This window comes from Bos mutus, chromosome 20 (genome assembly GCF_027580195.1).
Source record: "Bos mutus isolate GX-2022 chromosome 20, NWIPB_WYAK_1.1, whole genome shotgun sequence".
In the NCBI taxonomy this organism is placed as follows: Eukaryota; Metazoa; Chordata; class Mammalia; order Artiodactyla; family Bovidae; genus Bos; species Bos mutus.
The window spans coordinates 37,401,075-37,545,253 of NC_091636.1; the positions used below are offsets into that span (position 1 = coordinate 37,401,075).

The 144,179-nt window shown below is 41.7% G+C and overlaps 1 protein-coding gene across 3 annotated transcripts; it reads right to left on the reverse strand.

Moving 5' to 3' along the window:
- Positions 1-20,351: 20,351 nt before the first annotated feature.
- On the reverse strand, positions 20,352-100,900 carry SLC1A3 (solute carrier family 1 member 3). Of its 3 annotated transcripts, XM_005906917.3 has the most exons (10): positions 100,770-100,900; positions 98,898-99,169; positions 75,854-75,991; positions 35,437-35,641; positions 32,244-32,286; positions 28,941-29,233; positions 26,148-26,381; positions 25,353-25,547; positions 24,315-24,449; positions 20,352-22,668 (listed from the first exon to the last, which is right to left on the reverse strand). In XM_005906917.3, exons 2-10 carry the CDS (start codon positions 99,076-99,078, stop codon positions 22,464-22,466), a joined length of 1,629 nt encoding a protein of 542 aa, XP_005906979.1. In that variant the 5' UTR covers positions 99,079-99,169; positions 100,770-100,900; the 3' UTR covers positions 20,352-22,463. The 3 variants fall into 3 exon arrangements, with proteins under 3 accessions (XP_005906979.1, XP_070213735.1, XP_070213736.1); XM_070357634.1 differs by lacking the exons at positions 98,898-99,169; positions 100,770-100,900 and adding an exon at positions 75,413-75,514 and having other exon boundaries at positions 75,854-75,868; XM_070357635.1 differs by lacking the exons at positions 75,854-75,991; positions 98,898-99,169; positions 100,770-100,900 and adding an exon at positions 37,304-41,996.
- Positions 100,901-144,179: the final 43,279 nt, after the last annotated feature.

Here is a 144,179-nt window from a genome sequence, read left to right on the forward strand (position 1 = left end):
ACCATGAGTCAGGCACTCTGTTAAACACTTTTATCTACACTATTTCATTTAATCTTTGTGACAATACTTAGAAATAGCTGTTATAATCCACAGTTCTGTAAATGAGGAAGAAGACAGGATCCCAGAGGTTAGGTTAGGTAAGTTAACTAACATTGCACAGCGGGTAAGTAGTAGAGCTGGGATTCAAGTCCAAGTCTTTCTTACTCCAAAGCACGCGCATGTTTTATTATTTCAGGTAATAATGATAAACATCTTTCAAAACACAGTAGTGGAAGACTAATAAAAAAAACAGTGTTTGATGATGTTGAGAATCTATACCCTCTGCTAGTCTTGCTCCATATCGGGCTCGTGTTTGTTAGCAAGTTCACTTCGACATTTCTCTCCAATCCCCACCATCTCCCTCTGGCAGCCTCTCCTACCCTGCGGTCTCCTTTTTCTTTCACCCTTCAGTTCCTGATTGTTCCCATCTTTAATTTCCATTAATAACTGTCTGAATGCCCCCATAACTCTCTCATGATATGTCCTTTTGGCATAATAACTTGTATGAAAGTAGTTTTGTAATGTGTGTTTGTTGTTTTTGTCCTACCCTGAATATCCTGAGGGCAGGAACTACATCTCATTTATTCATCTCCGTTTCTCTCAGTGTTGGTGCTCACAGAGTAGTCAATCAGCAGTTCTTCTTTGACTCGAATCCCCCTCGTTGCCCATAAATGTCTATTGTAACTCCTCTTCCCCATCCTTGTGTTCCCATCTCTCACTCTCCCACCCGATTCTTAACCTCTCCCAGTTCCCACCCTTCACTCTCAACCTACAGTGTCCTGAGCACAGAGATAACTCAATAAATAAGACCTTCTGCCTTGATGGCCATGTCCTCCATCTGTGCTGTCCAAGATGGCAGCCACTAGCCACTTGGGCCATTGAACACCTGCAATGTGGTTTGTGCAACTGAAGAACTGAAATTTTACATTTCACTTCATTTTAAATAAAATTGACTAATAATTGACTAAAATGACATTTAAATTAATTTAAATAACAACTATCATATTGGATAATTTCCAAACATGGAACGAACAAGATCCTCAGTTTAAAGCTCAGATTGAAGAACAGGCTTTTGCAATAATTCCATGGAAGGGTATTTTGGAAATACAGAAGTGAGAGCTGTACAATTCATTTCTGGACAGGTAGTTGCTCACAGTTATTCTCAAGTTGTCTGGAATGAGTTATCATGCAAACTACACAAGTCATCTGTGGACTAAACATGTGGACACCATCTATTCTCTATAGGGTGGCAGCTCCATTAAAATAACATTCATGGAACTTTCCTGATGGCTCAGTGGTAAAGAATCTGCTTGCCAATGCAGGGAACACAGATCTGATCCCTGTTCTGAGAAGATCCCACATACCACAGAGTAACTAAGACCCTGTACCACAATGACTGAGCCCATGCTCTACAGCCCATGAGCCACAACTAATAAGCCTGTGTGCCTCAGCTACTGAAACCCACATGCCCTAGAGTCCTTGCTCTGCAACAAGAGATACCACCTCAATGAAAAGCCTGAGCACCACAACGAAGAGTAGCCCCCACTCTCTGCAACCAGAGAAAGCCCTTGCAAAGCAACAAAGACCCAGTGCAGCCAAAAACACTAATAATAAAATAATTTAAAAAATAGCATTCATATCTGTAGGGTAAAATGGGGAGATGCCAAAGTGGTCTGTTACTGAATGGACTTTGAGATGCTAACTGGAAAAAATTCCTTCTTTCTTCACCCTCTGCATTTCTGTCAAATTTAATTTTCTTGTTTTCTTTTCCTGGAAATCTAGTGACAGTCAAGAATGTATTGCTGGGAGCCAAATGTGTCATTTTATCTTTGGCAGTTGAAGAACTTTGATATTTCTTTCTAGGGGTAATGCATCGCCACTTAGAGAATAGCTAAGTGGAAATGCACTCTCGAAAGTAGTTTTGTTCTACGGGCTTCCTTCGATTTGTCAAAAAGACAAAAATCTCACCAGCCTCACTTTATAATCATGCTCTGAAATTACTTGGAATCATCTTTTACTTACTTTTCTTGTCACTGTTACCTAATATGTGTGGCAGGGGAAAAGAAAAGGAACACATTTACAATTTAATGTTCTGCTTATTACATGTACTGTCAACGCTAATTGTTTTAGGCAAGGTGTCTTATCTTCGATTAAAGTGATCAGTGCCTCTGAGTATAAAAGAAACAGCAGTAGAGTTTCACAACTCTTATTCATAACAGGGTCCTATACTTAACCTTTTCCTGTGCTGACATCAGTAACTAAGACACAAACCCTGACTTAAGCTATGATTATCTTCAAAACAGATAAACGGCATGCTCATTAATGAAAATCTTTGAGGTTCCTCTGTGCTCTACTCAGTTAGAAAGAGACGCATTAAAAAAAAAATCCTCTCATTTGCAGAGAAGGAAGCTGAGACCACCAATCAACTAAGGGTTTTTACTTTCTCAATTTAACCGAATATCAGCAATGTTGAATATTCAACATAGCTTTCAAATCTCAAAATCTCAGCACCATTTTCAAAGTACATCAGGCATCTCATGAAGCTAGCTTTTTGCTCTCAACACAGATCCAACATCTATTGCTTGTATATTTGAGGTTAACAATGGATAATGAGAAAGCAGAAGAAATTTTTATAGTTTTCACAAAATAGGTCAAGTAGAAGAAGACTACTTCATTCTTGTCCTGGCCACATGACCAATATATATATATATATATTTTTTTTTTTTTCTGGATTCCTCCTCTCTCTTCGGCCTTCATCTCTACATGAGCAGACCCATCACATCAATGTTATAGCTGGGCAGCTCGAGTTCACAGTCACCTGAGAGGGTCTCAGGGAGAACCTCCTATGCACTAGGCCCTTTCTGGAATGGATCTTCAGTCCTCACATCAACCCTGAGGGCAGGTGATGTTTCCATTTCACAGACAAGACACTGAAGCTTAATCAAGTGAAGTGAATGGTCTTTGATCTACCTGCTAAAAGGGAATGCAAGCTGGACTCAGAAGTCCTGCTTTCCTATGGTTCTAAAGCACCACACCATGCTGCTTTACTGTCCAGAATAAAGGTTCACCTCATACATCTGGAGCTCAGGCCTCGTAGAGCTTCCAAGTACCATCTTGTTGGAGAAGCAGAGCTCTGACCTGTGAAATTCCCTGTGGGAGGAAACCTGGCCTGGGCTTGTGTGTTAGGCTGCATTGTGGTCATTCAGCGATGTCTGGATCCGATGCCTGGAACCTGTGAGGATGTTCCCTGACACGGTTAAAGGGACTTTGTTAACAATCTTTTTAAAAACATTTATTTATTTATATGTCTGTGCTGGGTCTTTGTTGCTGCACTTGGGCTTTCTCTAATTGCTGTGAGCAGGGGCTTTTCATTGCAATGACTTCTCTTGTTTCAGGGCACAGGTTTTAGGGCCTGAGGCCTTCAGTAGTTGTGGTACGTGGGCTCAGTAGTTGGGGCACATGGGTTTAGTTGCCTGGCAGCATGTGGAATCTTCCCAGATCAAGGATCAAACCCATGTCTTCTGTATTCAAGAGAGGGAGGCAGGAGGACTAAAGTTACTAGTAGGAGATGTGATAGTGGAAGGAAGAGGTTGGAGTGATGCAAGGAAGGGGCCATGGGCCAAGGAATGTGGATGATGTCTAAAACCTGGAAAAGGCAAAGAAATAGATTCTTGTGGAAAACTCCCAGAAGGAATTCAGCCCAGCCAACATCTTGATTTGAGACTTCTGATCTCCAGAACTGTTTTTGTTGTTGTTCAGTCACTCATTCATGTCCAACTCTTTGCGAACCCATGGACTGCAGCACGACATGCTTCCCTGTCCTTCACCACCTCATGCAGCTTGCTCAAACTCATGTCTATTGAGTCGGTGATGCCATCCAACCATCTCATCCTCTGTCGTCCCCTTCTTCTCTTGCCTTCAGTCTTTCCCAGCATCAGGGTCTTTTCTAATGAGTCAGCTCTTTGCATCAGGTGGCCAAAGTATTGGAGCTGCAGCTTCAGCATGAGTCCTTCCAATGAACACCCAGGACTGATTTCCTTTAGGATTGACTGGTTTAATCTCCTAGGAGTCCAAGAGACTCTCAAGAGGCTTCTCCAACACCACAATTCAAAACCATCAATTCTTTGGCCTTTGGCCTTCTTTATGGTCCAACTCTAACATCCATACATGACTACTGGAAAAACCATAGCTTTGACTAGATGGACCTTTGTTGGCAAAGCAATGTCTCTGCTTTTTAATATGCTGTCTAGATTTGGAATAGCTTTTCTTCCAAGGAGCAAGCATCTTTTAATTTCATGGCTGCAGTCACCATCTGCAGTGATTTTGGAGCCCTCTGAAAATAAAATCTGTCATTGTTTCCCCATCTATTTGCCATGAAGTGATGGGGCCAGATGCCATGATCTTAGTTTTTTGAAGGTTGAGTTTTAAGCCAGCTTTTTCACTCTCCTCTTTCACCTTCCTCAAGAGGCTCTTTAGATCCTCTTCACTTTCTGCCATAAGGGTGGTGTCATCTGCATATTTGAAGTTATTGATATTTCTCCTGGCAATCTTGATTCCAGCTTGTGCTTCATCCAGCCTGGCATTTAGAATTCTAAGAGAATAAATAAGTTTACATTGTCTTAAGCTACTAAATTTGTAAAAATTTGCAATTTCCTATTGTAGCAACAGCAATAGGAAACTAAGGTAGCTTATTAACAGAAAGCAAACAGTCACCCAGGATTGGGCTGGCTGATTGCAGTCCCCATGTATTGGCCCCGGTGATTCCTGATTTTGTTTTTGTTTTTGCACACCACCACGGGAGGGCCTCTTATATGAAGTGTCATGAAGTCCTCAATTTTTAAAAAATTGCTAAATTGTTTTTGTGTTAAATATATCACATGGTGAGGGAAAACCTTTTGCATGTCGACTGCTCTGCCTTTGAGATCATGGGCTAGTTTGGGAGACTGGAACCATGTGAAAGTCTAAAGGAGAAGGGTGGTGAAGACCTAAGCCTTTGGAATGAAACTTAGTTGTAATTCCAACTTCAGTGTTTGTTAGCTTTGGGACCTCAGCCTAGTTATTTAACCTCAGCTTTCTCATCTGTTGAATAAGGATAATAACAGTAACTATCTTACAGGGTTTAATGCAATTAGATGAGACAATTGTATAAAATGGGAGGCGACAGGAACTTCCCTGGTGGTCCAGTGGTTAAGACTCCATGCTCCCAATGCAGGGGGCCTGGGTTTGACCCCTAGTCAGGGAACTAGATCCCACATGTTGCACCTAAAGAACTCATGCACCTCAACTAAGACCCGGCACAGCCAAATAAATAAAAATAAACAAATTTTTTAAAAAATAGAAGGCAATAATAGTTCCTTTTCAGAGGGCTAATGTAACTTGATTTTTTAAACAAAATAATTTTATTTATTTAATTATTTTTGGCTGTGTTGCATCTTCGTTGTTGCACGAAATTTTCTCTAGTTGCAGTGAGCAGGGGCTAAACTCTAGTTGTGGTGCTCAGGCTTCTCAGTGTGGTGTCTGCTCTTGTCGCAGAGCACAGGCTCTAGGGCTTGTGGGCTCAGTAGTTGTGGGTCCCAGACTCTAGAGCACAGGCTCAATAACTGTGGTACATGGGCTTAGTTGGTGTGCGGCATGTGGATCTTCCTGGATCAGGGATCGTACTTGTGTCTCCTGCATTGGCAGACAGATTCTTTACCACTGGGCCATCAGGGAAGCCTGTGACTTTATTTTAACCATGTAAATCTCTTAGAATACTTTTAGATATCTTGTAGAAATCTCATGGCACATAGTAAGTGCTCCATAAATCTTTGTTATTATTTTAATTGAGTAAGGCAGGTAAGCCATGATGGGAACAAAGTAGGACTCTAGACTTTGAAAGACAACTAGTGAATGCCTTACATAAAATGACAGAGCGGGAAGAAAACCAGTATTTTCTGAATGCTTAGTAGGTATCTGGAACTTAATATCAAAGGAAACATTTTGAGGGTTAAATAAAATAAGATACCCCATGCCCAGTGTAGATTGTTGTTTTCTTATCCTGATTATGCAACAGAGTCTTCCAGAATTTAAGTAGTTTACCCAGGATCCCCTGACCTTGGCATGTTTGAAGTCCCTGTCCTTTCCCTCCACCTTGCTGCATCTAGCTACAAGTAGAACAGAGGTGAGCCCAGAAGGGTGTGAGGACACGAGGAGTCAATTTGGCTGCAGTAGGGCTTCCTGGTGGCTCAGACGGTAAAGAATCTGCCTGAGGGAGACCTAGGTTTGATCCCTGGGTTGGGAAGATCCCCTGGAGAAGGGGAATGGCTACCCAGTCCAGTATTCTTGTCTGGAGAATCCCCATGGACAGAGGAGCCTGGCGAGCTACAGTCCATGGGGTCACAAAGACTCAGACACGATTGAACGACTAAGCACAGAACAGGGTTGGTACCTGGCTCCTGCTCTGGTCCCTGGCACAGAGTAAACACTATACATACAAATATGCATGCATTTATACATTCACATTTATATTTTTGTATATAAATGATGAATTCGAAACAGCCTAGACACTGGGATGCCGGCCTCTTGGTGACCACCAGATGTCAGTGCTAACAAGGATTTCCTCCTCTTTGTTTTGTTTCCAGAGCTGAAGTGTCTTCATTTGGGAAATCCCATGGACACAGGAGCCTAGTGAGCTACAGTCCATGGGGTCGAAAGAGTCGGACACAACTCAGTGACTAAACCACTACCACCACCGCTGGCAGACACAGCTAAGAGAAATTTAACCTGGTCATGGAGCTCATCTTCTAGTTCATGGGAATGTGGAGGGATTTTGGAAGGCTGGGTTATAAATATATATTTTGGCAGAGCCTAGAACCGAATTTGGGAAATATATGTTGGTAAAACAGTTAGCTCTTTAAGATAAAAGTCTAAATCACTGGACTTTTAGGAGAAGGCAGTGGCACCCCACTCTAGTACTCTTGCCTGGAAAATCCCATGGATGGAGGAGCCTGGTGGGCTGCAGTCCATGTCACCAAGAGTCGGACTCGACTGAGCGACTTCACTTTCACTTTTCACTTTCATGCATTGGAGAAGGAAATGGCAACCTACTCCAGTGTTCTTGCCTGGAGAATCCCAGGGACGAGGGAGCCTGGTGGGCTGCCGTCTACGGGGTCCCACAGAGTTGGACACGATTGCTGCAGCAGCAGCAGCAGCACTGGACTTTTATTGGTGGCTCAGTGGTAAAGAACTCACCTGCCATTGCAGAAGATGTGGGTTTGATCCCTGGGTAGAGAAGATCCCCTGGAGAAAGAAATGGCAACCCACTCAGTATTCTTGTGTGAGAAATCCCATGGATAGAGAAGCCTGGTAGGCTACAGTCCATGGAGTAGCAAAATAATCTGCAGGGCTTAGTGACTAAGCAACAACAAAGACAGATCAAATCATCACATCCTAAGGAAGTATTTGTATTTGGAAGATGAACTTTCCTTGAGGGTGGGCAATTGTGAAAACCAAAGACACTCAGACCCTTAAGAGGTGAAATTTAAGGTAAATTTAAGAGGTGAAAAAGTTATTGATTGATTATTGATCAGCAAAGGCTTGGAACTGTAGCTTTAAAATTTTAAATCATGAAATGTAATTTACTCACTATGCAAGCCTATACCTATACATATATAATTGAAATAAAAATTTCCTAAAACAATATTTTACGTGCATGTTGGGCTCTCTTGTATTTTCTTTTCTATTCTATTCTTTCATTAAAAAATGCTGGTTGGGACCCACCAAAATGATGACCCACAGTTCGAAAAATACTGACCTATGAGATTATGCCATAGTACGTTTTAGATGAGGTCCTGGATTTTCAATGCTTGATCAGAGTTAAGTTCTAGGGTTAGAGTAGTCTAAGGGGGAAACCCATCCTTCAGGTATAGACTTGGACTCAGATGGAAAATTTGCCTTGAGTTACTTATCCCCTGAACCTCAACTTTCTTGCATGTAAAATGGATATAACAATGCCTCCTCACAGGACTGTTGTGAAGCACCTAGTATGTAACAAGACTTTCAACATATGCCTTGCCCTTCTCTACTCGAAGAGGGTTTTCTTTTTTGTCTTATTTAAAAAATTTAAATTATGTTTAATTGATTGATGATTGCTTTACAACAGTGGTTTGATTTCTGCCACACATCAACATGAAGTAGCCATAGATGTACATACGTCCCCTCCCTCTTGAACTCCCTCCCACCTCCCATCCTTTCCCACCCCTCTAGATTGTTATAGAGCCCCGGTTTGAGTTCCCTGAGTCTTAGAGCAAATTTCCATTGGGTATCTGTTTCACATCTGGCAGTGTGTAGATGCTTCCGGGCTACTCTCTCCACTCATCTCACCCTCTCCTTCTTCCCTCCGCCCTTGTCCATAAGTCTGTTCTCTATGTCGGTGTTTCCACTGCTGCCCTGCAAACAGGTTCATCTACACCGTCTTTCTAGATTCCATGTATATTGTATTTGATGGGTTTTATATTATATGTGGCTAGAGAAATTACAATTTAACTAAACCAGAGTATTTCATGTGGAAGGGAGATTATATCCTAAAACCAGTGCCTGGAAATCCTTAAAAATAGAATAATCTTGTGTGAGTAATTCAGGCATAATCACGCTCAGAGGCAGAGAGCTGGAATAATGCTTCTTAGAGGTTTGGGGAGAGGAAGACATACCCAGTTTACAGTAACAGCTTCACTGGAATTCCCCTAACTCTCTCCTAGTACTAATCACACAAATGTGAAGTGATCTAAAGTGAAAGTTGCTCAGTCGTGTCTGACTCTTTGACACCCGTGGACTGGAGCCCGCCAGGCTCCTCTGTCCATGGGATTCTCCAGGCAAGAATACTGGAGTGGGTAGCCTTTCCCTTCTCCAGGGCATCTTCCCAGCCCAGGGATTGAACCTAGGTCTCCGCAATGCAGGTGGATTCTTTACCATCAGAGCCACCAAAGAAACCTAAGAATACTGGGGTGGATAGCCTATCCCTTCTGCAGGGGATCTTCCTGACCCAGGAATCGAACTGGGGTCTCCTGCATTACAGGCGGACTCTTTACCAACTGAGCTACCAGGGAAGCCCAATTACACAAATGTATTGCTCATTTAATGATTTTTCCCTTCTAGGATCTGAGCTTGGCTGGTTAACAGTAGATGCTCAAAATATTGTTGATATTAAGGTAGAACTATGAATGGGCATGTGACTGTGGGTCAGACATCCCATTTGGAGAATTCTAGCTGAGGAGCCCTGTGACATGCTGAGGGAGAGCTGGGCAAACTGGCTTTTTAATTTTCAGGGTAATAAATACTTATTACCAGGGTCATGTGATTTGTTTTATAATTAACTGCCTGGGTGTTTTCAGTCTGCAAGAGCCTCTGAATTATGTCACCCGAGGAAGAGACTGATTTCCTAGCGCTTCAACTCTTCTGAATCCCTGACATAAGAATCCATGTGAACATTGGCAGAGTTTTCTTTTTAAAAAATATTTTATTTACTTACTTTTGGCTATGCTGGGTCTCCGTTGCTGCAAGCGGGCTTTCTCTAACTGTGGATAGCAGGGGCCACTCTATTTGCGGGGCATGGGCTTCTCACTGCGGTGGCTTCCCTTGTTTTGGAGCATGGTCTCTACTTACATGGGCTTCAGTAGTTGTGGCTCTCAGCCTCTGGAGCACAGGTCAATAGCTGTGGCTCCTAGGCTTAGTTGCCCTGTGGACCAGGGATCGAACTGTGTCCCTCGCATTGCAAGGCAGATTCTTAACCACTGGACCACCAGGAAAGCCTGGCAGTGTTTTCTTGTGTTGTAATTGTATCTCTGCTCCCCATTAGGTTATAAATTCCCTGAATCTGTTTTGTGACAGTAAAGCCTCTTGTTTTGTGATGTGTCCTGCTCTACGTGTGCATGATCACCTATCCTCACAGCTACCATAGCAAGGCAGATGTTGTCATATCTCCATTTGATAGATGAAGGCACTGAGGCTCAGAGAGGGTGTAAACCTTCCCCAAGTCACACAATTAGCAGACAGCAGAGTCAGGATTCAGACTTACCTTTCTAAAGCCAGAGTTGGGGTACATGATAAATACTCTAAAGCCAGAGTTGGGGTACATGATAAATACATGTTGACCTTGCACACTCTTGGTAGGAATGTAAATTGGTTCATCCACTGTGAAAAACAGTGTGAAGATTTCTCAAAAATTAAAATATAACTACCAAATGAGCCAGCAAGTCCACTCTTGGGTATATACTCAAAGGAAACAAAAATACTAATTTGAAAAGGTACATGCACCTCAATGTTCATAGCAGCATTATTTACAGTAACCAAGATATAGAAGCAACATAAGTGTCTATCAATAGATGAACGGATAAAGAAGATGTGGTATATATGTATACCATGTATGTGTATATATATACACACATACGGATCCTGGACCATGTCAGTGGGGGCAAGCTTCAGAACACGGAGCCAGAGGAATCACTATGAAAGAGATAATGCCTTAGGGGGAATGGAAATGAAAAACTCGTAAGCTGTCTGAATCCTCAGTCTGAGGGCCAGAGAGAATGAGAGAGAGATTATACACAATCAAGGGAGAGCGAAGGATAAAGAGAAGGAAGGCAGGGAGGTGGAGAAATGCTCTGAGCTCTAAGAACACCCATAGACTGTCTAAGCAGTCCCTGAAGATTTTTGCCTGGATGGGAAGGAGCAGAGAAGGATGCTCCTCATGGCTCTAGCAACTTGCTGGAGTTACAATTGTTACAGTTCAGCCCTCTTTTTGTTGTTTTTCAGCCACTCAGTCCTGTCTGACTCTTTGAGACTCCATGGACTGCAGCACGCCAGGCTTCCTTGTCCTTCACCACCTCCCAGAGCTTTGACATGAGTTCTCTTTGGCCTTACTCAGTTCTAGCTATAGATCATTTTTGGAGACTCATGAAATTTTAGAGTTGGGAAGGACTTTGAAGATTATTTGCTGCCATCCTGTGGTAAGATCTCTCTCTCTCTCTCTAGATAAAGTCACCAGGGATACACAGTGTGAAAACAAGAGGAATAATAACGTTAATGATAAAATACTTGGAGGTGATAGTGAACATACTTTACAATCACTGATGCATGGATGCTGACCAATCAGAAGTGACACAGCAGCAAATCCCTGGTGTGGCTAGACTGGACACGGATTTTCAGCTGTATTCAGCTCTAGCACGTGTGTGCTGGCCATGAGATATATGTATGCTGTGTGTGCTCAGTCATGTCCGACTCTTTGTGACCCTTTGGAATGTAGCTCTCCAGGCTCCTCTGTCCTTGGGATGCTTCAGGCAAGAATACTGCAGTGGGTTGCCATTACCTTCTCCAGGGGATCTTCCCAACCCAGGGATTGAACCCACATCTCCTGCATTGCAGGCAGTTTCTTTACCTGCTGAGTAAGCATTGCCTAATTAAATCCCCAGAAAACCACCAAATGAGAAAACATTAAGTTCAGAGAAGTGACATTAGTGTCCCAGGACACATAGTGAGTAACTGGAAGAGTCTGATTTGAACTTGAGGCTCCTGACTGTAAGGCCCTGACTGCTTAACCACTCTGGGGTGACTTGCGTCTCAGAAGGGCAAAGCTGGGCCAAGGTGGGAACAAGGGAGCATCTGTTTGGAGTTTGAGTTTGAGACATGTAGGTGAGGGAGTGTCCTTTCCATTCTTAGAGAGACTTCTTGATTTTGTCCAATAATGGCCCCCGAGAGTGTCACTCTAGCTTCTTATTTCCCTTAAGGCAGGAAATGAATAGAAAATGGTGACCTCTTTCCTATGTTAAACCTTTCCTGTCCTTTTGGGGAGTGGATTTGAAAAACATGTCCATTATTTTTACTTCAAGCCTCCTCTCCACTTCAAGAGGACTCTTAATCAAGAAAAATGGCTGGGCTTGGTTCAAGCATGACCCTGCAGGGAGCTGGGGTCCTTGACAGGGTCTGAGCTCTAAGACTCTTCAGCTTTTTCCCCAGCAACGTTGTTTGTTGCTGTTTGGTTGCTAAGTCCTGTCCGCCTCTCTGTAACCCCGTGGTCTGTAACTCGCCAGGTTTCCCCAACACGTATCCATAGTCTTTCCTTCCATGTGCAGCAAAGGACCCAGGTGACTGGCAACCTGACCCAGGGCAAGTCACAACCTCATGGGGGTGAAAATTGGAGGACACTGAGGGGGGAGAAACCTATGCCAGACATAAAAGCCTAACGTAGCTTGAATTTCATAAATGAATACATCTTAAAGGGACTTCTGAGTGAAAGTGAAGTCGCTCAGTCATGTCCAACTCTTTGCAACCCTATGGACACCAGGCTCCTCTGTCCATGGGATTTTCTAGGCAAGAGTTCTGGAGTGGGTTGCCATTTCCTTCTCCAGGAGATCGTCCTGACCCAGGGATTGAACCCGGGTCTCCCGTATTGTAGACAGTCGCTTTACTGTTTGAGCCACCAGGGAAGTCCAAAGACTTTTTAGATAGAAGTGAAAAGCATCTTTGAAAAGACACTGGAAAAACCCCTTGTAGGAAAAAGAACCCCAGTGAAATTTCCCTAATCACTACAGCCTCATTTTTCTATAATAATAATTGGTATTATAATAATTACATAATATTTTGGCAGGAAAAAAGTTGACAAGATTTCCTCTTTTGCTTTTTGGAATATATTTTCTGCCAAGCCTGGCCAAGGACACTTATCTGCCTCAAGAAATTAGGATAATTACAGCAGAAAGAAATCAATGGTATTCACGTTCTGATTCTCAAAATAAAATCTCATTTTGAGGCAACAGACCTGAGAGCAGACATTGTGAAGAGAGATTTTCTCAATTTCCTCACATCCTTCCTTAGCTTATCAAAACCCAGGCCTGGTGAACTAGACAGTCGGGGTTTCATTAGGAGATTGATGGAGGGAGTACCATGGGTGGCAGAACCCCATCCCTTCCAGTTATTAAAACCCCATCCCTCCCAGCTATTAAAAGAGATGCAGCCAGGAGAGAAGTACCTTCTTTAAGAAGCTGGTGTTACCCAAGCTGAGGAGAACTCCATGGGCAGAGACCTTTGTGCTGCGCTGCCCTGTGCCAGCAGAGGGTATTATGGTATGGTTTGCTCACTCAGACCTCTCTCATTTCCTGTGCAGTGTGGATATCAGGCCGACAGCCAGCAGGTCTGAACAGTAACCTTGTGTGTGTGGGAGTGAGTCCCAGGGTTGGAGGAAGAAGGTGGAGAAGAGAAGAGGGAGCAGAAAGTCTAGGGAATGGCACTGAAAGATGCCGAGTTACCACAGAAGACTATTTAGCTGGGCAAGGACTGGGTTTGTCAACCTGAAGGACCGACAGAGAAGTGAGAGATAAAATAGAGGATCCGTGGTGGTTCAAATGGTTAAGAATCCACCTGCAGTGCAGGAGACCTGGGTTTGATCCCTAGGTTGGGAAGATCCCCTGGAGAAGGGCATGGCAACCCACTCAATATTCTGGCTTGAAGAATTCCATGGACTGTATAGTCCATGGGGTCGCAAAGAGTCGGACACGACTGAGTGACTTTGACTTCACTTCACTTGTGGGAAAGATCCCAGCTAAGAAGCTGCAGCATGTGGGAGCTAGTTTCCTGACCAGGGATTGAGCCCAGGCCCCTTGCATTGGGAGTGTGGAGTCTTAGCCACCGGACCATCAGGGAAGTTCCCACCCTATTTAAATAGTTCTCTAATCCCTCTCCAGGCTCTTACACAGCTTTATTATCCCTCAGAATGATTACAGTTTGAGCCTATGTCTTAACAAAATATCACAGACTGAGTGGCTTAAACAACAGAGATTTCATTTTTTCATAGCCTGGAGGCTGGGAATCCAAGCTTAGAGTGTCAGCATGGTCAGGTTCTGGCGAGGCCTCTCCTTCAAGATTGAAGATAGCAGCCTTCTTGCTGTGTGCTCACATGACCTTTCCTTGGCATATGTGTATGTATGTGTGTGTAGAGAGAGAGAGAGAGAGAAGATCACAAATCCTGTCAAATTAGACCCCTATACTTGTGGCTTCATTTAACCCTATTACCTTCTAAAAGCCCCATCTCCAAATGCAATCACATTGGAGGTTAGGGCTTTAACCTATTGGAGGGACTAGTATTCAGTCCAAGGCATCCTTATAAGTCCACATTTATTCGAATGCATTTCCACATTTCTTAGAATTGTCTGTGCATTGCTATTCCTAAATTGCCATGACTGTGCCTGCACATGGCAGGCACTCTATCAATATCTGTAAACAGATGAAGGGCAGAATCTTCTCTGTTTATCCTTGTGAGACTGTAAACAAGTTTATGACTCCATTATGATAACACCTCAAACATGCCCCACTGATCAGGCAGGTGCATGTGCTGGTCTTTTACCTGTGTTTCCGATAGAATCTTCAACAAGATCCTAGAAAATAGGAATGATTATGACCCTGATAGGGATGAGCCAATTGAGGTATGGTGAAGTGAATTAACCGGCCCAGAGTCACACAGTTAACAGGCAAGGCCGGGATTAGGACCCTGGTCTGTCAATTCCAAAGTCCATTTCTCTTTAAGATTCTAGACCAGTAGTTCTCAAACTCCGACGTGCTTCAGAATCACCTGGAGGACTTGTAAAAACAGCCTGCTGGGCTTTTCTGATTCTGTAGATCCAGGGTGGAATCTGAGAATCTGCATTTCTAGTTAGTTCCCAGGCGATTCTGGTAGTGCTGGTCCAGGGACCACAGTTTGAGAATCCCTGTCATAGACATACACTACTTTGGGTTCCCTTTTCTTTCAGACTCCTGAACTATTTTCTGTCTCTCTAGCCTTTGCTCCAGTCTCAGTCATGAGTTTACAGCAAGTGCCCGGTGTTTCTGCCTCGTCTGGTCTGGAGGGCCCCTCCGGAGAGCCTAGAGAAAGACCTCTGCCACAGGGTGGCAGCAGTATGCCAGGTACCGAGAGTCTGGCCTGGAGCTGGGGACAGCTCATTAGCGCACCCGCCCTTGGGTTCCCACAGAGTGTGGGCCTGACTGCCTCTCCGTTTCCCCTTGGCAGGGAGCAGGGCAGCTGGAAGGGGCCTGGCAGAGGGGGAGGTCGCTGGCACACAGAGAGGCGGTTTTGTTCTCTGGGAGACCCGGGAGGAAGCTGGGTGGTCCCCTCAGAGTGTCGAATTGTGCCCTTGACAAAACCGCCATGCAGCGCGGGGCTGCTGGGAGAGCCGGGCCTGACAAAGGCCTCGGAGGAGACTGGCAGGGGTTGCCTGTACCCTGGGTGCACGCAGAGGCCTGGGCCCCTCCGGCCTGGCAGTTTCTCAGGATGCTTGTTTCTAGGGGTGATGGGCCTCCGAAAACCTCCCTCCCAGAGGAGGTTGGTCTGTGGCATCCTCCGGGAGTTCCTTCCTGCTCTGTGGGCCCAGATGGAGTCAGGAGCCACCTTCCCCTCCTCCAGCATCATCTGTGCGCCTCTTCTTTTTCCACTAAGCCGGTTTTATTCTAGACACCTTAAGAATCTTCCTAAGTGCCTTGAGCTGTGCTGAGAATTTTATAATTTTCATTTATTTAATTCTCATTACATGTTGAAAGTGAAGTTGCTCAGTCGTGTCCGACTCTTTGCAACCCCATGGACTGTAGCCTACTAGGCTCCTCCGTCCATGGGATTTTCCAGGCAAGAATACTGAAGTGGGTTGCCATCTCCTTCTCCAGGAGATCTTCCCAACGCAGGGGTTGAACCCAGGTCTCCCGCGTTGTAGGCAGACGCTTTACCATCTGAGCCACCTGGAAAGTCCCACTACATGTTGCGGAGGTCTTATTATACCTGTTGATAAGGAGAGCTGAAGCCAAGTGTGGTTGACCAGAGAGCCCCATTAAACCTCCTCTGGTATACAGAAACCTGAGAGGAAAATTGGTGTGGAGAATCTGGGTTTCATTTAACCTCGACGTGTACAGATAAGGACTTACAGGGGAGCCTGAAGGTTTAGGTCAGGGTACCACAGTTGGCTAAAAACAGGTCAGGGATTTTCCTGATGGTCCAATGGCTAAGGCTCCAAGTTCCCAATGCAAGAGTGGCCCAGGTTTGATCCCTGGTCAGGGAACAAGATTCCATATGCCACAAATAAGAATTTGCGTACCACAACTAAAGATCCTGCATACCTCAACTAAGACCCAGCACAGCCAAAAAAAAAAGCAAGCCAGGGACTTGAACTCACATTTCCTTGTCCAGGTAACTACTATCACCATGAAGCCAATAGATTAAGTTCCAGGGTTAAGCAAGATAGTTCAGCGATCTTGAAGAAACTGCCCTAGAACTTAGGGTTAATAGTGTGGATTCAGCCAGCAAGGTCATATACAGGTTTGGATTCAACCATCACTCTGAAGCCAGCCAAAGGCCTTTAAGTTTGAGAAAGCATGAAGGTATTGATAGTTTTAGCCTAGCTGTGTTAGTTTCCTAACACATATGTAGATGTTCTACTTCTTCAGCTAATGGCTCATCATCAGCTTACATGGAATAATTCTTTATTGAAGCCCTGTAGTGCCAAGGCCATGGAATTTGGTGACAGTTTTCAGACTTGTGTTGTTGACAGAACTTTGAGTGCTAAGTTCTCCCCAGATGGATCGTTAGTTCCTTTGGGGGCTGAGATGACTCTTGGATGGTCTTCTTTATTTTTTCCTGCTATGTCTGCAAGCTCCTGGCTGGCTGCCTTCAGCCTTTTTTTCTTGATCTCCTGAACCTACAGATTCGGAAGGGAAACCCAAAAGTTGTCATCTGACACCATCTTTTGCAAGACCCACTGTCAGCTGGCTGTGTGTATGTGATTATTGGGAAAGACTTTACAATTTTTAAGGGGCATATTTTGTGCTCCTTCTGCAGCACCAGTTGGGCCCTGCTTTTTAATATCCTTCAGCTTCAGCTGAAAGAAGGGGCTTTTGTGGGAATGATGCCCAACCACAGAGGCTACAGTTTCCTCAGAAGACTTTGAAAAATGCCTCCTTTCCAACTTTACAATAGCTGGAAAATGACGGTCTTTGGATAGTGCAATATGAAAAGAATATGCGTGCGTTTTTAAAAAAGAGTACCCCAAATGAAAAAAATATGTTCACGTTGGAAAACAATATGTGAATGCCAAATTGCTCAGCTCTGTAACAGATTACAGAAAATATCTTATGTTTGGAGTTGGGTAGGGGCAGGGGAGGACAGGAGGAAGGGGTAAGAGAAGGAAAGGGGGGAAAATGAAAAGAGAAGAAAAACAGATGTGAGCCTAAAATATTTCAAGCATGGATAACTGAAACACTATTTAATTTATTTAAGACCATGCAGTGATTTACAAGCACATAATAAGTGATGAAGTCCCCAAAGTAAATAAATAGGAAGAAATGTCCCAGATTTGGGCTGCCTTTTACACATGTTTTTGTCTACAAAGAGAAATTAAAAATTAGGATAATTATTTTAACAATCACACGAACTCTGTCACCTATAATATTCATTTCACTGAAGCAAGCATAGTCTTGAATTCTTCATTTCACTTGTATGTAGGGTAGCCAAGTTAACCAAAAAATACAGGTTGCCCTTATGATATTTTGGGACACACTTACACTAAAACATTATTTGCTATTTAATACTCAAACTAAAACATTATTTGTTAGTATTCAGATTTATCTGCTGTCTTGTATTTTATCTGACAATCCTACTTGAATGTGTATGTTCAATAAAATGAGACTGTTTCCAAATTGAAGGTTGAGACACTGGTTTTGCAGGAATAAAGAGGGAAGTTTTGCAGGCATAAAGATGAGCTGAAAAAGAATGTTCCCATGCCACTTTCTGTGTACCTGTTTTGTGCTTAGAAAACATAAGTGATAGGATGTGAAGATAATAATCTAGAACAAGGTGGTATAAAAAAGGAAGTGGGAGGAGAGAGAGGCAGGTCCACCGGGGAGACTAAACAGAATATCCAGAAAGGAGGAGGCTCCTGGGAGAGAGGACTGGAGAAGTAGGATGACCAGAGGGAGAAGGGAAATGGGGCGGGGTAGAGTTTTAAACCCCTTGATGGCTTTCACATATTGATCTTCCCTCTGCATTGCAGACCTTGGAATTTCATATTGAGCTAATTCAAGCGAGTTCTCCAAGAGGAAGTGCAGTTCCTTCCTGCGAAGAGCTCCGGGCTCCCCCCGGTGGCTATTATGGGTATCGCTCCCCCAGGCCCTGCTTCATTTATCCCCGAGTTTTCCAATTTCCCGCTTTCTCTCTTAGAACTCGGCCTTCCTCGAACTTAGCTTTCTCGGCTCTTGCTTCTCGGCTTTTTCTGACCGTTTATTCATTCGGAGTCTGCTTTCGGCATGACGCCTACCAACAGCTCTGGCCCCCAGTACAGGCCACACAGAGCTGGTCATTGTTGCCCCAGTTCTGGGACCACCCGGATGGGAGAAGGGGCAGCGCGCCGCCGCGGAGGCCGGATGACTGACAGCAGCCTCAGGTCAAGTGCCCCGCGGGCCACCCGGAAGGAGCGCGGGTGCCCCCTCCACGTCCCCCTTTGCCCCTTCCAGCGTGAAATGAGCCCTTCCTTCAGACCCACACAATTAACAGCAGTAAAATCTTTATTTTCAACACTCTGTATATGAATAAAGACTTACCAAAAAAAAAAAAAAAAAGAAAGAGAAGGGATTTTACTGGGAAAGAGATTTTTCAGCCTAGGAGAGAAAAATCCTGCTTGGAGAGGTGCAGTGGTGCTGAAGGGATAAATATGGGAAGCACGAATAGACTCTCAACTTCTCACAGTGCTGGATTGTAAGAAAAATTGTTAGGAGTGTGTTTACTCATCAGAAACATTAAAAAAAAAAAGTTGTGAATCTGAAAATTTTCCAAAGTTCCGTTTGTGAACGGATCTATGACCACCACACAGAGGGATCTATGCCGGCTTCCCCATCACCACCTTAGTCACACACCGACAGGGCTGCCATGTCCCTCAACCCTAATGGCATCTCCAGATCTTCCACAGGCTGATGACCAGCTTCAGGCGTGGCTGTGGAGGTTGGGGCGGAGGCAAAATCCAGCTTCAACTGGGACGGGAAGGAAACTGGTGACTGCAGGAAGAAGCACTTCCTAGGGGGGGATTTTTTGTGGCACTTTCCTGATTGCTTCTGTATCCAGAGAGTCCCATAGATGCAGATTCCCTTAGGGTGGCCAGAGCTGGTTTGATTCCCTCAGGTTGTGGGCATTTCCCCAGCCAACCATTCAAATATCATAGATGCCTTGTAAAAAGACTGGTCAAACAGTGATTTGTAAATGTTTTGGTCAAAAGATCCTTTAGAGAAACTGATGGAAATTAAAGATTGCTCCCATGCAGAAAGGCAAATGCCCAGAACTTTCCCTACAATTTCAAGGGCTGTATGAGCTCACTGAAGTCTTCACATGGATGATCTAGAACAGTGGTCCCTAACCTCTCAGGCACCAGGGATAGGGTTCATGGAAGACAACTTTTCCACGGATAGGGTGGTGGTGGTGGGGATGGTTTGGGATGATTTAAGTGCATTACACTTACTGTGCACTTTATTTCTAATCTAATGCCACTGCTGATCTGACAGGAGATACCATTACTGTGGCCCAGAGGTTGTGGACCCCTGATCTAGGGGTTTTGTGGACCATACTTAAGAGACCCTCCTCTAGGTGGCTGCCACCTGCTGGTAGAGGGTTAGATTAAAAGGTCTCCAGACACAACTTTAATCCGGGCATTCCATGGTACTGCCTTTCACTTCTTTATTAAAAAGCATGACAGAAAAAAAAAAAAAAGCCAGTTATTCATAATTCATACTTTATGAATAGAACGGTTCACCGGCACATTGGCTGTTTCTGAAATATCCCTTGAGATCTTATTCAGCTCTTTTCACAAATGGCAGCAGTCATCACATAGATAAATCTACCTAATTTGAAGGTCAGACAGGAAATTACTTTTTTTTGGAAGAACCACTGGTGGCATTACACTCTTCTAATTAATCCCAACATGGAAATGATTCACTCTATTGCAGAAATCTGAATCTGAAATGAACAAGTAAATGCAGGCTGTTAAAGCAAAATGCTTCCCTCACCTCCTCCTGTTTCCAGCTTCAGTTTTAGGAGCTGGGCAGGGAGAGTATGTCCTTTCTGATTTTCTTGTGTTTGGGTTCCCTAGCTGGGCCTTCCAAGATTTTACCTAGTAAAATCTAAAAAAAGAAAAAAACCAAACAAACCAAAAATCTGCAAGGCATCCTTCCCAGCATTATCCTGACCTTACTGAAATACTTCCTTGAATGAAAACTTTATTTTCCTTCAGGGAGAAGAATAATAACCACATGCAAAGATATCATGTAAAACTAATTTTTTTCTTTATTGAAAATACATCTACAAAGTAACGCTTCTCAGTCCACACTGGGTACAAGTGATATGCAGAGCCTGTGATGGGCTGGCGAGAGGGTCATCTCAGAGGATCTGCTTTCCCTAAGAGATGGTTAGTATTAAAAAAGATCACACTGTGTAACAGAGTTAATTTGACATGGTTAATTTTTGCTCTACTGGTGTCATGACAGCCATGGATAATACATTAAGTTTTGTAGTGTATTTCCCAAATACAGCCTTGACATTAAATGGTTATTCCACCACAGCCTAACGTTAACTTTTGTACACACGTAATGCTTGCGATCTATATAAAAATATCTCTAATTGTGTATCAGAGGATGTATGTCTATATTTTCAATCTGTTAGCATAATTAAGTCCATTCTTCACCATTTTCAGTCAGAAACTCAAACACAGTTGGTATTGTCTGACAGCTCCCACTTCACATCTTTAACTGCATATTCCTTACAGGGTAAAAAAAAAAAAAATTAATCTCCTCTAAACCTGGTAGCTGCCTTGCCTGAAACTAATGCCCCAATGTCTTTTTTTTTTTTTCTTCTTGGAACCACGCTGACATGGCTTCATACCGATTCATCTTCTACTATTTCTCTCATGGACAAAAACACAATCAAATCAAACACCACTCCAGCTTAAGATTTTGAATGATTTTGTGAGTGGTGTTCCAACACAAAGAAATATCTTGTTTTACTCATTCTGAGAACTTTTGATGAGAATCAAAAACCTTTTCAAATAAGAGACCACCCACCTGACTCTGGGACCTCTAGTAAAGACAGAGCTCATTCATTTAACTTGTTTAAAATAATATAAGAAGTGACCTTATATTTTAATCTGCAGACTTCCTTAGGGAATGATTTTTGAACTGAAGAGAAAACGTGTTTCAGGTTTAAAAAAAAACAAAACACCTTTTCCTTAAAGATGACTTATAATCTTGGTGTTTTAAAATCCTCTGTTTATAATATCAACCATGCTCCATTCTTTCCTGGCTGGCTCTTTAGTGTTCCAAAGTAAGATGGGTAAGCACCCTTGCCAACTGATAGTCTTACCTTTTATTTTCTAAAAGTCTATGGTCAGTTGAGGAGTGGTGGGAGACATCCTTCCCAGAAGAATCCCTTAAGTTTGGGAAGAAAGAAAGGAATACATCCCCTCTTGGGAAGAACTAAGCAGAGTTTCATGAACAACTCCACTCCTGGAATGCCTCCAGTCTGGTGACGTGTAACTGACATTTTGGACTCAGGACCTCGTAAACCACACAGCCATCCCCCCCACTATTTAGAAACGTTCATTTGCAATGAATGTCTGCTTTGAAAGTCCCATGCTCCATGGAATGATCCTTGCTACAGAACACTCTGAGGGGAATTTGAGGAATCTGATGTTCTTTCATGGTGCCACCTGATGTTTGGACTGGAATCAATCATAAAGGCATCTAAGGAACTTGCTCATTTTATAGATGGGAACACTGAGGCCTAGAGATAAGACTTCATAACTTCCCCATGGCACACGGAAATTTCTCTTCACATGCCTCCTTACAGCTGTGCTGTGTATTAATATTGTCCTGCTACTAATAAAATAAGGACACAAATCATAGGAGAAAGGGGGGAGGGACCCTCTTAATATCCAACTAATAACCCATTGCTGATCAATTTGTTTTGTTTTGATCCTAAAACTGAATTGTATTCTGAAGGATTTTTCCATTCTGAAAGTTGATTTAACACCATGATTTTAGCTGAGTATTTGTTTTGAGTCTTTAAATTATAAGATCTATCACATTTACAGGATTGTGTGCCACAGAAACTTGTAAGATCTGATCAGGACTATTTTTGATCTCAGTACCTTATTAGATAAGACTAACACGAAATGACTTAAAAATTTCAAGGCTGGGATGAAAACTATACATTTTGGCCACTGCAAAATCCTCCCTTGATTTTGGATGAATACTTCCCAATCCTGTCAGGGCAGGGAGGAGAAGGGAGGTAAGGGGCTTACTGGTGAGAATGAGTTGTAATGAGATGGAAATATTGTATACTGGTTTTCAAACACCTGGAGCTCAAGGAAGCATTTCTTTGTGTTAGTCTACATCTTGGTCTCACTGTCCATGGATTTTTCAATTTCGCTTTCCTGGGAAATCAGCTGATATGGTTTCTTCATTTCATTCTCTTCAATCACTGAGTTACCCATTTCGACATCCCGGTTCTTCAGTTCATGTCGTGACAAGTGTTCAACAATGCCGGCTCCTAGAGAGTCTCCCAACACGTTGGTGGTGGTGCGAAGGCGGTCCCTGGGGAAGAGCGCGGAGGAGTGAAAAGCGAGGCCCCAGTAAACATCAGGAGCTTTCAGCTCATGTTCTGAACTAGCCAGCTAAGTCATTCGGGGCATCTCTTAAGTTCTGCTTCCCCGTTTCCTTCTATTTAAAATTAATCTTTGGTTCTCTTTCCTTCCTTTTACCAGAAGGTCTCAAATTGGACTCTAGAGACCCCTGGGGGTCCCTAAGGTAAAAACAATTTTCATAATAATGCCAAGATATTATTTGCCCCTTTCCATCTCACTTTCTCATGAATGTCTATCTAGTGGAGTTTCTAGAATATTACAAAATAACACAAAAGATAACAAAAGAGATTGAAGGCAGAAGCAGTTAGTCTTGTATTAAACTAGATTTTAAGGAGATTTTCAAAGATGTAAAATGGTGTCATTCTTTTCCCTAAATTTTTGGTTTGGAAGATGGTATTTTTTTTTCAGAAAAACGTTATATATGTTAACATGTAATGAATTTAGTATTGTAATCTTTAAATGTATTTAACATTTTAAAAATGCCCAAGCTTTTCTAACATGATGAACATTGATAGATATGACCCATACAGATAAAAAAGTTTGGGGAGTCCTCAATTTTTTAAATGTAAAGGGGTTATGAGACTAAAACCTTTGAGAACCACCAATTTACGCTATAAAAGTCTTCACATGAATCGAGTAGGACTGTGGGGCAGATAGTGGGCCGAATGCTTCCTACGTACCACTGCATTTAGTCCTCGTAGCACCACTGAAGACATTCCTGTCTTCGTTTTACAGAGGAGGAAACTAGGGTGGCCGGGTACCCTCCCAGTATCACATGGGGCAGGACACAAGCCCAGATCCGAGTGACTGTGGATCTCTCGCTTCAGTTAATTACCCCCCTCCCCCACCTGATAATGCCTTGAGCACACTGAGCTTCTGCGGTCATTGGATCTAGCTCACAGCGTCTATGTAGACTATCACCTACTGCGTCCTTCTAGGCTTTCAACCTGGGCATCCTGGGGAGAAATTCTGTAAGTGGAAGGGAAAGAAGAGGAGTGGAACGTGTCAGTCGAAAGGGTGAGGGGAAAAGGGCAGAGGGATGAGCCCTAGAGGTTAGGGTCTAGGGTATTGTTCTTGGAATTTTCCCCAGAGCCAAAAATCAATTCTACTTAATGACGCCAGCTCTCTTTTCACTGTCTTTGGGGACGCCCCACTCCCTGCGGGGATCAGATGGGAACATCTGCCCTGTATTACGCCATTGGAATGGGAAGCACAAGGAGAAAGTCTGAGCCAGCCTGGGAGGCCCACATTTCTGTCCCGGCCACCATGGGGATGTGTTGTGCAATTCAGAACTGACTTCGCCGATTTATGTTGACTTTGCAGACAGTGGGTTTCCCAATCCCCAAATGGCTTTATGGAGTGAGAAGGGTAACAGCCAGATGTGCCCTGTGGGCTGATAAGGGGGTGAGTGTGCATAGAGTCTGGGACTCAGGCTCCAGATAGCCGTCGGGATCAGGCAGGGAGCACGATAATTACAGGCCAAGCTGCCCCTCTTCCTGGAGCCCTTTGGCAGGGGTGCCAGGCTGCCTGGTGTCCTAAGACGACAGAGGGGCCCCCACGATGGCAAGTCGGATGATGCAGCCCGAGTGTACTCACAGGAACCAGTCCACTGCGATGATGAGTGTGATGTCGTCGGTGGGCAGGCCCACAGATGTCAGCACGATGACCATGGTGACCAGGCCTGCCTGAGGAATCCCAGCTGCCCCAATACTGGCAGCCGTGGCTGTGATGCTGTTAGAGGAAGTCCCCAAACAGAAAACCTTTGTTTAAATCTCCCCAAATAGAGAGCAGATCCTATAAAACATGCACAGTGGTGCTGTATGACTTGCCAAATTAAGGACACATTTTAGAAAAACGTAAATGAGATTGTTAAAAAAACCCATTGAGTTAATAAGCATATTAACTAATACTTATCAAATGCCTACTATGTGCCTCCTGATATGTGAAGCATGGCTTACCTCATTTGCTTCTTGCAACAACCCTTCAAGAATTGGTCCTACTATTACAACCTTTTCTAAATAAAGAACTTTGTACCTAGATATTGGGTTGGCCAAAAAGTTCTTTTGGCCTTTCCCCTATGATGTTATAGAATACTTCCTCATGTACCTGAAAGTATTTCGTAAGGTCTAAAATACTGTATAGTTATAATAACAATTTATTTCTAATAATTCCTCTATCCAAGCAGAGGATTGTAAGGGATACTGAACTTGTATGGCCACCGTGGTCAGAAAAACAAATCAAATTTATGAATTCAAAAGCAAAATGATTTATGAACAAAGTTCTGTAGCACTATCAATATTTTTTACAGAGGTGATGTGAATTTCATTTGTAAGGCATATAACCCGTCTGGAACTCAGTTTGTTAAATATCTATTTGATAGGCTTATGTGACAATGTGAAAATGTTTTATGAGTAGATATAAAGTGGTATTCATAAAGTAATAAGTCTGTGGAAGAGACTGTTCACGGTTCCCTTACTTTGTCCCCCTTGTATAGTACCAAGTGTTCTATAGAGTAAGGGACCAGAGCTTGTGATTGTGTCAAACTGGGTGTTACCCTCATCTGGATGGCCCTGATCACTAGCTCATCATTTAAAGGCATTCTTAAGAAAATGTCATGTAGAATATTCCTGGTACCTGATTGTAATAATCTGTCCAAAGTTCAGTTCGAAGTTGTTAACTTGAGCAATGAAAATGGCAGCCAAGGCCTCATAGAGGGCGGTCCCATCCATGTTGATGGTGGCCCCCACCGGGAGCACGAATCTGGTAACACGTTTGTCCACGCCATTGTTCTCTTCCAGGCACTTGAAGGTGATGGGTAGGGTGGCGGAGCTGAGCACAGTGAAACAGGACATGTCAGTTGACCATCCTGACATGTGAAGCAGGGCGTACCTCATTTGCTTCTTGCAACAACCCTTAGGGAGTTGGTCCTACTGTTGTGCCTGTCTGTTTTAGTACTTTGGACAGAGAGTTCCTTCCTCTCCCATATTCTAAATTAAAGGGAACTAAGTCAGCACTATTATAAATAGGGGAGCAGGATTAGAACAGTGGGTCTCTTCACTGCATCATTTGACAGCTCTTCTGCTTCTAGGTTCCTCCATGAGGCATCGCTTGTGATTACTCTCCAACTCCCGCAAGAAGAGCCTGTGCCGACGCTCTGCCATCTCAGATAAAAGGCAACTGGACAAGGGAGATGAGAGTGGGCAGGAAAGGATAGTTGATTTCTATTTTTCTCCTAAAAGTGTGTATATCCAGCCATTCCCTAAATCCCAAATCAGTCTGATTAGCATCAGAGTAAAAAAGCCAATTCATGCATCTAGACATTTAAAACCTGGAAAAAATGCACCCTGCCACTCCAATCTGAAGGTTCTGGTTCAAAGTAAGTTTTGAAATATATTTTCTGATAGGAATAAGCCATGGATATATCTATACCTGGAGGAAGTTCCCAGAGCTGTGATGAGCGCTTGCAGCAAACCTCCGATGAAAACCCAGGGGTTTTTCCGCGTTACCAGGAAGTAGAGGAGGGGTAGGACAATGACAGCATGGATGAGCAAGCCCACGATGACTGTCACTGTGTACATGGCCAGCTGTCCCCCGATCACTCCCATGTCTTCCATCTCAACAATTTTCCCTGCAATCAGGAAGAGTATGCCCAGAGGGGCGTACCTATGTAGAAGCAACACACGCACAGTTGGAAGCCTGATTTCCAACAAACTATTCCACAGAAATTACCAAGTGATAAGAAAAAGTCAATGAGAGTTGATTTCCAAACTTTTCTGCCCAGGATACTATGAGGGCTTGCAGAAATTATGAACTTCCTTCTTTCCTTTTTTAAAATATAAATTTAAATATAAATAGTACTTTAGACTTTCCACTAACTCAGAATTTCTTTAGGTCACAGTTTTTTTTCTCCAAAGCCAAGAAAAACGGTTGGTTCAGAGGTTTTGTTACTTACCTCTTTTTTTCCCTAAATACCTCAGTCGCTTTGGGAGTCCTCAGATGCCATCCACTCTCCAAGCCCTCCCCACCGCTTCCTGTTCCCCTGCTAAATACCCTGAACAGTCAGAATCTACTGAACCAATTTCCAGACTTCTGGGCAGGGGAGAGGGGGCAGCATTTCCCACATCAGAGACTGATTCCCAAGCTAAAGCAAGATGTATACCATGCCATTTCAGTGTTCTAGATTTGCAGTCAACTCTCTTTATCAAGGACCACTTTTATTGGTTTTTCCTATATTACAACCTTGTTATAATATTACATGCGTGGTATTTTTTTTTAACTTAAATAAATGTATTATAAGAGGAAATTACATGTTACAGTGCAAATGAAAAACTAACACCATTTGCGATGAGTAGAAGGCAACCGTAAAATAAACTCACAGCTATCAAAGTTAATAACATGCATGTATGTACCTCCACAATCAGGTTATAAGTGCTCTAGTTAAGCAATTATTATCCACAGGCTGCTACCGCTATTTGCAATCCTTCTTCTAGATCTTGCTCTACATCTGAGCAAGAATTAACATCGGAGACATGAAATGGATTATACATTGAATCAAGGCTGTGCTGCCAGGCTTTCAACTCTCTTTGTTCGATGCATGCTGTAAACTACAACCCAACTCCCATTACCACAAACACAGAAGTCGATCACCCTTCAGGAGAAGGGTCTGTTGGGAACTGTGGAGGACTTCTTTCGTATTGAAAAATACAATGGTTCTTTTAAAAGCCCTTTAAAAACACAGGCCAGAAAAGTATAAGAGTACCTGTTTTCAGAAATGTAATAACTCAATGTTGAATGTGCAGGCGAAATGTACAGCTAGAAAAAGCTACATGTGAGGTTCATTCAGCAGCCTTTGAATAGACTTCTTTCATAAAAGAGGTGAAAGGTAGAGCATTTTAATAATATGAAGATAAATGTCCACTTTCAGCCCCGCCAAGGTTTCCAAGGAGGGCCCCAGCATTGCAAGGGGGATGCCTGTGGAGACCGCACTCTGATCATCTTTGTGTTTCCGACTTCATATCCATCTTGTACAAACTCCTGAAAAATGGATTCTCTGGGCTTCAGTGGCAATAAAAACCAAGGATATTTTTAATCACGTTGGTGAGTGCTTTTCTTAGGAATGGATGCCTTCCTGCCTCAGGTGCCAAGAGGGAGTCTGGATTTTAAATAAAGGATAAAAGGAAAGCAACCCTCACAGGAGGTTTAAACCAATCACTGGGTTCTTCCCTGCTGGGGAGAGTTTACTTTTCCAAGGTCAATGTTCCTCTGTGGATTTAGTCTTTTCCTTTGTCTCCTGCTCTCAACTTTCTTTGAAGGAAGTTTTGTTATAAATTGTGGCTTGGCTTTCTATAACACTTCCCATGAGTCCCTCACACTAGCTGCAGAAGGGCCATTTACACTTCCTTCTTAGGACTGAAGTGGAGGAGAGGAGAGCTCTGTTTTTCTGATGGTTCAGGGGCCTCGGCCTTTGCTTTTCCCTCTCCTGGGAATGTGATTCTCACCACTTTGTATAGCTAGCTTCTCCTGGTCATGCAGAGCTCAGCAAAAAATGTCATCCATCTCTTCAGAGGCCTTTCTGTCCCAACCAATGCAAATTTTAAGCCTCCTCCTCAGTTATTTTTTTTTTAATCACACCACATGATATTATATAAAATAAAATTATATAAAAATAAAATAAAATATTTTTATTTTATTTTTTCTCCATAGCACTTGTGACTCCAAGCATATGGTTGATTTGTTTAAGAATATAAGATCCGAACAAAGTCGTAGTATATAGCTCAGGAAACTATATGTAATATCTTATAATAAACTATAATGGAAAAGAATTTAAAAAAATGTAAGATCTAGGACATCCTTGTCTGTTTTCCTCAGTGCTATATCCATAGTGCCTGGCATTAAATGCTTGGTATACAGGAGATAATAAAAAAATACGTATTGAATGAATAGTTAATTAGTTGTAAAAGAGGAATGAGCAATGGGATGCCATCAGCACTGGAATAAAGAAGTTGACATCTTTCAAAACCAAGGAAGCAAACTATGAAAAGAGGTTCACAGATACGTTCAAGGCTACTACCAGCCCAGAAAGTCACTGATTTTCTTATGCTTACCCGGATGAAATCTCTGCAACTGGCCATCCTGCCTGGTGGCATCTTCCTCAGAACAGAACACAAGTTGATGGCAATAAGCATCTTCTATAGAGCATACAGAGCAAATGGAAATACATACCACATAATCACTGCTACCAATCTCATGATGGCTTCGTTGAGAGAATCAAAGAACTCTCGCAGGGCCTGGCCCTGCTCCTTCATGTTTCCAATCACAAATCCGAAGCACATGGAGAAGACAACTAGTCCTAGGGCATTGACCCCATTCACAGACCCTGGGACTGGGACTAACTCTTCTGTGATCCTCGTCAGAGTCTCCATGGCCTCTGACACATTGTTTATCACGGCGCCCACGAGTGTTTCGTTGGGCTGGATGGGCACTTTAAAGCTCCTCTTCTCATAGTTGGTTTTAAACTTAAAAAGAAAAGACACAACAGTGATGAAAGATGATTTTTCTTTTCTTCTTTGTACTTTTCTGCTCGCATTTTCTGTAATGATATACGTTACCCTCAAGTCAGAGAACTGTGTTACAGAAAGTATCTGTCTATCTATATCTATCATCTAACTAATCTGTGACAAACCTCTACTACTTCCTCAGTACAGACACACACACACACACACACACACACACTTAAATATACAGCAAATCATAACAGGAAAGAGGTTGAAGATGTTGGAGTAAACATATGCATGTTTCTGAAACCCTAATAAAATGACTATAATAGGCTTTTTAAAAATTAAAAGATATTCACAACAATTCCTGTATCCTCTATGGGTTCATGTTATGTGATCACTGGCAAATCACCTAACCTCCCTTTGCTCATATCCCATAGCTGCAAAACAGGGGTCACTGGGCTGACTCTACCTCACAGGGTTGTTGTAATGATCAAATTAAACAATATATGAGATCATCTGATAAATTTTAAAGCACAGATTTAATGTTGGCTAATGATACTCACAAATAAAGCTCTTCTGGAACTAGACTTAGTTGGCGATTTTGGTGACTATTAAAAATTTTAATATCCCCAAACAACATTCCTCCAGGTATTCCTGATTATATCAGTTCTTAAGCAGAAGTGTTTGATTGGTGAGGATGACAACCCACTTCTCAAGTCTACAGAGGAGTTTCTCCTCTTACTCAGGAAGTGGTCTTGAGGCTTCCCTGGTTGCCCAGTGATTAGGAATCCACCTGCCAATGCAGGGAACATGGGTTCAATCTCTGGTACAGGAGGATCTCACATGCTGTGGGGCAACTAAGCCAGTGTGCCGCAACTACTGAGCCTGCGGGCTGCAACCAGAAAGTAGCTCCTGCTCGCTGCAACTAGAGAAAGCTTGTGAGCAGCAATGAAGATCCAGGGCAACCATAAACAAATAAATAAATCTTAAAAGAAAAAAGGGAGATGGTCTTTCTACCAAAATGTCTGCATAGATGCCCCAGACAGAAGATGCTGAGTGTCTTCCTGTGGCCATTTGAAACAAGCCCATCTCTCTATGATTTTAATAAGAACAGAATTTCTGGCCTTCACACTGATGGTACTAAAGCACCAGAGAAAGTAATAATCTATGGATGCTGCCTGGATCTAGAGTCTAGGGGAAGAAAGCACAGCTGTACATGGAATGCTTGGCCATCACTTTACCAAGAGTACTGGTAAAGTATGGGAGACTTTTTTTGTGCAGTGGGAAACTATCATTTCCAAACAAGGACATGGCCAGCTGTCAATACTGTAGACGTAGCCCTAAACAATCTGTGGCACTGCTGGTAATTTTAACAAAGAAACTGGCCCCGTTCTGTCTCCTATTCCAGTCAAATCTGTGTTCAATTGGGGTGCTTATGCATTTTAGTGCACCCCAATTTTAGACTGTCTAGGGTGAATTTTCAATCCCAACTAGCCTTTCCTACACCTCCAACTCTTTCCCCTAAGACACAGTTTGCAGCCTACACAGAAATTGCAATCTCACTTGCATTCTGATCTAAGACAAATAGATCCGGAACGATACATTTGCTTCTCCTTCAAAATCGTGTAAGTGCTATCCAAAACCAAATATTGAATACAATAAATCCGTGTGAGTCAGCACTTTTCCCAGTGCTGCTAGAAATCAATGTTTTTGAATTCGTCCAGTGCCAGCTGACTAACTGGAAGAATCAGCCCCATGGTGCTGGGGTTGGCTGGCTGGATTGAAAGGGGATTATTATTTATGGTTACAGTTGTTTTGAATAAAAAGAGTTAGATTTTGCCTTGTCAGCCTTTTTTTTTTAAAGAAAGAATTCTGTTTGAATTTTGCAGTATGTGCAAAATTGACTATTAAAAACGGTCAATACAGATTTTAAAAAGGGAAGAAAAGTGAAGAGTGGAAAACTTGGCCTTCCATGGGGTCAGGGTTTGGTTTTGTTTATTTTCCACATCCCAAGCACAGGGGTTAGGGAAAGTGACACCATCTGGGGAAATGTTTGGGAACTACTATTTAACAACTATAATATTTAATTGTTTCCCTCTTAATATTTTGGGCAACAAAGCTTTTTTTTAATTCAATTGAGGTTAGAATGAGCTTTACTCATTTTATCCCCTAATAGTAAAAATGTATTTGTGTGTTCAACACAGAGAGCCAAGGGTTGCTTGGATTTGGTGCTAAGAAGAACTGACGCTCACTACGGCCTCCTGGGAAGTGTCGCATCAGCCTGGATACTGCTTTCCAGGAAGGGGAACAGAATGTAGAAGCAGAAAGATGACAGAATTGGGAATCAGCACAACAGGTTTGAATTCTGGGTCTGGCATTTACTACTTGTGAAATCGTATGCCTGTTACTTGACCCCTCTGAATGATCACAGATGAGTTGCCTCATTGATGAAATGAAGACAATGATACCCATCATATTTATGTGAGGAGTAAATACAACATTAGTGCTTGGCACAGAGCAGACATCCAATACGTGATGGGGCAATCCTTTCTGACATGGTTCCTCCTTTAGAGTCCTTTAAAGGCCCTCTACAGACTTTTAAAAAACACAACCCACTGACTTTTAAAATCAAACCCAGACACTTGAATAATCTCCCTAATCTTTGAAGCAAGTTGTAAATATATCTTATACTGGAGTTTGTGTGCTTGGTGAGCTTTTGTGTATGCGATATGGAGGAAGGGAGAAAGTCTCCTGATTAGCCTTCTTAACAATTAACAGCGACTTAATGAACCATTTGTATGCAAGACATATAGTGTCTGGCAACTAATAAGCCTTCAATACAAGGGAACACCCCTCCCTCCCCTCCCAATTCCCCAGAAAACTCTAGTGCTTTCCATCTAGTTGGCAAAGGAAGTTTCTTATTGCAGGGAAACAGGAAAAAAAAAAGTAAATTCAATTAAAAAGACAGCCACACTCTGTTTGCCAAAGAGGAATTTCAAAGGGGAATTCATGGCTGTAGAGTATTTACCTGTTTAAAGCAAGCTTCCACCAGATTTGGAGGGAACATATTCCTGCAAAGAAAATAATGATCACTTGAAACTTTTCCAAATAATAAATTAGTTCCTTAAATACCTTTTCATTGTGTGTAAGGTAAAGATTGCATCCAACTAAGCGGCAGATGGAAAAAGAGACAGATTTTGGTAGATAGTTTTGAAATGGGACACAGGTCATCCCCAAGTGTGGTCCATGTAGTTCATATTTTTCAGTTTAAGTCCCAAATCCAACTCATCTGTCCTTTTGTCAGACAAATGAATTTTTAAAATTCAGACATCAAACCCTGCGCCCAGGAAGAACCCAAGTGAAAATGGAAATACCTTTTAGCATAAGCATTCTGGTTGACTGGGGGCAGGGGGAGGTCATTAGGGGTCATTCAATAGGGGTCATTTTAGTATCACGCTGGGTGTTTAGGGACCAAATGTTCTGAATCAAATGTCATGGTCAGACTGTGGAATTTTATTCTCCACAAAGTCCTCCCAAAGAACGCTGGGGGGTGAGATAATGACTCTGAATGGTTAGAGCTTCTAGCCCTTTGGTAACCAACAGGGAGATGGTCCACAGAACTTGAAGTTGGGGTCCAGGTGGCAGAATTTGTCATTTCCTTAGACCAGTGTCTGTGCTCATGGTGGGGAAGGAATGAGAGTCAGCACTCTCATTGGGGAATTTCTAACCAGCTGTGTGACCTTGGGTGACTCGTGGCGTCCATGCAGGTCTCAGTTTGCTCATCTGTTAAAGATGAGATGGGTTTAACTATCACCAGGGCTCCAGGATGGAAGCCTGTGGAGGAGACATGACCTGGGCAGCTGATCAGAGCCCGAGATTCCAGCAATTGTTAAGTCATCGATCATATGTTAAGATTATAAACTCTTGTCTCTTCTTACTGCCTGGACCATCCTGTTTCTTTGTTCTTCCCATCTATGCTCTATGGGTCTGTTTCTATGAACCCTGAAATAAATGTTTAGGAGGTTCCAAGATAAATGCTCAAACCCGGTGTGTGGGGGAGGACAGGCTAGTCTTATACTTGTCACTGGGGCAAGGAGGGGCAGAAAAGCATCAGAGAATGACAAGTTCCCAACTCTTTAAACAAGGAGTAGAAATTATACAGAAAGAGAATATAATAAAATACCCCCAATCCAAACTACCTGAAGGTAAAGTCCCTGAAAAAAATGGTGAAAAGCTTTAATTAACTGTAGGAACTAAATAAAATCATTGTCATCAGGTGCCAACTTGATATGAACTAAAACAGAATGGCTTATTACCTTCAGATAACTGCCATTAACTCCCTGGAAAAGGCTTTCAAGAGGGGGCTGTATAGTGCTTACACACAGATGCTACAAAGTCAGTCGTGGTAGGTATTGAGAGGTGCTGCTGAAAGGTCCTTTGCTGCCCAACTCACTCCTGAACCTACCAGCCACGGACCCATTCCTTGAGATGGCATGGGAGACTGAGTTGCTAGGAGGAGCGCTTTCAAATGGTCAGTGGGGAATCCTAGAGTAGACATCTAGGACTGGCAAGCCAGTCACTCTGCAAGTAGGTCCATTGGAAAATAAGGAGGAAAGAGCTAGGTTTGGGAAGACAGCCTGGATGGGCTGCTGGCTGGACTGTTGAGCAGGTGGGACATCTCTAGGTCTGTGCTAGGGTATCTTCCATTTGCCCTTCTCCATCTACCCGCCATCCTGCTCTGTGCCTGCGAGGCTGCCCCGTTGCCTTCTGGCTTCCTGTTGTGTTTGTCCAGTGGGAGGTGCTGACAGATCACAGACAGAAGTGGGAGAGAGAGGTGGATGTATAGGTTCTTCCAGCTCTCTCTCTTGGCAGGTTGGGCAATAGCTCCCTTCCTCCAAATTAGAGCTCCAGCCCCTGTCCTTGGTGACCTTTTCCAAGGCTACAGCTCATCCTGAGTTCTAGGAATAGCTCCCTTCCTGACCTCAAAGCAACAGGTGGTAACAAAACAATTTCCTATTGCTGATAGTCCCCGAGTGTCTCACCATCACTTGTAGGCTCCCTTAACCCAGCCCACACCTTTGCACGCCCTGTTCAGTGATCCTTTTGAGCCTGCAACGCTTCCCTCCAGGACCTGACCCATGCAAAAGCAAATGTGGATAGACAGCAGGCAGGGAAGTGCCAGGATCAAATTTAGGCTTACTTCTCAGTTCTGTGTAAATCAGACTATATCATTGGGTCTGTTTCAAGTACTAGATAAAACTAATTTGTAATCAGTATACAGTTTGTATATAAAAACAATGCTAAAGAAGTCATCCTTTAATCTTTTATTATTGATTTGCCAAATCCTTTCTTCATAAATAGTACAAAAGGAAAACCTTAGGACAGGTGAGATCAGATGATCTCTAAGGTCCCTTTTGGAAATGAATTGTTGTGTATAATGGATGGTGATACAGATCACAAGTTCCAAATTAGAAGAGTCCAATGAACAGGCTATACTTGAGGGAAAAAAATAGCCTTAAACAGTAAGACTTGAGAAAGGTAGGTCAAGAATTATTGAAAGGCATTATGCTAAGTGATATAAGTCAGAAAGAGACAAATACTATATGATTATCACTTATACATGTGGAATCTAAAAAGTACAGCAAACTAGTGAGTATAACACAAAAAGCAAACTCACAGACACAGAACTAGTGGTTATCAGTGGGGAGAGGGAAGGGGGAAAGGGCAATACAGGGGTTGAAGAGTAAGCAGTACAAACTGATAAGTATAAAATAAGCTACAAGGATATACTGTACAACACAGGGAATAAAGCCGGTATTTTATAAGCAAAGTATAACCTGTAAAAAATTTTGAATTTCTATGTTGTACACCTGTAACTTATGTAATTGCACAACCCTATACTTCAATAAAAAATCATACACACAAAAGAACTATTGATATTAATATTCCAAGATGAGCTGCACAGTTAAGAGGACTGAGTGCTCAGATTCTGAATCCTAAAAGCAGGGCTCCTAAATCTTTATCTTTTCCTTGCTCTTTTTATCTCTTTCACATGAGATCAGAAAACGGATCCTTACTTCCATTTCTGTTACATGTGATCTTCATTTCAAGCCCAGCAGGACTGGTTCAGTTGGATACCTCTTCTAGGGTTTGATCAGCTCCCCACGAAAGAGGAGAGGTTGTCAAAATATACTCAAGAGGATGGGCTTGCAAGGACGTACCTGATCAAGTCCAGGAAGGCGTCTGCAGCTGTCACTTGTACAATTTTGCCTTCTCTGTGCATGTTTTCCTTTGTGCCCTTCCCAGGATGGATGATGATAACAATGATTATGCCAATCACCACGGCAATGATGGTCGTAGTCATGTAATAGACTACAGCTCGCATCCCCATCTTTCCTGATGCCTTACTATCTAGGGCCGCCATTCCTAGGGAAGGCAAACAGAAGGAGATTTTCAGGAAATCAGTTCAGGGAATTGTCCAGTGGAAGGTAATGGGAAGAGCATTTCCTTTTTCACTCCCCAACCCTCTCCCACCCGACAATGGGATTTTATACATGTTATGAGAACTTGGCACCAAATTGAGTCAGGGCATCACAAAAGGTGAAGGGGAAAAGCCATAGAATGGCTAGGCATCAGCTGTGTCAGCTAACACGTGATCACCCATTTTCTGCCCCAAGAGTTGATTTCACATGACTCTCTGATGGTTTGAAGGGGCAATCAAATTCTTTCCTAGGTTGCTACTAGTTGGGGAAGCTGTGAGTGTGAATTAGTGAGTATTGTGTGTGTGTGTGTATATGAAGAGATACCTTAAAAAAGGTTTCTGGCAGGATAATCTAAGCATATTTCAAGTTTTGAGCACTCTGCAGACTCACACAGAGTAACTACCATTAAATTCTTTTATAAGAATTATTATTTTATGTATGTACTTGTAAGTTTTTTTTTTATTTTTAATGTAAAATTTAAGCTATTATTCTATTCACTTACTGAGTTATCCTCAATTTACATTGATAGTAGGCCAAAGTTCTCAAACAGCTTCTCTTGTTGTTTCATTTTATCTCATCTCATCAACAGTTTTTAAAAACAGTAATTTTGGTGGGGTTCCTCTCATTTTTGCTCTCTGCCTTCCTCCACCTTGTCCCACAGGCCTGGCATACCTTATCTCATGTGAAACATTCTTCCCCTCTTTTTCAGGACATCTTCAAAGTCTACCTCAGACAAGGCATGATCCTCTGTGAGAGAGGAGGCATGATGGTGAATGTTTCCCTAACTGTTCTAGCAAATGGAACACATCTCCATGCCTCTTGGGATGGAAAAAAATTGGAAATAACCCAAAACTCTCAAAAGATTAAGTTTTCATAATCATAATATGGGCTCTTCTGTTTCATTAACCATTTCTTCATTTGTCTTTTTTCTTTCTCCCCCCCAAACTCCCTAAAACACTAAGATTCAATTATAGCATCATCCAATCGTAATTAATCAAACTATTTTCTTTATTATGCAAAATCATAATTTTATAAATATATTAAAAGTTTACACTGTAGCTCAGTGATCAGTATCAGACTCTAACAGTGGTTCAATATGTAGGTAGTGACTCTGTTTATATCAATGTATTTAGAGTAAGGTAAAGTATATTGGATAATGTCCATGAATGCCAGATAACTGGCTGGGTTTGCCCCCAAATCTTGATAATGGTAATGAGCTTATGTGGGAATTGAAGCCATGATCTCCAATTTATAATTTCATGTGTATTTGAATCAAATCATTCATAATTTTCATAATAAGCATGTAGTACTTGCTATATTCTTATTTTTAACAACAATCTATAAGGCAGATTAAAAAGCAATTAAGTAAATTTCTCAGTTCTTAGTTAATACCAAGTAAAATGAAGTGGGAACTTGAGCCCAGATCTTATGTAACTGAATTTAGTGTACTTTCTGCCCCTGAGAAAACCACCTACAGCTCCCACAAACGAGAAGGCCAATTTTGGTTTTAAGGCAGTGAAGTTAGCTTCTTTTATCCTTGCCCTAGGCTTCTTGAAACCTAAGGTTAACACCCACTTGTGAGGTTGGCGCCACTTCAACACTTTACCATCATTAGAAATGGGCTAATCTGTCCTCAATCCACGTGGTCCCATCCCCCCAGGTTCATCCGCAGGTCTCCTATGGTGTCTCAAAATATCTTGGCTTTCCTGTGCTTGAAATCATTTCTCCCAGAAGGGGCCCACTCTCTTTCCCATCATTGCCTGAGCTCGTCACCACTGAAGCCTGCAATTCTTCGGCGGGCGAGTGGTGTGGGCACAAAAGGCCGGATATCTCTGCTAGGGGTACCAGGCGGCAGTATTCTCTTCCTCCGAGATGCTTTCTTTCCCTCTCGCCTTCTATTCTGTGGTGCTGTTCCGTTCTCACGCCAACTCTTCTCTGCCGCTCCTGCCCACTACTCCCGACCTATAGCTATTCAGAGAGAGCGCTAAGTGGTCAAGGCACAGCACTGGAAACCAACGTGGCAGACAAAGGAGGAGGCTTAAATCTCCCTCCCTCCCACCATGGGGGAGGGCTGGGCACTGTTATTCCGGAATTCACAGCTACAGGGCCATCAGCTCTAGGAAACAAAGTTTATAGATTTTTTGTTTTTCTTTTTTTAAATAAAGTTAATAAAAAAAGAAAACCAGTGACTTTTTACTCCATACTTTCCAACTGTGAAATAGATGAAGACAAACACGGAAGCATTTTCTTTAGCAATGAGCCCAGAGAGAGAATCGATGGTCAAATGAGAGGCCTCACCAACCTCTGCATATTGACCCTGATCCTGTGAAAGAGAATAAAGCAGCAACTGCTAACGTTTTAGAAAAGGCAGGGGTGTGTGCGGGTATCTTTATTAACCAAATCTCCATGGAGGTCCTTCTTCTAAAGGGGTCTGGTGTCCCATGAGGGGCTGCTTGCTGACTTCTGCTCTGGGTACCCCAGTGCCCCTCCCCTCCTCCTTCCAACTCTAACCTCTCCCCTTTTCTCTGAGTAGGGTCTGTCAAACTAAAGGGGACGCTAGAAGCAAAGCCACACACTGTCATCAGGGCAAAGGTAGGATGGATGTGGACAATCTGTCACAACACCGGGTCTGCAAGAGAACAGCCTCAATGCTGGAGGAGCAAAGGAAATGGAGGAAAAGCTCTGGAAGGCAAAACTCCACACGGGCAGGCTGTCATTCTTCCTGTCTCTCACCCCAACTCTGGGGCCATCTCCTTTCTCAAGCCTCCCGAAATTCCAGACAAAGCGCTGCACACAAATGTCAGAGTGTCTGGGCACAAGAGTAAAGCACTAAATCACTTTACAGAAAAGGGAACTCTGGCAGGAAGTGCTCTAAATGTTTGAGAAGGGGGAAGTCTGCATGGAGCCTCGTCATTTTAAAATATATGGAGGAAAAGGGCACTGGGGTGAGGGCGAACGAGGTCACTTGGGTATGCAGGTACTCGTGGGAGTATGTTATGACGACTCTGTGTTCATCTAAATACGTACGTGAGAAACACATTCCAGGGCAAGTAGTAAAGAGAATGATCTTAACTGGTCCCTTTTTCCTCATCTGATCTGGGCTTAGCTGAACCAACCCTATTCAAGACATCCTGACATCTTTATTATGAAAACAATCTGTCATCAGAATTGAGATCCTCTTGAACCCCAAGAAATACTATATTGCCTATTAATTACAGTTCTGCCATAGTTCTTCCAATTACAGTGACATGTTTGTAAGTTTATATGTTTTGTATATTTTGAGTTAACTTTTGTGCTGATCCACTAAATCACTCACCAAATTCTTCCTCTCACCAGTGGCACATCTAATTTCATGACAACTGTATGTTGCAGATATTGTTGATACCATTTTAAAGGTAAAGAGACAAGAGACCAGAGAAGTTAAATCACTTGCCCAGTGTTGCACAGCTAGTAAACAGTAATGGCAGGATTTGAACCCACACTCATAGGGAGTACCCTTTCTACTATATCTCAATCCTTACGGACAAGCTAGGAGTCACCCACGTTTCATGCACTTTTATCCATACTAGCTTTCTCTAACTTTATTGCATTTGAGTTCAATGTTGAAATGAGCCATCTGGCTAGAAGAAATTTGCATACAGGGAGGTAACTGTGGAAAAACTCTGACATTTCCCCACCTTGGGGGGAAGTGGACCACAGTGGTCACCAGAAGGACTAGCTAGAGAGCAGATCAATCCGTTCAAATTCCTCATCATTCCTAGAAAAAGAGCCCAGAATGTGTTCTAATGGAGCACTGAGGATCATGGATATTTGCTGACTGTGGGCACACGGATCTTGTCTTCTTTTCTAAAAACAAACCCATCAAATACCAGTTGTCAACAAAGTAATCAAGTCAACTATACTCCAATAGAAATTAATTTTTAAAAAGTAATTAATCATTCATGTCTGCAAACCTAATATATGTTTACCAATGAGTTATGCATCTAAAAAAGACTGAACAAGACATTCTCTAGAATGCAAAAGATTTAGACTTTGCTTCAAACACCTGAATATTTTAGGCAGCAGTTACTCTGAAGAGAGAGGAAGAGAGTTTCTTAATGCAAATGGGTTAGTAAGCATTTACCTCTTTATTTATGAAGATAATGTTTAAGTAATCAGTTTAGCACAACAGAAAATGCATGAAATTCACGTTTTGGGGCAAGATGGGGATGGGGAGAGAGTGTTCAATAAATACGTATATGGAACTCTTGTAAGTTTATTGTAAATTAGATTTCTTCTGGTATAATATTTGGTATGACTTATTGGATAAATGAAATATGTATTCAGTCAAGTTATTAAAGGGTAACATATAAATAATGTCAAGTTCCTAAGGCTCTACTCTTTGCATGGATTTTATTCTCCCATCTGCTAAAAGTCTGTCTTATACGTTAATGGGTCTCAGTATATTCTTCCAACGATTCCTATTTCTGGCTCTGAAATGTGAAATCTAAAGAAGAAGCCTTCTGCTATGAATGCTCTTTCTACTCACCCTCATGGTGTTTCATTGTTCTTTCAGGGCCACTGGATCAGGCCCAGAAAGAATGGAAAAGGGAGGGGGTGGCAACTGCTGCCTCAAGAATATTGCTCTGTTTTAGTTTTTTATTTTAGATATACTCCTTCTCTACCATGGGTTTCTCAGACATTTATCTAATGAAAGCCGCCTGTTCTCAAGCCTCCTAGAATTTTAAGACGGGCAAACTTATAACAAGGAAATCAAGGATGAGTGGTAGTATATACCGTATTCATGTGATGTTTTTTCAATAAGAAAAACTAAACTCTAAAAAATACAACGTACTTCATATTTACAGGCCGAAAAAGGAGCTCTTGTGTCCTAGAGCATCTGCCCATTGCTGGAGCAAGGGCACCCTGGACCCTCAGCACATACAGCAGGAGAAAAAGCTCTGAGGAAAGGTGTGAGGGGGTGGGAGTGAGCATGGAACAAATTGCTGTAAATATCCTTCTAAAACTACGTGAAGTTTTTTTCCTACTGGAATATTTTCTTCCAGCTTCTTTATAAACTAGATTGGAAAAAAAAAATAAGTTCGATGATTCTAGGGGTTCTAGAACAGAAGGCAAATCTTAGTTAGGTTAGAAATTGTATCATAATTTTGCATCACAATGAATAAGCTGGTTAAAGCCTCAGAATTTAATCGAAGAGTCAATATTTTAAAACTACTTAAGGCCAGCCTCAGGCATTTTCAGAAGCACATTGTTTTTAAAAAATTGTGGTTCAGTGATTAAGAGTTCAGGCTCTGAGGTTAGAACACCTGGATTCTACTTCTAGCTCTGGGATGCCCTGTGACTTCTGGAAGCCTTAGTTTCCTTATCTGTATCACGGGAATGAAGAAAGCTCCCTCACAGGGTTTTCATGGCTCTAAAGGGACTTCTGTACAAGATGCACTTCGCATTGTGCTTGTCACATACTGAGCATTCAAGCAATGTTAGCTGCTATTATTAATTAATCAAATAATAATATTTGACCTCTCTAAGTCTCCATTTCACCTAGACAAGAAGATAATACCTACACTGCAAGCTTATGGAAAACTTACATGAAGAATTTATACAAAGTAAGCCCTTGATAAATGCTATGATTATTATATGATGCCCCCTGTTAGAATTTTAGTGCCAGGAGAGCAGAACAATCTGTTTTATTCATTGATGTAGCCTCCTTGCCCCAAACAGTGCCTGCACAGGAAGATGCCCGATAGAATGTTGAATAGTCATTCTTACCACTGTTGTTGTTGTTATGCTGGGAGGAGGTCACAAACTTTTTAAAAACATTTCACTTAGGCTAGTGTTCGAATGACCAGCACTAAAATTGTTGTGTTTAAAATACTCTGAAATTCAGACTCGCCAATGTTGATTGCTCGTCCCCACGTTTATCACAGTGTCGTTGTTGTTTGGTTGCTCAGCTGTCGACCCCATGGAACGTAGCCCACCAGGCTCCTCTGTCCACGGGATTTCCCAGGCTGGAGTGGGTTGCTATTTCCTTTTCCAGGGTTTCTTCCTCACCCAGAGATCAAACCTGCCTCTCTTGCAAGTCTCCTGCATTACAGGCAAGTTCTTTACCATTGAACCACTGGGGAAGCCCTCTTCCCCAAATTTAATCTGAAGTAGTGAGGTTCCTTCTACCTTGAAGGAGAGACAGACCTTGTGGGGAGGGACCCAGCATCACCTGGAGCTTTATCTCCAGATGGGGGTGATGGGTAATCCGAGAAGGGCAGGATGGGCAGGAGGCTGGCACACGGCTACCCCTCACCACAGGAGTACCCCTCCCTCTCACCCAGCCTCTCCCTCCCCCCACTCCTTTATTCTTTGCCATCTTTAACAGGATTCACTCTAGCAGATGAGCTTATGTAATTGCTATAGTCCTATCTGTCACACAGTAACAGAACAATGAGCAAATAAATGAAAAACCCAACACAGAGACGGGAATGGAAGAGGAAGTGAGGTTGAATAAGTGCTTAAGATGCCAGTCATGAAATCAATTTAGTAGGTCATGAGCTAGTATCTTTTATCCTATTAATGAAACAGGATAGAATCGAAAACGATAGAGTGCATTACGTGGGGTAAGAGGGAAAAACGTGCAGTTTTTCCAGCTGCACGTTTGTATGTCTGTGTGCGGCCAGGTCACAGCGTAAAATACGTTTATACGGTATCTGCAGGTTCTAGTTAAAAAAAATAAAAAGAGTTTGCAAACGCTGGTATATACCCACATTCAGTTGGGAGTAGAGGCTTGAAAAAGGAGCTCTGAGCTACGGTCTTCCCACCCTCTCACCTTGCTTCCGTTCCCCTGGGGCTGCCCACCCACTCCATCCAAGACTGCACCCCATCTCTAATGGAGACCAAGGAAATGACGGTGCTGATCACTGGAATCTGGTCAACTCATCTGAACAGAAATTCTGCAGACACTGTAATGAAGGGAGAACTTTTAGAAAAGGTATGCTTCATGGAATTTTGAGCCAAGAAGGCTTTTACTTTAATCAGTGATTCTTGGTGAAGAGAGTTAAACCATCTTCCACAAAGAACTGAGAATGATTTTGTGGAATTCACAGTCAATTAAATCACAAACATTCTCACAAGGGTTTCCCCCCTGGCCAAAATTTCCTTCCTGTTATGGCTGTTCACAGCATCCCAAAACTTGGCGTTTCATTCACCTATGACACCACTTAGTTTTATGAGGTTATTTTGCCTGAGGAGGACAAAGATGCTTCCTAACAAATGTATCACTGGCATATCACTTTGTCAGCCAAGTTGACTTTTTAATTCAATTCTTAAGGCTTGTCAACAAAAGTCTTTTCCTGAGCTCTGGTGTTCACTAGTAGAATGCCATGGAAAGGAAACATTCTTTTTCAAGATTGTTAAATAGGAAACGTAGTGGAACAGACATGATTGTCAGTAGCAGGAAAAGTTATAACATAAGTCACCTTTTATTCTCAGCGTGGTAGGACTGAGCAGACAATCCCTTTTCTCTGGCTACAGGCAGCCTTGAAAATGAGCTTTCACAGAAGGGAGCAGAGGGGACACGGAGGCCCAGCTTCAACTTCTGCTACCTCTCATGTCCAAGAGTTTCTGGGTCCTTTTCGTTAACCGTGGGGTGGGGAGAATCCTTCTTTTGGGTGGGGCTTTCCAGGTGGCACTAGCAGTAAAGAATCTACCTGCCAATGCAGGAGATGCAGAAGTGGCTTCAATCCCTGGGTTGGGAAGATCCCCTGGAGGAAGAAATGACACCCCACTGCAGTCTTTTTGCCTGGAGAATCCCATGGACAGAGGAGCCTGGCAGACTACAATTTATGGGGTCTCGAAGAGTCAGACACGTCTGAGCGCCCTCCTTTTGGGTAACCAACTGGTGAGGCCCTCCAAATGGTCAAGCTTTGTCTTCTCTGCACTGTGCTGTGCTTAGTCGCTCAGTTGTGTCCGACTCTATGTGACCCCGTGGACTATAGCCCACCAGGCTCCTCTGTCCATGAGGATTCTCCACTCAAGAATACTGGAGTGGGTTGCCATGCCCTTCTCCAGGGGATCTTCCCGACCCAGGGATCGAACCTGGGTCTCCCGCATTGTAGGCAGATTCTTTACCATCTGAGCCACCAGTGAAGCCCCTTTCTGCACTAGTCTTAACCATCCTATAGTCTCATCCCAGCCTAACACAGCATATCCCAGCCTAACACAGCCCTGCAATGAATGGTTCCAGTAACTCAGGAACCCATCACATCAACTTCCTCTCTCTCTCAGCGTGGTCTCAGGAAACTCTCAGAGGGCCAGCTCTGAGGTTCACGTCTCACAGGCCACAGCTGCCGGCATGAGGCCCACGGAGAGGTGATTTAGATACCCATTCACCCCACACACTAGCCCATCCTTCGCTCACGGTATTGGAATGTGCCGCACAATATGCTTTTTTGAAGAGGAACCAGGGAGTTATTCATCTTCTTTATGTGTGCTAAGCAGAGCAAGAGGGAGAGGCGAGTGGGACCCATGATGAGCCGGGGAGTAGTGATTAGTAACAGCTGACAGCCTCAGACCAAGACCCTTTCTTTGGTTACCTCATTGTAGCAGCCGAACACAAAGGAATGACTGTCTTCTCGCCAAGACTGGGAAACCCAGGACCACAGAAAAGAGCAGCTAAGAGAAAAAGTGAGAGTTGGGCAGTGGGGGCAAGGAGCTGATCAGATCGACTCTGAGTTACACCTGTGGAGTCTGGCTTCGAGAAGAGACCTCTATAAGGTGGAAAGATGCACCCCTGGCAGGGGACCCTCAACCAGACCCTGCCAGGAGCACTGATGTGAATGAGGAAAGCAGGTGACTTCTCTCACAGCAGAAAGAGCACGCAGAGAGCAGCAAATTGCTCTGGTTTAATGAGAGGAAGTTCTTTGAGGGCCAGAGCTCCAGCCCACTCTGCCTTTATTCCCCCAAAGAATGATTTACAACCAACCACCGGATGAGTTGTTGGCCGTTTCCATAACAGCTCTCTTTCCTTTGGGTTGCCTAACTTGCCACGGAAAAGACCTTTATGTTCTGGGCATCGTACAACTTTCTTAAGAAGGTGGTGATCGAGACAGTACGTTTTCTAGCTGGCAGGATGCTGAATGGGACTGAGTTCCAGCATGGGGCCAGACTCGTCCCAAGTTAATCAAAGGACGTCACAAATGACTGCAGAACATGTCAGACTCAAGGGGTGCTCTTTCTTCCCAGGGAAGGCCTGTCCCTCACAGGAAAAAAAAAAAAGGAATTGAAAGCCTCAGAGAAACTGAAAGCAACATATGGACATTAAAACTCAAATCTATCTGGCCTGGATTCCCAGAACATTTGAAGCAGGAGTATGACTCCGGGCCTTGAAATGAGGCTGGGAAGCAGCAAAGAGTGCTGGGGCCAAAGGACTCATACAGACTGTGTGACCCAAGGTTCACCCTCCCCCCTCCAATTCCTTGCCATCAAGAATCTGGAACCATAACCCAACCTGAAATGAACTGAGGTTGAGTCTGTTGCCCGAAATGAAAATTAAGATATTTTTAATATTTCTTTAAAAAAAAAAAGGAAGAATTGAGAGTAAGATATGTTCACCTGGAAGCATGTTTTCTGCTTGCAGTGCAGGAAACACAGGTTTGATCCCTGGGTCAGGAAGATCCCCGGGAGAAGGGAATGGCAACCCACTCCAGTATTCTTGCCTGAAAAATTCCATGGACAGAGGAGCCAAGCGGGCTATAGTCCATGGGGTCACAAAAAGTTGGACACGACTGAGCATCTTTCATTCATTCATATGCTCACCTGAGCTATTTTCTGAATTAAATCCAGAATGTAGAGTCTTATGTACTACAAAAAAGAATGCATTTTTGAAAAGGTAAGTCCATGTTTTGCCCAGTTAAGAGAGTTTTCAAAGTTAAGTCTTTGGGGATCAAGTTGGGGTTGAGGAGAAGAGAAAGATAGTGGAGATAAGAGAGTTGAGGGAATGACAGATAAGAAAGACAAGAGACAAAAGAAATGGAGACTTAAAAGCTGAGAAGTGTGGGATGGAGAAACAGTTCAGAAGTGCTTTTATCTCAGTCGGCATATTTCTTGGGCTGTGGCCAACACCCACCCCCCTTTCCAGTTCTGATTAGTTTTCTCAGCATTTAAAAGTTCATCAATTGTTCTTATCTAATCTATAAAGGAATAGTCGCACCCAGGGGGTGGGAGATTGTGCTCCCAAGTACCTGACCCAAACAATAAGGCAGTATCACTTCGCAGAGTGAAAAAGACTGTAAACTCTAGAACTGGTTGGCTTGCCTCATCTCTGCCTCACATGTTAAGTCAGAGAACAGTCCCTCCTTGGAACCGGAAAAGCTGCATTTTTGCCCCCAGGGCCAAGGGCGACAATGGAATTGAATTATTCCTGAAATAGTCCACTAGAAATGGCGCAACACTTTACAGCTTTTTCCCCTTCTACACAAGGGAGTTGTTTCTGCAAATTCTACTTTAGTTTTGTAGCATCAATTTCCTATTTTGATTTTTTTTCAAGGGATAATTTAGGAATTCCCAAAAATTCTCCAAAGAAAATTATGGGCAGCCCCTGACATCAGACTTCAGTTATCTTGAACAGACTTCAGGGATCTAGAAGGTTGTCAAAGAAAAGATGTGGAAATGGTGTTTGGTTGATTTGAGATTGATATTGCATGATTGGTAATATTCTTCTTTAACTTAGACTTTAGGACTGGATGGGCCCATTTAAGTGAAATCTGGTAACACAAAACAGAAAAGAGAGAATATGAACTTGGGATATTGTTGTTAAAACTGAATATGGCATAAAAGGTTTATAAATAAGATTAAAAAAAGCAGCTACAAAACATCAATTTCAAATGACTATTAAATAATTCAAATAACTAGGACTGTCCCATCACAAATAATGGAAAGAGGCAGTAAGGTAATGAAGTTCTATTAAGGGCAAGTTACTTCTTTTGAAAGTGGCCATACTAATTGATTTTATAATTAAAAATTTCTCATTTATTCATGTGTTCAGTCACCTTTCATTAAGGGCCTTCTCAATGATCCGGCAAAGACATGATCATTAAGACCCTCATGTATTTAGTATTTAGTAACAAGTAAGACTTTAAAACATATTAATGTTAACAAGTAAAATGCATAGAATTATCCAGCAGAGTGATTTGGAATGGAATTAGGAGGAAAACCAGGAAATTTGTTGGTATATATTGGAAGAATTTGGGAGCGGGCTTGGTTTGAATCCTGGTTCCCTCACTGATTAGCCAGTGACTGGTCAACCTCTCAGGGTCTCAGTAAATGAGAGATGATAATAGTATTTAATTCATGGGATTTTTTGGAGGATTAAATAAATTCAGCATGTGATGCCTCAGAACAAATATATGGCACGTATCCTAGCCATGATGATGGCAAATTTTTTGTTTTTTACAAATATTTTTAGGTTTGAAAGACTCCTTGGAACACCACTCTAGTTGTGACATGAGGGCTTAGTTGCCCAGCATTATGTGGGATCTTAGTTCCCCGACCAGGTAACGAACCTACATCCCCTGCATTAGAAGGCATATTCTTAACCACTGGACCACCAGGGAAGTCCCAGCTTTGATTTTTTAAAAACCTGGTGCATAGACAGAACTGAAATCTGGTTCTTTATAACTCTTTTCCCCCTGAGATAAATTTTAGCTTCTGGAGGAACACAGAACAAATCTGGTCCACATTTATCAGAGACCTTGGTCTTCTTTTCTGCACACTAAATACACATCATTTCTCCAACCAATCTCCATATAGCATTGTTTTCAGAGGTTCATGTGTGCGTGAGTGCTAAGTCGCTTCAGTTGTGTCCAACTCTTTGTGACTCTACGGACTGTAGACCTCCAGGCTCCTCTGTCCGTGGGGACTTCCAGGCATGCACACTGGAGTGGGTTGTCCTGCCCTCCTCCAGGGGATCTTCCTGACCCAGGGATCAAACCTGCATCCTCTTACATCTCCTGCATTGACAGATGGGTTCTTTACCACTAGCACCACCTGGGAAGCCCTTTCAGAAGTTCACCAACCTGTAATCCTTCTAAAGCTGTCTACCAGTCAGGACTCTTATGCTCTGATCCAAACCTTCATCTCTCAGCTTCATCTTCTACAAGGGCTACCCTATTCTTCTGGACAGCCTACACTGCTCAGTAGTCCCTAGACATGCCTGGAGTTTTCATGTCTCTGCATCTTTGCTTTTACGGCTTCCTCTGCCCTTGTCCTCATTTCCTGTGGAAATCCTTCCACCGGTCCAGCTCCTGAATTCTCAGAGCACTCTCTTTATTGCTTCTTGGCTTCAGAGTCAAGCTTGGTTTTACAGTGTGTACCTGTCAGGCAGTCCATTAACATTTTCAACTCCTTGAGGCTACAGACTGGCAAGGTCTTCTTCACATCTTTATTCTCATACCAGTTAGCACATCGCCAGCTCAAAACAGGAGTCCAATAAATGTGTCTGGGATTGGATTCAACACCCTCTTAGTAGCTACTCTGCTTTGTCAAAGGTGCTCCCGAATGTGCTCGGTTCTAAACAAATAATCCCGAGGCAGTGTGACCGCTGCAGAGTACAGTGAACTATTCATAATTCTACTGAGGAAGAACACGACTATATTCATTCTTTTTTAGCCACCACATCCTACTGTTGGTTCCCATTAAGCTTTTAGTTGCATGAACAGCTGCCAAGCTCAGTTGCTCCCTATCCTGCGATTGCGCAATTGCCTTTTGAATCTAAAAGCAGAAATGTGCATTTATCCCCTGCTCAGCTTCATCTTGTTGGTTTCCATCCAGCATTGCAGCCTATTGAAGTCATTTTGAATCATCCTTAGAGGCATATGTGGTAGAAGCTATTCTTCAGGGGCTTATATCATCTCAAAACACAGTGTAGGTGTCTTCTGGGTCATTAAGTTGTTGATTTAAAACAATGGAACAAGACAGGGTTTTTTTCATAAGTATACTTGAATACTTTTTTATGAGTATACCAGGCTTCCCTGGTGGCTCAGTTGGTAAGGAATCTGCCTGCAATGCAGGAGACCTGGGTTTGATCCCTGGGTCAGGAAGATCCTCTGGAGAAGGAAATGGCAACCCACTCCAGTATTCTTGTCTGGGAAATCCTGTGGACGGAGGAGCCTGGTGAACTACAGTCTATGGGGTTGCAAGAGTAGGACACAACTTAGCGATTAAATCACCATCACCACCATCAGAGTACGTTACCAGGTATCTTTCCAGCTTGCCATGTAGCTTTAAACACTCCTTAGGAGCTAAACATTCAGCCAGTTTCAAGTATACACAGTGGTATATACTTGGTGCTATTTTATTATCAAGGGTACTACAGAAGACTGAAATTTTCAGAATAACCAAAATAAATTGTATCCAATTGAATTCAAATAAATTGAAGTCCATAGCCAACTGTTATTATAGAAAGGGATTGCTTTTAAAACATAAAAAGATTCTTTGTAGCACAAGGAATTCTTACAGGATACTTTGTGAGAATACATTAAGCTTGACTTTGTAACTTTAGGAAATAATTCTCTTTTCCTAAAAGAATCAATAGTATTAATCCAAAAAATTATACATTGATAAATATCTTTCTCTACTAAATGGGAATGTAACATCACGGGGTAGAGATTTAAACAGGACAAGGATTAACACAAACATAGTTACTCATGTGAGAAAGAAATAGCATAATAATTATTTTAGGCTTTAGAAAAGTTCACTGGGTAATTCATTGGCAAACAATCCCAGATGTTACCCTATGTTAATGACACTGATCATTAAAATGTCCATTATTTTTCAAAAGTGTATGCTTTTAACTCATCTTCACTTTTAGTCCTTCTACCAGTACATAGTAGCTTGTGGTTTTCTAAGTTACAGTCCTTCAATCCTAAGTATACATGATGGTCTGTATTTACTGCTGTACATCCAGTGGCTATCACAGTAGGGACCCAAAAGTTATTTCGTTGCACAAATGATGAGTGAAAAAGTGCACATTTAGCAGGTGAGAATAATTAAGCAAATGTACTCGATCCACAAATCAATGAGATATTATTTATGTAATATCTACTAAACTCGTCACTGTAACCAGGCCTGAAATGCAGATGTCCAAACAGTAGTTCCTATTCTCAAGGAGCTCTTTCTTTGAGTTGACAAGTTCTCAACAAATAAATGATCAACCACATGTGACTTAAAAAGTTAAGTGTATACTGCTAAAATGCATTTGTTGCCTTAATGTGGAAAAATTTTGCTCATGTGGAGAAAAGACTTTATTACAGGCAGTAAAATTAAGGCAACAAATGCACTTTACCATTATCAGTCAGTCTTGTACAAATCTAGTGGCCAGAGCCCATAAGAGGTTGCACAGCACTGCAGAGTGTATCTCTGCATGGCATCGCTTTTGTGACAAAGAGATCTGAGTTTGAACACAGGTTCAGTCACTTGCTGCCAGGGACACCTTGGGAAGTTTCCTCATCTGAAAATGGGAATAAAGACCTTGCAGAAGGAATAACAAGTATATGCATTCAAGGCCCAGCATGTCTCTTACACTCAATAACTGCTAGCAATTATTATGCAGGTCAAATTTCAAAAGTCACTGACCAATCAAAGAATAAATCTGCAACCAGGATTATCATTTCACCTCTTTAAGGTAGGAGAGAGTAAACATGATCTGAATGGCAATACCAATGTTTTCATACATTTTCAGCTTCAGATGTAAATCACACATTATTTAGCCAATTTTTGAGGAAATACCATGTGCCAGGTTCTGTCCCAGACTAAGCAAACCATGTAGCACTGTCTCTAACTTGCACACATCTTAATGCCATGGAAACTAGATAATCCCAAGGCAGAGTCTGCAAACACCCTTTGAAACCACATCCATTACCAAAAAGCCAAAATTAAATGCTGAAGACTGGGGCTAGGTCATGGCTAAGGAAAATGAGTCCCAGAAACCAAGAGACTCTCAATAATGTATGAAATGACACCGCTCGGTAGTGGTGAGGCTGGGATGGAATGAAATCTTCACCGTGAAACTTTGCAAAGTAGTTTAAAGCTTTGCATTAGTACACCAACTTGAAGCCAGTTAAAATGTTAATTGCTCAGTCATGTCTGACTCTTTGTCTGACTGACTCTACAGTCCCTGGACTGTAGCCCGCCAGGCTCCTCTGTTGAAAATTCTGATGGAATTTTCAGGCAAGAATACTGGAGTGGATTGCCATTGCCTCCTCCAGGGGATCTTCCTGTACCAGGGATCAAACCGGTGTCTCCTGTGTCTCTGGCACTGCAAGCAGATTCTTTACCCACTGAGCCATGGGGAAGCCCCATGAAGCCGGTTAAGTTTAGGACAAAGAAAATTTTCCCAATCCTGGGAGGTCATGAGCTTTTTTGGCAAATGAGTTTTTTTTTTTTCTAACATAGAATATAAAGTGACTTTAATGGTTTAAAAAAAAAAGTAAAAGTTAGCTTCCCTGGTGGCTCTGACGGTAAAGCGTCTGTCTACAATGCGGGAGACCCGGGTTGAATCCCTGGGTTGGAAAGATCTCCTGGAGAAGGAAATGGCAACCCACTCCAGTATTCCTGCCTGGAAAATCCCATGGTCGGAGGAACCTGGTAGGCTACAGTCCATTGGGTTGCAAAGAGTCAGACACAACTGAGCGACTTCAGTTTCACTTTGAATTGTTTACCCTGGGTCATCCCCAGCAGTGTTCTTTTTGAGAAACATTGATGAGCTGCAGTGAGCATGTCTTGAAGTGACGTGAAAGTCACTCAGTTGTATCTGACTCTTTGCAACCCTATGGACTATTCAGTCCATAGAATTCTCTAGGCCAGAATACTGGAGTGGGTAGCCATTTCCTTCTCCAGGGGATCTTCCCAATCCAGGTCTCCATCTTCCCAACCCAGGGATAGAACCCAGGTCTCCTGCATTGTAGGTTCATTCTTTACCTGCTGAGCCACCAGGGAACCCACAAATTGGCTGAAAGGAGGTAAAGTGGCATACAACATGATCTGATCTCCGAAACTGGCTACCAATTAGTGACAGTCCAGGAGTGGTCCTGAAGCTGATGCTCCACTACTTTGGCCACCTGATGTGAACAGCTGACTCACTGGAAAAGATCTGATGCTGGGAAAGATTGAAAGTAAAAGGAGAAGAGGGTGGCAGAGGATGAGATGGTTGGATGGCATCCCCAACTCAATGGACATGAACTTGTGCAAACCCCTCTTGAAGAGTTGGACACTACTTAGTGACTGAATAAGAATAACAACAACAGTCATGGTCACTGATTCGAGCACTATCAGATGACCTGGGGCCAAGACTTTGGAAATGAATCCTCTCTGAGCAGATGCAAGATCTACAAATGAGGAAGGGCCTTTCACCAGATCCTCTCCAGCAAGGAAGCCAAAGGACCTTTGCACTTGATGTTCACAGCATTGAAGCAGAGTCCGAGAGCGACAGTAATCACTAACATTAGTTCACTGCCTGCAATTCACACAGAGCATGCGCATAGCCACAATCTCAGCTGGGCTCATCTCTGGGTCCCCTCTCATAGCATGGACAAATATTCCTATCACTACCATTATTTCCCACTCCATCGATAAACCTTGAATACCAAAGCAATGTTCCCCTTGGCTAGTCAGTATGAAAACTAGTCTGATAATTCCAAAGTTTGTGCTCTTAAGAAACAAACAGGGATTACTGTGGGTACATGCAGCCAGAGGGAGCCTCCTGTTCTTTGATCCTCTACTCTGCACTGCTCAGCTAGCCCCTTTTCAAGTTTTCAGGATTAAACACCTTGTCTGTCCGCAGAGGAAGGAAATCCAGGCCCAGAGTCCCTGTTTAACAGCTCTGTCACTTGCTTCTTCAGTACCTAGCACAGCTGACTGGAGGAACTCAATACTGAATGAATTAACAAGCTCAGCTAGACAATAGCCACTGTGCATGACTCAGGGCACAAAAGCAATGAGGACACGGGAGGGAACGAAGCGTGAAAACGTATGGCAGATGCTGTTGGGACTATTTACTGTGCATCCAGTGAAAGTGCGGAGCCAGACGAGGTTTGACGTGGAAAATAAAGGAAGTGGAACAGCCCGCACTCCCTGAGAAGTGTCTCAACAGTCTTACTGAGGCCACAACACAAGAAAATGCCTCATGAGGGCTTGTGGAATAACTTCCAAGTGAGTAGAGATGTAGAATACTTCAAGTAGGGAGATAAATGTGTAAAGAAGGTGAACGGAGTAACCATCTGTTGGGAATCAGCTTGCAAGATAGGCAAACACGCCCCTTAAGCCACCCCTGAGTGTTTGGAAGCATGAGAGGGTTTCCACGAGCTTATCCAACACACTGCAGATTTTCTGTTCATACAAACAGCTTTCCCTAGGCTCCTGGAGGAGCATTAGAAGCCCTTCTGAGGAAGATTCTGAGATTAAAGATTAAGAAGAAAACACAAACATTTTCCTTTTTTCTTGGTGAACCATCCTTGGCTTATTTGAAAGAAATTTATTGAGCACTTATTGTATGCCAGGCTTGGGAAATAAAACCCAGGGCTGGTTTCAGTGCTCGTAGTGGCAGGCAGAGCAGTGATGGATGGGCCACATTCTGGTGGGAAGAGAGGAGTGCTGGGGAAGGGGAGCATGGGGACTGTGATAACCTGGAAGCTGAGCTTCTGGCAATGCTTGACTTTGCTGTCGGGACAACTGGAAAAGTACATTTAGAAAGAAGGAGCAATTTTCATGCCAAATCAGATCTGCCTGTGCATGTTTACCAGATTGGACTCTGAGCACCAAGGATTTAGCAGTGATGCCATCAGAACCAATAAATAGGTTAGGAGAGCTCATGAGGGGTTAAGTGTGGAGTCAGAGGTTAGGTATGTCTGTGAACACATTGAAGGCATAATTTTAATTACAAGACATGAAATAACCCCAAATTTTGAAAACTAGTACCCCTCACCATGCTGCCAAACACCTAGCATCTGTTCAAATCTATTATGAACCATCTCCTTGGGGAGGAATGTGAAAGAATTGCAAGCAGCTGCCGAGAAGTGTGCTAGCGAGGCGTACCGCTTCCATGCAGCAAATTCATGTGTGAACTGATTCATTAAGTAACAGCGTTCTGACCACAGACATGCTGCAAAACGGATGAGGAATTCAGTCCCAGGGCACGAGTAAGGTCAGTGCCCCAAGGTCATCAAACAACTTAAGAAGCCCATCTTAGAAAATGCATTCTCCACTCACTGCAACTAGAGAAGGCCTATGCACAGTCACGAAGACCCAACATAGGCAGATAAACAAATAATTATTTTTTTTGAAAAAAGAAAATCCATTAAAAAGCAAACTAGCATCTCACATTTGGTTTATGAAGCTGTAGTGATACTCTCTAGTGGAAGCATTTCAATTCTCAGTACTCTCACCGTAACCATTTCAAAGCCTGCAATTCACAGTAGCTGAATCAGTGACTCTAATTGGACTTTTTGAGGTTTTAACTTTATATTGTCTACTGGTACCTAAGAATTGCTCTTGGTGAAACTTTCTTCTACTGGCCATTTACCTCGGAGAGTCACTATGGAAGGAGAATAATAAAGTCATGTGATATGGCAGTATTAGTAACACACAGCTGTATTGGGTTACTGTCTTTTTACTGATCATTTTAGGCCAGTTCTTGCTCCCTAGGTAACTCTGGGAATTCTCTGCAGGCGTGCAGAAGACGTGAATCTAGCTCTTTGTGTCTGTAACTGTACACCTGCTATTGATGCAAAGGATGAAAAGAAAAACACCCAATACACATTGTTCTATTTTTAAGCTGTTGTACTCAGTTCCAGAGGAGAGAGTGATGCCCTTCTCCTCTTGAAAGTTACTGAGAGCCAGTTTTTCTGCTGTTGTGTCAATTCAATTTCCAAAGGTTGAAGACAGATGATTTTAAGCACCAAGGGAGAAAGTGGGTGTGTGTGTGTGTGTGTGTGTGTGTGTGTAGACATGCACACATACCAGTTGGAGCTAGAGGGGCCAAAATAAATCTTTCCTCACATCCGGAAATGCCTATCAGGGAAGCAAACTAGCTGGCAATCAGAAACTCCATGTAATGCTCACTGTTTTAAACGGCACACACTTTCATGTCCTAGGGCAGAATTGCATGCCACGGCTTTAGAAGGCACTCTACCAAATATTAACTGAAAGAGTGAATCAGTGAATCTTTCCAGGAAAAGCATGTCAAAGCTCTCTTTGCCTGTTTAAAAAAAAAAAAGCCAACTGCATAAATTGGCAGTACAGTGCAATATTTTTCTCTAAGTCAGGAGTCCAAATGTTGGCTGTTCTGGTCTGATGCTACTCAAGGACACAGTGGAATAGTTTCAGGAGGACCTGGGTCACCTTGGAATGCTGACCCTTCTTCCCTCCTGTATTAACCTCTGAGAAATGGTATGCAGGGTATAATGCCTTTTTTACATGAAAAATGGAGACTTTCATGTCTTTTTCTAAAATCACTGAAGACTCTCTGGGATCTCAAAAAACAATTGTTGCCAGCCCCCTCAGGGATGTAGTGTCAAACAAAATGATCCTATGCTTCCCAGAAACTTACAGCTGGCTGGAGGAGGTGGAAAAATGACAGCGGGGCCACTTGATGACACAGGAAGGGTAGGAAAGGTTTCTTGGCGGAAATGACATCCAAAGTAAGATCAGAGGTTAAGGAGAGCTTTCAGATAAAGCTTCCAGGCAGACATGGTGGGGGAAAGTCAGTGATAAATGAGATGGAAAGAGATAAGCAGGAACCACAGAAGACATGCTTACATTCTGACCTTTATTTCAAAAGCAGTGTGGGGAATTCAAAAACAGCAAGATCATACTGCCTTCATGTAAACAATCAGGTCAGCAAAGGGCAAGTCTCCATGGGGAGTGTGAGGGAAGGCAGAGAGGCTGGCAATGGCGTTGAAGCTGTAGTTTAGGATTGAGCTGGTGTTGCTTGGACTTGGTGGACGGGTGTCCACAGTGAGAAGTCAGAGTTAAGGAGGTGGAATCAACAAGTTTGTGCATGAGGGGAGGAGCAGGAGAGGAGGTGAAGTTTCTGATTTAGCCCCTACTGTCTACATTTCCTTTGATTTAAAAACAACAGCAAACTTTCAATAGTTTTGTACTCTTTCTCTAAAATAGCTGATTTCTCCTCCATGTTTACATTCTTTCACCAGGAATACATTTATTCGACCTGCAGTCACCATCTTCATAATAATGAACCAGCTCTGTAAAATCTTAGTAACTTAAAAGGGACCAGCAGGTCTTTTCAGGCAGTGAACCAGGCTCAGAATTATGACATTTTTACTGTGTCTGTAAGTTTATTTGGCAGATAATTCTAGTTTGCACACACCTGGGAACACATCCAATAGCTATCTTCCATCTGGAAATAAAAGAAGAATTTTTGTGAGTCTGTAGAAGTAACAATCAGGACTTCCCTGATGGTCTAACAATAAGACTCTGTACTCCCAATTCAGGGGGCCTAGGTTTGATCCATAGTTAGGGAACTAGATCCCACATACCGGAACTAAAAAACCTGCATACCATAATGAAGATGGAAGATACTGTGTAACACAACTATGACCCCGCGTGACCAGATAAATAAACACGGAAACAAAAAGAAAAGAAGTAGCAATCACATGTCAACAGTGGCCTAACTCAAGAGCCTTTGGCCAACTGAGTTTTACCAGTTCCTGAAAGCTGTGGTTACTAAGGTTCTTCAAGGTCTCTTTCCAATACAGACTTCTCGTTGTATCTATCTGTGACTCTTGACCAAAAAACTATGGTCTGATGGTCAGAGGAAGATGTTAAACAACACCAGGGAGATGTAGTCAGCAAAATCCAGAATATGGAAAACTAATTTTACATGACAAACAATCTGGTCTCTTCAACAAACAAAGTACGAAAGAAAAGAGTGGGAAAGAGAGACAGAGAAAGAGAAAGAACCTGTAGATTAAAAGGTTTAAAAGATACGCAAAACGATCTGGCTTGATTCAAACTAACACACTGTAAAAAGGGAGGGAGAAAAGAAATGGGGATTTTCTTTTGAAACTGATTGGATGATATTAAGGGATTATTGTTAATTTTTAAACAAATGATAATGAGCATTATAGTTATGTTTCAGTTCAGTTCAGTTGCTCAGTAATGTCCAACTCTTTGTGACCCCAAGGATTGGAGTACACAAGGCTTCCCTGTCCATCACCAACTCCTGGAGCTTGCTAAAACTCATGTCCATCGAGTCGGTGATGCCATCCAACCATCTCATCCTCTGTCATCCCCTTCTCCTCCTGCCTTCAATCCTTCCCAGCATCAGGGTTTTTTCCAATGAGGTAGTTATTTGCGTCAGGTAGCCAAAGTCTTGGAGCTTCAACTTCAGCATCAGTCCTTCCAGTGAATATTTAGGACTGATTTCCTTTAGGATGGACTGGTTGGATCTCCTTGCAGTCCAAGGGACTCTCAAGAGACTTCTCCAACACCACAGTTCAAGAGCATCAGTTCTTTGGCGCTCAGCTTTTCTTTATGGTCTAACTCTCACATCCATACATGACTACTGGAAAAACCATAGCTTTGACTGCTGCTGCTACTCCAGTGTTCTTGCCTTGAGAATCCCAGGGATGGGGAGCCTGGTGGGCTGCGGTCTATGGGGTCATCCAGAGTCAGACATGACTGAAGCGACTTAGCAGCAGGTCACTTCAGTTGTGTTTGACTCTGGGCGACCCCATAGACCACAGCCCACCAGGCTCCTCCATCCCTGGGATTCTCCAGGCAAGAATACTGGAGTGGGCTGCCATTTCCTTCTCCAATGCATGCATGCATGCTAAGTTACTTCAGTTGTGTCCACTCTGTGTGACCCCATGGACAGCAGCCCACCAGACTCCTCTGTCCATGGGGTTCTCCAGGCAAGTAGCTTTGACTAGAAGGACCTTTGTCAGCAAAGTAATGTCTCTGCTTTTTAATATGCTGTCTAGGTTGATCATAGCTTTTCTTCCAAGGAGCAAATGTCTTTTAACTTCATGGTTGCAGTCACCATCTGCAGTGATTTTGGAGCCCAAGAAAATAAAATCTCTCACTGTTTCCATTGTTTCCCCATCTATTCGCCATGAAGTAATGGGACCAGATACCATGATCTTAGTTTTTTGAATGTTGAGTTTTAAGCCAGCTTTTCAGTCTCCTCTTTCACTTTCATCATGAGGCTCTTTAGTTCTTCTTCACTTTCTGTCATAAGGGTGGTGTCATCTGCATATCTGAGGTTATTGATATTTCTTCCTGCAATCTTGATTCCAGCTTGTGCTTCATCCAGCCTGGCATTTCTAATTTCATTTGTTTAGGGAATGGTTATATTTTAGGGAAACTGATTTTCCCCTTTTTAGGCATACATGACTCCAACAGAAGCCAGACTTTCCCTCAGACTATAGAAAGTCCTTAGCCTGTATCCAGGAAAGATGATTTTCATTGTCATTCCAGAGCTAGAGGTTAGGGTAGAAACAGTGGAAGAGTTTCTCCAATAGTGAATCTAGTTGCCCCACCTGTCTCTTGCCTGCTGCTGCTGCTAAGTCGCTTCAGTCGTGTCCGACTCTGTGCGACCCCACAGACGGCAGCCCACCAGGCTCCCCTGTCCCTGAGATTCTCCAGACAAGAACACTGGAGTGTGTTGCCATTTCCTTCTCCAACGCATGAAAGTGAAAAGTGAAAGTGAAGTCGCTCAGTCGTGTCTGACTCTTAGCGACCCCATGGACTCTAGGCTCCTCCATCCATGGGATTTTCCAGGCAAGAGTACCAGAGTGGGGTGCCACTGCCTTCTCTGCATATAAGTTAAATAAGCAGGGTGACAATTTACAGCCTTGACGTACTCCTTTTCTGATTTGGAACCAGTCTGTTGTTCCATGTCCAGTTCTAACTGTTGCTTCCTGACTTGCATATAGGTTTCTCAAGAGGCAGGTCAGGTGGTCTGGTATTCCCATCTCTTGAAGAATTTTCCACAGTTTATTGTGATCCACACAGTCAAAGGCTTTGGCACAGTCAATAAAGCAGAAATAGATGTTTTTCTGGAACTCTCTTGCTTTTTCGATGATCCAGCGGATGTTGGCAATTTGATCTCTGGTTCCTCTGCCTTTTCTAAAACCAGCTTGAACATCTGGAAGTTCACGGTTCACATATTGCTGAAGCCTGGCTTGGAGAATTTTGAGCATGACTTTACTAGCGTGTGAGATGAGTGCAATTGTGCTGTAGTTTGAGCATTCTTTGGCATTGTCTTTCTTTGGGATTGGAATGAAAACTGACCTTTTCCAGTCCTGTGGCCACTGCTGAGTTTTCCAAATTTGCTGGCATATATCTTTTAGAATCTTTTTAAACAATACAAGTGTACAAGGCTCCTTCTGTTCTCCCCATACCAAAAAAAAAACAACACAAAAAACTAAGAGATTATATTAGCTACTATTAATTACCAAGAAGAGTGATTTTTCTCTCTTAAGGAAGCTGGGACTGGAAAAATTTAGAGAACCATTGATCTGGACTTCCTTTTTGGGTATTTTTTCAAAGTGAAGTCTACCTTGATCATTCAACACAGTCAAGAATTGTTCTAGAACCAATTTGTTGGAATGAAGTTCCTGCAAGAGATAGGAATGCCTTTTGTCTTAACAGAAAAATAAATAAGCTGCAGAAAGGCCAGAGCCTTGCTCTTTATGATGCTTTTCTATCTCGATTTTGTCAACTAACAGAAGGTAGGACTGTGTTTTTTCTTTGAGAAGCATAGGAATTTAAACCAACTGTCCATTTTTCACAATAGAGAAAATGAAAACCTCAGAGAATCTTTTAGCCATGAGCCAATCAGATAAATGTATTCAGCTAAGATGGACTGTGAATTATTCAGTTTTCATAATTCAACATAATAAGGAATATAATAACTGTACAATTAGGACTGTTCATTATATGTAGCCAAAAAAAAAAACAAAACCATTATCTGTAGTGTTTTCTAAAAAGGCTTTTGTTTTCATATTTTTTCTTCTACTGAAATCTTAATAACTCTTGAACCACAGGTCATTAATGCAGTTAGAGTCCAGAGAGATCAAGTCCTGCACTTCTCTCTATTGAATCTTTTCACAATGTCTGTGGAGAGAAAGAAAACCAGAGAGATTCACTGTGTCTAAAGATCGGTCACACAGGGGGTCTGCTTGTGCCTAAAAGTCCTTTCCAAGCCCCTCTTGTGATGAGGCCGCACTGTTTGGAAGTGGACTTTGACGGTGCACTTGGGAAGCTGGGATCAGTAGCTTGGTGTCACAAGAAGGCCAAGAGGTTTATCTACAAGAACCCTGTGACTGTGAACATAGCCCATCAAAGCCATAAATACCTCCCAAGGGCAACTGAAGGTTGTAAGAGCCAAACTCTCAAACGACACAGAGGAGACAGTATGAAGTATGGTACAGAATACCTTTGGAAATTGTCCAAAGATCTGATGAACTATGGGGCAAAAACAGTAGATCTGATTTAAGAACAGTGTTCCAACTTACATTAGTCATCAGTTATAAAACAAAAAAATGGTTTCTTGACACAAATCTCAAACTTCCTTGAAAAGTCCCCAAGTTAAAATTTTGAAAACTGAGTTTGTTGTTTCGAGTGGCACAGTCCTGACTACAGATAAAATAATCAAACATGTAAACCTTGAAAATTTTTCTTTCAACATTGAGACAGTGCAAACATTTTTAAAAATTTAATAATAGAAAGGTATTTAGCAGAATAAAATATAGTTTCTTGCATGTTTATGTGCTTGGTCCTCAAAAAAAAAAAAAAAAAAAAAGCCAAATGGTAAATTTAAGGCTGATTAATGCCTTAATTAAAAGAAAATTCTAAGTGATCACATAGAAACATAGAGAATGCTTCTTATAAACTCTCAGCACCCAAAGCCCATGTTAGCCTCCTCCACATGAAGGTTGGGATAAATTAAAAATAAGGAACAAAACCCAGGAAGTTACTGTGATAAATAGCCATAAAAGAAACTGAGCTCTTTTAAAATATAATAATTGCTGGAACTGCTGCTACCTTTTCTCAAAAACTGCTTGCAGTTGCAAAAATAAAATGGATGACTGCAGGCTGGATATTTAAGGAAATAGCCTTTCAGTAAAAATCTGACCAAAATCTGACTTTTTCTAGTATTGACAAAAATCTCTTTCCATGAAAGAATCACAGATTCTATCTTATCTTTGGTGTAAGTAAACCAATGAGTAGATTGGCAGGAATAATGTGCCCAAGTAGAACTGATTAAATTCCTTTAATACATTTGATTTCTCTCTCTTTCTCTTTCCTGAGCAAACTTTGGAATCATTTTGAATGCCAAAGGTAATATTCCACTTAACAAAAGATATATTTGAATTTGAGTGTATCTTGATTGGATGTCAAGAATGAATACTTATTTGGAAGGATCAAGTATGCTTTGCTCCAGAGAAATTCATGGCAGCTAATTTTGCCTTTTGTATATTGAAAATAATTAAATTATTTCATTCAAGTCCTTTTAATAAATTGCATTATGACCGGCATGTGACTGAGAATAGAAGTTGGTTAACAGTGAGTGTTAGTTGAGTACTCACAGGACTTACAAAGTATTTTAAGAGGAAAATGGTCAAATTAGATTCTTACTTGGTGCTACAAAAGAAGAACCATGTATTTCCAGTGGGATAATTAAAGAAAACAAATGAAAACCTAAAACTTAGTTATGCAGAATCATGAAATTTTCTCTGCACTTTCTGTGTGTATGAAGTAAGTAAGCAGAGTCTAATTCCATTGCAACACTCACAAATGTGTAGTTTATAATGATATGGTGTCATAAGGAATCTATATTTTACTAGAATAGATATATTTTGGCTAGTGACCCCAGGGTTGTGGACAGAAATGATTTCAACAAAAAGTATGCCAAGGGAACAATTCTACCTCTGACCCTTACACTCCAATAGCCCAATAAACATGGATGGATGTAATATAAAATTTAAATTTAAATTCCTGCCCATGCCTTTGTTTCCTTCACGTAGCAAAATTTGTACTCCACCGAGGCAAGAACTTTTGTACCTGTAAAGTGTCAAGAAATCTTTTTCTCTTCCCCCCACATACCCCTTTGGGCATTATTTGTGAGGACGCTTGAAATAGACATCCTGAAATAGAAAGTTTTCAAAGACTTAAGAACCACTTGGAATACTCTCCTTTAAGAGACCACAAATATGACACCACAAATTGTTTTCCTTCTAATATCCAAACCCATTTCCCAGCAGGGAGGTTAAATTGTCACTGTCAGTGTGTACACACAGATGCACAATGCTGGGCCAGTGTGGCACCTGTGGGGGAGCTTGACTGCAAAGCTTAATCAGAAGGGAGACGCACTGTCTGCCTTCATGCAGCTTGCACTTGGAGAGGACACTGGCCCAGAGCCACCAAAAGCAAATCACAGGGCTGCAGAATGAAGCTGACACATACCAGAGTGCGGTTTGTCTAACCACAAGAGGGGGCAGACATGACTAAACAATGTCTAACATTTAGATTTCCAAAGAGCTTGGGATATTTTGTTTATTTTTTGAGGGTTTTAATCTCATGGCTCTTGTGTGGATTTCAACACAGAAAGGATAATCTGAAACAGCAAAATAAACAGAGGAAACCAACTGTTAGTGAAACAAAAGCCAGCCCTTGTTATCAAGGATAGTCCATGTAATACTCTATCAGTGTTCTTTAAAATTCCAGACTTCCCTTGGTCAGACCAATAATCCATCCTGTCTCTGGCAGCAGCACCAATGTTGCCCTCTGAGACATCAACTTCAAAAGACCCAACAGACTTTAGTTTTCCCTTAACAATATAGCTTTGTTTCTTTAACGGGTGGTCAGTGGCTTATATTTCGCTTACACCAGTCTTTAAGGTTTTCTTTAATAAAACGCAAAGGAATAATTTGTAATTATCCTGTACATTACTTATACATCTGTAAGAGTGTATCACCATCAATGCAAGAAATAGCTTGGGGTATATAATTCTATTCAGGCATAAAAATGAGCAATAACCAGTACCAAAACTAGCTCATCAAACAGAGGTAAAGCTCGCTCCTGGCAATTCAATAAATGAGATGGAAGCTGAATGAAACAACCCCCAAATTATTGAGAATGATCAGTTGGCAGGCTTCACTTTGGCTTTCTGATGGTCGAAAGGCAACAGAAGCCATTCTGCAAAGACACAGCTCAAAATTTGGATTGGAGATCTTACGCATGCTTTAAAGGGAAAGATTCCTAAAAGAATGGAACTAAGGGGGTTCTTCTTAAATTCCCCAAGTGTGAATACCTAAGGAAGCAAACACTTTCCTTCTGAGCTGAAAATAACTGACTTGGAATTATAGCTCACCATGCAAAGAATTAGAATGAATACATAATTCAATAGTATTGTAAAAGATCAGAACAGAACTTTCAGCAATGGGGGGCATTCTGTAAATTAAGATGTACCAGGCCACTGAAGCAGCTCATAAAAATCACTTCATACCAGTGAGATTTGTGTCAGCACTCCAGTCTTAACATCTACATTCCTTGGAGGAATCCAGAGGATCTCTGGCTTTAGTCTGTCTCTTCCCCACCCCCACACTCACCCCCAACCACCTCAGGGAAACCACAGGGGCCGTTGAAGAATGTCTCAGTTTGGAGAGATTTTAACATTCTGGATAACCCAAGCATCTATACTGCTGTTTCCAAATGTAAATCCAGGCGCAGGGAGAAAGCTATCTGACTAAAGCAGATGTCCTTTGAAAGCTGTGTATAAAAACTGTAGCGGTGGTAGATTAGATTAATAAAACAAATATTTAGAATATTTAGACAAATATTTAGAACGTCTCTTTCAAAAGAACTAATATTAAAATAGCACATCTTGTATGACTGATTAATTTTTGCTATACAATAGAAACTAACACAACATTATAAAGCAACTATGCTTCAAACGATTGACTTAAAAAATCATATTTTTGGAGTGGAAGGTGAGAGGGAGGTTCAAGAGGGAGGGGGCATATATACACCTATGGCTGATTCATGTTTATGTATAGCAGAAACCAATACAATATTGTAAAGCAATTATCCTCCAGTTAAAAATAAAAAACCAGAAAAAAATTACATCTACCTTATTTTAAAAAATGTTTGTGTTTAAGATCATGTATCATGAAATGTACCACCTTAACTATTTTCAGATGTGCAGTTGAGTGGTGTTAAGTATAGTCACATTGCTGTGTCACCTGTCTTATTTTTTTAGTTAAGTTGATTTGTATTCACTATAAAGAAATTAATACAAACAAAAAGTTGTAATTGATGAGTCCACATACATTTTAAAGGATTTCAGCAATTATTTTAGTACAACCAAAGATGTAATATTTGAACTTTATCTTTTTTGAAATGTAAAATTTAGTTATAATACAGAAATTACATATCTTACGACTTCAAAAGTTTTACCTAAAACATACATCTTTTATAGGTAAAAGTTAAACAACAACAAAAAAACCCAACAAACCAAGAAAGACATGGTTAGTGTTGGCAAGAATGTAGACAAACTGGAACCCCAGCATGCGGCTGGTGGGGATAAGATGGTACAAGTAGTACAAGACAGTCTGGCAGTTCTTCCAGAGTTTTAAGGAGAATTATCATGTCCCAGGAGTTCCAGTCTGAGGTATATACCCAAGAGAAATGAAAACATCGGCCCACGAAAGTTTACAGCAGCATTATTCATAAGAGCACCCTGCCTGTAACAGACAAAATCCCTGAAGTCTACCAAGTAATGAATGATAAATAAAGTATGGGATGTTCAGAAAACAAAATATCATTTGGCCATAAAAGGGACTGAGACACGAACATGCACAGCAACAAGGATGAACTCTGAAAGAACTAGTAACAAAGGACCATGCATTCCATTTATATGGAATCTCCAGGATAGACAGGCGCAGAGAGAAAGGCAATAGTTTGGTGTTTGCATAGGGCTGGAGGAATGGGGTAATTGGGGGGGGGGTGATGGCTATGGAGTGTGGGTTTTTTTTCAGGGGGTAATAATAATGTTCTAAAATTTTAATGTGATGATGGATGCACAACTTCACGAATACACTAAAAACCATTGAATTATACACAATAGGGGTAAATCGTATGTGTGTGAGTTACATTTCAGCAGAACTGTTAAAAAAATTAAAAGCACCTTGAAATAAGATAAACCTAAGTCTACCAATACCAAGAAATAATTTTAGGAACATCATATAAATAAAAACCTCTCTCTTTCTATTGTAAAATAGGCTTCTATCATTCCAAAGAACAAGGGAAAGTAGTGACAGAGGCTAAGTTTGGCAACCAGGATGTTCCTAGCAGTTGAAAGTCTGATACACACTGCTACACATCCATCTTTCACAGATGCAAAATGTGCTTCTGTGGTGTATACAGCACTTTTCAGGCACTTGACCTCACTTGCTAGCTGTTAAGTTAGTGTTCAGATGTTTATTTAATGGGAAATTATAGAGTGACGTCAGTCACTTTCCCATAAAACATCTGTTTTCTGCTAAGATCAGATAATGATGCCACATGCCCAATTCAGAGGGAAAAAAATGAATAAAGTCAGTAGACCGAATTCTTTTGATTTTTCACTATAAATTTTTCTTCAGTATTTCTTGCCTCTACTTATGTGAATGCTAGCAGAAAAATGACTTAAAAATTATGAATACCTAAATGATATTACAAACTTTGCAACTGTCAATCATGCTTTCGTTTAATAGCTTATACTATTTGTGGAAATACGCTTTATAGTTTTGTTCCTATACTGCATAAGAGTCATATTTTCTTACAGTAAACGTATTCCTACATCATTCAATAAGTAAACATTTTGAATATACCCATGAGAGTGTTATGAGTTTCCAGTTTGTTATTCTTAAATATGTTTAAGAACTACTACATTAATGCCTGGCTTTAAGCCTAAGTATGCCAAAGGAATGCTTTCAGATATGTCATTAAGCATAGGTCCCAAGATAAGACTACCAAATTCTATTCTAAAATAAAAAAGAAGGCAAGATTCTAGTATGAAAGTTATAAGATTCTAGTATAGAAGCTATTAATGTTTCCATCTTTTTTTTTAAAAAAACAAACCTTTTTATTTTATATTGAGTATAGACAATTCATAATGTTGTGATAATTTCAGGTACACAGCAAAGCAACTCAGCCATACATATGTAAGTATTCATTCTTTCCCAAACTCCAAAATACTTAGTGTGTAGGTAAGGTATGCTGATATTAAGGATTTTATGGTATGCACCAACTCAGGAAAATTTTGCGATATTCTTTAGGAAAGTTAGTTCTAAAATAATTGAAACTTCAGCTCTTAGCACAAATTCCTCTGAGAACAATGTGTTCAAATTATAGCTTAACTAGAAATAATCTATGTAAGATACCATAAAGTACAGAAAGAAATTCTGGAAAAGCTGTAAATTACAAAGAGTAGAGGCAACAGTCAGACCAGAGTACTTTTCAGAGTTGGAAGAACTTTGGACAAAACACACAAAGTTATGTGTGCACAGACATACTTGTATTGTGCTTCAGTGAAAAATTGTGTCCCCAAATTCCATAGCATCAACATTTTATTGCATCATCTTATACCAGAGATGTATCATGCTCTCTGGAAGCAGATTTTGGTAATTACTGTAAGCAGTGGCAGGGAAGTTTGCACCACAAAAGGAAAGAACTGGGTTGGCAATACTTTTTTTAAGTGAAGGACAGCTCTTGGTGTGTGTGTGTGTGCGGGGGTGGCGGGGTAGGACATTATGGAAACATGAAACAAGTTAAAATTATCTTAAAGTATCATTCCTGTCTTATGTGTTCTGGTATTTGCTTCAAAATAATCCAATGGTGGGAAGGAGTATAGGTGGGGGAGGGGATCTAAGGGTACTGCAGACAAGATTATGTATTTATATTCTCCCTCAACCACACTGACAAGTCCTGGTAATATAAATGTCATTTCAACAGGCTGAATCTAGAAAGTCTGCAATCATCTTGCCACCTTGTTCTTCCTTCTAAAACTCTTTCTAAATGGTTAGCCAAGAACTTCTTCTGACTTGTTTACTTGCCCCCAGCATCACAGAGCTCAGACACTGGCCTCCCTTCATCCAGCGCTCTGAGAGGAAACCCCCTTGGTAATTTAGGGGAAGTTTCTTCCCTCCGAGAAAAACTCAGATGAAAACTCAAGTAATTGTTTAACAAATTAAACAAAGACGGCAAAACCTATTTCCCCATACATGGGAGTCCAGGAAATGCACATCTGAAAGCAGTCTTAACTGAAAATGTAGATGTTGCTGGGCTAGCAAAACAGTTGCAATCATGGGTAGTAAACTGGCTTCCATCTGGGATTTTTGTAAAGATCTTCTGTGAAGAAGCTAAAAAGAAGTTTATCTTGCCTAGAGAAACGAATTTGCACAAATACAAGACTCGGGAAGCTAGATTCTACACAGGCTCAAAATTGGCTGGATCATTCCAGCAGATCCATCCTTCAGCAGAAAATATCATCACCCCCAAAAGCCTTCTTTCTGCTTATCATGAAATATCCACTAAACACTGAACAAACAGAAGAAGGGGTACTATCCCCTGAAGACACACAATCCATGACATTGTCACAGAAAGCCTTATCCAGCTATAGAATCTTGTCTCTTTCTGTCTCTATCTCCGTCTCTTTCTGCTGGCAGATACTCCAGCACCGTTTTACTCGGCTTTATGAGACATGCATAATTTATAACGGAAGGCAGTTTTCCCAGTCACTTTCAAGGTAAGCAGTTTTCCTAGCAGAAATCCATTCAAATCAGAGTTAATAAACTGGGTGTCTGTGTGTGTCCTTAAGCACAAATCTCCAGTCAGATTCATCCTCGCTCTACTGAAAACCATTATCATATCAGCAGAATAAAAGCATCTGTTTTCAGCACTGTCCACAGACCTGCAGTTTCAGAGTGGTTTGAAAGAAATTACCAGATTAATACCAAATTAATATAAGCTGGGGTTGGGGGTGGGGGTAGGGATGGGGTGGGGCGGGGATCTTATTTTTCTTAGAGAATAATTTAACTTTAAAAGAAGTTTTAAATCTTTTTTTTTTTTTTTTTAATTAAAGAAACGTTAAAAAATGTCTTACAAGCAGGAACTGATCAAAACTGTAGGCTACCTACCTTGAAGCTGCTGAAATTTCACAGATAAGAATTCCCAAGTCATAGAAGCCTAAGCTTTCTAGGAAAGCCTTGAGCCTGGGGCTTCTGATTTTTCAAGAACTGTTTGATTTTTTTTTTATAACATTTATTTTTCTCATATAAATCTCTTACGAACCATATGTTGCAGGCAGAATATTTGGTTAACTTCTCAAGTTAGTAAAACTAAAGCTTAGAAAGTTTAAGCAATTACTAAAGTTTACAAAGTTAGTGAAAACAGAGGCAGGACTTCCAAATTCAGCTCTACCTTCTTTCTTATCTCTTTCTTTTTTCTACCGTTTCTTTTCATGCATGGCATTTGATCACCAAAATGTACAATCCAATAAACTATTAGCTTCTTTAGGACAGGCAACAAGTTCCCCCTTGGCATTGTTAATATAGATCTTCCTTGATTTACAATGGGTTTCAGCTCAGTTCAGTTCAGTCGCTCAGTCGTACTTCTCCACAAACTTCATTTCTGAGGAGTTAGGTGACCACAGGCTGAACCCCTCTGAGCCAGGGGTCTGTTGCACCTTATGACAGCTGACCCACCCCAGTCGGTATGAGCAGAGGACTGGGCCCAGTGACTGCCCTGACCTGGTCATGTGACACCTGAACACTGGGTTCAACTCTGGGAACACAAGGGGATGTGGAAGGCAACCAGGTTGGCGAAGGGCCTAGGAGGACTGGGCATCTGAGAAGAACTGGCAGAAAAATTCGAGGCTGTGCTCAAGTGCTTTCCTGACACCGTCCGAACTGTCATCCTCTATTTCTCCCTGGACCTCACAGGAGACAAGTTCAACTTAAGTTTGGACCATGGACACACAAAACTTTCAGGCAGCGGCTGCGGGCCGCCTTCCGGGGTGCAGGGGAGGGGGCTGCCACTCTGGGCGCTGGAATGCACAGCATGTCCTCTCCCTGCCATCCAGCTCAGAGGGACCCAATCTCCTGCATGCCCCACTGAGAGCCGAGAGAGAGGCTCTGCTCCCAAAGGGAGTTTCTGTGGCTGAAATCCCGTCAGGGTCCTCTTCCCTCTGTGTGGCCACACATCCCAGGGTTACTTTTGCTGGGAGCTGCCCAGGGCCCAACCTCCGGCTCTTGCAGCATTTAATGGTGAGCCAAGTGTAAGGAGAACAACAACCTAAACAACTTCTTCTCTGCTAGTAGAGTCGCTTCCTGACGAGGGAGCCTGAAAACTGGGGAGTACAGCTGGCCTGGGGCTACTCAGTCTCAACTTTGTCCCTTCCTGGGCTCTTCCTCCCTGCGTCACTGTCCCCGTCCATGACACTGCCACTGCAAGTCTATCGCCCACCGGACTCTGAACTCCTGAAGTCAGGGATTTTGTCTTTCTCATTAAAAAAAAAAAAATTTTTTTTTTTTGGCCTGTGCCTTGAAGCATTCGGGATCCTACTTTGGCGACCAGGGATCGAACCTGTACCCCCTGCAGTGGAAGCGAGAGGCTTAACCACTGGACTGCCAGGGAAGTTCTGTGTCATCCTCATGTCCTAGAAAAGTGGCTGGTACATTAAAAAAAAGAAAAAAAAAATTCAAGTGCTTATTGAATGAAATTATTTGTGATGGAAAGGTAGATATTTTCTGGGACAGCTAGACTTAAATAATTTGGTCTACCTTTTAACAAAACCCAAATTTACTAAAAATAAATAAAGAGCATTTAGTTTCCGAGATTTCCTTTCTACAGGATGCCAAAAAAAAGAGCCAGGTGATCTCTTCAGCCCTCAGGTGGGTCTTTCTATTATATCTTACAATCTCTCTGTCTCTGTGGATGTAATTCAGCCTCCCTCCCCATGTTTGTCAACAGATCTAGAGAGAAAATGAAGCGGGGCCAACCTGTTGGCTTCAAATGAACTGGGCCAAAGTTTCTTTCTGGGTGGCTTGCTTCGAGGTTGCCAAGCATTGTGTCGAGACAGACTCCACTTGTCCAACTTTTGATTAGCCAGGAAGGCTCCGCTTGTGGCCTATAAGCAGCAAGTAGATTTTGCTGCCCTGTGGATTCCAGGGTGCTGCACACTGGGGCCTCGTTGCTCAGTAACGACTGGGCAGTTGTATAACCAATGATAATATTTAGAATGATGCAGCAGTAATAAGGTCATCCCATTCCACATTGCAGGGAAGAAACCAATCCTTTCCAGTGGACAGGAAGGAATTCTCCCTGGCCCCCAGTTGCTACTTGATTAACTTCATGGTTTCTTTAATCAACCTTTAATAGGAAAATGATCACTGTGAAGACCACAGACAAATAAAATGTAAGGAATCTGGAGGCTTAGTTATATGCCCCTAAGCTGAAGCTCTCTCTTCTTGTTCTAGAATTTTCACTTATACTGTGTGGACCAGGACAGCTCTTACTGCTGCTATCCTTACCACCAGTAGCTACCAGTAACTGAGCACGTACAACCTAGACAGCATATTAAAAAGCAGAGACATTACTTTGCCAACAAAGGTCCGTCTAGTCGAGGCTATGGTTTTTCCAGTAGTCATGTATGGATGTGAGAGTTGGACTATAAAGAAAGCTGAGCACCAAAGAATTGATGCTTTTGAACCGTGGTATTGGAGAAGACTCTTGAGAGTCCCTTGGACTGCAAGGAGATCCAACCAGTCCATCCTAAAGGAATTCAGTCCTGAATATTCATTGGAAGGACTGACATTAAAGCTGAAACTCCAGTCCTTTGGCCACCTGATGTGAAGAGCTGACTCATTTGAAAAGACCCTGATGCTGGGAAAGATTGAAGGCGGGAGGAGAAGGGGATGACAGAGGATGGGATGGTTGGATGGCATCACTGACTCAATGGACATGGGTTTGGGTGAACACCAGGAGCTGGTGATGAACATGGAGGCCTGGCGTGCTGCAGTCCATGGGGTCACAAGGAGTGGGAAACAACTGAGCTAAACTGAACTGAACTGTGTGCCAAGCACAAATCCTCAGAACAGATCCATGACACAGATACCATGAATGAATTCATTTTACAGCTGAGAATGAAAGGAGGAATGAAAGAGAATGAAAAGGAGGCTCAAAGACACTCCTCCCCACCAGAGATAGATATATTTCCTTCTTCAGTGAAATGTATGTGTAGGGGGGAAAAGGAAAGAAATCTGCTCTCCCTTTTCTTGTACATAAGCACCTGGAGTATTTCATCAAGCCTCAGTGATACCCCTCAGCTATGACAGTGTATCATTTAAAATAGTAAATTTGTCTTATGTGTTTTGGCTTTCATTTTTGCAAGACCTTCACAAAACCTTCATATGTCCAAGAACCAAGAATCGTCTAGCTCATTGCTTGCCCTCTCGTGTTAAATGAAATGACAAAATTTGAGATCATTCTTATTGTAGCTGTCTTTCCTTTGACAATAAGGGGCCATATTTTGAGGTTTACCATTTACTGTCTCTACTTCTGTTTTCTCAAGTAAGGGAGCCCTTTGCTGAGTGGAGCTTGTTGGCTTCACCTATACTGAAGTCCTATATTTCACTGAATTCACGGGTCTACAGATTTGGAAGATCGTTTGTCAAAAGGGATGCTTTCACCTTCCAGAAAACTGGAGACACAGGAGATTTCTTGCAGGGTAAGAGATTGAGAAGGAATGCACATTCAGAATGAGAAAATAAAGCACGAGTTTTCTGAAAAGATTCCAAAGTAAGGAGGAAGTGAGGTGGTAGCTATGTCTATACAGAGCAACCTGAAATGGAGTTTAACTATTATCTAGTGAATTTAATCAGGGTTAAGTCAGTCAAACCAACTCATGTTTCTGGCATGAAATATCTAGTCTGGCTGCCTATCTTGACCAAATCAATAGAAATTGGTGCCAACTCCCCATTTTATTGTGTGGTATGTTGGCACAGTTGTATTCCTTTTGTCCAAAAAAATAGGTACTTGAGTACAAATGTAGCCGTTAGGCTTTCTCCCGGCTTCTCTCTGGCAGCTTCTGGAATGCTAATACATACCAAGGATGTTAGGAAGGACTGAAATGTCAAATTTGAGAAAAGGAGACCATGGCTTCCAGGGTCTCTAGTGCCACAATTCACCAAGAAGGATGTTCCAAGGGTGAAAATCTAACTTAAATTTCTCAGAGTTTAAATGTGATTAAAAACATTTAGAACCAGGCTTCTCTGGTGGCTCATTGGTCAAGAATCTGCCTGCAGGTGCAAGAGTTGCAGGTTGGATCCCTGCTCCGGGAAGATCCCACATGCCATGGAGCAACTAAGCCCGTGTGCCACAACTACCAACCCAGTGCCTAGAGCCCGCGTACACAAGCCCACGCACTCTAGAGCCAGTGAGCCACAGCCACTGAGCCTGTGCTCTAGGGCCCAGGAACTGCAGCTACTGAGCCCACCTGCCGCGACCCTGAGCCCAGCTGCCACAACACTGAAGCTCATGCACCCTAGAGCCCGTGCTCCACAAGAGAAGCCACAACAGTGAGAAACCTGCACGCTGCACCCAAGGTTTCTCCACAACCAGAGAAAAGCCAGTGCAGCAACGACGACCCAGCACAGCCTAAAATATATTAATTAATTAATTGAAGGAAAAACAACATGCAGAACCTTCTGAAACAAAATGCCAAATGCAGGCAATGCAGTAAGGGTTTCATGCATTCCAAGTTCTGTCTGCACAGACCCTGGGACTTTTGAACTTAAAGAGTGCTGAGTTCTCATATTCCTGATGGGGGCCGAAAAGGCCAGCACGGCCAGGACACAACACATTTATAACACAGAAGATGGAGAGATTTTCCAACAGTTGCTTGTTTAGTGGCGTTCAGTAGCTGATTCCATGTTAAGCTAAGCTTTGACAAGGAACTACCAACCGTGGAATAAGGTAACATATGAAACCTGGGAATAGGCTGATGCATGCACAAGTCTGTCAGTGCATTCTTATAATTAATAGCACCGACACTGAAACCTGAGTTCCAGTATTGGTGGCTCAAGTGTTGGACTGAGCCTGCAGATGTGCTTTGTTTGGCTTTCACTGTTTTGTTCTGTTACCTATGTCAGTGTTTAAAAAAAGCTAGGTTCTGGACTTCCCTAGTGGTCCAGTGGTTAAGAATCTGCCTGTCCATGCAAGAGACATGAATTCAATCCGTGGTCCAGGAAGATCCCACATGCTGTGGAGCAACTAAGCCTGTGTGCCACAGCTACTTAGCCCATGCTCTAGAGCCTGTGCTTCGCAACAAGAGAAGCCATTGCAATGAGAAGCCTGCTCACTTCAACTAAAGAAAGCCTGTGCACAGCAAAAAAGACCCAGCACAGCCAAAAATAAATAAATTTAAAAAAAATCTAGGTTCTTATCAATTTTTGGATTTCTGGATTCTTTGGAAAAATTGGAAGATTTGGCCCTTGTTGACACATGGCAACAACTGGATGGAGTTGATAGCTTTCAGGTCATAATCACCTCCTTCCCTCCCTTTGTCTACACTGTTCTGCAGTGGGTCACTTTCCATTTATCATCATACTCATCCCTGCTACCTCTCCCACTGAAGAGAAATATTTCCCTGTATCCATGACTCTATCAAGTAGGAAAACAAAAAGGAGCCTGAAAGGGCAACTTCATATATAAAGATCCCTCACCTGCTTGGCCACTGGAGGCATTTGAGCTTGCTTTTCCGTTCTAAAATATTGGGCCCTTACTTTGTCCTCTCCGGATACATTCTCCAGTAATGCTTCCCAACACACACAGAGATCCTCTTGTGTATGTGTAATTTGCAAAAGTCCCCAAAGGGGACCTCTTTATTTACACTGGATCACACCCTGCTTTGGTTTAGAATCACAGCACTTCAAATCATGAAAGAAATTCTTATTGAATCTATCATTCATTCCAATTGATCATAAGTATCTAAATTATCATGTAGCTTAGAAATTATTCCTTTGAGACTAACACCTTGAAAAGATCTTTAGCAAACGTAATTATGTCCCTTGCCTTAACAGTCCTAGAAAAGAACTGAGACTCTTGTAATGGTTCCAAGTGGTGGCATTCCCAACTTGCAATTAGGTTACCTTTTAAGGTTCATTTTATACTGGTTGTTCAAGGTTTAAAATTCCTTTCTCTTTAACACCAGTATCATAAATGTTGATAATTTCTCCAAGGTTTACACACAGTTTCTTTTTAACCAAGCAGAGGGACTGCCTCTTAGTGTTGTTGTTGTTTTTTCCCTGAAAAATTACTCAACCAAAGGTCTTATTCCTGCAACAAAGTTGATGTATTAAGTATGAGAAAACACTAGGGAGTTCTACTTCAAAGGATTGCTAAAGGGGACGAATATTTTCTCTAGTTGTACTGAACAAGGGCTCTCCTCTTACAAAGGGTAACACAGTGGGTTTTTTTTTTAAAGCACAATTATCAGAAAGCAGAAACCTCTAAACACTGGCCTCACCACTGAAGAGAGAGCATAAAGGAGCACAAGACCCTCAGTTTGCATCCAGGAAAACTGCAGGGACTCAATTCCGACTCCAGCCACAGGGTGGTGGGAAGGGACTCCCTGTTCCACTAAACAAAATGGCGGATATGAGTTCTGTCCTCTGAGTGCTTGCTGCAAGAACTTGCTTCCCAGAAAAATGGCAGCAAATGCATAATGAGGACGTGCCCTCACCTCAGTATGAATGTAGTAGCTTTTCTGCTAAGAATCGTGGCCGGCTATGATTACCTCTGGTCAGCAATGGGCCAGACCAGTTTCAAAAACATGTGCCCCAAATCATCCTGTCTACTTGACTGTTTTATGGGCAACTCATCCTCCATTGGGAGCTTTATGTACATGCAATCACTTGTTTGAAGACCTGGGCAAGTAGAAGCCAGCAGAGATCTGCAAGGCATTGGGAAAAAAAAGAAACTGACGTAGTTTCTGTTCCAAGTAATGGCCAGCCCTCCAAGGCATGAAGCAGTCAGAATCTTGCCTCAAGACTTTCGAGTTGTTCTATGGAGTTCTTTTTACACAGAGATCTTGAAAGGAGATTATAAACATCCTTGCGAACTCCCTGGGAGGTGAAAAGATGCTGAGAGCCAGCTCACAGAATGATCTGCCTAAGGGTGGACAGTAAGCCAAGGACGGAAAAGAAAACAGGGCTAGTAATACCTGAGGTCTGGGCTTGAGCTACAAACCCAGAAACCATCCTGCTGGGGGTAGTGTCTACGGATATTCCTTCTCCAAGTCAGAGATGTGCTGTGGGGAAAGAGAACAGTGGGCAGGGAGGAACGTACAGCAACATTTTTCTGAAATTTTTAGCTCTGTTCGTATTCACCAATCACATGTACTCTTAAACCATTTCCCGCGCAGGCGTAAATCGTTATTTCACGTTCATAGAGAATAAGAATCCTATCCTGCCAAGCTTCCATGCCTCGACAATCCATGTGTCAACTGACAAAGTGTCTGGATGGGGAAATCTCCCACCCCCTCCCCATTCTCCCACCAGCGTAAAAGGCAACGGGGGTGGGGGACAATGGAGAAGTCATGCGGGTTCACCAGGAAAAGATACAGTGTTGGTGGCAGGAGAGTTGGTGAGTGTGTCGTGGGCATTACCTCTTGATGAGGCTTCCAAGAAGGCTCCCGCTCAAGTCGTGGTGGCTCTGAGAACAAGCATTCTTGCATCAATAGCTAATAGGCTGTCCAACCAGATGTTATCTGGGTGGGATAAGAGGGTGAGAAAACAGACCTGTTGTACGCTGTTGTCAACTACATCGCTGTGGGCAGAGAAGGCTGGTGGTGTAGTGTCTAGCAGGGTGCCTCTTGCATAGTGAGGCAGACCAGATTACGTGGCGGTTCAAATCCGTTTCCTCTTGTGATTGGTAAAATACGAGAGTTATAATCATTCATGCATTACTGAAGCCTCCTTTCCATCATTTTGAAGGGACTTTTATTTTCTAGAACAGAGCATGCATCCAGCAGAAACCTAAAGCGTTGGTTTTTCTAAGCGATCTTTGGCAATAAGCACACATGAAAAAACAAAACTGCATAGGGTACCTGTGACGAGACTGGAGATGATGAGTGGTAACACCAGCATCTGTAGCATCCTCATCAGGAGCTCCCCAGGAAAAGAGAAGTACTTGACTTCCCGGTAGCTCATTCTGTATGGTCGGAGGGTAAATCCAAGGATTGTACCTGAAGGAAAAAGAAAAACAAGGAAGAAAAGTTGAGCCTTTCTTGAAACTGTAACAAGCTTAGAAAAATATGCAAGAATTTGGCTGGTGATCATGCCTGTCTAACAAGAATCAATTTATTTAAGCAGCAAATATTTGTGCTGCTTTGCTGCAAGGGGTGTTGCCTGTCTTTTCAACCATAATCTCAAAGGGTCTGGCAGAATTCAGGGCTTCACAGAGAAGTTAGAGAAAAAAATGTTCCTGGTCTTAGCCAATGAAAAATTTCTTTGTCTAACTTGCAACCAATTTTGACATGGCCCAGGACAAAGTTATAAAGACTGGGGCATATCTAGGAAACAAAGTGTGTCCCCATATACAAGGCAATATGGGGGAAAAGGCTTATTATATTCAAGTTCCTTTGTAACAACAGATGTTAGAACTGCTGGCATAACTACTTATAAAGGGTAGTGTAATTTTATTTTTTACAATTAAAAAAAAAAACTCCTCTCGCTCACACTGTGAATCCAGTTTCATCATCCCCCTATCTACACCCCACACTTTCTGTCTACGTGGTCCTGATATTGCCTTGGCAACTATCCTGTACAGACTTGCTAGTTGCTGGCAGGAGAGGATTTCACTTTTCCCAAAAATCTTCCCTGAAAAACTTAGGGGATAATAGGGGACAGAGAAAGCAATTTTTCCCTTAATTTGATTCTGCTCCTGGAACTTTAAAAAATATCAAAATGAAGTACTCTGTGGTGCTCTGGTGGTTAAGAATCTGTCTGCCAATGCAGGGAACATGGGTTCAAGCCCTGGTCCAGGAAGATTCCACAGGCTGAGGGGCAACTAAGCTGTATACCACACCTACCGAGCCCATGCTTTAAGGTCCATGAGCTGCAACTACTGAAGCCCACACACCCAAGAGCCTGTGCTCTGCAGTGAGAAGCCACTGCAATGAGAAGCATGCACACTGCAACTAGAGTGTAACCCCCGCTTGCCACAACTAGAGAAAGTCAAGCGAAGCAATGAAGACCCGGTGGAGCCAAAAATAAATAAATAGAATCTTTAAATATTTATTAACTTTATATGCAAATCAAATTATGCATGATACCATTGGAAATGTTTAAAAATTAACAAATGTACTGAATAAATTTATCCCCTCTCCCCTTTCCCTAATTAACTTTCCTGACTCCACCTCAGTTCAGTTCAGTTCAGGCACTCAGTTGTGTCTGACTTCCCGACCCCACAGACCACAGCATGCCAGGCCTCCCTGTTCATCACCAACTCCCAGAGTTTACCCAAACCCATGTCCATTGAGTCAGTGACGCCATCCAATCATATCATCCTCTGTCATCCCCTTCTCCTCCCGCCTTCAATCTTTCCCAGCATCAGGGTCTTTTTAAATGAGTCAGCTCTTCACATCAGGTGGCTAAAGTATTGGAGTTTCAGCTTCACCGTCAGTCCTTCCAAAGAACACTTAGGACTGATCTCCTCTAGGATGGACTGGTTGGATCTCCTTGCAGTCCAAGAGACTCTCAAGAGTCTTCTCCAACACCACAGTTCAAAGGCATCAATTCGTCGGCACTCAGCTTTCTTTATAGTCCAACTCTCACATCCATACATGACTACTGGAAAAACCATAGCCTTGACTAGACAGACCTTTGTTGGCAAAGTAGTCTCTGCTTTTTAATATGCTGTCTAGGTTGATCATAGCTTTTCTTCTAAGGAGCAAGCGTCTTTCAATTTCATGGCTGTAGTCACCATCTGCAGTGATTTTGGAGCCCCCCAAAATAAAGTCAGCCACTGTTTTCATTGTTTCCCCGTCTATTTGCCATGAAGTGATGGGACTGGATGCCATGATCTTAGTTTTCTGAATGTTGAGCTTTAAGCCAACTTTTTCACTCTCCTCTTTCACTTTGATCAACAGGCTCTTTAGTTCCTCTTCACTTTCTGCCATAAGGGTGGTGTCATCTGCATATCTGAGGTTATTGATATTTCTCCCGGCAATCTTGATTCCAGCTTGTGCTTCTTCCAGCCCAGCGTTTCTCATGATGTACTCTGCATAGAAGTTAAATAAGCAGACTGACAATATACAGCCTTGATGTACTCCTTCTCCTATTTGGAACCAGTCTGTTGTTCCATGTCCAGTTCTAACTGTTGCTTCCTGACTTGCATACAGATTTCTCAAGCGGCAGGTCAGGTGGTCTAGTATTCCCATCTCTTTCAGAATTTTCTACAGTTTGTTGTGATCCACACAGTCAAAGGCTTTGGCATAGTCAATAAAGCAGTAATAGATGTTTTCCTGGAACTCTCTTGCTTTTTCGATGATGTTGGCAATTTGATCTCTGGTTCCTCTGCCTTTTCTAAAACCAGCTTGAACATCTGGACGTTCACAGTTCATATATTGCTGAAGCCTGGCTTGGAGAATTTTGAGCTTGACTTTACTAGCATGTGAGATGAGTGCAATTGTGTGGTAGTTTGAACATTCTTTGGCATTGCCTTTCTTTGGGATTGGAATGAAAACTGGCCTTTTCCAGTCCTGTGGCCACTGCTGAGTTTTCCAAATTTGCTGGCATATTGAGTGCAGCACTTTCACAGCATCATCTTTCAGGATTTGAAATAGCTCAGCTGGGATTCCATCACCTCCACTACCTTTGTTTATAGTGATGCTTCCTAACGCCCACTTGACTTTGCATTCCAGGATGTCTGGCTCTAGGTCAGTGATCACACCATCGTGATTATCTGGGTCGTGAAGATCTTTTACGTACAGTTCTTCTGTGTATTCTTGCCCCCTCTTCTTAATATCTTCTGCTTCTATTAGGTCCATGCCATTTCTGACGTTTATTGAGCCCATCTTTGCATGAAATGTTCCCTTGGTATCTCTAATTTTCTTGAAGAGGTCTCTAGTCTTTCTAGTTTTCCTCTATTTCTTTGCACAGATCACTGAGGAAGGCTTTCTTATCTCTCCTTGCTATTCTTTGGAACTCTACATTCAAATGGGTGTATCTTTCCTTTTCTCCTTTGCTTCTCGCTTCTCTTCTTTTCACAGCTATTTGTAAGGCCTCCTCAGACAGCCATTTTGCTTTTTTGCAATTCCTTTTCTTGGGGATGGTCTTGATCCCTGTCTCCTGTACAATGTCCCAAACCTCCATCCATAGTTCATCAGGTACTCTGTCTATCAGATCTAGTCCCATAAATCTATTTCTCACTTCCACTGCACAATCGTAAGGGTTTTGATTTAGGTCATACCTAAATGGTCTAGTGATTTTCCCTACTTTCTTCAATTTAAGTCTGAGTTTGGCAATAAGGAGCTCATGATCTGAGCCACAGTCAGCTCCTGGTCTTATTTTTGCTGACTGTATACAGCTTCTCCATCTTTGGCTGCAAAGAATATAATCAATCTGATTTTGGTGTTGGCTGTCTGGTGATGCTCATGTGTAGAGTCTTCTGTTGTTGGAAGAGGGTATTTGCTAACCCTTGACCCCTAAAATGTGCTTATTCCATTATTATGAATATTTTCAAAAATTTTGCACTGTTATTACTAAAACATGTGAGTTATAGAGAAGTACTGAGTAGTCTAGAGGCTAAAGGTTGAGGAAGTGAATACTGTGTAGACACAAGTTTTTCCAAAGGAAGCAATCTTTCCTTTAAGGAAACTGAGCCATCCTAACTTCTTATGAAATGAGACACAAAGTTCATTTCAGTTGTTACTATAACTTCCAATTTCAATTCTTGGATTCTAGCAGTAATGAAGTATCCATTTGATTACATACTGTGATACCCCAATCATGAGCTGAATCTATGATATTCTAATTATGAGCTGAATCTATGTTTACTAGAAAATCCAGCTGACCCAGTTTTCAAGACCTTCAGAAAAATATTTATTGCTTTCCCTCAGTATAACAGTAACATGTTTGATATAAAAAGTTGATTGGGAAAAGGTAGAAAAGTCCAAGCAAAACCCTGGCTTTATTTACTTTGCCATTTAAACAGCAAATAGCTAATGCTTGGAGAAGGAAATGGCAACCCACTCCAGTGTTCCTGCCTGGAGAGTCCCAGAGATGGGGGAGCCTGGTGGGCTGCCGTCTGTGGGGTCACACAGAGTCGGACACGACTGAAGTGACTTAGCAGCAGCAGCTGATGCTTATTGAGGTCTTACTATTTGCTAAACATTTCTGTTAAGTGCTTTACCTGTATTTAGTCACTAAGTAGTATCCAACTCTTTTGAGACCCCATAGACTGTAGCTTGCCGGTTCCTCTGTCCATGGGGTTTTCCAGGCAAGAATACCGGAGTGGGTTGCCATTTCCTTCTCCTTCCTTTCCTGGCCTGTATTAGTATATTTAATCCTCAAAAAAAATCCCAGGAATTATGTACTAATTTACCACCAATTTACTCACAGAGAAATTTAATCACAGTGAACTTAAAACATGCCCAATTTCAATAGCTCTTCCATATCAAAGTTAAACAGTCACCAAAGTGGCAGAGCTGGGAGTTAAACCCAGGCAATTTGGACTCAGATCTCCTGTTCCTGACTACATTTCATTCTCCTGCCTCTTCAGTAGGGCAGACAACCACTGTTAGTGCTTCTGTGAGTTTCCTCCCAGGATGTTCCCATACAGAGTGAAATATATTGAAATCATGAAGACAACACTTTTCCATATACTGTTACTATAAACAACACTTTTAAGCCTCATGATAACAGATCTAATGATTGTATCAAAATGTACCTAATGTTTTTTGTTGTTGTCACTTTATTGTTTCACATTTTTTACTTTATGAAAAACTCCATTATGAATATATGAAGGCTGGTTTTTTCCTAGGAATATTTCGCTTAGCGTGGTTCAGGGAGAGGGAACCTGTGCGTTAAAGAACCTGGCTACCAGGTGGGAAGAGGAGAGATTAAGGTAAGAGAGATTAAGATGTATAAGCTTGCAGTTACAAAATAAATGAGTCATGGGTATGAAATGTACAGTGTGGGGTAATATAGTCAATAATTATATAATATCTTTGGTAGAATGACAAATAGTAACTAGGCTTATCATGAGGACCTTTTTAAATGTATGGAAATACTAAATCACTATGTTGTACACCAGGAACTAACGTAGTGGTGTAGGTCAATCTCACTTCAAAAACAAACTCATGGAAAATGAGATCAGAATTGTGGTTACATGAGGCACGGTGTGGGTGGAAGAATTAGAGGAAGGTGGTCAAAGCTACAAACTTCCAGTCAGGAGACAAAGAAATACTAGGGATGTAATGGACAACATGATAAATTAACACTGCTGTACTTATATATGAAAACTGGTAAAAGGGCAAATCTTGAGTTATCATAAGGAAAAAAAAAATTCTGTTTCTTCAATTTTTGTATCTATAAGATAATGGATGTTCACCAAACTTATTGTGATAATCATTTCATGATGGAAGGAGATCAAACCAGTCAATCCTAAAGGAAATCAGTCCTGAATATTCATTGGAAGGACTGATGTTGAAGCTGAAGCTCCAATACTTGGGCCACCTGATGTGAAGAGCCAACTCACTAGAAAAGACCCTGATGCTGGGAAAGACTGAGGGCAGGAGGAGAGGGGGACAACAGAGAATGAGATGGTTGGATGGCATCACCGACTCAATGGATATGAGTTGGAGCAAACTTTGCGAGATTATGAAGGACAGGGAAGCCTGGTGTGCTGCAGTCCATGGGGTTGCAAAGAGTCAGACACGACTGAGTGACTGAACAACAATAAGTCAAATTATTATCTTGTACATCTTTGTGGGGGTTATGGGGCCGAGCTGTGTGGCTTGTGAAATCTTTGTTTCCTGACCAGAGATTGAATCCTGTCTCTCAGCAGTGAAAGCTCAGAGTCCTAACCATTGGGTTGCCAGGGAATTCCCACACTGTATACCTTAAACTTACATGGTGCTGTATGTCAATTATATCTCAATAAAACTGCAAGAAAATAAAGTGTATGACTACCTCAATTCATGCTATCAACCTGCTTTCTCAATGGGTTAGCTCAGCAGTTTAATTCATTAGTGAACAAGATGGCTTATTTCCTATACCTCTAGGAACACAGCATTATCAAAAATGTTTAAAAGAAGCAGAATTTTTGAATGAGAGGAGAAAATAGTATGCACATTTGTTTTCTTTTGAATTTACTTAATATTTAGTGATCTTGACCATTCCCTCAATTGTATTTTCATCAAGCATTTATTACATTTTGATAGTTTAAGAGTTTATGTATGTATGTGTATATTTGGTATATATTCTTTATGTAATAGAGATAGTTACTTTCTGCCTATATTTAAAATGGTATTTGCTATAACTACTTTCCTAATTTACTTGCCATATATTATTACTTAAAATATACAGGTATTCTACTTTATAAAACAATATCTACACATCTTTTTTATTAGATGATCTTTTCAAGAGTTATAAACTTAATTTCCCTCCCAAGTTTGAGAAATTTTTAATATATTTTTCCTTTTTAGATAGTTCACTTGGTTTTAAAATATTGAACCTTTAATCTTCCTGGAACTTGGTTTGGGGTAAAGGATTTGACTTCAATTTTCATTGTGCATTATTTGATACAGCAGTATTAACAGCAGATAGATATTATAAAAAGCTCTGGTTATATCTGTTTTTTTCCTACTTATTCATATAAAGGTTGTTACTAGTTTAAATGCTTTATCTTATAAGTATGTAAATAAATAAATATTTAAAATTTTTACCTTACTTCCAAATCAAATTTACACTGGTATTGATTATGTTTTGTGACTTTTGTTTAAATGCATTTAAACACTGGTCATTCAATTGTAACAAAAAATATGCACAGTAAACATGAGAAACTCACTTTGGTCTTCTGGAATTTGACCATACCAAGCTAGTAGGAATTTTAGATATCCTCCAAGCAACAATTTAAGAATAAGCTTGGCTTTACAAGTTCATTGCTAAATTCATGTATTTACTCATGTATTGATACAACAATATTTCCAAGGGTAGGTAGGATCCTGCCTAGTTCAGAAAATCTAAATTATAATTTAGAAAAAAACTAGCAAGATAGCTTCTCTACTTATGATATAGGTTCTGAGAACAAGAGACAAGCTAGTGTAGATGAAAGAAGGGATTATTCTTTCTAAATATTAGGTACATTTGATCCCATTCCCCAGAGTCCAACCATTGCCAACACTGATTCTACTCCACTCTCAACAACCAGTTCAGCTATATCCGCCTCTTTCTTTCTGAGTGCTCCATGTACCTTCTCTTCCATTTAGCCTGCCTAAAGACAGTTCTCAATGGCACCCCACTCCAGTACTCTTGCCTGGAAAATCCCATGGACGGGGGAGCCTGGTGGGCTGCAGTCCATGGGTCGCTAAGAGTCGGACATGACTAAGCGACTTCACTTTCACTCTTCACTTTCATGCATTGGAGAAGGAAATGGCAACCCACTCCAGTGTTCTTGCCTGGAGAATCCCAGGGACGGGGGAGCCTGGTGGGCTTCGGTCTATGGGGTCGCACTGAGTTGGACATGACTGAAGCGACTTAGCAGTAGCAGCAGCCACAAAGACAGTTCTCAAATGCACCTGGCCTCTGGGTCTTCAAGCATCTCTAAATCGTAGAAGCAACTGAGTACTAAGCTTTGATCTGCTGAAGATGCTGCAGAGGTACCCAGCACATCTTGGAACCTTCCACAGATCCTCTGACTTGCTGAGGGTCCTACAGTATGGTTATTAAGCATTAAGTCACTTTTTTAAATGGTTACACCAAGTCCTTTTTTATGGAATGATTTAACTAAACTTAAATAGAATTTATTCATTAAAGTAGCCTGCCTTCTCTTTCCAGGGCAGACATTTTAATCCTTGGAAACCATCAGTACACAAAGGTAGGAAAGACATGAAAAGAAAACATGCTTCAGATTCTCTCACTTAATGATATCAGTCTTGAGCATGTGCAAGATGCCACGTTCTCACAAGCACAGATACCATGGAGGCCAAGACTAGCACTACCTATATCTCAGATGAAGAATCGGTCATCAACAAGGTTGGTAAACTGCCAAAACCACAAACCTGTGTAGACAGACCACCTTATGAGTGGTCAAGTTCTTCAAGGTCAGCTGAGTGGCTGAGCTGGACTTCACACCCAACTCCAGGGCCCAGATCATCACCCACTACGCTGTACTCGGGGCCTCTCCATAGTCATGTCACTGGCGGGTTAGGGGGAGAATGGATACATGTGTCTGTATGGCTGAGTCCTTTCACTGTTCACCTGAAGCTATCACAACCCTGCTAATTGGTGATACCCCGATACAAAATGTTTTTGGTGTTAAAAAATAGTCATGACACTACTTTAAAGAGCAATATTTTATCTACCTTTTCATTCTATTTTGAATTAGGTTAACTAATTAGGTTAAATATGGAGCTTAACTTGAGGACAGATTTCATTGAATTAATGAAGTTAACATCTAGCCGTTTTCAACTCATATGTTACATGAAGAAACAAAAGACATTTTTTTCTTCAGCCTTCGGCTGGGACAGGTAGTTAGAGGTAAAGCCAGAGTGGTGAGGTCAGCCAGCAATCAACATCAAAATCAAGAGGAAATGGTCTGCATGCAAAGATGGCTTTTGAGGGGTTAGCAATTCAGGTTTCTGATTACAGAAATGAAGCCTTTTCTGAAACACGTTCTCACAGCCTGATGCACAGATGTCTCAGCACCCTCTCCACTTTGTCCTTCTGACCTGTTAGCGGGAGAGGGATGGGGGAGCCTGCTTCCCTTTGGTAAAGCAACTCAATGCCTCTGCAGAGCTGGGTTCCACTAGTGGGCACTTACTAAGTACAATGATCTATATTCCCAGAGTTAATAAAGACCTTTATGGCCACCAGATCTTCAGTGCAAAAGAACAGACCCTTTATTATTGATTATTCTGAAGAAATAACAATAAAAACCAGAAGAACTTCCTAACAGGACTGGTCAGAGCCAAAGCAAAGTTTGCAAAGTTGGCATCTTGGTGACATTATGTAATACATAGATGTCATGAGCAATATCAAGATCACTCATTCTCAGCCAGTAGGCTTATAGCACTCCTGTTTTGGTATTTTAACAAGATTTCTAGAATCTAGGAAATACAGTAACAAAAATGTTTACAGGGATGAAAACTAACTGTAGTTAGTTAATTGCTATGAGCAAAGATGCATTTTCAAAAATATTCAATTCTTTCTCTTAATGTGTAAAGCACAAGAAGAGAGTCCTTCAGGGGCTCACTGTTCTCCCTAGGGAGTCTATATAACAAATACTTCTTTGGAAGATTAAATATCACTTCACTTTCTAAACTAAGACACAAAATGCACCCTGGTACCTCAGAAAGAACACATTCTCAGCTCGCTTTTGAAGGCCAAACACACACAAGTAAAAGCTGAAGACTTGTTTTAAGAATTTGGTCCATATTTAATCTGAAAAAATTACTGAAAACATCAAGAAGTCAGAACATATTTAAAAGTAAAAGAACGAGGCACAGTCAGAAGTAAACTAGATCAAGTCACCCAATTTAAGTTTTCGTGGATGTTGGAGTTAGAAACAAAAGTTTTACTAAGATTCCTGCCCTATCTCCAAACTCTGGAGAGTTGGTAGAAAGCCTTCTAGAATTATTACTTACAGTGCAAAATTCTCAGAAAGAGATGATGTCCCCTAAAGGCTCAGATGTCAAGAGAATTTAAAGGTGACAGTGGCATTGATCTTGAGAAAAGGACCTCACATTCTGAGGCCAGCTGTAAGAAAACTACCAAAAGCCCACCCAAGATGAGCCAACTAGCTCTTTAAACATTTACACTGCAAACCAGTCAAAGCACATTCAAACTCCTACCAAGAAAAGGCTTGGCCTGTAGGTCTTTAGCCAGAAAGACCATGCTGTCTATAAGATGATTCAAGGATGTAGCAGTTTTATGTACAAAATGCTACTATTTCCCAGCTACAGTCTTTTCATTTTTGTAGCAAAAAAAAAACACACAAAAAACCCAAACACACAAACAAACAAAAAACTAGCATGACTTTGCCTCAAGTTTACAACAATCTAAAGTATAATGTGGGCTTCCAGAGTGGCTCAGCGGTTAAGAATCCACTTGCCAATGCAGGAGACCCAGGAGATGCAGGTTCAATCCCTGGGTTGGGAAGACCCCTCAAGAAGGAAAAGGCAACCTACTCCAGTATTCTTGCCTGGGAAATCCCATGGACAGAGGACACTGGCAGGCTACAGTCCATGAGGTCAAAAAAGAGTCAGGCATACCTTAGCAACTAAACAACAACGTGTGATGTAATAAAACCACAGGAGTGGCATCCATCACCTTTGCCATATTCTATTGGCTAAAAGCAAGAACAGTTTCCCCATACCAACCAGCAAGCTTCACAGGATGATTAATGGTTTGTCTGACCTGTAAAGTCTCTAGGCCTGGCCTCCAGCTGCTGTTGAACAATTTCCTGAACAGAGGAATGACTTAGCTCCACAGTGAATCTGATTCCTTACTGTGCTGTGTGAACATAGGAGCCTGCCCTTAGAGACATCTCCTGTCTGCCAAACCGTGGTTTCTCTCATGATTTGGGAAACTGGTTCTCGATTGAGCTACGATTTCTCATATGCTTAGGCTTCTAGACTCACAAACTAGGCATGATAGCTCTCAATCCCTAATACTCTGACAAGGCAGATTATTTTTATTTATTTTTTGAGTGTGAAGAACAGCAGGTGTGATGCAATAGCAAGATCATGGACTGAAAGTCAGATGCTGTTAGTAAATAATGCAAGTAGACACTTCACTTAAATGATTGAATCATCACAGCAGACATACTTAGACAGACTTAGAATCACCATTGTATAGATGAGGAGACTGAACCCTAGAAAGAATAAGCTGTCTGCCCAGGATTACACGGCCAGTAAGAGATGTTGGCAAAATGGGGTTATAGACTTGGATCTTCCTATTTCCACAGCTCCTACCTTCAAGTCACATAATCTCTTTGTTCTCCTTGCCCTCTTCGTTAATCTGAAAAATGGGAGAACTAGATCAGAAAGCCAGTATCTAAGATCTTCTTGAACTTCAATATTCTCAACTAAATGTCCTGAGCATTAGCTTAGCTTCTTTATGAATTCATCTTGTTTCTTCTAATGAATTCTAAAGTCCTTGAAAATGCACACGAAACTAGTAGTAAGTCATAAAATGCTTTATCAATTTGGCCATTATGGCTATTATGGCAGGTACGCAACAGGTTGAGAGACTGAATAAAAGTTTCTGTTTTGGAAATTTGTTAGACTGTGGCCAATCCATTTGGAGATGTTAAAGGCCGGTCTCATGTCAGCTTGAGGAAGCTGCTGGACATAAAGCATCATTAACTCATTTTTATAAAAACTCCAAGGCAATAATGGAGAGTTTACTTGCTGGGGGTGGGGGGATTGAGGGTCTGAAGCTCCCTGGCCTTTTGTTTTAGCCCAAACTTGCAGGCATTTCCTGGCGAGAAGCTGCCCTGTGTTGAGTCAACCTTTTGACCCTCCCCCACTCCTCAGTTCCCACATCCTTCAGAGATTTGGGGCCTGACTTGGCTCATTGTTTTATCCTTTGGTATTTCCTGTTGCTGGAGGTGGGAAATACCTGTTCCAGCCTTGTTCCACCAATGATGCCCAGATAACCAGCCGTGACGGACACCAGGCAGGGTACAGACTCAGACTCAAATCCACATGGCACGCAGCCCTGGGACCCAAGCGAATTGCAAGAACCCTGCAGTTCTGAAAAACCTGGTGTTTTCTCCTTCTTTTTTAAGACAGAGACCAATATGTGTTTATCACTAGATGATCCTGACACATAGTAGGGCTCAATAAATATTAACAAAATGGCATAGTAAGCACAGAATGTCCCAGGGACAGCAGAGTGGCTTTCAATGCGGTGCGACTTTCTTCTTCAAATTGCAGTAACACAGGCTATGCAAAATGGTAATGTAATTTATAAATAATTCTACAGATCTCTTAAATGTCCAATCCATTGTCCTTTTAAAAAAGTCTTTTATTTTAGAAATACGAACTATAATCACCAGAATCTGTTGCCTTTATTTCTGGTTTAAATATATATTATATAACTATATATATTATATTTTATAGTTACGTAAGAAGGAAATGGCAACCCACTCCAGCGTTCTTGCCTGGAGAATCCCAGAGACAGGGGAGCCTTGTGAGCTGCCGTCTATGGGGTCACACAGAGTTGGACACGACTGAAGCAACTTAGCAGCAGCAGCAGCAACTATATAGTTACGTAACTATATAACTATATATATAGTTACTATATACGTAACTATACGTAACTATATAGTTATATAGTTACGTAACTATATGTTATATTTACTATATACGTAACTATATAGTTATACGTAACTATATAGTTATATAGTTACGTAACTATATAGTTATATGCCTCCCTGGTGGCTCGGATGGTAAAGAATCTGCTTGCAATTGTGGGACCTGGGTTCAATCCTGGGTTGGGAAGATCCCCTGGAGGAGGGCATGACAACCCACTTCAGTATTCTTGCCTGGAGAATCCCCATGGACAGAAGAGCCTGGCAGGTTACAGGCCAAAGGGTCGCAAAGAGTTGGACATGACTGAGCGACTAAGCACAGCACAGGTACATATACAGTTGTGAGTAGAAACTGAAAATAAAATATATTAAAATTTTCCAAGTTCCTCCTATGACTTTGCTATGAGTCACATGCTTGCCAGTCCACATAAACTACAAAGTCCACTCATCTTTACCTGTGGCAGCAGTCCCATTGGGAAAACGTTCAAATCTCACAATTTGAAAGAGTAAATGACAACAACCTCTATGAGGTGTAAGTTAGCCATATTTATCAAAATCACAAATGCGTATATCCTTAGTCTCAGCAACTTCACTGTAAAGGGTGTATTCTATAGACATACTTTACTAAGGTGAAATAACTTTCATCCAAGATAATTCATTATACCATTTGAAAAATGATTTCGAAGAGCTGGAAACAACCTTTACATTGGGGATTGTTTAAATAAATTATAATTTGCCCATACAATGCAGCCCTGAGAGAATGGAGCCTTTTTATGTGCCAGTAAGGAATGACATCCAAAGAATGTTGCAAAGGGAAAAAAAGCGAAGTATGAAGTGGGCTATATATACTATGCTACTATTTGGAAAAGACCAAAAAAAATCAATATGAATTTATTTTTGTGCTCATAAAATCACTCTAAATACACTGAGGAAACTGATAACAAAGCAAATTAGATCCCCGGGGGGTTTGGTGGCCGTGACTCTTTCATTTCATGTCTGTTCTTTTTGATTTGGGGCAGTGTGATTTATTTCATAAGTTAAATAACTAAATATACACACAAAAATAGTCCACAACTACAAAAAGCAAGCTGATGGAATTCTATTTTACATATTTTCTGCTAGATGCCTGGATCTTTCTAAAAGGTCATTCTGGGTCTGGGTTGGCTTGTCCTCAATCTATTTTAATAATGAATTTACTTAACTTGGGTCATGGAGAGAGGAGACACTAGTTGTGCTCAGACTTATAGTTGAGTGGATCACTTTCTGACCAAAAGGCTCTTTTTCTGGAGACAAGGAAGTGGCTCTGAAAAAACTTTGAACTCAGTCATCTGAGGCTCATGTGCCGGTTCACCCAATTAGCTGGAGTTACAAGTACCCCAGAACTGAAGACTCAGAGACTCAACAACTTGGCAAAGGTGTATGCTCTTTCCTCATCCACCATGTTGTGTAAAGCATCCCAATACCAGAAATTACAAAGCCCTGGCAAGTTTACTGAATCTCAACTTTAGCACAGGACTACTTCATTTGCCTTAAAAAAGCAAATCTAAGACAAAAGTAAAAAAATAAGAGAAAAAAAAACAAAACCAACTAGGGTCATAGGCATCTCTTCAAAGACATACTTTCTTTCTTGATGTCTTTGTCTTCACGTTCATCGACATGATGAAGACAGCAAGAAACACATGGATTTCTGGGGGCTTGCCTTTCTTGCTTTAAAGGTGGAATTTCCAATGGTGCAATGGATCTAAACGCAGAGGCCATCATTTCAGGGTGAGAAGGGCAGTAATTGTCCATCTCTACTCTCATTAGGGACAAATGAGCTTCATCTTACAAGATTCTGAATAGAAAGTCTGTCATTAATAGCCCGCTGTTTTCTCTCTGAGAAGAGACAGCAGTGTGTGGCCTGGAATCATTGCTGGAGAACTGGAGAAGTCTCTTTGGGGCCAAGAAGAATGAAGCTGTCCTCTCAGGAGACAGGGACTCAGTCTTGAAATTCAAACTTCAAGTGTGCCTTTCAACTTGCTGCTCCTAAATTTACCTTCAACTCTTTGATAAGCTACACAGAGGAAACCTTGCCTTAATTCACCCAGGGTATAACTTTCTTTATCTACTTTTGGGGGTTTTATTCTTTTCTTTTTGCTTTCAAAACAACTTGAGCACATTTTTGATTGGGCCTAGTGATGGGAATATTCTTGGTCTAGGGAATCTGCTCTGGGTTGCTCTGATTGCACTGAAGCTTGACATAAAACTCATAATTTTTATCCTCAGTCAGTACAATGGCAATACTTTGTGTGCTGGAGTGTTCTCTATGTTTCCACATCTCACAGCAATGATACAGCTCACCTCCCTGCCAGACCAAATACCTGATGAATGATGGCACCCCAGTGTTCCATAAATATCAAGAACTCTAACACCTGGAATGTACAGCTTGGGAAAGACGGGGCTTAAATTCCAGTTGCCTCTTCCAAATAGCGTAGGCTCTTCACAACCTTGTTTACTCTACGGCAAAAACAGACACCCGAAATTTTCATCCTCGGACCTATGATAGGTTAGCAGAAGACGGAAGGTTGGAAGTGACTCCTGAAGAGGTATGCCTCACGTGTGTCCTCGAACATTGCTTAGGAAACACTGGCCATTACCCAGAGTCAGGAACTTGACAGCCAAGAATGCAAAGCAAGAGAAGGCAGCTGCTTGTGAGTTTAGAGAGACTGGCTCAAATGGGTTGGGAGATCATGAGCTCAGGAAAAAGGTCCTGCGATGGTACAGCGTCATGGGCTGCAAACACTCTTGTATCTTATTTCATATACAGCTTTAGAGGAAGGCAAATTAGACTTTAAATGATAGAATTTTGGAGCTGGCAGCAGACATTAGTCCAAATGTATTTTGCTGATGGTGGTGCTAGGGGTAAAGAACCCACCTGCCAATGCAGGAGATGTAAGAAATGCAGGTTCGATCCCTGGGTGGGGAAGATCCACTGGAGGAGGGCACGGTAACCCACTCCAGTAGGGCACGGCAACCCACTCCAGTATTCTTGCCTGGAGAATCTCTATGGATAGAGGAGCCTGGCAGGCTACAGTTCGTAGGGCTGCAAAGAGTTGGACACGACTGAAGTAACTTAGCATGTATGCACGATGAGACTTGTTTTAAATCATAAAGGGAGGACTTCCCTGATGGTCCAGTGGTTAAGAATCCTCCTGCCAATGTAGGGGACATGGGTTCAATCCCTGGTCTGGGAGGAGTCCACATGCCACAGAGCAACCAAACCTGTGGGCCCCAACTACTGAGCCCACAAGGTCTAAAGTTGACACTCCCCAACAGGAGGAGCCATTGCAATGAGAAGCCTGCATACCGCCCTAGAGAGTAGCCACATGAAGCAATGAAGACCAAGCACAGCTGAAAATAGAATAAATGAAAAATTTTTAAAAATCATAAGGGGAGCTGATGGCAGAGCAGGGTCCTTTAGATTCTTAGCAGGACCTTTAGATTCTTAGCACTTTCCTAGCTGTGTTCCAGACATTCCCAGACACTATTCAGAAGAGGGGATGAACTGGCCATGGACTTACATTGCTATAAAGGGCAAACAGAAAGTGCTCTATAAAGTGACACAGAAAAATGGAAGATATTATTATTATTGTAGGTAATTGTTCTGAACATATCTACTTACTTGACGGCCTACTTTTAAGATAAATAGATTTGAAATTGCCTGCTCAGTTTTCTCATTATCTGATTTAACAGAAAGAAAATAGAACCTAGAGATAATCTTAGAACAACATTAAGCCTTACTCCTACTTCAAAACAACCTCTCCCAGCTCTGTTAGAAACCAGCAACATTTTCTCCAAGTTTCCAGAACCCCTCATCTTTCCTGCCCCCACTCCAATGCGGGGGTGACAGTTAATGAATAGTCGACACCAAAAATGGGCTTCCTTGGTGGCTCAGTGGTAAAGAATATGCCAGCCAATGAAGAAGACATGGTTTGATCCTTGGGTCAAGAAAATCCCTTGGAGAAGGAGATGGCAACCCACTCCAGTATTTTTGCCTGGGAGATCCCATGGACTGAGAAGCTGGACGGGCTACAATCCATGGGGCTGCAAAAGAGTCGGACATGACTTAGTGACTAAACAACAAGGAAGACACCAAAATGCTGGAGAAAAGGAGAAATCAGGGAGGCGATGGACTCTCTGATGGGTCCCCAAGTGCTAGGAACAAAAATGAGCTATTGAGTATGTTACATTTATTGAAACCACTTTCCCAGCAACTTCCCATTTTCCTGAGAGGGGCCTCAGCTATCAGGTACTCCCTGCATTGAGCAAGCTGTGTTGTGATAACAGTTGCCTGGAGATTGCTTTCTGCTTTGACTCAAGAGGCCAGGTAGATAAGGGACAGATAAGGATGGTGTCACTTACTCTGAGGCTTTCATCTCTGCTCTCAGAGACCTTAACAGCTATTAGGTCTCTTCCTACAACTCTCTTAGCTCTTTTCTCTAGCCAAGGAAACAAGCCACTTCCAGACCTAAACCAGGTAACTGACTTCTCTGCTTCCAGCTCCCAGGCCTCCCTCATTCCTGGGTCTCCGTCCTCTGAGCAAATAGCATCATCAAACCTGTGCATATTTCCACTTATTGCCATAGCAAAGATGGGAAGCAAAGGCAAAGTGTGGACAGTTCCTACAGACACTCTGTCTGCCAAGCATTTAAGGAAGTGATTTAAGGTTACACGGTTGTAAATGGCAGAACTGGGATATAAATCTTGGCAGAGAGGTGTTAAAATTATTCCATTTTACACGCAAGGAAAGAGAGGCTCAGTTCCAGAAGTGGGACATAGCCCTAACTGTCTGACTCCAGAATCCATAGCCCTGATCCACTCCCCTCTCCAGTCCTGGACTCTGTCCCCACGACAGGAGGCAGCTCCCTGGAACGCTTGCGGAGAAGGTGGGGTATAAGGAGGGCTAGGATCAAGTCAGCTAATGCAAGTCACTTATTTGCTATTGCTGTCCCTGACAATTTTTCTATAGTTCTGCTCCCTGGGGGAGAAGATAAAGCAGATAAAAAAGAAAAAAAAACTCAGACTCTAATCCCTAATACTCAATCCCTGTGTCATTTCTCTAAAGCAGGGCATTGTGGTTCTCAGCTCTGAAAGCCTAACCCTTCCAGTCCAGCCCTCTGCCCGGGGAGCCTCCGTTGTGTGACCACAAATAGCTGGGCTTTGGTAACACCAGGGGAGGGCTTGCCTCAGGAGCCACCCTCCCCGAAGCTTCCGGAAGCTCTCTCTCTTCTCTTTTCCAGGAAGTGTTGAAGGAAACAGAAATCCATCCACCATTCTTTGGATTCCTGTTGTTCAACCCGAGAGGAGATGCCCTTCTCTTAGTAAGGTGGAAGGTGTCAGCAGGGGGGCCACTAACTCAAATAGTTGGCTACTTTGGTCCCAAGACCTGTCACTTCAGTGCAGCAGCTGATAGTTCACCGCATCGATGAACCTGTCGAGCTAAACTGACTCAGCTGGATATTGTGTTACATGTCCGAGGCTCAGAATACCACTACAGCCTTTCTGGGAGATTACTGCTTCTAGTCATAAAGAAGGGCCCTAGAGTTAGACTGCTCTCAGAATAGACTCACCTACAGAGTAGCGTATGTAGTAGAATAACCTGATTCACTGATCATTATTCATTTACCTTCAAAGACAGAGCCTGTCTTCACTGGGCCTGGAGATGGTAAGGCTACCATGCAAATCTCTGCGCGCCTCTTGCACTATACCTCCACTGCAGTGGCAGCCTGCATCTCAAACTCAGTATGTCCAAAACTCAGCTTATTATTTTCCCCATCTTCTTCCTGTATTCCACCATGACTGGTGGCACCATTACCACTCAGGCACCAAACCAGAAATCGGACGATTCACCTGCAGTCCACTTTCTCTGTCAACTCACATGTAATCAACCACCAGGATTCAGGAGTGACCCTTGTTCTGAACTGTCGATTCAATCTCTCCTTTCCACGCCTTGTGCTGATGTGTCAGTGCACATCCTTAGTTAACTGTTGTAATAAAACAAGAATGAACATTTCCTGAGAGCAGAGATGAGCACCCAGAACACTGTGGTGGGTAAGAATATGAACTTGGAGACAGAAGGGTGGGTTTGAAACATGGTCAAAATGCATCAACTGTGGTCAAAATGCATCAACTGTGCATCAACTGTGGCTGACCTTCAGTTTCCTCATCTATAAAATGAGAATAAAAATACCTTCCTCCCTGGCTTACTCTAGCACTGCTTGGCACCATGTAAGTGTTCACAATATATATTATACATATAATGATAGATGAGGAAACTGAAACTTCAGAATAGCTAAACGCCTTATTTAGGTTCACACAGTGATTAAGTACAGCTGGCATAGGAACCCAGATCTATCCTTCATCGAAAGCCACAGTTTAAAAAAAGATTATTCCACGTGGCACATCTAGGGCTCCAAGTGTGGTTGTTAATAACACAGTAGAATCTCTAAAGTACCAACACAGGAAGACCTCATATATGATACAGCACTGTATATACAAATATGATCTCATTTTAAAGAATGCTACAAACTCCTCTATTACGATATCTGAACCCTGTGTATCACTTTGTCATCTCATTTTTCATCCATCTCTTCTACTAAATGACCGGAGGGCAGAGACTCCTCATCTCAAAGCACAGGGCCAGATATGCAATATCCAATATTTGTTAAATCACTGAATAACACTGAATCTTTAAAAAAATTAACTTATGTATTCAGCAAATAATAGATCACAGTGGGTAATGTGTGAATGTGGTATAAAGCATTTATTAGCATCACGCCATAGCCAACTGAGCTAATCAGCCCTTAAAACATTTAAACTATACAAAAACTTATTTAGGATAAAGTAACATTCCTTCCATCCTACTCCCCACCTATCCAAATTCTACCCCAAGAGGCAGTCATGGTGGCTCATTTCTTGCACATCCTTTCAGATATATTATTGAACTGCACTCAATTTTAGTGCAATTGAAATTTATTGCCAAAGAGTGTCAGGGAATGGTGGGAAATGTAATATACACATTCAGTCAGCAGGTTTTCTTTCTTAAAAAGTCACCAATTTCTCTCAAAGTCACATAAAGATAGTCTAAACGTTAATGTTGTGTGTGTGTATATGTGTGTGTGTGTGTGTCTGTCTGTCTGTCTTAAGACCAACAGCAGAAAAAGGTGCTGGGTGCTGTATTTGTGAACTTCCTCAGGTAAAACCACCATCTAATTCTCTGCAACTCTATTTAAAGATTCCCTCCCCTTGAAGCTGATCTTAAGACCCGTTTCTTCGTAATTCTTTGGCCTGAGATTTCACTTTTATTTTCTCTTCATTCCCTGCACATGAAATGAGTAACGTTCTGTGACTTGACCATGACAAAGGATTTTCCTTTGTTTCAGGGAGATGTCTGAGGTCACTCTAACACAACTGACCGCAGTTGAAAATGAGAAAATGCTTCCTGGAGAAAGGACAGTAACCACTTTTCTCAGTATGGCTTTTGTCAGACAGCTGTCTGCAATAGCCTGGGAAGACACTTCATCTAATGCTTTCATGATGAACTGTCCTAAAGACATCTAGCACGTGGCGCTGCCTTCTCTCAGGTTGCTAACCTGCTCCTGTTACATGGGCTTTGCAACCAGGCATTTTCAGACTTTTGATATCACTTAGAAATGACAGTAGAAATATTATTGCATAGGAATGACATCAAATTGTTCATGTAGGGCTATGCCTGTGTTTGTAGAGGAATTGCTATGGAAATATTAATATTTACAATTCTCTACTTTTTTGAGCATATGGAATTACAAGTCTCTACTCTTCCTCTCTTTTTCTAGTTTCTATTTCCACACACTAAATGAACATTTACTTTATTTAAAAAAGATAAAGAAAATAGAGTAGAATAAAAAATTCACCCCAATATGTAGGTTTTTCCACTCTTTCTTAGTAAAAGCAATCAAAACCTAAGAATTCAAAAACTAAGTAATACCTATAGTTCTTTTGTCTCATTTCATCTTTGGGGAAATAAACTATTTTCTTCTTTCTTCCTAGCAACTTCCCAGTCTTTTCTTATGCTGCAGCAAATAAATTTGAGCAGACATACACAGACATGTCCTTTTCCTAATATTTCTTTAAGGTTGATGTAGACATGTACCAGTGACAAGCTAAATTCGTGTTTTCACTCTATGGAAGAGGCACCAAGAGATAACCAAAGCGTCTTCCTTCTTTCCTAAACCTGTTTGCTACTAAATTGAGATTCCAAGTCCTTTATGCAGACTCAGTGGTCTCTCTGACTGTCAATGAGCTCTTTTTATTTGTTTCTTTGTTAGTGGCTTCTTCTCCTTACTTCTACCTCCTCAGTTTCCATTAGTAAAGCCAACACCGAGGGCAACCTGCCAAGCTATCTACCCCAGCTCAGCCAACTCATCACAAATCTCACAAATTGTAGGAACGACTCATTGGGCTAGGAAATGATCCCAGAACTCAAAGAGAAAATGGACTTTTAAATCTGGATTATCTTCCTTCTATTAGAGATGTTATTTCTTTTTAGTCACTTAAGAACTTCCTGCTCCATCAATCTGCTTTACATGCTCAGGTTTTTACCATTTTTTATTTCTCTGTTCTTGAAATGAAACACTTCTGTCGTAGCAATTGAACTCTTGTGTTTAGAACACCATTTTGAATCAGGGTTTCTATATCTTTTCCAAACATACACCAGTATCACTAAGCTCTATTATTATATGGATAGGGTTACAAAATAAACGGGTATTTGTTAAATTAATGATAGGGATGCAGCTTAATCATTTGTAGGAGAATTATACGTTTTCTGCTGAATTTAACTGAGTAAATCATTTAGCAAAATTACAAGGCTATGTGAATGCATCGAGCATTGCTTGGTAATTGGCTTCTACCAAGACATGGCAGTATTTTTCTTCCTGGCAACTCTCATAAGATATAAACTAGTCAGGAGAGCAGAGAGGCAAGATGGCAGACTAGTTAAGAGAAATCACCTCTGGCTCTAGACAGCCTGAGTTTCACTTCCAGCTCTAACATTTATTGGTTGTGTGATGTTGGCCAAGTGGCTTATCTCTCCATGCTCAGTCTCCTCAACTATAAAATGAAGATCAGAGTAATCATACCTATCCACAGTCTTCATAGGTTTGTTTAAAGATTAAGTGAGCTAATATAAGCAAAACACCTAGAAAGTAGCTGGCATAGTGCTGTATAAATGTTCACTGTTAGTATTATGCAGCTATTAGTTGGCTTGACAGTGATTGTAATTCATTGAAAATAATGTATTTTACATCAACTTCCAAGACAGTGACACAGCACTGAAATACTTCTTCCAGGAAGGTATTCAAACCTGGCAACCTAAAGAAAGCCATTATTTTTCCTAGTCAGTCAAGACACTTTCCCTTGGAACGTCTCTAGAATTAATTGAACACTCATTAATCAACAACAGTTACGAAAAGGAGCCAGTGATACTGACATGGAATGTATCTAAAGTCTTGTGACAAACTACTCTTCTGCTATATTCATATTTGTCTGTGATCTAAGATTCCCTTTTTGGGGGATAAAGTTACAATTATATTTACATGCTACAGAATTTTCTGAGTTCTTTTGTCATTACCTCTTATATTTGATGGAGATTTTAGCAAACTTCAAGTTAGAGATTAAAACTTCTTCTGGTGGCAGATTTAAGCTTTGTTTATTTGTTTGTTTTTAACAGCATGGCATTGGCTTATCTGTCTACTAGCCTAAGGGCTTTTATATTGGTTCAGTCAAAAATCCCAACTACATTTTAAAGGAAGAATAATGCTACCCACAAGTAATGAACTGTAATTTCAGATAACAATAAATCAAGCAAAACAATAATGTTTTATTTGTACAGATTGCCATCAACAATGCTAAATTAGTAAGAGGCTAAAATGTTTCAAAAGAGTTATAGCCATTTATGTCAGGCACTTAGAGGCAATGAATGAATGAGAGATCTGTGTTAACATTTTCCGAAATTTACCTTTCCCAGTCACTGGATGACAGAGAGTGCAAACAAAAAAGATTCCGCCTCTAAGTCTAAGAGTTGTTACTCAGCTTCAAGACAGCATCAGTTAGAATATAATTACTATCAGGGACCTGTGTCTCATTTTGGGTATGCTAATTGTGTAAATTAGTTTTAAGTGAAAGTTACATTGTATAAGGATCACATTTTGGCCAGATCTACTGTGCTTGCTTGTTTTTATTGTTATTTGACCGCTCAGGCCTAATGATTAAATTATCCTCTTTTATTCTTACATAAGATGGAAAAACATTTGATTTATTTCCCTTCTCCACACAATCAATTGATTTGCATAATGCCTAAGGATGCTTCTTCAGATTCCTACATGTTTATCAAAGTTCCAAACGTGCCAACAGACTGTCATGTAAAGGGGAAAAAGAAGAATCTTTCAATTCAGAGGAAAGCCTGGGCGGTCCTTTTGAATACCTGCAATCAGTTCATCTGATAATTTTCCCAGGCAGTCAGATGCCCCAAAGAAACAAGATCCAGTTGTTTTTTTTTTTTTTTTGGAAGGGGGTTTTGTTATCAAATGACTTACCCACAATGACTGCAGTGACCGTGAGCAGCACAAATGCATTCCGAAATAGGTAACTTTTAACGTCCTCCTTTGTGATGTTCTGCACTTTCTTCTTGGCCAACAGTGTGCGTTTACGGACCCCTTGCTGGAATCTCTCCATCCTGCCTCCCAACCTGGCCTCTTCTCCATTGCTTTTCGTCATATTTTACTTCTCTAGAGTGTCTCTGCTTTGAACTTCAACGTCACGGAATCAGCCCCAGAAAGCCAGTTCTCTTTGGTGTTAAAGAACACAACTAGACAGGAGAGAAAGAGACGAGAGTTACAGCCCCCAGGGGTGAACAATCAGGGCTGCCTCACACCAGGGGAAGCTGTTGCAAACTGCATGATCTCACTAGGAATCAAGGACTGGAGAGCGGCAATGCCAGACTGCAGGGCTCGAATGTGGATATCTTACTGAACCACGTGTGAGACATGTGCATAAATCCAGAATATATGAGCAGGAACTTGTGTTACGTTTTTAAAAATTTGTCCTTCCCTCTCCAGTGAAGCTATACAAGGGCTCATCAGAGCTGGGTGTGACGGAACAACCCCTACCCCAACCTGATCCCCTGGAACCTAGCTGGGTGCCTTACACAGGGTTCACCCTCAATAAATGTCCAACTGAATTAAATGCACAGGAAACGCTCAATAACTATACTTAATGGCTTATGTTGTATACATGGGAAAGGCATAACCAGCTCAATAAAATGAATTAAGATGTTGAGATTTCAGTCAGAGGTTTCTGTTATATATAATAAAGTAACTATTTTCTTCATTAAGAAAAATGTCATGATAACATCCAATAGTAAATATGCTTATGAACAGAACACAAGTACCCACAGGCCCTGAGAAAGAATGACTCTTTCACATGGCAACTTTTTAGTTTTTTTCATGAAATGAGCAAAGTGGGCTGGGCACATTTATAAATGATCTGAAATCATAATTCATTTACATTTCTGTCACAAGTAGAAGTACAAAGTAGCATTTATCTTTGTGGCAAACATGCTGAAGTCTTCTAAGGAAACTATCACCCACTTCTCTGTATTTTAAAATTTAGGATTTCTACAACAGATGAAGAGATGAGTCCAATTTTCATTCCAAACATTACAGTTAGTGTGGTTTCCAGTTTCTTTAAAGTGCTCCTAGGTTATTCAAATATATCTAAGTAAATCTCCCCTTGGTAGAAATCAGCTCTTTTGAAAGATCAAGAAATTCCTCCTGCTGTTTTACAAGATTTCTAATCCATAACCTTTCCCACGATAAATCCAAGTAAAAAGCAGTGGTGCCTGTGGACGTGTGTATCTGGCGAACAGCCAGCGTGTGCGTCCGTGGGGGAAGTAACTAGAAAGCGAGGGACTCCTCGGAAGCTTTTGGCAAATTCAAGTGCGGGGCGGGTGGGGAAAACAACCCTAACAGCTTTGACTTTTAAATAAAACTGCAGGTTGGGGTCAGTGGTAATAAGACATACAGGTCGTTCAAGACTTCATAGCAGATTAAACGTTTAGGGAGAAGTAAAGCAGAGGAGACGCGAGAGACCAGATTTTTTTCCCCCTACTGATCTCTCATTCCCTTTACCAGTCACTTTTAAACAGACCAGCTCAGCCTTGATTCTTTTCTAGCGCCGGAACCACAATCTGCCCCCAATCCACCCTGAATGACTCAACTCCAAATTAAGAGAGGACGCGGCGTAAATAGACACCACACGCTCCTTGCATTAAATCACTAACATGGACTTTATCTACCAAAATGGCTAGCTTTTACTCTCGCTACTCCTCTGCCTGGGAAACAAAATACAGGGGCAGAGAAATGGAATGAGAAATTAAGCCCAGCAAGAATACAGGACGTCAGACTTACCTTTTCCGGATTTTGTAACGGGTGGAAGATACCCCAGGCAATGACAAGGTGAATTCTCAGCAGGTACGGCAGAGCAACAGAACGCAGCGAGCGAGGCGTGCATGTGCTCTGAAACTGCAAATTACTATCAGGGCAACTTAAGAAAAGGGGCGGAGTCTGTGCCCGGGAAAGGGGGAGTGGGGAAAAATGAAAACACCACAGGGAAGGAGGGGAGAAACCCGAGGTTTCTGGAATATTGATTAATCTTGGCGCACCAGAAGCCTGCTTGTTGGCTTTGTTTTGCTCCTTAGACCACTTTGCCGCTTTGTCAGTTCACTTTCATTAGAAATGCAAAACCGGGACCAGGAAGAATTGAAGAATAAAGCGCACACACACTCAGAAAGCTTGAAGTCTTGATTAGAACGTTTCAAAGAAGAGATTTCTGGAGCTAAATTTAATTATCTCACATTGTTACTGGTTTCCTCCCCTTAAGGAAACACGAGTGTGCTCTTTTGCCTGGTTGTACACTATTATGAAAGAGTCCCTCTTTTTAGAATTGGGGAAATAACTGACATTTCTTGGGAAGACCCAGAAGGCAATCAAGTATGGAGAAAAGAAATGCTATAATGCTCTAAACTTGACTAAACTTACTCAAAACACAAGATGAGACATGCCTCTGCTTTAGCAGTTAAAACTCTATTATAACACATCTAATTTAGCTCAAATTGTCTGGTGGCAAAGATTAAAAAAGGTAAGAAACACAAAGAGACCAAGATCTTTGCTAGACTACTAAAGTAAAAAGCATTTTAAGACCAAGAGTATAAATGCACACTTGAAGTTTCGTAGTTTCAAAAGGTAAGTTTGCTGTGCAGACAGACACCTCAATTTTAAAGGATGCTCAATGTCCTCTACACCCCCACCTACCCCATCGTTTTTTAGGAATTAGAAAATTCTCATTTCCTTGAGACTGTAACTCGTACTTCTAGTCCACCTTTCTTAAAGAAAATAGATTGTGAAAATAGGTTTTTAAAAATTAAAAAAAAATTTTTTGAGCCTGACTCAACTCCAAAACTTAGAATGTGTTTAGCAAGAAGAAAAAATGTTTAGTAGAAACAAAACTCATACCAAAAATTACAGCCAGAGTTCTGTATTCCTGTTTATTAAATCTCATATTCCCCATACAAAATCCGCTTAATTCTTACGTCTGTTTTCCAGCAAGAAAGTATGTCTTTTTCTCTCATTAGCAAATCCAGGGAGATTCTGAAGATATGTCTCCTGCCAAGTCTCAACTGTTGCATGTTTATACTTTTTTGAACATCTCCTGGTTGGAAAGCAATGGTGAATCATGTACATGCTAAAAGTATAAATTAGCAGCAATTACAACAACTTTTAAAATTGCATCATTCTAAGGGTTTATTGAAAATATATGCTCTTGGCAGTCCCAACCCTCAGCAGTCTTTCTTTTTCTTTTATCTCCTAGATCACTTAGCATCTGTATTACATAGTTTAACATTTAATTACAAGTCTCCTACCACTCTTTTCTTTTAAAAAATCCTTGTAAAATTTCTGGCTTCTCAACTAAACTGTAAGTTCTTTGAGAGCAAGAATGGGTTTTATACCTGATACACAGTAAATATTAAATTTAACTCCTATGAATAACTGACATAATAACACTTGGCAACAAACAAAATCGCTTTTTGTGTTGGCACTTCTGGCCTAGGCGCCATTTCTCAATGCCTTGACTACATTTTAAAGCATTTATTTACTACACTAAGTCCTCTCTGAGCCATGGGTTTAAGACTAACTTGTCCACATTTCTTGAGGAAATGTCTTGTATTTCAAGAGAACTTAAAAGAGAAATCTTTATATAATTTTAAATGGAATTTCAAGCCAAGTGGCATTTCCATTTTTATCTCTGGTTGTTTTGGAGTAGGGGGACAAGAAAAGGGATTAGAAAACCATACTTTGGTTAGTAGAGAGATGAGAAGGCGCTAGTACCCTCTCTTTATCCCTTTTTTTCTAATCCCCAAATCTTAGTTAAAAACCATTTCATTATTTTAATTAGCACAGACATTATAGGAGTCTGGTGAACCCCAGAGAAGAGAAGTAATTCACCACTGAAAGATTTGTTGGCTATAATAAAAACCTAATGAGAAAATGAGATGTAAAGAGTCTCAGTTCAGAGTTCATCTGAATTACAAGGGTGTAGTCTGGGGGAAATATTAGGAATTACTACTTTTAAGTACCACTTTCTCTTTTGGAAAGCTATAGCAATAATGCCCTCGGGACAACTTGGGTTTACTCAACGTATTTCTTCCTTTTCCTCTATTTTATAAATAAGACCCTTGAGCCTTCAAACATTTTTTCCTTCGTAGAAATACTAAATAAGCCAAACAGCAAGAAATTATGAACAAGTCTCTATATGTATTTTATTTAAGGCTACTGTGGGTAGGAGACACAGGACTAGGAAATCATATTAATTTTTCTATTCCAGAGTTAAAAAAAAAAAAAGATGTGGCAAATGCTATTTCTTTTGAAAACTTTCAAGAATTTTCTTTGAACATGCTATTATAAAATATGTTGTAGGTGAATTCATTGGGGTGGTGGGAGGTGAGGGGAAATGTCACAACAAGAAACAACCAAATCCAACCTATCCTTGAATTTCCATTAGTTTGAAGTTTGACGTATTAGTAAGTTTTGTAACATAGGTCAGAACCATCAAATTTCAGCATTCAAGATAAGGGAATTCTGGAATTTGAGGAAGAATGTGATTAGAAACCCTTTTAACTTTTGTTGAATATTTTTCACTTTGATTTGTAATTTCATGGGAGATTTTGTCCATTCTTGTTCAAATAGTTTACATTTTAGGATTACCGTAAGGAATGTCAATTTTCCTTCTGCAATTTGGAAATTGTAGAATATTAGGACCATGAAGGGGACTTATTTAACTCCAGTGAAAGTACTGGAGGTAGCAGGCATAGAAACAGTACTTATAGTATTTGGTCTCTCATTTTGTCTGAATTTTTTTTCCTTTTGAGCCCGAATGTAAAAAGCAAAACAACAAAAAGTTGGTGGCAAATTCTGGTTAGGTTTTTAACAGATTGGGTTTATCTTGAACCTATGTGAAGCCTGAAAATCCCAATTTTAGTGGGCAGCTAGCTAGGCTTCCCTGGTGGCTCAGAAGGTGAAGAATCTGCCTGCAATACAGGAGACCCGAGTTTGATCCCTGGGTCAGGAAGATCCCCTGGAGAAAGGAAAGATTATGCACTCCAGTATTCTTGCCGGGAGAATTCCACGGACAGAGGGGCCTGGCGGGAAAGTGTCCATAGGGCTACAAAGAGTTGAACAGCTAAAAGTACCCTTTATCATAGTCACTCATTCAACAAACCTTGAACAAGTGCTGTGCTGCAAAAACCAGCCCCTTTTCTCTAGGAGGCCACAAACACATCTGTAATTATTCAGTGGGCAGTGGGAGCGGCCCACAGAAAGTTATGGGAACCCTGTCCTGCAGCCTATTTACCAGGTTTTCCTCTGAGACTCAGAGACTCTTGGAGAAGCTATGCCTAGCTCAACATTATCCTTACTCCGTGTGTGCTGTGTTAAGTCGGTTCAGTGGTGTCCGACTCTTTGCGATCCTATGGACCGTAGCCCGACAGTCTCCTCTGTCCATGGGATTCTCCAGGCAAGAATACTGGAGTGGGTTGCCTTGCCCTTCTTCAGGGTAACTTACAGAGGAGCCAGAACGCTAAATTAAAAAACCTTGAACTCTACTCCTAAGCAAGAGGGAGCCACAGGATTTAATCATTGGAGTGATTTTAGGTTTAGATTGATGCAAACCTTTTAAGGGAACAAGACTTGAGTCAGGAAGCCAAGGGGACGGAGGAGCCTTTACAAACCAGAATGATTCACACTCACATTTAAAGATAAAAAAAGATTACACTGAACAGTACAGACAACCTCAAGGTATGGAGGTTCAACAGACAGGCTGGAATTAAACTGAGACCACCTCCCCTAGAGGTAATTTCTTTCCAGATCTCTGGGCCCACCCACTTTACTCTTTTTAGTTACCAGTGGGTTTCTCTAGAACATTCTAATGTTTTGACCCCTGAAGAGGTTTAAGAAGCAGTCTGAGCAAGGGCAGACGCCTAGGGAATCCCACTATAATAGAGAAAAAGAACAACAGGACTCCCCCTCAATAAATCTGCAGGTGGTAAGAAATTATACCAACCATTTTATCCCAAGTTAGCTAAGAGTTGGACACAATGATGGTTTACAGAAATGTAACACATTCTCTTCATCCTAAAACTAAAGAGGGTCTACTTTTTAACGAAGATTTCACAAGCCTTATTGCTATTAATTATGACTCATATTGTGAAATGGCTCCCTTCCCAGTTGTTCAAAGTGAGCCAGACCTCCACAGGACCAGAATCTTGGTGTAATTGGGAAAGATCGGGTAGGTCAGTGGGAATTAAAGCTTTCCACAGAGTGTTAGCAATAATGATAGTCCACATTTTTACAGAGCTTTATAGTTTTGTAAACACTTTTACACACATTATCTAATTCGATCTTTGTTATAGTACTTTGTGGAACATTCTAGTGCTTTGTGGAACATTCTATCATTATTGGCCCTGTATATCCAGATGTTGACATGGAGTTTCATAGGGATTAAGCAATTTGCCCAGGATTACAGTCAGTGAGTGACAAGAGCTCTTAACAGTTCTCGGAAGTTTGGTTTCTCATCTTTTTCCAAAAGAAGTCCTCAGTAGCTTTTATTAAGACAAAGAGAAAAGAAAGTAAAGAACATTAAAAGGAATGCCCACCATCTGTTATTTCTTATGGAAAGTCAACCCTAAACTTCTCCTCTTCCTTCTCTTCCTCCTCAAATCTTGATAGGGTTGACTGCCCCTTCTATGTGCTCCCAAGATTCCTGGGGTTTAAATTTCCAGAGTAATTGCCACACTGTTCTGTAATTCTCTCTTTCTAGACTGCGGGCTCTTCGAGAGCAGTCTGTCTTTACAGCTACTGCATACCCAGTTACTAATACAGAAGGTTGCCTGGTTAAGTAGGAATTATTACATGAATAAATGGACACATCACAGCCACAAATAGGAAAAATTATATCAATCCATCTCCAGTGCTAAAACTTGAAGGAAGGATCTCAGAAAACATCAAACTTTAAAAGGAGGAGAAGGAATTCCCTGGCAGTCCAGTGGTTAGAACTCCACCCTCCACCACAGGGGTCAGGTGACATGGGCAAAAAAGTAAAAAATAAATCCAAGTGGAGCTACTCTAATGGAATGGATAGGAGATGGATGTTAGAACCTATTTCAGTGTCCCCCTCCTCTCTCCCTCAGGGGAGGCCCTCATCAATCCACGGATTCTAGGCAGCATCTTTGAGAAGAAGGATGAATGAGGAAGTCAAGTCAGCGTGTGCCAGGACTCCTTAGTGCCAGGTCCAGGTTTAGAATTTAGACGCCCCATTCCTGCTCCCATCATATTTTTAATCACTAAACCACAAATTCCTCCCCTTCCAAATTTGCATGTCATCTGTAAAATGAGATTGGTGGTAGTTTACTCACTAAGTCATGTCCAACTCTTACGACCCCATGGACTGTAGCCTGCCAGGCTCCTCTGCCCATGGGATTTCCCAGGCAAGAGTACTGGAGGAGGTTGAATTCCCTTCTCTAGGGGATCTTCCCAACCCAGGGATCGAACCCTCATCTCCAGCATTGCAGGCAGATTCTTTACAGACTGAGTCACCAGGGAAGCCCAAAATGAGGTTAGACTACGTTACTTTGCTCAAGTCGCTTTCCCTTTCAATGTTCTATGATTCTAAATTTGTCATGCCAGTAATAGGCTTGCCCCATTCACTTCGGTCTATTTAGTTAAGGACACAAATTTTTATATGCACGCAGTGATTAATGGCTTCTCATTAGATTTCTCTGCCACAAATTAAACACAAACATATAAACAGTCACCAAAGGAAGCTTATTGAAGGGCATGGGTTTTATGAAGCACAGCAATGACATGAATCTTTTATAAGTGTTTGTAAGTATAGAATCATAATTACAGCAATCAAGACAGATACACATTTTTTGTAAGGAAAAAAAGTAATTATAATTTAAAAGCACACAGCTCAAAGTTGCCATCAGAAAAACGACTATTATAGCAACTATTTCGCATTTGGACATTTTTTTGGCAGGAGCTCTGGGCATTGTTTATTGTGAGTCAGAAACAGGCACTGAGAAAATATGCAAATTTTTTAAGCAAGAGAAAATGCAGCTTTGAGTTGAGAAAACAGGGTGAATGGTGGAAACTGTCTGGGTCTTGCACACAAATCAATCTCAGCGGCTGAAATAATTTTTGGTCATCGGATGCTGTGAGAGTAATTTGGGGTAAGGTCAGAATAAAGTTATTTCATGCTTTAAAATGTACATTGTGCTGTGCTCAGTAGTTGAAGTCAATCTTCTCCTAATGTCACATCTATAGGCTGATTCTGAATTGAAAGACCAAAGAAGAAAACTTTAGAATGCTACCAACCCCATTTTCCTGGGCTGGGCAGGGGGATTGCTGTGGCCTTGTGAGGCAGTTCACCTTGGGTCACAGAAGTGGCAAAACCAAGCCTCCCCCCTCATCCTGCTCTTTTCCCACATAGGACCACACCTGCCAAAATGCAATGACATTCTCACAGGATGACCTGTTCACTCCTGTCGATAGACCTCAGTTGTAAAATGGTATTTCTATCACTGTTGCATGAGTTCCAGTAGGTTCTTCAAAAATCTCCTGATACTGGGACTTCCCTGGTGGTCCAGTGGCTAAGGCTTCCTACTCCCAGTGCAGGGGGCCCAGGTTCAATCCCTGGTGGGGGAATTAGGTCCCACATGCTATAACTAAGAGTTGGCGTGTTGCAAATAAATATCTTGCATGCTGCAACTGAGAAGATCCTGCATGCCACAACTAAGACCCAGGACAGCCTAAAGAAATAAATCTTTAAAAAAAAATCTCTTAATATCAACAGATAAAACTTGGGGAGATAATTTAGTCTTGGAGAAACATACACTAAGGCTGGGGTCAGGTTGTGGAAGCTTGGGCAAATCCTGGGACTAACTAAAGGTAAGACAAAAACTAGGTTTCAGACTTTTTTTAACCTGATAAAGTTAATTCATATATGAGCCCACATCACACATTAAAACCCAAGTCAGCCCACACTGTCAAGGAAACCTAACACTCCAACTCCAAATCTCCAACTCAGCTTTAGCTAGCTTGTGTGCTAAGTCACTGCAATGGTGTCCAGCTCTTTGCTAACCTATGGACCATAGCCTGCCAGGCTCCTTTGTCCATGGGATTCTCCCAGGCAAGATTACTCAAGTGGGTTGCCATGTCCTTCTCCAGGGGATCTCCAGGGTAACTCAAAGTACTCAATTTCTAAGAAAAGCACTCTAATAGGATAGAATAACTTCATAGCAAAAGACAAAAGCCTTAAACTCTAAGGACCCCACAATTTTAGTGATGCCTCAATTAGTAAATCTTACAGAGGCATGGCTTGTTGTAGTAAATTCAGCCATAGGTAAGATGTCTGGGAGTATGTTTTGCAGATCTCAGGCCCAGGCCTGTGGTCAGGGGATGGGAGGGGATGGTGGGTGGTGATGAGACAGACTGGACTGAGCAATGGGTCATAATTTTTATGGCCATGTGGCCTTGCTAAGCACCAGGATAGATGCAGGAAATGCCAAATTAATAGTTTGCCCAAAGTCAACGAAGTGAACATCAAAGTCAACACCTGAACCTGGTGTTCACACTCCCACCAATCATTTTCAGAGAAACATACAGTGAAAGCCTAATATGGTTTGACTCACTTATAAGGGAGATATTTTCAGATCCCATGTTAGAAAGCTATATTGTCCAATGTGGTTGCCACCAGCCACAAGTTGCTATGGAGTGCTTTAAAGTGGCTAGTACAAATTGAGATGAGCTGTAAGTGTGAAAGTGAAAAGGGTTAGTCACTAATCGTGTCTGACTCTTCGCAGCCCCATGGACTGTAGCCTGCCAGGCTCCTCCATCCATGGGATTTTCCAGGCAAGAATATTGGAGTGTGCTGCCATTTCTTTCTCCAGGGGATCTTCCCGACCCTGGGATCAAAGCTGGGTCTCCCACATTGTGGGCAGACTCTTTACCATCTGAACCACTGGGTAAGTGTGAAGTATATATTAATTTTGAAATTTTAATCCAAAAAATGTTAAATATACCATTAATAGTTATTAATATTAATTACATGTTTGTAATTATAATATTTTAGATATTGGGTTAAGTTGTTGTTTAGTCACTAAGTTGTGTCTGACTCTTTGTGACCCCATGGACTGCAGCACACCAGGCTTCCCTGTTCTTCACTATTTTCCAGTTTGCTCAAACCCATATCCAATGAGTTGGTGATACCATTGAACCGTCTCATTCTCTGCCATCCCCTTCTCCTCCTACCCTCATTCTTTCCCAGAATTAGTGTCTTTTCCAGGGAGTCAACTCTTTACATCAGGTGGCCCAAGTATTGGAGCTTCAGCTTCAGCATCAGTCCTTCCAATGAAAATTCAGGGTTGATTTCCTTTAGGATTGACTGGTTTGATCTCCTTGCAGTCCAAGGGACTCTCAAGAGTTTCCTCCAGTACCACAATTCGAAAACATCAATTCTTTGGCACTCAGCCTTCTTTGTGGTCCAACTCTCATATCTGTACATGACTACTGGAAAAACCATAACCTTGACTATACAGACCTTTGTTGGCAAAGTGACATCTCTGCTTTTTAGTATGCTGTCTAGGTTTGTCATAGCTTTTCTTCCAAGGAGCAAGTGTCTTTTAATTTCATGGCTGTAGTTATCTGCAGTGATTTTGGAGCCCAGAAAAATAAAATCTGCCTCTGCTTCCATTTTTTCCCCTTATTTATTTTCCATGAAGTGATGGAACTGGATGCTGTGGCCTTTGTTTTTTGGTTGTTGAGTTTTAAGTCAACTTTTTCACTCTCCTCTTTCACTGTCATCAAGTTAAAGAAAATATATTAAAAATATGTTTAAGAATTTCACCTGTTTCTTGTAGCTTATTTTCATGTAGCTAATAGAAAACTTAAAATTACATACGTGACTTGCATTGTCTTTCTATTGGACAGCACTGTTATAAAGTGATTACTCTTTATAGAGGTGTTCTTAGGCTTGGCAGCACTAGCAAGCTCTCCAGTCCATTCCCTCTCAATTTATTTAAATAGATTAGCATGTGTTGAGACTATTTTGGTCTGTGCACAGAGGTTTAATGCTATGGTAATAGTAATAATAATAAAACAGCTACCATTTATTAAATCTTTTCTGTGTGCCAGGCCTTGTGCCAAGTGCTTTACATTTGCCTCATTTACTTGTCACAACAACCCTATTGTTACTAAATTTTATTATTCCCACTTTCCCAATGAAGGAATTGAGGTTCTGAGAGAATGAGCACCCAGCCAAGATCACAAGCTGGTTAAGTGGTTGGACTCAGATTCTACCGCAGCCACTTGCTTTCAAAGTTCAGACCTTTGAGTGCCACACAATTTTGCTTTGAGAAAGAACACTCTTGATGAAAATGATGCCTTCTGAATTCTACAAATTCCCACAGGTCTGAAGACACTGAAAGGAAGTCTGAATACACAGAGAAGGACAAAATGGTTGCAGTCCTCAGGGATCGTACAATATCATACGGAGAACACATGCAGTGAGATAGATGACTATATAAGGCCTGATGAGATTGAAAAATTAAACTCCCTAGACACACAGGAGAGAGATTAATTCCAGTTTCGGGGGGAAATGGCGGGTTGCATGGAAGAGGCAATATTTCAGAAGGAACTCTACAGATGAAGTTTTTTTAATACAGTTAGGAAGATCTCCTGGAGAAGGGAATGGCAACCCACTCCAGTATTCTTGCCTGGAAAATTCCATGGACAGAGGAGCCTGGTGGGCTATGATCAAAGGGGTCGCAAACAGTGGAACAGGACTGAGGGCCTAAACACACACACACACACACACACACACACACACACACGGGAATAGCTCGGGAGAATCTTTCAGGTGGCAAAACCAAAGAGCAAAGACGCTGCATGGACTCCAGAGAAGCTATTAAAATATGGCACAAGTGAAAGACAAGACAAAAGAGGTTGAGTATACCGTGTTTTATTTTCAATATATTTTTGACTGTGCCGGGTCTTAGTTGTGGCATGCAGGATTTAGTTCTCTGGCCAGGGATGGAACCTGGATCCCCTGCATTACTAGAGCAAATTCTTAGCCACTGGACCACGAGGGAGGTCTCAAGCATACTGCGTTTAGACAAGTAGAGAGTAAGAAGGTAGAAAGACCTTGGATACTTTGCTTTATTCTTTTTTTTTTTTAATTGAAGTATAATTGATTTACAATATTGTGTTAGTTTCAGGTGTATAGCAAAGTGATTTGGTTATATATATATGTACATGTCTACATACATATATATTCATTAAATTTTTGTTGTTATTGTTATAGGTTACTATAAGATATCTGTGGAGCCCTATACCAAGGTCGCAGGTGTGGAACACTGTACCACAGGATAAAAATCTCTGGAACTAACCAAGCCCCATAGCAATTGTTGCCATGAGCTTCCGGATCTAACCCAGCCAGTTCCGTGACCCCATATTATGTAAAATACCTACCCTACTATCCACCCTATAGCATCCTAGCCAATCACCTAATGCCACCATTCCAGTAGGAATTTTCTCTGTCTCGAGGCTATAAAAATTGGCTGCAAGCCTGGCAAAGCGTTCAGCTCACCCTTGAGCCACGCTGCTATTCTAACAGCATCTCTCACTCTGCTGCCTGCTGCTGCCAAGTCGCTTCAGTAGTGTCCAACTCTGTGCGACCCCATGGACCGCAGCCTACCAGGCTTCTCCGTCCATGGGATTCTCCAGGCAAGAACACTGGAGTGGGTTGCCATTTCCTTCTCCAATGCATGAAAGTGGAAAGTGAAAGTGAAGTCACTCAGTCGTGTCTGACTCTTAGCGACCCCATGGACTGCAGCCGACCAGGCTCCTCCATTCATGGGATTTTCCGGGCAACAGTACTGGAGTGGGATGCCATTGTCTTCTCCTCTCTCACTCTAGTAAACTTTATTCTCTCATTCTACCTCATGTCTCAAAATTCTTTTCCAACTCTCACACAGACTGTGACAATGTTGACTATAGCTCCCTGTGCGATGTAAACATAAATGTGTTAGTCACTCAGTCGTGTCTGCCTCTTTGTGACCCCATGGACTGTAGCCTGCCAGGCCCCTCTGTCCATGGAATTATCCAGGCAAGAATACTGGAGTGGGTTTCCATTTTCTTCTCTAGGGGATCTTCCTGATGCAGGGATCAAATCCAGGTCTCCTGTGTTGCAGGCAGATTCTTTACCATCTGAGCTACCAGGGAAGCCCTGGTGCTGTACAGAACAAATAAATCCTTGTATTTTATTAATTTTATATATGGTAGTGTATATCTGTTAATCCCAAACTTCTCATTTATCTCTTGCCCACCTTTCCTTTTTTGACAAGGATTTCTTGGGTTGGAAAAAAGTCTTTTCAAAATCAAAGATAGCTTTGTATTAATGCAATTTGTAAAGCTCTCAAGTCTTTTTCTATAACCAGGCCAAACAGACAATAGCACCAACTACCACAAGATCAGACCCTAAGACCTTCAGAGAATCACCCATCTTCAAGAATCAAAAGGAACAGTGTATCCAAATGTGACAAAGATGCCAGGGAAGTGATCTCCTGGTGGCCTACATTCTTTCATATTCCAGGATCTTTATCAGCAGAAACAAAATGCCTTCTCAACTATGCCCCTGCCTCAGCTCCACCCCAACGCATACTCAGGTCAAAATCCTGGTTCCCTTCGACTCCATTACAGGAAGGACTGTTTGGGGGCCAATAGATCCACAGAAGGCAATGGCCCCACTCTAGTACTCTTGCCTGGAAAATCCCATGGACGGAGGAGCCTGGTAGGCTGCAGTCCATGGGGTCGCTAAGAATTGGACACGACTAAGTGACTTCACTTTCACTTTTCACTTTCATGCATTGGAGAAGGAAATGGCAACCCACTCCAGTGTTCTTGCCTGGAGAATCCCAGGGACAGGGGAGCCTGGTGGGCTGCCGTCTATGGGGTCGCACAGAGTCGGCCACGACTGAAGTGACTTAGCATAGCATAGCATAGATCCACAGAAGGATACTAATTGCTAACATTAAAGGGGCAGACAGAGAAGACTAGAAAAAGTAGCTTTTACCAGCATGTAGGAGACAGTGAATAATTTTATTAGATAATCTGTTGGAATCCCTCTTAGATGTCTGTTAAGTTTTCAAATTTAATTTTTAAGGCAGAACTCACTGCCCACTTCCTTGACAGGGAAGATAGAGTTTCCCCTTCCACTGCTTAAATCTTTTTTTCACTAAATCCAATGTGACTCAGAACTGTCTGTCCAACTTTCAAATTCTTGCAGGAAATTGGAGCCACCACGTGAGGCCTTTTGTTATGGAACAGTTAAGTGATTAAAATGTAGTCCCAATCTAATTTCAGCCCAGGGTTTGTCTCTGGTTAAAATGTGTGGTGGTGAATTTAGGGAAAGGAGTGTTGCTGAAGGGTTAATTTATCTCGGGTTAAAATGGAAACAGTGACAGACTTTATTTTCTTGGGCTCCAAAATCGCAGTGGATGGTGACTGCAGTCATGAAATTAAAAGACACTTACTGCTTGGAAGGAAAGTTATGACAAACCTACATAGTGTATTAAAAAGCAGAGACATTACTTTGTTGACAAAGCTTCATATAGTCAAAGTTGTGATTTTTCTAGTAGTCAAGTATGGATGTGAGCGTTGGACCATAAAGAAGGCTGAGAGGCAAAGAATTGATGCTTTTGAACTGTGTTGCTGGAGAAGACTCTGATTCAGAGTCCCTTGGACAGCAAGGAGCTCAAACCTGTCAATCCTAAAGGAAATCAATCCTGAGTATTTATTGGAAGGACTGATGCTGAAGCTCCAATACTTTGGCCGCCTTATGTGAAGAGCTGACTCATTAGAAAAGACCCTGATACTGGGAAAGATTGAGGGCAGGAGGAGAAGGGGACGACAGAGGATGAGATGATTGTATGGCATCACCAACTCAATGGACATGAGTTTGAGCAAACTCTGGGAGACAAAGGACAGGGAAGCCTGACGTGCTGCAGTTCATGGGGTCTCAAAGAGTCAACATGACTGAGTGACTGAAGAACAACAACAAACCACCTTTTGCACCAGTCTTTCACTACAAATAATAGTACCATCACCAGGACCAAGCAAATCCTACTCCTAGAATATGGCCAATGTTTATATGTCAATCCTGAAGCTATGCCTCTGGCATTCTTTTAACCCACTTGGAATATCTAGCTTTCTCAACTTCTTATCACAAAGAATTTATTTCTTCTTTGCTGGCTTTTTAGAACTGTTTTCTTGGATCTTCTGGATAAGATTGTTGTTGTTCAGTCGCTCAGTGGTGTTCAGCTGTTTGCGACCCCGTGGGCTGCAGCACACCCGGCTTCCCTGTCCTTCCCTATCTCCCAGGGTTTGCTCAAACTCATGTCTGTTGCTTCAGTGATGCCATCCAACCATCTTATTCTCTGTTGTCCCCTTCTCTTCTTGCCCTCAATCTTTCCCAACATCACGGTCTTTTCCAACAGATTGTAACTTGGTGTTAAGAAATTTTATTTTGCTGAGGAAACCTCCTCTTACTCTCAAGAACTGTATCATTCATCATGCTTGCTGTGCTGTTCACCTCACAATAAGTTCTCTTTTTTATAACCAATTATACCTTCATACCATCAGATTACCCACTCCAGTACTCTTGCCTGGAAAATCCCATGGACAGAGCAGCCTAGTGGGCTATAGTCCATGGGGTTGCAGAGTGTTGGACACAACTGAGGAATTTCACTTTCACCATCAGATTTAAATACATGTGTGGAATTAACTAAAAAAAAAAATAGATGTGATTAGGGTGAGAAAAAGGAAAAGAACAAACAAGACAAGAGAGTGGACGAGGGCACAGATAATCTTCAAAAGCGTAGAAACTGGCTATGGTGGAAGCTGGGGTTTTGATTCTCATTAGGAAGTCATTGTGAACCAGAGGAAGACTCCTCTCTAACATTTTTCCTAAAAGGTTGATGTGACTTGTTCAGCTTCCTCAGCTCCACCAGTAGATTTCTGGTAGATCTCCACCACTGTAGATTTCTCTGTCTTATTCTGGTGCCCCTTCAATCCTATGGAAAGCTTAAACTTGCTAACATGTTTACATAAATTTTTCCCCTCTAAAATTTTTGAGGATTAAGTCTTCAAAATGCTTTTTCTTTACAAAAGAGTAAAAATTATAAAGGAAAATGTAAATGTTGCCCTTATATACTCCTTTGCACCCCCAAATTTTGCTTCATCCACATCCAACATTTTATTTACTTTTTAAAAAAATAGAAGCATAGTTGATTTACATGTTGTGCTATTTTTGCTGTACAGCAAGGTGATTTAGTTAAATATATGTACATATTCTTAAAATTTTTTTTTGCATTATGACTTACCACAGGATATTGAATGAATTCCCTGTGCTATACTGTGGGACCTTGCTGTTTATCCTTTCTTTATGTATTAGTTTGCATCTGCTAACCCCAAACTTCAAGTTTATTTACTCTTTATGCAACAAATTTCTGTTGAGTCCCTGCTCCGTGTGTGGCACTGTTTAGGTGCTGTGGATAGATGCTGAAGAAAGGAAAGGAGGTCTGGATGCTCCCGGAGTTTGCATTCTAGTGGGAGATAGAGCCTCAACAAAGAAATGCGCATGGCTTCAGGAGGGGGCTGTGGATCTCACTGAGAGAGATAGGAAGCCACTGTAGGGCTTAGCTTAGCACAGAGGGGTGAAGTAGTCTTTTTAAAAACCAACTCTAGGACTTTCTTAGTGGTCCCGTGGTTAGGACTCTGTACTTCCACTGTAGGAGACCTGTGTTCCGTCCTTGGATAGGGAACTAAGATCCTGGTACAGACAAAAAAAATCGAACTCTGGCTGCTGGGTGGAGAATGGTTAATACGGTGAGAGACTACTAGAAAAGCCTCAAGGCAAGATGATGGTAGCTTGGATTAAGGTGACTAACCAGAGAGATGATGAGCAGTGGATGTCTTTTGAAAGAACTGTCGGTCTTTAATGATGTTTGAATGAAGGGTATGAAGGTAAGAGAGTAGTAAAGGATGGAACTAAAGTTTTAGGCTTGAGTAAATGTGTAGATAGAGTTTAACTGAAATGGGTGGAAAGCTGAAGGTTTCGGTTAGGTGTAGGGAACGGAAGAGCTGTTTTGGATTCTCTCAGATCGCCAAGTGTAGATGCCGGGTGGCAATGGCATTCAAGAGAGATGGAAAGCCGGCATTCCATATTTGTCACACACACAAATTTAAGAGCTCCAGCTCTGCATGAGCATGCCAAGGGAGTGCATGGGTGTGCATGGAGACAGAGCAGAAAGATTCATAACAAATGGAATAACTAAAAATTAAATAGTTCAGTTTATTTTGCTTAACATTATACATGCTAGTACACCGAACACTATTACAAAGGCTGAAGTTATATCTAATGGAATCTCTATTATTCTGCTTCATACTGTTAGCCAAATTTTTCATAAGCATGTGTTGGCTCAAAAAGGATGACACCAAGGTTTTTGGCCTGAGAAACTGGAAGACTGTGGTTGTAATTTATCAATTTGGGGAAGAGTGGGAACAGACTTGTGTGCGGTGTGGGCAGGACAGGAAATCAAAAGGTAATCAAGTAGGGATATCGAATAGGCTGTTAGATATAAGAGAAGGAATTCAGGGGCGAGGTCTGGTTGGAGATTAGATCTGCTGTTATCAAATTCTAGATAGTGTTTAAAGCTAGGGCACAGTTTGATACTAACAACTTGGATTTTGTTTCCACAGGGTGTGAGTGTAGCTAGGGATAGGTAATCAAGAATTGATAATCAAGGAAGGGGCTGGGGGCTCTCCAGTACCCAAAGATGGAAAAGATAGGGAGGAATGGGAAGAGAGCCCTCATGGTAAGGGAGGAAAAAGCAGAAGTATGGTCTAATATGCCAAATTATTGTAAACAAGTACTTAAAATACCAGTTAGTCACAGATTATTTTGAAATTTAATGCAAGCGTAGAATTTGTTGTTTGGTCGAGAAGTCATGTCCAGCTCTTTTGCGACCCCATGGACTGTAGCTTGCCAGACTCCTCTGTTCATGGATTTCCCATGCGAAAATACTGGAGTAGGTTGCCACTCCCTTCTCCAGGGGATCTTCCTGACCCAGAGATTGAATCAGAGTCTCCTGCATTCCAGGCAGATTCTTTACCACTGAACCACCTGGTCTTATTTACATGGCCTCTGTATTTAATTCTAAATCTCCCCAGGATTATATATACTTGCTTGCTTAGAAAATAAATATGTCATCCAAAGGATTTGAGAGTTGCTTTCCCAAAGGGATATTTTGGAATTATGTTTCCAGCTATACATTCCTGGCTAATCAGTGTGGCACGTTGACCAGAGATTTTGGCTAGGTGTGATATGGGAAGCAGCAGACAGCAGGGCTTGGTTTCTCAACTCTTGACTGCCATGCTGTGAGATGCTGTTTAAGTCTCCGTCATGATTTTGAAGCGTAAAGAGTGGGATGAGGTTGGACTATTTAAGCAACCACAGGGGATCCATAACACTTGATTAGACTTTGCATTTCTTTATATTTTGAGGTTGTGTCAAGATCTTCCCATGGAATTCTGAACCTGGGGTTGGAGGAGCTGTCCAAAGGGTCTTCTATTGACAAAACCTAGGTGTCCATGAACTTGGATGTGAAAAATATTACAGTTTTCCTTTCAATCTTTTCATTAACTTTTTTGGGGGTACTACACTGGGTCTTTGTTGCCCCGTGGCATTGTGGGATCTTAGTTCCCTGGCCAAGATTGAACCTGGGCCCCCTGTATTGGAATGTGAATTCTTAACCACTGGAACACCAGGGAAGTCCTACTTTCATTAACTTTTAATTGAAATTCAGCAATTCTTTCACTTAAGAATGTAGGCAACAAGCCATATTAATATTAGCAGTACCTGGACTTTGTCACTGACATAGATAGCATTATATCACCTTACAGTTGTTTCAGATAGCTCAACGGTACTTCAAAATTGCAGTAATTATTAGATTAGACACTGTATCTTTTTTTATTGTGTTAGTAGAGAAGCATATATACATATAACTGAATATCAAAATAATTGGTTCCCTTTGTAATCTTTTGCATTATGCATTTTTTACTTAATCCTGAGAAGGGACTTCATAAGATTGCCAAAGAACAATGGTGCAGAAAGGTGGAGAACTTCTGCTGTCTCTGAATTTGTGTCCTGAACTCTTATGATATACTTCCCACTTCTTGGCACAATACTACTCCTAAAGGTAGAGTAATGATATTCTATGGGACATCTTGAGGCTTTGGTCAACAACATTATCATTATTTATGGTGTCTTTTCTCATCTGAGGTTTGAAATTTTAAGCAGTAAGTTTGCTATTGTTACTTTTTTTTTCATGACCTCTGGTTTTAGATATTTCTTTCAAAGACTTTACCCATTCTAAAGGTAAAAAATACTGTACTCTCCAAGATTTTCTTCCAATGTTTTAACAGGGTTTTTGCTTTGTTTCTCATCTCAGTCAGTTGAGTTGCTCAGTTGTGTCCAATTACTTGCAACCCCACAGACTGCAGCACACCAGGCTTCCCTGTCCATCACCAACTCCTGGAGCTTGCTCAAACTCATGTCCATCAGGTCAGTGATGCCATCCAACCATCCCATCCTCTGTCGTCCCCTTCTCCTCCTGCCGTCAATCTTTCGCAACATCAGGGTCTTTTCCAAGGAGGCAGTTCTTCACCTCAGGTGGAGCTTCAGCATCTACATCAGTCCTTCCAATGAACATTCAGGACTGATCTCCTTTAGGATGGACTGGTTGGATCTCCTTGCAGTCCAAGGGACTCTCAAGAGTTTTCTCCAACACCACAGTTCAAAAGCATCAATTCTTCAGCACTCAACTTTCTTCACAGTCCAACTCTCATATCCATACATGACTACTGGAAAAACCAAAGCTTTGACTAGATGGATCTTTGTTGGCAAAGTAATGTCTCTGCTTTTTAATATGCTGTCTAGGTTGGTCATTGCTTTGCTTCCAAGAAGCAAGTGTCTTTTAATTTCATGGCTGCAGTGATTTTGGAGGCCCCCAAAATAAAGTCTCTCACTATTTTAATTGTTTCCCCATCTGACTGCCATGAAGTGATAGGATCAGATGACATGATCTTCTTTTTTTGAATGTTGAATTTTAAGCCAATTTTTTCACTCTCCTCTTTCACTTTTGTCAAGAGGCTCTTTAGTTCTTCACTTTCTGCCATAAGGGTAGTGTCATCTGCATATCTGAGATTATTGATATTTCTCCCAGCAATCATAATTTCAGCTTATGCTTCATCTAGCCTAGCATTTCACATGATGTACTCTGTACAGAGTTTGAACATTCTTTGGCATTGCTTTTCTTTGGGATTGGAATGAAAACTGACCTTTTCCAGTCCTGTGGCCACTGCTGAGTTTTCCAAATTTACTGGCATGTTAAGTGCATCATCTTTTAAGATTTGAAATAGTTCAGCTGGAATTCTATCACCTCCACTACCTTTGTTCATAGTGAAGCTTCTTAAGGCCTACTTGACTTCCCACTCCAGGATGTCTGGCTCTAGGTGAGTGATCACATCATCGTGGTTATCTGAAGATCTCTTTTGTATAGTTCTTTGTATTCTTGCCACCTTTTCTTAATATCGTCTGCTTCTGTTAGGCCCATACCATTTCTGTCCTTTATTGTGCCTGTCTTTGAATGAAATGTTCCCTTGGTATCTCTAATTTTCTTGAAGAGATCTCTAGTCTTTGCCATTCTGTTGTATACTTCTGTTTCTTTGCATTGATTGCTTAGGAAGGCTTTCTTATTTCTCCCTGCTTTTTTTTTTTTTTTTGGATCTCTGCATGCAGATGGGTATATTTTTCCTTTTCTTCTTTGCCTTTCTATTTTCTTCATTTCTCAGCTATTTGTAAGTCTTCCTCAGACAACCATTTTGCCTTTTTGCATTTCTTTTTCTTCAGTGAACAAAGCAAACACAAATCCTTTCATTCATAGACCTTATCTTCTAATGAGGTTGATCATAGTTTATTCAACCAAATTCCTAATAATGAATGTTTAGTTTTCAATCTTTTGCTATTATAAACAGTGCTCTAATAAGTACTTTATATATATCATTTGACACATATATAAATATATTGATAGAATACAATTCTAGAAGAGGAATTTCTGGGTCAAAAGGTATATACATTTAGAACTGATATGATCAAATTATTCTTGGTAGAGGATTAATCAATTTATACTTCCAAGGATAATGTATTGATAGTGCTGGCTTCTCTACACATTGTTCTATGTAAGTTTTTTTTTTAAATTTTGTCCATTTAATAGGCAAAAAAATGATAAATCATTGTAGAGTTATTTACATATTTCTTCTAATGAATGATACTGGGTTTTTTTTCATGCTTAAGAGCTATTTCTATTTCATATCCTTTGCCTGTTTATCTATTGATATCTATCTTTTCCTGCTTACATAGAATAAATATATTATTAGGAAATGTTGGTCTTTTTTTCTGTGATTTAAGTTTCTAATATTTTGACCAGTTTGTCATTTATCTTTTGATTATTGATGGGCTTTGCTGTACATAAATTTTGAATTTTAGGCAATTGAAATGATCAGTCTTTCTTTTTGTGATTTCTGAGAAGTTTTATGGTACTTAGGATTATGAAAGGACTCCAGTGATTTCTTCCTGAATTTTTGTTATTTAATTTGTTGACTTTAAATATTTAATATACTTGGAATTATCTTGCCATAAAGTAAGGGCTCATTTTGTTTCCCCAGATACTGCTCCAAAACAATTTATTAAGTACTCTTTCTTTTCTCTATTGATATTAAATGTCATCTTTGCAACTATATTTCCACATATATTTATGCCTATGTCTTCCCTGGTGGCTCAGTTGGTAAACAATCTGTCTGCAATGCAGGAGATGCAGGAGAGGCAGTTTCAATCCCTGGGTTGGGAAGATCCCCTGGAGAAGAGGAGTGGCTACCCACTCTAGTATTCCTGCCTGGAGATTTCCATAGACAGAGGAGCCTGGTGGGCTATAGTCCCTGGGATTGCAAGCAGTCAGACACACTGAGTGATTAATGCTTACCTTTCTACTCTGATCCATTGATCTGTCTGCAACTTCAGTGTGTCAATACCACAGTTTTAATTATTGTATCATTGGACTATCAAGACATTCTTTCACTATTTTTGTTTTTCACAATTGTCCTAGCTATTCTTGCTTGCTTATTTTTCTACGTGGACTTTAAAACCAGCTTATGCATTCCAATATTTCCTTATTTTTGCTGAGATTTCCCAGGCAGCCCAATATATAGTATATCTTTTCTCTGTCCAGGTTATGAACACAGTGAGAAAAATGGTAAAGAGGCAGGCATATGGGAAATAAAAAGACACCCTTCATTAGAGACTACAACTGAGTTGATAGTGTACCTATAAATGTACCTCCAAATGGCCCTATGAACTGATTCCAGGATTAGGCGGATGTGCTCCTGAGCCTCAGGCAACCTTGGTTTGGGGACCATCTCCCGAGGTGAGAGTTGTCCATGTAAGGCTCTCAGCACCTTGATTCCACAATCCTTGTGGCCCACCAAAAAGGTAAGAATGGAGCCAAAAAGTTCTACTTTATTCTTCCCTAATTTGCCAGAGAAGAAGAAGGAAGAGTGAGTGAGAAGTAAAAAGAGGCCTTGAAAATGAATCCTCCACAAGAAAGAAAACTGAGTCTTTCCCTTCTAGCAATTTGATGTTGGATGGAGTAAATTATTATTCCACTTTTTAAGGTGAGGTAGAGAGTACACAGAGATGTGAAGAGACACAGAAACTTCCATCTTCCACTTCAGTTCACTCCATATGCAAAGCCTTGGTGGCCTGAAACAGATCCCCTCATTTAATTCCCTACATTAGTTCTTGAAAGTTTATGTATTTATTTATTTGGCTGTGTCAGGTCTTAGCTGAGGCATGCAGGATCTTCATGGCATCACACGGGATCTTTCCTTGTGGTGCAAAACTCTAGTTGTGGCTCACAGGCTCCAGAGCACATGGTCTCTGTAGTTGCAGCGAGGGCTCTTTGTTGCTCCCCTGGCATGTGTGATCTTAGTTCCTGAACCAGTGATTGAATCTGGGTCCCCTGCATTAGAAGGCAGATTCTTAACCACTGGATCACTAGGGAAGTCCCTCTTCTATGTTAATTATGTTGGTATTTTCCCTCACCCCCATGTATACTTAATAGAAATCATAAAAATGAATTTCCTTATTGGTTTTTATTTTTCCTCATTGACATGGTTTATAGATAATACAGTCTCACAGGCAAATAATCCTCAATCCAACCTTGCACTGCCTCCGTTTGAAATTTCAACATTGAGCTCAATTTTTTTTTTCCGTTTCAGGAGAGCATCATCTATCTTTCTTGGCACTATCACATAGCTTGTTTCTGTCTGATTCTTATCTCAAATTAATTAACTCTGAAGTGATGCCAGCTTCCATGCATGGTTCCCTCTATGTCATGCGTTTTTTCCTATCCTTGATGGTATCTGTGGGATTATTGCTGTGGACCCTAAAACAAGTATTCTTGCCTGGAGAATTCCATGGACAGTGGAGCCTAGCAGGCTACAGTCTATGGGGTAGCAAAGAGTTGGATACGATTGAGCAACTATATAGCAGGTATAGCTAAAACTGAAGCAGAAATACCACCGAAATCATCTTTGACTTTCTGAAGTTGAAGCTAAAATCACCTGCCTTACACTCATCCCACTCCCTGGAATCTGGTTGCACTAAAACTGATTACACATGGTGGATCAAACATGCCTCTTCAGTGATTACTTAGCTCTTCCTAATGCACATACTCCTCTAGGTGATGGATCAATCTTAGCCCTCCAACCCCTGCACCCAACCCCTGAGACACTGACTCTGTGGAATTCCAGGGCAGGGACATTATATCTAAACATATGTTCTGAAACAAAATAATGCTTAATTTTAATTAGATATGTTAACATGGTAGGTTCCCATAAGAAAAGAAAGAATAATCTTAAATGTATATCATTACTGGAATCAAAAGAGAAGAATGAATTTACTTTTGAATGTACTGATGAAAAAAGGATTCAGCTTTATTGTGTAACCTCCTAAAGAACTAATAAAAGTCATCATTGCAAGTTTTTAGGGTATTTTTCTCAGCGTGTGAAGTGGAGTTTTTTTTTTTTTTTTTCTAAATCATTCTCTGTCTTAGTCCTACTGAGTTCAAGTACACTCCATCAGAGAGCTTGTTAATGTTCATCACAGCATCTGTGTTGTATTTTGGGAGGTCCATGAAACTTAATTAGAAAGAAAGTTGGCTTTAATTTCTTCTTTTAGTCCCCCCACTTGAACAAATAAAGACTGGCTGTTTGAAGACCCATTTGAAAAAATCGTTTTCAGTTTCCTCTTGATTTGTGTTTATTGCTAAAAGTTTTCCCAGGGGAGGGCTGAAGGCAACGCTAGAACAGTTCAGGCGTTCTCTTCTATTCCTTTTCTATCGCAGAGCTCAGATAAGAGCCCTGAAGAAGGGAACACACTCAGCCCTCACAGCAGGATGTCAGTACTTTATAACAACCTCTCTCCCAGCCCTAAACTCTCAGCACTGTTCGCTTTGTACTAGTACCCTTGACACCACACAAAGGAGACTTTGAACGTCCTTGGACCCCACATCCCTGCTGAGACCCCAGGATGCAGGATACTGCCCAGCAGTCTTCAAAAAGCCCCCTAATTTTATTTTTGTTTCTGATTTCTGGGTTGGAGTCTTCTGCTTGAACAAGGGGAAGAACAGCTGTGTAAATAAATACAGATGAGTACAACTGGCTGTGTGCTTTCCCCAACTGCCTGCTCCACTTATATAGGCTCTCTGCTGATTGCAGGTAAGATGCATAAGGACATGCATGGATCCAAAGTGCAGTACTCTATGTTATTCTTCAGAGAGAAAATTGTCTGGTATTAAGCAACTGGGAGAGTTTTCTATATAAAACAGGGATGCAGGGCTGCATCTGATTGCAGTTAGGAACTTCCAAAAAGCCTGCTTTCCTAAAACCAATTGATATTTATTCAACAAACATTTATTGAGTACCTATGACATGAGAAACATATTTCTAAGTGTTTATGGGGACTCTTGGCAAACCTCAGGGAGGTCTGTCTATGCCTTTAAGGCTGTGGATCAGAGCAAAGGGATAAGCAGTGATTAAAGGTATAGTTTCTGAAAGCAACTGTCCTAGGTTTGAGTTCTAACTCCATTATTTACTAGCTGTGTGGCCCCAGGCATGTTGCAAACCCCTTCTGAGCTTCAGTTTCCTCATCTCTAACATTATTTTCCCACGATATCATTGTGAGGGTTAAATGATGCGATGCACAGTGTCTGCTACTTGATAAACTCTCAATATAAAGATTAGCTATCATAGTAGGTAGGATATGGACTAAGCTACAATGACAAGGAGACTCAGAAATTCAGTAGTACAGAATAATAGAAATGGATTTTCTCTATTTGAAGCTGAGAGGTCTAGGATTATAAAAATATCTCTGCCATTTTCAAAATATAGTTTCATGTCTAAGGCCAAGATGGTGGCTCCAGCCCTTGTCCCATCCTTGCCAGCAAGAAAAGGAAAAGGCTAGGGGAAGGCATGCTTATTTCTTTTTAAGGGAATAAACTGGAAGTGGCACATTCTGTTTCAATTAATGCCATGTGCCAGAACTTAGTCATATGATTGCGTCAAGCTGCATTAAAAGAGTGGTTAATTGTAGTGTCTGGCTGCCCATGTGCTCAGCAAAAACTCATGGCTTCCGCTGTATGAAATGGTTGGCCGTGAACCATCTCTGCCATAGCTATCACTCTTACCTAGCCATAGGATCAATGACAATTGTGTTGTGTGAGCCTCAGGAGATCACAGGATAGATGGGGTAAGAAAAAACATTTTCAGTGGAGGGAGGGAGAGCTTGAGGGCATCAATGAGGGGGCATGATCAGCATACTGAGAAGTTCAGATTATTGGGAGCATAGCATGTAATAGTAGCACTATGTGGGAAGAAAAGCCAGACCAAATGTTAGCAGCAGACCATGAAGGGTCTGAGACAATTGGCTGGTACTTTTCAGACAGTGAATGAAGAGATAGTACAGGTTTTTTTTTTTTTTTTTTCTAGCGGGAGAGGGGGAAAATAGAGGATGTGGTTTGAGAACACATACCTGACAGTGTTGAATAGGCAAGGATATGAATGGTCCATTGGGTAATCATTTCAATAAATCAGTGATGAGATTCTGAGGGCCTGAACTGGGCCAAGGTAACAGCGGGATTTGTCAGATGGAGTCAGGTTGGGGAGGCACCTTCTGGAATAGAATCAAAACTATATGATAACTGATTTGAGTATATGCAAAGAGATAGAGGAAAACAACAGAATGGGAAAGACTAGAGATCTCTTTAAGAAAATCAGAGATATCAAAGGAACATTTCATGCAAAGATGGGCTCGATAAAGGACAGAAATGGTATGGACCTAACAGAAGCAGAAGATATTAAGAAGAGATGGCAAGAATACACAGAAGAACTGTACAAAAAAGATCTTCATGACCCAGATAATCATGATGGTGTGATCACTGACCTAGAGCCAGACATCCTGGAATGTGAAGTCAAGTGGGCCTTAGAAAGCATCACTACGAATAAAGCTAGTGGAGGTGATAGAATTCCAGTTGAGCTATTCCAAATCCTGAAAGATGATGCTGTGAAAGTGCTGCACTCAATATGCCAGCAAATTTGGAAAACTCAGCAGTGGCCACAGGACTGGAAAAGGTCAGTTTTCATTCCAATCCCAAAGAAAGGCAATGCCAAAGAATGCTCAAACTACCGCACAATTGCACTCATCTCACACGCTAGTAAAGTAATGCTCAAAATTCTCCATGCCAGGCTTCAGCAATATGTGAACCGTGAACTTCCTGATGTTCAAGCTGGTTTTAGAAAAGGCAGAGGAACCAGAGATCAAATTGCCAACATCCACTGGATCATCAAAAAAGCAAGAGAGTTCCAGAAAAACATCTATTTCTGCTTTATTGACTATGCCAAAGCCTTTGACTGTGTGGATCACAATAAACTGTGCAAAATTCTGAAAGAGATGGGAATACCAGACCACCTGATCTGCCTCTTGAGAAATTTGTATGCAGGTCAGGAAGCAACAGTTAGAACTGGACATGGAACAACAGACTGGTTCCAAATAGGAAAAGGAGTACGTCAAGGCTGTATATTGTCACCCTGTTTATTTAACTTATATGCAGAGTACATCATGAGAAACGCTGGACTGGAAGAAGCACAAGCTGGAATCAAGACTGCCAGGAGAAATATCAATAACCTCAGATATGCAGATGACACCACCCTTATGGCAGAAAGTGAAGAGGAACTCAAAAGCCTCTTGATGAAGGTGAAAGTGGAGAGTGAAAAAGTTGGCTTAAAGCTCAACATTCAGAAAATGAAGATCATGGCATCCGGTCCCATCATTTCATGGGAAATAGATGGGGAAAGAGTGGAAACAGTGTCAGACTTTATTTTTCTGGGCTCCAAAATCACTACAGATGGTGACTGCAGCCATGAAATTAAAAGACGCTTACTCCTTGGAAGGAAAGTTATGACCAACCTAGATAGCATATTTAAAAGCAGAGACATTCCTTTGCCAACAAAGGTTCATCTAGTCAAGGCTATGGTTTTTCCTGTGGTCATGTATGGATGTGAGAGTTGGACTGTGAAGAAGGCTGAGCACCGAAGAATTGATGCTTTTGAACTGTGGTGTTGGAGAAGACTCTTGAGAGTCCCTTGGACTGCAAGGAGATCCAACCAGTCCATCCTAAAGGAAATCAGTCCTGGGTGTTCTTTGGAAGGACTGATGCTAAAGCTGAAACTCCAGTACTTTGGCCACCTCATGCGAAGAGTTGACTCATTGGAAAAGACTGTGATGCTGGGAGGGATTGGGGGCAGGAGGAGAAGGGGACGACAGAGGATGAGATGGCTGGATGGCATCACTGACTCGATGGACATGAGTCTGAGTGAACTCTGGGAGTTGGTGATGGACAGGGAGGCCTGGCGTGCTGCGGTTCATGGGGTCGCAAAGAGTCGGACATGACTGAGCGACTGATCTGATCTGATCTGATGAGGAAAATAGGTCAAGAGTGACTCAAATTTTTCAGCCTTGGTTTTTGTCAGGAGGATAATGCTATTAGCAAGGAAAGGGAAGCAGGGAAGAGGAGAAAAAGAGCTAGGATGGGGTAGTGTTTTGTGAGCCAAGAAAGGAGAAAGCTTGGTGCCATCTTTGTAACTGAATTTAATTTTTGGGGGGTAATTGTTTGATGTCTGCTGTAGACATTAGAGCAGGTGACTGTAAACTCAGGTATAGCTGCATAATAAACCATCTCGAACGTTGTGGCATAAAGTGAAAATTTATGTATCATTGTTCATGGTTCCAAAGGTTGGCTGGGCTCAGCTAGGTGATTATCACTCAAGATCTCTCATTCAGTTATAGTCAGACAAGGTCTGGAGTCGGAATCACTCTAAAACTCACGTCTGGTGGTTGACAGGGGCTGTCAACTGAGACTTTGGCTGAGACTGTTGACCAGAACATCTCCATGTGGCTTTGACCTCTCCACATGGCCTCAGTTTTTCACAGCATAGTGACTGGTTTTCAAGAACACGCATCCTAGAGAAAAGCAAGGAGAAATTGTGCAATATTTCTGCTAAGGGCAGAGTCACACAGTGACACTTCCACTGCATTCAAACCATTAGAAGTGAATCAGTAAGGCCAGCCTGTGCTAAGGGCTTGATGGGAGGACTGTTGAATTAGTGGACATGTTTTAGGTCATCATATCTGTGAGGATAGGGGCCCAATCTGTCTTTTTTTGAATCATGATATTTTAGGGGAAAAGTCACATATTGGGTAGTCAATGAAAGTTTGTTGAACAAGTGAATGAAGAGAAAAATCAATGTTTCAGGGCCACAGAGGATCCAGGTTAAGAACTGGAAATATTGGCCCTTACTGTAATCATGTACAGATGTGAGAGTTGGACCATAAAGAAGGCTGAGTGCCAGAGAATCGATGCTTTTGAACTGTGGCGTTGGAGAAGATTCCTGAGCGTTCCTTGGACAGCAAGGAGATCAAACCAGTCAATCTTAAAGGAAATCAACCCTGAATATTCATTAGAAGGATTGATGCTGAAGCTGAAGCTCCAATAGTTTGGCCACCTGATGTGAAGAGCTGATTCATTGGAAAAGACCCTGTTGCTGGGGAAGACTGAAGGCAAAAGGAGAAGAGGGTGGCAGAGGATGACATGGTTAGATAGTGTCACCGAGTCAATGGACACGAATTTGAGCAAACTCTGGGAGCTAGTGGAGGACAGGGAAGCCTAGTGTGCTGCAGTTCATGGGGTCACAAAGAGTTGGACATGATTTAGCAACTGAACAACAATTGTTTAGTACTAGCTATCCACCTATGTAGCCATCACTTCTACATGAGAAACTTGATTTTTAGCAGCTGCCACTAATACCACTGGAAGCATAAGAACATCACAATTACTATTTTTGGGGCCACTGGCTCCTGAATATGGCAAAATGGATCTGAGATATGTTAAAAATAAAATGAATCATATTTTAAAATTTATGAATTTATTTGAGCAAAAGTTGGTTCAATCAGTCAGCACCCAATCTAACAGATAGAAAGGAGCGCCAATTAGCTGTACAAAAGAATTCTACAGGCAAAAGGGAATTGGAAGAAGTTATTAATCTATGAAGCAAAAAATAGGTTGGTTATTGCAAAGTTACTTTCCTTTAGAGGATTATAGGAGTCTCTGAGCCAAATTCCCCAACTGGTGGTGGATCGGGTGATTTCTGGTTGACTGGTTTGATATTCCATTTTTGGAAGAGCTTAGACTATAATTATCTCAGTTTGGTGACGTGTGTGTGTGTGTGTGTGTGTGTATGCTAAGTCATGTCAGTCGTGTCTGACTGTGACCCTATGGACAGTAGCCCACCAGGCTCCTCTGTCCATGGGATTCTCCAGGCAAGAATACTGGAGTGGATTGCCATGCCCTCTTCCAGGGGATCATCCAGACTCAGGGATGGAACCCTTGTCTCTTTTGTCTCCTGCATTGGCAGGTGGGTTCACGAGCACCACCTGGGTAGCTAATGCTTCAGTATTTTATTTGGAAATGATCTAGATAGTCAATGAACGTCCATCATTTACTTTATCTCACTCTAAGGTTTCAAGTTACCAGAAGATTGTGGAAACTATTTTCCAAGTAGAGTTATGAAAGGGAGCAGGAACCCGTGGGGCTCTCCCAGGTATAAATATTTTCTAGGTCCCCAGTTCTCATTTGTAGCAAAAAGGCTTCAGCCTCCTAGACTTTCCTGAATATTAAAGGAGAGATTCAACAGTAGTTAATCAGGGGAATAAGGAAATGCAGGAACCAAGGAGGACCAGTCAAGAAATAATACTGCAGGAAATTCCTTGGGGGTTCAGTGGTTAAGACTCTGCTTTCACTGCTCAGGACCTGGGTTCAATCCCTGGTTGGGGAACTAAGATCCCATAAGCTGAGTGGCATGGCCAAAAAAAAAAAAAAATTACTACAGTGGTAGGGCAAGGTCCTGGCTCTTTCTCAAGGGATATATATAACCGTATCTGTGAGTTCTTCCTCAGGAACTAAGGTCTTCCACCAGGTGGAGGATGGTAAATTCAGGATGAGCATAAGATTCCTGAGCACCATCAACTGATCAGAAGAAAGTCACCCTGCAGTCCTCACTGCAAATTTTTCATGTTTAAAAACTCCTCATCCAAATCATGGAGGAGTTCAGGGTTTTTGAACATTAGCCACCCATTCCTCTTGCTTAGCCCTGAAATATACCTTTTTCTGCTCCAAACTCTGACATTCTGGTTTGTTTGGCCTTACTGTGCATGTGAAAAGTGAAAGTGAAGTCGCTCAGTCGTGTCCGACTCTTTGGGATCCCATAGACTGTAGCCTGCCAGGCTCCTTCGTCCATGGGATTTCCCAGGCAAGAGTACTGGAGTGGGGTGCCATTGCCTTCTCCAGGAGATCTTCCCAACCCAGGGATTAAACCCGGGTTTCCCGCACTGTAGGCAGATGCTTTCCCATCGGAGCCACCAGGGAAGTCCTGTGCATGGGGCGCATGAACTTGCATTTGATTAAGTAGAATGCTGCTGCTGCTGCTAAGTCGCTTCAGTCGTGTCCAACTCTGTGCGACCCCATAGACAGCAACCCACCAGGCTCCCCCATCCCTGGGATTCTCCAGGCAAGAACACTGGAGTGGGTTGCCATTTCCTTCTCCAATGCATGAAAGTAAAAAGTGAAAGTGAAGTCGCTCAGTCGTGTCCGACTCTTAGCGACCCCATGGACTGCAGCCCTCCAGGCTCCCCTGTCCATGGGATTCCCACTGGAGTGGGGTGCCGTTGCCTTCTCCGAAGTAGAATAAAGGTATTGTATTTAATGCTCATAACTCTAAAGACATGCTGGTTTTGTGTATTTATTTTCGGCTGCCCTGGATCTTCGCTGCCGCATGCAGTTTCTCTAGTTATGGTGAGCGGGGGCTACTCTTTGTCGAAGTGTGTGGGCTTCTCATTATGGTGGCTTCTTTTGTTGAGAAGCATGGACTCTAGCCAAGTGGGCTCAGTAGTTGTGGCACATGGGCTTAGTTGCTCCATGGCACTTGGAATCTTCCGGGACCAGAGGTCAAACCCATGTCCCCTGCATTGGCAGGCAGAGTCTTAACCACTGGACCACCAGGGAAGTCTGACGTGCCTGTTTTAATTAAACCAACAAACTTAAACTAGCTTTTAGTTACTGAAGATTATCCTAGATCACATGAGCTTGAAAAACATTTTAACTAGTTTCTACATTTTTAAGAGTATATTTGATTAACATAAATGCTTATTTGTCTTTAAGCTTATAAAATAGAGCTTTATACAAATTAATTTTGGTAATACCTTCCCATGGTAGAAAATATCAGACATCTATAAATAATTACATAGACACACAAAAACATACAGACCCAAAAAGAGATCTCATAGCTTTTGTTTTGAAATTTTAATCATGGCTGCTGCTGCTGCTGCTGCTAAGTCACTTCAGTCGTGTCCGACTCTGTGCGACCCTATAGTCGGCAGTCCACCAGGCTTTGCCGTCCCTGGGACTCTCCAGGCAAGAACACTGGAGTGGGCTGCCATTTCCATGATAGTACAAAAGTCACTAGTTTAAAAAAGAACAGGTAGATCCAAACTGTGTTTTTTGCAGATGGAATAAGTTAAGATAACCTGTTCAGGTGGTTAAAGCTTTTTACTAATTTTTATGAAAGAAATTTTAGTTTTTTATTGGTCTACTTTGCAAAATAGCCTTTCCTTTTTTTCTGATAAGAATTTCCGTGGTTCCTGGAGAAAACCAGTGGAACACTTATCAAAAGGCACAGAGAAAGAATTTCCACCAGGAAGGACTTCTGTTTCCTAAGTCCAGACTTTTTACAGTATCTGCAAGTCTTTTGAGGTGAACAGAGGAGGTTAGGAAACTGATAAAAATAGATAGATGGGCTTTGAATTGTTCATAGAGTCACACTTCTGTTCTTGTATAAGACTGCACTTATCTTATAAGACTCAGTTTGTAAGATAAGTGCTGTTGATTTTAATTCCTTAAAGAACTGCGTTGAAACCTGACTGATGAGGAGGTTGCCTGGTAGCTCTGTTGTGCTATGCTTAGTTGCTCAGGCATGTCTGATTCTTTGCAACCCCATGGACTGCAGCTCGCCAGGCTCCTCTGTGTGCACGGGGATTCTCCAGGCAAGAATACTGGAGTGGTTTGCTATGCCCTCCTCAAGGGGATCTTCCCAACCCAGGGATCAAACCCAGGTCTCCCACATTGCAGGTGGATTCTTTACCGGCTGAGCCACCGGGGAAGCCCAAGAATACTAGAGTGGGTAGCCTATCCTTTCTCCAGAGGATCTTCCCGACCCAGGAATCAAACTGGGGTCTCCCTCATTGCAGGCAGATTCTTTACCAGTTGAGCTACAAGGGAAGCCCTGCCCAGGAGCTAGTCATCTTCAATTTGCTTCTTTATATTTGGTAGAAGATCTTCAACAGTGACGAAAAACAAAAGATGTCTGTTTTCTGGATTTAGATTTCCGTGTTACAGATTTAGAGCTGGATCTAGATTCATGCAACCCCATGGACTGCAGCCTGCCAGGTGTACCTGCCCTTCACCATCTCCCGGAGCTTGCTCAAACTCATGTCCACAAACTCGGTGATGTCATCCAACCGTCTCATCCTTTGTTGTCCTCTTCTCCTCTTGCCCTCAGTCCTTCCCAGCATCATGGTCTGGGTGGCTCTTTGCATCAGGTGGCCAAAGTGTTGGACCTTCAGCCTCAGCATCAGTCCTTCCAATGAATCCAGGGTTGATTTCCTTTAGGACTGACTGAGTTCACAGAATCTCAGCTGCAAGTGAATTGAAACCCATATTTCTATCCAGCCATATTTTTGAGGCTCCTAACCTACAATTTTCAAGTCAAGCACTTGGGACACAAAATGAGACAAATAAGAAGTCAACAGATATTGCTGGCTAAGGATGGACAACCAACAGGTACCTGAAAGCAAATTCACAGATCACAATTTAAAGATCTAATTCTTACATGTGTTTTTTTTTTGTCTGCCAATCTAAAAAGAAAGGACAACATGAAATTTTACCTTCTCTCTTCACCTGGCATGACAGATAGAGATCTAGGCAAGTTGACTTGGGTAAGAATTCTCCCCCTTTGCAGGCTTCTGCCAATTTCCCCAGGATCCCATCTGCAGGTTCTGGAGCAAGTAGGCTGTCCTAGGGGTGTCATCCTGGTCACCAGAAACTGTAGAGGAGGAAAAATAATTTTCCTTCTACCTTTTGTGGTCAATGCTTGGCTGAGACCCCTTTCTCTCTAAGGACACCTCATGAATGGATAAACTTATCTAGATTAAAATTTATCTACTTCATATAGCAAATTCCCATTGGTTACCTATTTTGCACAGGGTAGTATATATGCTTCCTTGTTACTCTCTCCATTCTTCCCACCCTCTCCGCACCCCACCCCCACCCCCTGCCATATTCATAAGTCTGTTCTCTATGTCTGAGTCTCCACTGTTCCTTGTATGACTCAGGAAACTCAAACTGGGGCTCTGTAACAACCTAGAGGGGTAGGAAGGGGGTGGGAGGTTGGAAGGAGGTTAAAGAAGAAGGGGACACATGTATACCTATGGCTGACTCTTGTTGGTGTATGGCAGATGCCAACACAATATTGTGAAACAATCTTCCTTCAATTAAAAATAAATAAGTTTGGGGAAAAAAAAGTTCTTCACTTCAGCCATTATAATTCAAGTTGTCTTTGGTAAGCGTAACCTACTTGTTCAGCCTTAAAACAAAATTTTATTCACCCAAACGGCCTCATCTGTCCAGTTTCTAGGTGGCACCTCAGTATGAAGCTGCTACTGCTGCTAAGTCGCTTCAGTCGTGTTCGACTCTGTGCGACCCCATAGACCGCAGCCCACGAGGCTCCCCCATCCCTGGGATTCTCCAGGCAAGAACACTGGAGTGGGTTGCCATTTCCTCCACCATTGCATGAAAGTGAAAAGTGAAAGTGAAGTCGCTCAGTCGTGTCCGACTCCTAGCAACCCCATGGACTGCAACCTACCAGGCTCCTCTGTCCATGGGATTTTCCAGGCAAGAGTACTGGAGTGGGGTGCCATTGCCTTCTCCCAGTATGAACCTAAACCCAGTCCAATTACTAAGAAAGACCTAGTCCAACCCAGACTGGATTCTAAATTGAACGTTTGTCACTTTTTGGGTTCAGCCAGGAAAAAGAAATGCTTACATAAAATCTGAAAACTCATAATTCAAAAACAGAGGAACTAGAATGCTAGAGGGACTTACCCATCACCTCCAAGGGCTCTAAGAAAGTTGGCAGGTCAAGCGGCTCCAAGCATACCTAAGTCTGGTTACTCTTTGCTCCTGAGGGGCTTCTCCTGGTGGGTGGGTGGTTGGGGGGAGTCTTCTTTGATTCTCTCTTCTGATACCAAAACTGTTAAAAGACAAACTAAGGCAAGTTAAAAATTTTAAGAGTTTATTTGAGCAAAAACTGATTTGAAACAGACATCCTGCAATCTAGCAGATAGAAAGGAGCTTCAGGGATCTGTCTTTATAGGCAGAAGGGAGCAGGAAGAAGGAAGCTGTATGAAGCGAAACAGCAGGTTGGTTTCCTTTAGGAAATGCCATGTGTCAGTGCATTCAGTCATTTCTGACTCTTTACAACCCTATGGATTGTAACTTGCAAGGCTCTGCTGTCCATGGAATTCTCCAGGCAAGAATACTGGAGTAAGTTGCCATGCCCTCCTTCAGGGGATCTTCCCGACCCAGGGATTGAATCTGTGTTTCCTGTGTGTCCTGTATTGCAGAAGGATTCTTTACCACTGAGCCACCAGGGAAGTCCTTTAGGAAATGTCAGGGCTCTATAAGGCAGATTGCCTAACTAGAGCTGATCAGGTGATTCTTCTTTTCTTTCAGTTGCACCAGGTCTTAGCTGAGGCATGAGGGACCAGGGATCGAACCTGGGTCCGCTGCATGGGGAGCGCAGAGTCTTACCCACTGGACCACCAGGGAAGTCCTGATTAGGTGATTTTGATTGATCATTTCTGGGAAAGATTTCATTTCTGAGAAAGTCAAGACTATAATTAAGTCTTAGTTCGGTGGTGGCTCAGATGGTAAAGCATCTGCTTACAATGCGGGAGACCTGGGTTCGATCCCTAGGTCGGGAAGATTCCCTGGAGAAGGAAATGCCAACCCACTCCAGTACTCTTGCCTAGAAAATCCCATGGATGGAGGAGCCTGGTGCAGGCTACTGTCCTTGGGGTCGCAAAAAGTCGGACACAACTGAGCGACTTCACTTTCGTTTTCGGTGACATGAGGCTTAGCGTAAGTGACTTCATTTTAGGCCTGTTGGTTTGTTTGTTTCTGGAAGGAAATTCTTTTTTTGAGTTTTTTTTTTTTCTTTACTACACAGCGTGGCTTGTGGGACCTTAGTTCTTCAATCAGGGATCAAATCCAGGCCCTCGGGAGTGAAAGCACTGAATTTTAACCAATGGACAGCTAGGGATTTCCTTGCTGTCTTGTTCTTAACAGAGGAAAACCTAAACCATATGCCTTCATCCTGCAACGGACTGGTTTCAGCTTTTACCCAAAGGTAAAATATGGGTGTAGTAGTTTCTTTCTGCTGCATAACAAATTACCAGACTTGGGGGCTTAAAGGAGAAGGAAATGGCAACCCACTCCAGTATTTTTGCCTGGAGAATCCCAGGGACAGAGGAGCCTGGTGGGCTGCTGTCTTTGGGGTCGGATAGAGTCGGACACAACTGAAGCGACTTAGTGGCAGCAGCAGCATCAAGGGCTTAAAACAACACTCACATATTAGCTTATTGTTCTGTAGGTCAGAAGTCTTTAGATCTCTGCTCCATGTCTTACAAAACTCACATCAAGGGGTCGGTCAGACTGCACTCTCAGCTAGAGCTCGGGGTCCTCTTCCAAACTCATGTGGTTGTAGAAAGTCCTGTTCCTTGTGGTTATGATGCTGGCTGGGTGATGTGGTTTCCTTGCTGGCTGCCCAGGGGCCACTCTCAGAGGTGAGAGACTGCCTACCTTCCTTGTCGAGTGGCCCCCTCCAGCTTCAAAGCAAGAATGGAGCGTTTCACCCTCATTGAATCCCTCTCTTGTGCTTCCTATCTCTCTGACTTTCTCTGTCCCCATCACCAGACCCAGCTTTAAAGGGTGATTAGGTCACACTCGTCTGGCTAATCTCCCTATTTTAAGACCAACTGATCTGGGAACTTGATTATATCTGAAATTTGTGTTTGAGTAACGAGAGGTCACAGCAGTAGTGTCTGAATAACTGGGAGAAGGTGCATGTACACCAAGGCTAGGAATCTTGGAGGCTATTTTTAAAAACCTGCCTCCCACAATGGGAAATTCCCCATAGGAAGGTGTATGGGTGGTTTAAATGTTGGAAAATCAAAATTTTACGATGTCCACTGTTAAGAAAGAAGACAAACACAGACATAGAAAAACTAAAAGGTAAGCATTTGAGGGGAATTCCCTGGTGTTCCAGGTGTTAGGACTCCTATCATTCAGTGCCAAGGGTCCGGGTTTGATCTCCGGTCAGGAAACTAATCTCTCACAGGATGAATGGCACATCCAAAAAAAAAAAGTTTCTAAAACTGAAATTATAAATTCTACTAGGAACTAAAAACATATGGAAAAAAAGAGTTGAAGCAATATTGAAAACCTGGCTGAGATGCAGAAAATGGCAATAGAAGCTCTTGATATGATTAATAATTTCTTAAGAAATTAACTGTAGCAATGAACATAAAAAGATGAAGTTGGAGAAATTAAATGGAAAAATGCACAGCACAGGAATTAACAAGGCAAGTGGAGCATTGGTCATGGAAGCGAAGGATCATGATAAGGGCATCTGAAGGGAAAGGAGCTGGAGGTCTGGATTCTTTCTTTATCTATAAAGTAAGGGCTTTGCAGTGGATAACGTCCAACTCTTAGCTCTAAAGTATCTACAATTCTATGTTGTGGCCCTAGGGTCCTGCTGAGTTGGAAGGCAAGGGGAGGATACTTCGAAGAGTAGGGACTGAAAGTCATGTTGAGGAAAAGACTGGGTTCATTGGGATTTGATGGAATAGGAAATGTAAGGGTAAGAGAGTTAGGTAAAAAGTTGATTTTATGCCATTTCCCATAGAATTTTAAAACTTTATAGCATTATACTTCCTTTCCCTCCTCCCTTTCTTTGTTCTATTATTATGATAGATTTTACTTTTCCATATGGTACAAACCTCACAGTACTTTCTTGGGGTTTGTTTTAAAAGTTAACTATTATTTAAGGACTTAAAAAATGAGAAATAAATGTCTTCTACATTTATCTCTAGAAGTTTAAATTTCCATCTGAAGTTATCATCCTTTAACCTGAAGCACTTTAACAACGGCAAAGAGTTTTCTCAGGTTCTGTTTGTTTGAAAACGTCTTTATTTAAACTTCATTTTTGAAGTTGTTTTTTTTTTTAATTATAGAATTCTAGGTGGACTTTTTTTTTTAACCCTTTAAACTTAAAAAAATGTTAGTTCCTGGTTGTATCTTTTCATTTTTCTTTAATGGAAGAGTGAATAGATTTGTTCTGTCATGTAATTAATTTACTGGCAGAGTGTCTTCATCATTTTGAGGCTTGTTTTTAAGCTTTATTAAAGTAAATCTGAAGTAGTTTTTACTCTAGGTTTAGTTTGGCCTTAATGCTATGGGGTAGAAAAAAAATTATCCAGAATATTTGGTCAAGTTTCTGTTTTCCCTTGATTGGTCTCCTTTTGTATTACCCTATATAGGCACAGACTTGTATCCAGTCAAAGACTCAAGGAGATTCCTAAAGCTACATGTCTGCATGCATAGCGTCCTTCTCTCTGCCTTGCAAATCTCAGCCACTTCAGCTCACTTCAAGTAATGTCTCTTGTGGGCTTCTGAGGCAGCACAGTGGTAAAGAATCTGCCTGCCAAGCAGGAGACGAGGGTTCAAGCCATTGGTCAGGAAGATGCCCTGGAGAAAGAAATGGCAACCCACTCTAGTATTCTTGCCTGGGAAATTCCATGAACAGAGGACCCTGGTGGGCTACGGGTCATGGGGTTGCAAAAGTGTCAGACATGACTTAGTGACTGAACAACAACAACGTCTCTTGTATTCATCGAAACCACTGTGTTGTACCTACTGTGTCTGGAGTCTAACAAATACCTTCGGAGAATTGTGGTCATCATAGGGGTTATTTCCTTTATTTCTCTTTTCTTTGGAGTTACAGTTCTCTCTTGCTGGTTGTCCATCATCTAAAAACAATTGTTTCATATATATTGTCTTCTTTCTTTGGTTATTTGAGGCCTGAGCACTGATCTGGTACTACTTAATCTGTCTTTGGCAGTGGTGGAATGACTACATTAGAGCTATATTATCAATATATATTATTATATTAAATAAATAATATATATATATACACATATATATATATATATATATGTTGCTGCTGTTGTTTAGTCTCCAAGTCGTGTCTGACTCTTTTGTGACCTGGACTGTAGCCCGCCAGGCTCCTCTGTCCATGGGATTTCCCAGGCAAGAATACTGGAGTGGGTTGCCATTTCTTTCTTCAGGGAATCTTCCTGACCCTGGGATTGAACCCATGTCTCCTGCATCTCCTGCATTGGCAGGCAGATTCTTTACCACTGAGCCACCAGGGAAATCCTGAGTGTTGGATTAGGGCCTTTTAAAATAGGAGGCAACTTTTTCTTAGTCCTCAGTTGAATGCAATTAGGTGACAACGCAGGTTACCTCTCAGTATCTATTCTCCCCTTCTTTTTAATAGGAACATAATGTTTAGGTAGGGATTAGCCACTTAGAATATAGATTTGTTTCCAGCCTCTCTTGTGGCTTGATTTGGCTATGTGATAAAATTTTCTTTGAAGAAATCTGAAAAGAAGGCTTCTGTGGCACTTTTTGATGAGCTTTTTAAAAGGAAGAAGAGAATGATACTATAGTTTTCCCTGCTTTCTTCTGATGTTAGGCTGGAATGTACACTTGATGACTGGAGCGCCAGTTGCCAGCTTGGACTATGAGGGAACCTGGGGATGGAAGCCAGTGCCAAAGATGACAGGGCAGAGGGGTAAGATCCTGGGTCTCTGATGACTCTGTACAGCCCTGGAACACGTACTTTCAGCATCTTTGATGTGAGAGAAAATAAAACTTATATTCTTTTAAGCCATTCTCCACTACCCCACCCCCCGAGATGTGTAACTGAATCTATTCTTCCTTTTTTTTTTCTCTTGAATTTGTTTTTATTTTTATTGGGCCATAAGGGATGGGTTGGGAAAGACCTCTGCAAGTTATGCCCCACTAGGGAAATGTCCATTCTAATTTTCCTGGGATAGCTTTTGGAGCTTTTTCTTTTTCTTGGAGCCACTGCTCTTGCTGGCAGCATCCTCTTCAGGCCCCCCGCTGAGTGGCTCCATCTTGGAAGATAATTTCCTCTTTTTCTTGGGGACCTGCTTATTTTCTGACTCTTCGGGGTCACTAACTGGTTCCTCTTTGGGGAAAGATTTCTTCCTCTTGGGAAGACTTTCACAGCCAGCTGTCTCTTCAAGATCAGTACTAACCAGCTCCTCTTGGAAAAAGATTTCTATTTCTTGGATTTGGAGAAAGAGATAGATAGGTCTTCCATTCTATTCTCCTGAGGATCCCGGGGCTTTTGCTTTTCCTCTTTTTTAGGTCTTTTGCTTGTTTCCTCACACTCCTCCGGGTACTACTGCTGTTTTCTGAAGATGCCGGAACAATCAAAGACAGCTTTTCCTTTTCCTTCCTCTGCTTTCTTTTCTTTCCTTTCTTCTGTTTCTCCAGCTTCCTGGTAATTTCAGCAGCCAATTCTTCTGCCTGAGCTGTTGCATCCTTCATGACAACCAGATTCTTGCATGGAATCTCTCTAGTCTCACAGAAGGACAGTTGCTCCTCAACTTGTTCTCAAAGTTTCTCCCCAAACACACAGGTGGATACCTCAGAGAAGCAATCAGTTCATGAGGCATCATGGCATTTGTCTGCCAGATTTTAGCTTTTGTTCTTGGCAGCTGCTCCAATGAAGGTAGAGTGGAAAATGAATCCGTATTTTGGGGCGTTACCCCTGGTCTTCGGGCTCTGGAAACTTGGTGCCTTTGCTGAGTCCAAGGAATCACTCAGACACCAGGACTGGAATCTAATCCAAATTAACAAACCTTCTTAGGGTTTCAGTAGTAGGTATAGAAGACTGCCACTGCACATCAGGTGAAGAACAAAGAAAATCCAGGTCTACTCCTCTTCTTTCTGTTTGTTGCTATGATTCCCAGGGACTGATAAGCAGTGACAGGCTCTAGGAGGGGGATGGCACGCAAGGAGGTACAACTGACCTGTCCGAGGCTTGGATCTGAGAGACTGAAGCTGCATTTCTGGCTAAGCCATGCTTTGACTATGATCTTCTGAACATCACTTTCAGTTTCTTCAAAGATAAACATGGATGAAATTATTTCATCTGCTTGCCATATAGAGTTGTTATGAATATCAAATGAAAGAACAAATCTGAAAGTGTTTACAAAAAATAAATTGTTTAATTTTATTGTTAGTATGGTCATCCATGACATGAAACTCATCTTCTACTCTGCTCATCTGAACTTTCTTAAACTTCTTTGTAAAACACTTTAAGGCAGACTTTCTTTTTAAAAAAATTTTTTAAATAAATTTATTTGGCCATTCTGGGTCTTTGTTGAGACTTGTGGGGTCTTTAGCTGCAGCATGTGGGATCTAGTTCCCTGACCAGGGATTGAATCCCAGGCTCTCTGCATTGGGAGCGCTGAGTCTTAGCTATTGGACCACCAGGAAAGTCCCTAAGGCAGAATTTCTTTTCCTTCCCTTCCTTTTTTTTCGTTTAAAGACTTGATGGAGAGAACCCTGCTTCCCAAGATAAAGTAAAAATATCCTGAAAGTAGATTTTAAAGTCTCTGTGTTACTTCTAGTCATTGTTTTGCTACCCATGGTTAGGTGATCTGTAAACATTGTTGTTATAAGAGTTAACAAGAGAGTCCTGGCTGGAAATGTCAGCTTATTGATTTGTTTGGATGAGATCTTCCATGATATGAATATATGGAGAAGAGACAAGTTCAGGGACTGAGTCCCGGGACACTCCAGCCTTTATGGTTGTCAGCTACAAATTGGCACTTGCCGTGAGTGCTTGCCATCTACCTCTACAAGGATTAAATCATGTGCTGCTGCAGCTGCTGACCTTCAACACCCACTGGAGGAGTTCAAGGTGAAGAGCAGAAATGAGGCGCTCTGTGATCTTGGAAAACTGGCAGTACAGGTCTTCAGTTTGTTAGATATTCTCAGGAGCTGATATTATGAGCCCAATTCTTGTATTTCCTCATATCTACAAAAGCACTAAAATCTTTCATTGTGACAACTGTTTCTTGTGACTTGCAGAAGCTTCATGAAACCAGCATAAACTTTCTAAAAAATAAATATGCTGGATTGCACGTACTCCTCCTTTATCAAAATCACATGCATGCTGTCCTTCCCCACTACCTCTTTGGGGTTGTTTATTAGACCTAGTTGTCTCCCTGGCTGCAGTCCTCATTTTGCCCCCAATAAACCTTAATTGAAACTTTCACATCGTGCATCTTTTTTTAGTCAACAGGGGTCAGGTTGAGGAAGAAGATACATCAAAGGAGATGGAGAAGAAAGCAGACTCTCGGATGCTTGCCTATCTGCCTGCTTCCCTCCTTGGACAGGCTTTTATGATTATCTCTGGGGCGCCCTGCCCTGGGGATGCACGCTGGCATTTGTGGTTGTGACTCTGCCGGTGCACTTGCTGGTGTCTGCGAGTGTGTGTACACACGTGTTCCTGCAGGATGCGGACGTCAGAAGAGCGTGTTCTAAAAATAAGCAAGCAGCATAGTCCTGGTGCCCCGGAAAGAACAGTGTGGCAGCCCAAGTCACACTAGGGGAAGCTGAGTGACGTACATTTCAAATAGTCCCCTTTGTTGCCATTCCTCAAAGTCCAGGGCATTCTGGGAAAACTGGGTGGGGCTGACCCAGAGAAGGAAGTGGGCATAGGACTCTTGGGTGCACCTCTAGCCTCCCTGGCCTCCTTTGTAATATTCCTTGTGCATGCACGCTTAGTTGCTCAGTTGTGTCTGACTCTTTGCAACCCCATGGACTGTAGCCCGCCAGGCTCCTCCGTCCATGGGATTCTCCAGGCAAGCATACTGGAGTGGGTTGAAATTTCTTTCTCCAGGGGATCTTCCCAACCCAGGGATCAAACCTGGGTCTCCTGTATTGCAGGCAGATTCTTTACCATCTGAGCCACCAGAGAAGCCTCATCATGTGAAATGCTGAGCACAGGGGCTGGGTGACTTCACTGAGTTAAGAAGTCTGAGGTGGGTTTTTACTTTCCAATGGGAGATACAGCTCAGAGCAGGGGACTTCAGGAGACTTCCCTTCGGAGGGAAATTCTTTAGACGATGGCCAAGGTAGGAGTTTGTTAGTTATTACTATGAGGCAAGTAGCTCCTGTTTCCCTCCTCCAGGTCCAGAGTTGGGACAGTTCTGAGTGAAAGCAGGACCCGAACTAGAGCTTGGAGGAGACTTGGAAGAGATGGGAATGGGGTGTAGGCAGCAGGATGGCTCAGCCTCTCTCACTTTTCCATGAACCTTTTCTGAAGTCTCCTCTTTTTTCTTCCTTTGCAAGCTCTGGTGATGTAGCTGCCATTTCCTTGGGAGCAATACTTTTTACAAGAGCTTTTATTGTGCCTTTAAATAAACCAAAGAATAAGAGAAATAGTTCTTCACTGTGGAATGCTTGAAAAATATTTAACATACTTAGGAAGTGAAAGCTATGCATACTGCCACTGACCATGGACAGCTACCTTAGATGGTATTTCTTTTTTAAAGAAGTTTTTTCAAATTTATTTTTAATTGGAGTATAATTGCTTTATAATATTGTGTTGGTTTCTACCATACAACAATGTGAATCAGCCATAAGTATATATATGTCCCCTCTCTCTTGAAGTGGGTTGCTATTTCCTTCTCCAGGGGATCTTCCTGACCCAGGGATTGAACCTGTGTCCCATGCATTGGCAAGTGAATTCTTTACCACTGAGCCAACTGGGACGCCCCAAACACTCATTAGCTGTGAGTTAATATGAGTATTTTCCATGTTATGCGTGAATTCATTGTATTATCAAAGTATGGTTTGTCAGTGAGTGCATATGCTGCCATTATGTAGGTATATCATAATTTACTTAACTGTTGCCCTATTTTGGACATTTGTGTTGGGTAAAATTTTTGCTCTTTGTGATGAAAGGTACTTGAAGGTAAAAATTTGTCCACCTTTCACATAGAGGTGAATTCCTGGAAGGGGAAGGAATGGTTGGGGAAAGGAAGAGAGCACCCGTGGAGGAGCATTTTCCTCATCCAGCTCTGCCTAGAGGCTTCCAAACCTGCTATGACCACCTCTACAAGGCCTATGAGAAAGGACGGCAGACAGCAGTATTGCACTGGCTTCCAGGGGAGTGTGGGCTGAAGGAGAAAGGAGGACATTTTAGAAGATTTCTGTATCCTTTTCTTCTTTCTTTCCTTTCTTCCTTCCTTCCTTCCCCTACCCGCACCCCCCCCCCCAATTTTCAAAGGGTTTGGACTCACTGAATTGGGAAGATCCAAGTTCTAGTTCCAGCTGGATGACTGAGTATATGAGTCTGGGCAAGTTGCTCAATTTCTTTGGGCTTCCCCTTCAGTTCAGTTTAGTTCAGTTCGGTTACTCAGGTGTTTCCGACTCTGCCACCCCATAGACTGCAGCACACCAGGTCTCCCTATCCATCACCAGTTCCTGGAGCTTGCTCAAACTCATGTCCATCAAGTCGGTGATACCATCCAAACATCTCATCCTCTGTCATCCCCTTCTCTTCCCGCCTTCAATCATTCCCAGCATCAAGGTCTTTTCCACTGAGTCAGTTCTTTGCATCAAGTGGCCAGAGTATTGGAACTTCAGTTTCAGCATCAGTCCTTCCAATGAATATTCAGGACTGATTTCCTTTAGGATTGACTGGTCTGATCTCCTTGCAGTCCAAGGGACTCTCAAGAGTCTTCTCCAACACCACCGTTCAAAGACATCCATTCTTCTATTGTATGAGGAGGCCTTACAAATAGCTGAGAAAAGAAGAGAAGCAAAAGGAAAGGAGAAAAGGAAAGATAAACCAATCTGAATACAGAGTTCCAAAGAAAAGCAAGGAGAGATAAGAAAGCCTTCCTCAGTGATCAATGCAAAGAAATAGAGGAAAACAATAGAATGGGAAAGAATAGAGATCTCTTCAAGAAAATTAGAGATACCAAGGGAACATTTCATGCAAAGATGGACACAATAATGGATAGAAGTGGTATGGACCTAACAGGAGCAGAAGATATTAAGAAAAGGTGGCAAGAATACACAGAAGAACTATACAAGAAAGATCTTCACGACCAAGATAACCATGATGGTGTGATCACTCACCTAGAGCCAGACATCCTGGAGTGAGAAGTCAAGTGGGCCTTAGGAAGCAAAACTA

Coding starts and splice junctions, on each gene's coding strand:
- SLC1A3 (XM_005906917.3), bottom strand. CDS start 99,078: ATGACGAAAAGCAATGGAGAAGAGGCCAGGTTGGGAGGCAGGATGGAG. Junction 32,287..35,436: donor GCCTTCCTGGACTTGATCAG/GTACGTCCTTGC, acceptor TTTTCTTTGCAG/GAATATGTTCCCTCCAAATC. Junction 24,450..25,352: donor GGACAGATTATTACAATCAG/GTACCAGGAATA, acceptor TTCCTCTAACAG/CATCACAGCCACGGCTGCCA.